Source organism: Ursus americanus, chromosome 17 (assembly GCF_024610735.1).
Source record: "Ursus americanus isolate L20-20 chromosome 17, mUrsAme1.1.p, whole genome shotgun sequence".
NCBI lineage: Eukaryota > Metazoa > Chordata > Mammalia > Carnivora > Ursidae > Ursus > Ursus americanus.
Genome location: NC_142143.1, coordinates 6,707,060 through 6,817,787, shown reverse-complemented (window position 1 = coordinate 6,817,787; position 110,728 = coordinate 6,707,060). Strand labels below are relative to the sequence as shown.

The following is a 110,728-nucleotide window of genomic DNA, read 5'->3' as shown; positions in this document are numbered from 1 at the left end:
CTCAGTGTCCCCTCACCTCACACTAGTCCACTCAACACAACAGAAACCACACGATCACCAACCGCTCACACAATCGCGGACACTACCCACATGCTCACATCCTGACACTCACAGGCGTGCATTCACACTCACAAAACCGCGCACACTCTACACGCATGCACCCTTACACACACACACACACACACACACACACACACTCAAACCCAGCCCCAAGTTCCCCAGCTCCCAGGGGCTGCCTGGGCCCAACCCCTGCCTCCCGCCTCTGGCTGCGGGCAGTGGTGCCGAAGCCCCTCCGTGGGGTCGGCCACCGGCCCAGCTTCCTCAGTTCTGGCCTGACCTTGGCCTGGTGAGTTCGCATCTGGGGGCGTGGAGGCAGCTGGGTTGCCTTCAGAGCTCCTTAGTCACCCGGACCAGCCGGTTCAACGGCCGGGACACTCTTCCCTAAGTTCGTGACATATCGGTCCTGGGACCTCCCGGCATCACCCACGTGACGCACTCCTTGCCCATTTTCCTGACTCGGAGAGACGGGGCGGGGGGGGGGCGCTTTCCCTCGTTCACGGAGCTGCTGCTGAGCTCAGGGCGGGAGGGGGGCCGAGATAAGATGTGCCCCTGTCCTCTGAGCGGCGGCCCGCTTCCTTCTCATTTGTTCTTGAGCGTCAGCTGCTCAGGCTCGCTCCGGAAGACGAGGGGATGGAAATCAAGCGGGCCACGATTTCTTCACGCCCTCACAGGCGTCCCCCGCTGAGGCCCACTGGGAATGAATTCTCAGGCTCCCCCCACCCCCGGGCCGGGTCCCCCCTGGCTTCAGCCCCATCCCTTCCAAGCCTGACTCTGGGGTCCTTCCGGGAAAGAGGTGAACCCCTGCACCACCCGTGCCAGGGCCTGCTGCCTCCAGGCTGGAATCGTGCCCACCAGCCCCTTCCTCTTGCTCAGCCTCCCGCGCCTCCCCTAGGGGGTGACCACCCCATGCCAGACCTCCCGCTCCTTCTTCCATGAGAGGGGCGGGATATGAGGCTGAGTTGTTACATCCATGAGGCTGACGGGCACTCTGAGGCCAAAACCCGCTCAAATGATAAGGTCCAAGAACCCAGAGTGGGGAAGAGACATTTCCTGGGTAGGGGTCAGGCCCCCTCACCCACCCCAGGGGTGGGTGCACTCTCATTCTGGAAATAGCTGGAGTATTCTCTCCCCAGCTTATGCAGGGCCTGGAGGCATTCCCCACCCCCGGCCCGTATCCCCCAGTTCTCTCCCTCCCTCCCCAACAGTAAGAGGACCAGGATCTTCCTGGGGTGACTCCTAATATTCCTGACTCAGAGATGCCGTTCAGAGATGGCAACCCAGGGGTGCAGGGCCTCTTGGCAATGGCTCTCAACGTTTGCAATTCCTGGCTGGTTTGTGAAAGGTGCTCCCTTCCCGAATGCCCACATCGCTACTCTCCTGCCAGGCCCGGGGGCACAAGGCCGAGCTAGCTGGGGCCCAGCTGGGCCTTCCCCGCACCTTGCCTTGGCCAAGCACTTGGTGGGCTTGGACTCTGTCCCCCCCGCCCCACGCTGGAGGTGCCCTGTGCTGGGCGCTGGGCTAAGGACGGCAACCCAGTGGGAGACGATGGTGAGCCCTGCTCCAACGTGCTCATGGCCTGAGGAGGTGTGGGGAGTCAGAGTGGCCAGGCCCGGTCAGCAGCATGGGCACTGCTTTCAGGGTCACAGGGACACTGCCCCCAGGCTGGAGCAGGACGTGCTGGGAAGACTTCAGGGAGGACTTTGGCTCGCTTGAACCGCAGGCCAAGGTGACCTGGCAGCGGGACCAAAGCCCCACTGCAAGGCCTAGTGCACCGCGGGTGTGGGGCAGCGCGAGGGGGCTGTGCCGGTCGGGCTGAGGACTAGACTGTGGGAAACCGGGATCTCTGGGCTCCCGGGAGGCAGGGAGCCCACTCTTGAGGCCACTCAACAGACTAGGAGAGCGAGACCCAAGGGCACCCTGGGGCCTCTTATCTGCCTCAGCTGAATGTCCCAGCGAGCAGCACAGTGGGCAGGACGGCCCGTGTGCTGTCACCCGCTGGCCCTGGATAAACTGCCTTTCCCACACGGTCACCCTAATGGCGTCACGACAGGCAGTGGCCTCCCTGTCCTAGGGGCCTGTTGTCCAGGATGGGGTGGCCATGCGGAAACCTGCCGTCACGAGGCCTGTGGCCTTTTGCCATCATTGGGCAATGTAGCTTTGTGGTGCCCAAGCACCGAGGAGACAGAATCTCAGGTCACGTCAGGAGGTCAAAGTCCTAGAGTGGCATCGGGGGGCCATTCCAAACGCATGCTCTGAGTTACGTCTACACGGTTGGGACGTCAACTTCTCCAAGGGCCAGCACGTTACTGAGCTTTATGTAGAAACACATGGGGACCACCCCCTCCGGGTGGTGAAACGGAGGTGAGTGCCAGCGCTCCTGGGGGCCTCCCGGGTCTCGGGTGTTCACCTGCGCAGGGGAGCACCCTCTGCCAGGGAGGGACGCCCCCTCCCCCAATTCCCGCTGCTTCCTGGGGGTGGAAGGGAAAAGTGGACTCTGCCTCCGGCTAGCCGGGGCTCACCCCCCAGGGGTGTTTGAAGGGTACAGGGCTTCCGCTGGGCAGACAGAAGGTTCTGGGGACCCGCTGCACGACGACGTGAACATAACACGACTGAACTGCAGCCTTACTGGTTAAGACGGTAAATTTTACGTTCTTAACCACAACTTAAAAACATATATGTAAAAATCATCATTGCGTACCTATCAGGATGGTCAAAATCCAGAACACTGACAACACCGAAGGCCGGCGAGGCTGGGGAGCAACCTTCATACGTGGCTGGTGGGAATGCAAAATGGTACAGGCCCCGTGGAAGCCAGTTCCGTGGCTCCTTACAGAACGAGACCCTCTTACCCTTAAGATCCAGCAAGCTCCTTGGTATTGACCCAAAGGAGCTGAGAACCGAGGTCCGCACAAAAACCACACACGGACTTACAGCAGCAGATTTATTCATCACTGCCCAAACTCGGAAGCAACCACGACGTCTTTCGGCAGGTGGGTAAACGGCAGTACATCCGGACAATGGAATATTCTTCAGTACTAAAAAGAAATGAGCTACCCAGCCACAAAAAGACATGGAGGAACCTTAAACGCATTATCACTAAGTGAAGGAGGCCAATCTGAGAGGGCTGCCCACAGCAGGATTCCAACCACAGGGCATTCTGGAAAAGGCAGAACTATAGAGACAGTAAAAAGCCCAAGGGCTGGGAGGAGGAGGGAGGACGGCAGAGCACAGAGAAGGTTTAGGGCAGTGAGACGACTCTGTGTGATACTGGAACGGTGGGTACACGTCACGAGACTGTCCGAACCCACAGAATGTGCAACACCAAGAGTGAACCCTGACGTTAACTATGGGCTTCGGGGGACGACGACGTGTCAGCGCAGTAGGGTCACGGGCTGTCACAAAAGTAGCGCTCCGCTGGGATAGGCCATGTACGGGGGCAGGGGGCGTATGGGAACGTCCTGTAACTTCTGCTCAATACCACTGTGAACTTAAACTTGCTCTAAGAAAGTCTATGAGAAAAAACACATAAGCTTAAAAGCGGTGGGAGGCGACATGCACACAGGCGGAGGCTTCCTCAGAAGCCGGCAAGCCGGGCCCGGAGGGGAGTGAGGGGCACAGCCACGCCCGTCAGTGGTCACGTCAGAGGCCAGTTTGAGGGAAGACCCAGAATCATCACAAGGGCCTTGCTCAAGGATCATCAGCAAGTCAAAAGGGGACAGAAGAAAAGCAAAATGACAATCATTTGCTGTCGGGAAAATATTTTCCTCAAGATACATATTTTTCAAGTTTTGTGGTTTAGCCCCCGACACCTGAAATCTATCAATTTCGTCTGAACTGTGTTAACGGCAAGTCAAGACCAGACGGAAAGCCGCGGCTCAACAAGCTGTCATTTCTCCGCGGGCCCCACGGCCGCGCGGCGCACCCGCCCACGCCTCCATCCTGGTGAGCGAAATGAGAAATGGGCCGCACTGCTTGATGGAGCCATTAAAACAGAATTAATCTGCCATTTCTGCAGCCCCAAATTGATGAGCACACAAGAACTCATTTATAATTGCTTATTTCTACTTCACAACATTCCTTCCAGTATTTCTGTTCTCCAAAAAAGTCCATTAACATTGCATTATTTTTTTATAACCTTTAAAATTAATGTTGATTGGAAATATGTCCTCATACCAACTTAAGTAAATCTGACCATCCCCGCACACTGGCTGAGTTCCGCCCACCCAGCGGAGCGCAGAGAGGAGCCTCTGGTTTTGTCTCGTTCCAGGCCCTGCCGCGAGGTCCACCGCGGTGCGGGAGGCCGGGGCTCAGCTGGACGGTCAGATGGCGGCCTTCTCCGCAGTGGAGCAGAGCCACCTTTGGGGGCTGGAATGGGAGGAGGAAGAGACGCGTTTGCTTTATATTAAACAAAAAAGGAAACAAGGTTAAAATGAAGTTTATTATTTTTTGATTTTTTTTGTTTTTTAAATAAAACTGTTTGTGAAACAGCTATTTTATCCCCACGGCAGAGTGACCCCTGAAAGATGCACTAACCCCTTCTTAAGGCCTTAACAAGATTTTTTTTTGTACTTTTTTCTTCTTTTTTTAAAACTCAGATATTTAAAAATTATACAATTTACAAAACAAAACAAAACAATACAACATAAAGAATGTAGCATGGGGCTGCTCACCTGACAGGCCCCCTTTTCCTTTATAAAAATGAAAGCAAAAGAAAAAAGGGTTAACTGGGTGTTCCTGGTCAGCGTAACCCACACTGATCACACTGGACAGACACAGTCCCTCCCCCACGTCAATTCCTACAGCTTAGATTTCCTGTCCTGTCCTTCTGTCCTGGGGGGGGGGGCGGGCAGGGCACAGCTGCCAGGAATGTGCCCAGAGGCGGGCCACCCCCTGACCCTGCCTGCCACGCGCACTTAGTGGGGTGCTCGAGGTTCTCACTGGCCACAGTGATCCAGGACACAGCTGTGACCTCGGGACATCTGCCAATTTCACCCCCCAAAAAGATAAAAGTTTTAAAAATAATAAATAAATAGTGTTTCTGGAAATGAAAAAATTTATTTTTGTGTTTAAACATCATTCCCCCACTCTTGAAAACACGGACCGTCCCCACATCCCCCCCACCCCCAAACCTTCCCACTTTGAGACAAATTAATGACAAAGGGTGGTTCTGGTGTGGTTTGTCTGCTCTTTCAACCCTGGGTCTGCAGCTCTCTGAACCGGTGTGAGGCAGGCTAACGATCAAAGCCACACCCCGTCCTTTATGAGACCAGCTTGTTCAATTTCACACTTAAATTTCACTGTTATTGGAACAAATTTGGAGTTCTTTAACTAGAGAATTTTAAAATAGAATCAAAAGGGATAGCGCACCTTTCATTTAAACAAAGTCTTTCCAGACTAAAAATAGATTTATATATATATATTTTTATCCCACCCTTTTCACCCCCCCTTCCCATCATCCCACCCCTCCCCCCTCCCCCCACATTGTCACTATGGAGATTGTGTCCATGGAAACAGCCATTCCAACTTCTTGGGTCTTTCTTTCCTGTGGTGTCGCGGTTTGGGTGTGATGTAAGGACTTAGGGAGGAGGTGCTGGCGGGGCGGGCGGGGCAGGGCGGGGCCGCACAGCAGGACGGTTCCTTCCATCGCGAGTGTCCACCACCTCTCATCTCCACAGTCTCACCTGCAAGACAGAACCGACACTGGGTGCTGGGAACCTCCGTGCGGCCCAGTAGCCGACAGCTGCCACTCCAGGGGTCCAGCAGCTGCAGACCCCCTGCAAGTGTGCTGATGAGGCGGGAGACCAGTGTTGGAGCCACCATGTGGCCCAGACCGTGTGGCCCTGGGCCAGGAACACGGTGAAGGGCAGCAGTGACGTGGCCAGCTGTGCTGCGAATGGACTCTGTGCCCCTCGAGGCGCGGCGGCCTCCCCAGCACGCGGAAGGAAGGGAGATCAGGAAAGAGCTCCCCGACCATCCTGGCGGGGGTGACCCCTGCTCGGGACCCCACCACCAGGGACGTCCCGTGGGGGTCGGCACTTCGGTGGCACGGAGCAGTGCTCGCAGAGGTGGCTGAGCACGCAGGCGGCCTGTGGAAGAACCAGCTCAGGACCCCGCCGCAGCTCCTCGCAGTGACGGGAGTGCATTCTTCACACTCAACAAAGAACACTCTTCCGCCGGCTCTGCTGGGGGGCCCGGCCCTTCTCTGAGGCTCCCCAGGCATCCCCTGCGCTGGCTCCTCGTCCAGCCTGGGTGCCGGGCTCAGAAAGACGATCCCGATGACCCGCGTGGGGCAGTGGGGTTGTACCACGGGCCTCCGCACGGTACTTCACGGGTCATTACATCTCAGAGAGACACAGCAGCTTCCAAGGATCCGTGCGGAACAATCAGAGCAGAAGCCAGGAGTGGTGGCATCCCCCGACCTGCTTCCTGCCAATCAGCGCACTCCCTTCTTCCTCAGAGCCCTTCGGGTGACCTCCACCAACAGATAACCCTCAGGAAAACCGAGGTGGCACCATGCCTCTTCTGTTCTCACAAACTTACTAAGAGGCAAAATTGTTCAGAGGGCTGGTCTGTGTGCAGGAGCTAAGAACCTTCTATTTAAAAGCGCCCTTGCCAAAAAGAGATGCGTAACTGCTTGGCGGAAACCACGACTACACAGGAAGACCTTCTGCAGAGACAGCAGGACCATGTCCCCATGCTCAGGTGAGGCAAACCCCAGGACCTCAGCTGCCGTGCTCAGGACGCCCATGGCGAGTGTGTCTTGCCCAGTTCTGAAGGAGGCTCTGGGCCCCGTAAGTCACCCTAGCCCTCCTGGCCCATGCTCCAGTCTGCCTCCAGCCCAGGGAGTCGCCAGTTCCGCCCTCTGGTTTTCCTGACCTTACTGCTGCTTGCCAGGAGCAGGGAGACAAGCAGCTTCCTGATGCCACCCCAGGAACCAAAGGCCCTTTGTAAATGTGATGCCACGGGAGGAGATAACGGGATGCTTCAAGCAACAACCAGAGGGACAAAATCTTGCTGGGGATGCGGGAACATGTGGACAGAGGACAGATGTCCAGGGGCGCCTGGGTGGCTCAGTCATTAAGCGTCTGCCTTTGGCTCAGGGCGTGATCCCAGGTGGGATCGAGCCCTGCATCGGGCTCCTGCTCAGCGGGAAGCCTGCTTCTTCCTCTCCCACTCCCCCTGCTTGTGTTCCCTCTCTTGCTGGCTGTCTCTCTGTCAAATAAATAAAATCTTAAAAAAAAAAAAAAAAAAAAAAGAGGACAGATGTCCAGGCACACCTTGTAAGGCTCTGCTTGTGGAGGGAGGGATAGGGTAGGGTTTGCCCTCTCCCAGCCTTGGCAGTGCTGGGCCCGTACCCCTAACCAGCTAGTTGCTCAGAAGAACAGGGCCAACCTCAGAATGAAGCACGCTCGGCACCCCGGGCCTGCCTGGCTGGCTGACTCTGGGCCACAGGTGTGCCCGGTAGTCTGGGCAGCTACGGCCTTGACAGCAGCCCCCCACTGTGGCTCTGTCTTCCAGCCTTCCTAATGGGACCTGTCCCCCGGGTCTGATGTCACACACCTTGAAGGTCAGGAGACCCTAACTTCTCAGAGTTACTTATAAGAAACTGTTCCTTCAACAGGGAGCTTAGGAAAATTCGTGTGCCAGGCACTACGCTAGGAGTTTCAGAGAAGTTATCTCATGACGACACCAAGGCCTGACCCCCGTCTCAGGGAGGACAAAACCGAAGTCAAGAGACCCAAAGCCACGGGGCATCTGAGAGGTGGGACTGGGGCTCCCATCCAGCAAAGCCTTCTGCCTGGGCCCCCCGGGACTCTGCCTTCAAGCCTCAGTCATGGTGTGGGCTTGTCCGGCTGCATGGGACGCGGCTGAGACGGCGTGCTCCCAGGCACGGAGCCAGAGGCCGACACGGGGCCAACACAAGGCCAGCCACAGCCAGCGAGAGCACAGCGAGGGGACAGCCACTCTGTGCCGGGGGTGTTCAGTACTCTCTTTAAAAGGCATCTCGATGTCCAGCTGCCGGTGAGGAGAGTTTCACCCAGGGCCACAGCCTTCCAGGACTCCCTCTCCTCATCACACACCCACCTTCCTTTCCCTTCAGCGGCCCCTCCATGGCCTGAACCTGGCGGGCCGTCTCCAGCCTTCTCCCAGCGCGGCAAGAAGCCACCGCCACCGCCCGCCCTGCTGGCCGGTTCCCACCTGCAGGGGTGGGGCTGCGCGCTGGGACCCTCGCCGGGCACAGGCGGGGTGGCGAACGCGTTCTTCTCTGGGGCGCACGCCCTCTCTAGCAGACCCTGCCGGCCCGCCGTGCGCACGTTCCAGGCCAGACGCGGTTCCTGTCCTCACTGAGCGCCCAGTCTAGCGGAGAGGCGCGTAAGCAAAGGAATGCTTCCGAACTGGCCCAGCAAAGCTGCGGCGTGGGAAGGAGGCAGTGAGACAGGGACTCCGGCGGGAAGGCCTCAGGAGGCAGGGACACTGAAGCCGAGACCCGGAGAGGAGAGGGAGCCTGTCACAGAAGACGGGACGCAGAATACCCAGGCCCAGGGCACGGCACGTGCCAGGGCCCGCAGGGAGGAAGCGCGGCCTCTGAGGGGCTGGCCAGACGCGCCCACGGGCGGGAGTCAGCACGGGGAGAAGGCGGGCACCCGCCGGCCTGCCACCCCGCTTCCCCACGCTCGGCAACGGGCCAGCAGCAGCCGGCTGGGCGGATGGCTGCCCAAGGACTTTTCCTCCCTGGCCTTGCCGGCCTGCTGAGGGCCAAGTGCAGGCAGGTAGGTCATACGCTGGGGGGCGGCCGGGGGTGACTCAACCTCCCAGCCCCCAGCTTCCCGCTAGACAGGGTGCTGGCAGGGTCCGGCCTGCAGCCCTGACCCCTCCCGCTCCCGCGGCGCCCGGCAGCCCGCCAGAGCCAGCGCCCCGGGCCGCGCGCAAGCTTCACCCCACGCCACGCTGCGCCGACACCTCAGAGACATTTCTTCACTGCATCCTCGCAAGGCTGGCCATTGTGATTCCTCTCTTTACAGAAGAAACGGAAGCAGAAACATTAAGCGGCCCCGCCCCTGGTCACACAGCACTTTTTGTGAGAAAAGAGGCACCAAGCAGCAGGATTCGTGTACTCACGGCCCTTCCCGGCCATGTCAGGACACCCAATGGCAGTAGCTCTCTGTCCCTAGAACGGACCCCGAGATGAAATGTTCTCCGTCCCAGTCACTGGGGTTTCCGTACAATCTGCAGAGAGCCACTGCCCTCAACGTGACAGCCGAACTGAGGAACCAGGACAAGGGTCCTGTCCTGTAGGGCCAGCGTACGAAGAAAATCCTTTCGGGTGGGCACGACTGCACGCAGTATGTCCATCCTTTCCCTCCAAGAGGTGAACGGTCTGACCGAACAGACGCAGACCACCCCACGCTGACGGCTCAGCCACTTCCCCACCCAGCGCCTCAGTGTGTTCAGTCCACACAGGGACCACACGCCAACACTGACTGAGGTCTGAGCGAGGAAGCTCACTGCTCCACACGGGGCCGACGGCTGTCAGCGGGCAGGGCCCCAGGCTGGGTGGAGAGGAAGGAGATGATGAACGGAACTACAATTCCCAGCCAGAGACCTGCCCACCAGGCTCATGGCTCGGACTTCCCTTTTTCTTTTCCAAACACAGGCTGGAATTCCAGGATAAAAACAAAGGCACCGGACAACAAATGGTTCTTTGCCTAACCGAGTCATCTAGGACCCCGCCAGGAATGCTCCTCGTGGCCCCACAGCACGCGGCTCTACCCGCTGGCCAGCCAGAGGAACCGACAGGAAGAAGGCAGAGCCCAGCACAGAAAAAAGGCCAAGGGAAACGTGTGCAAAACTATCCGGACCGCTATCCTGCACCAAGGGCTACTCAGGTGGAAAGGAGGGCAGGAGTCAGGGAGCCTCGGTGTGTTCCAGAAATCCAGGGGCTGCTGCTGCTGCTGCCAGTTTGCTCATTTGATTCCTGTGACCTGACCACCTGTCCTTCCCTTCCCAAGCCTTCTCCCTGGATGAGGAAGAGAGAAAAGAAAGGCACCACTGCAGAGGCCTCGTTCAACAGCCCCCTTGAGAAAGCACGACAGGCCTCTACGGCCCCATGGCCCCACACAGCAGAGCAGAGGGGGCTTCTCGGGAATTTGGTACCGGGACCCACCTAGGAAACTGAGGACTTCTCAAAGGAGGAAAACTGCCACTGTCTGAGATGAATTCTATTTTTTCCTCAAATTACTGTTAGGTATTCCAGAGAAAGGTGGAACCTGCGGTTGTCACGGGGAGGGAACATGCCATCGACTCTAGCACACCTGTGCGTGGCTCTCAGGCGCCTGGAGTAAACACAGAAGCCCTTCATTTGAAGAGAAATAATCCCTTAACGAACATTTCTGAGACAACTGGTCCCCCTCCCCATCCTGTAGGAGCAAGTGCCTCAAATTACATTTTGGCTTTTCTTTTTCTTCTCTTTACGGTCTATCTTCCTCAGCCCTCGTGACTCCATGGAGGGGGGGCAGAGGGCGAGAGAGCGGGGAGCAGGGGAGGCCCACTGCCTCTGGGGACGTCAGTCCACTAATCCCGTTTCCACAGATGCGCGCCGCTGCCGCCTTGACCACGAGCCCAGACACACTCACAAAAAGCACAACTCCATCTCTTGAGGTTTTTAAGAGTAAAATTAAATCGGATGCTAAAGTCCCCTAAATCTTTGAGGGGATTTTCCTTCCCTTTGTACTTCTGTGCAAAGGAGTCCTTCACAGTACTTGGGGGAAAAGATTTCAAAGAACAAAACTGGGGAATTTTTTGTTTTTCAAAGGAAAAGCCACCATAAGCTTTACAGATAGGGAGTAAATTAAAGAGGGTAGCCCCCTGGCTAGAAGCGTTTCTGAGCCGGGGACAGAGGGCGGGCTGCTGGCAGCGTCTGTCCCGGAAGCCCTTCCGGAGTGCCACACACAGGCCTGACTTCAGCTCAGTCACCATGAACTCCAACGGGCAATGGGACAGTTTTCAAGCCTCAAACACCTCTCCACGGACATTCCGGGGAGCTAAGCGACAGTCAGAGAAACTTTATCCACCTGGTGTCAGGAATCCACGCGTTTAGAGGCCGGTGGCGCAGCCTGGCCTGGGGCGAGCAGGAGGGCAGAGGCCGCGACACCCACTGGGACTCTGGCAGGGGTGCCGGCCCCGACTCACCTGTGCTTGCTGTACTTTCCACTCCCACGAGCACACTGCCCCCCTCACCCCCGCTCCGACTGCTCTGTGCTGAGGCTGCCTTTCGCTGTCTTGTTCTGCAAGGGGGGGAGGGGGAACGGGAGGGGAGGCTGACGCCGGCAAAGCCAAGGACACAAGACAGGAGGGACGGAAGAACAGTGCGGGGGTCAGGGAGGGCAGAGGCGAGGAGAGGAATGGCACATGGAAAAGGAAAGAAAAAGCAGAGTCAGTATTGAATGACAAACAGGAGATATTCAGACAGGGCTTTCTGAGGCAAAACGTGACCATTAAAAAAGAGAAGTTTTAAAAATAAAAACATGTAAATTAACTAAAAGAAAATACTATAAGATCCTGTGGTCCATCTCTGAAAATAATTTTTAAAGAAAAGCATAAGCAAGCATCTTTCAGAAGCGCTGTGAGGGCCGACCCGCCCGGAGGACCGCTTTCGGTCCGCTGCGGCCCTAGTCGGAGCCCGTGAGCGGCCGTGACCACCAGGGGTCAGTGTGACCTCAGCCAGAGGAGCGCGCGGCCGCCGCGGGGAACCCCAGGTGGCGCCAGATGGCTCGGCGGCCCCCAGCCTCTCCTGGGCTTCCTTCTCGCCACCCTCCCCGCCCCCCACGCGTGCTAGCTCCGGGACGGGAGTCACCGCGGAGTCACCCCGTATCTTCCATCCTTTCCTAAAAGGGGCCACACCAAGAGACCGCCTCTTGAACTACTTGGGACGTGAGGCGGCGGCCCACCAACCGCAGCCCCGGTCACTTCTGTGAGGGAAAGCCTCAGGAAAGACTGCGGTCCCCCCCAAAGCCTTGGGGTCAATTCTTTTTTCCTTTAGTCTGGCAAATGCCTCTAATTATGTACCAAGGCCTACAACCAATCTTACCTCGCACCAATCTGTGAACTGGGGTTCCATTAAAATAAAATGGAAACCAGGAGTTTCATTGAGTTTGATCTTTGAATTTCTCTTACCGATCAGACAAACACCTTCCTTTCCCCCACGTTTCTCACAGGCTCCCACAGTAGAGGGGGGGCCACCCTGGGGCACGGGTCTCCCTCCAGCACCGGGCCTCTCCACCGTCTCAAGGCCAGGAGCAGGAGGCAGCCTCCAATGTCTGGTCTGAAGATCGTAAGGAACCCCCCTTCCCCCAGCCCCGCTGGGGCTCACGCTCTGACTCACCTTGTGCTTGGGGCACCTCACCGAGAAGTTCTCCTCATGCAGCAAACAATCTACAAGACAGAAAGGGACAGTCAGACTGAGCCAGCGGTGCCATCCAGGACGAGTGGGGCCACACCAGCCAGGACTGAGTGTCAGAAACATCAGCGACACCCCCAAATAAACTATGGTACCGCAACATGATGGAGTATCAGTCACTTACAATTTTAATGTTTCAAAACAGTTAATGGTACGGGGAAACACTCATGACACGAAACGGCTTGAAAAACCAGGATACGTAAATGCAGAAGTATAATCCTAATTTTATCAAAATGTGTTCTATGCATTAAAAACAAGACAAAGGAAACTTACCAAAATGTAACAGCAAGACTACAGGTGATTTTATTTTTTTATGTATTTCCACAATTATATATTATTTTTAACAGAAACAATCTCCAATAAATGTTATTTTTAGAATCCCTGATTCTTTTTTTTTTTTTTTTAGAGATTTTATTTATTTATTCGACAGAGATAGAGACAGCCAGCGAGAGAGGGAACACAAGCAGGGGGAGTGGGAGAGGAAGAAGCAGGCTCATAGCGAGGAGCCTGATGTGGGGCTCGATCCCAGAATGCCAGGATCACGCCCTGAGCCGAAGGCAGACGCTTAACCGCTGTGCCACCCAGGCGCCCCTAGAATCCCTGATTCTAGGCTAAGCCCATTCCAACAGGCGCAAGCCCAAGCTTCCTCAAGAACACTGCGAATGTGGAGGCGCCTTTCCCCTCTGTCCGGAGCCCTGCTATCACCTTTGCTGTACAACCCACGGAGACACAGGAGAAGTTCCCGACACGAGCCACATAATCCACACTAAATGCTTCAGGGGAAAGTGAAATCCCACGAGGGGGTTACTAATCCTTGGAGGAAAATGATTCATTCCAACTTTTAACGTGCTGACAGCATCCTCGCTGACAGCAAGGACACGCATCTGCCTCCAGGTGGGTTGAGCTCCGTGGCACAAGGGTAGCGTGTGGAGCAGGGCGAGGAAATCTAATTAATGAATTCACTCTGCACACCACAGCTCCCGGAGACCGACAGCCAGGTCACTGGTGCAAGATGTGGTGGCAGAATGTTAATAAATATTGATCACACATTCTCAGAGAGCTCCCGGGCACCATGGCGGGAAGCAGCCATGGTACTTAGCCTTGTTAAATGTATGATTTAACTCAGGTTTAAACTGAGGTCCAGATTAGCAGCCTGTGGACCCACAGATTTCACATGAAATAGTAAAAAGCAAGGGAACACACAAACGAAAACTTCTGACGTCCTACTTGTATCTTAAACAAATAGAAAAAGACCCTTTCATAATTGGGCTGGGCCTGTCCCATCACTGCCTCCCTCTGGAGCCCCTGAATACCCACGAGTGGGCAGGCAGCCTCTCGGCTCCCGGGGCAAGCCTCCGGGCACAGGAGCTCAGCAAGTCCGGCTAACCTCCGAGCCCTCCCCCTGCAAGCAAATAGCATGGCAGTAAATGAAATGTGTTAATTTAAAACCCACAAGTACATGGCGTGACCAAGGCTCCTGCTGCTCCAATCTGCCAGAGAGCTTATGAACAGCAGGAGGCAGACAACTGGAGCTCACGGGAAGCACTTTCTCCTTACCTGGGCTTGGGCAGCACTGCTTGCTGGCAGTCTCTAGTTTGGGCCAGAGAAGCAGCATAGCCCCTGTGGGGCTCGGCCACCTTTGTGCCACAGGGGTTTAGAGAAATGAGGAAGGGGGACCATATTAGCTGGAAAAGTTGCCATCGGAAAGGCAGTGGGGGCTCAATTCCCCTCCCAGCCATGGAGGAGTCACCAGCTGTGACAGACCATTAGGAAAACATGTCTGAAGTTAGGAAGCATGTTCCCTCTAAGTTAAAAAGCAGAAAAGAAATGAGACAATGTAAGCACACACTGAAGGCAACTGGAGCTAATGTCAGGTACTTCTGGAAATGGGGGTCTCCTAAACAAATCTGCTGGAGACCACGTCCACCTCTGGCAATGCCTCCCAGGCAGGAAGACTGCAGACAAATGCTCTCATCTGTCCTCGTCATATCCACAGGCCATCAGGAACCGCAATTCACGCTCCTGGCAGGGACGAGAACCACGGCCAGAGAGCTTAGCCGCCCAAGGGCCCAGGGAACCTCTTCTTGGCGGCCTTGACCCAGCCCCTGCTGCGAGGAGAGCAAAGAGCGGTGAGAGGCTCGGTGGGGCCCCTCCTGAGGTCTCTCACCAGGCGCCCGCCCTACACGCCAGCCAGCCTCTCAATTTGTTTTCCTTAAGCCCCTGGCAATATCCCACACTGGCCAGAGGGCCTGGTCAGCACTTCCTCACAGTGAAGTCAGAGTAAATGGCGTGCTGGATCATCACACACGCTGGAAAAGACTCACAGGTTGTCTAGTCGACAAGATGGCTTCCAGACACAAACACAACGCCCCAGAAGAGGATTCCGCTTTCACTTCTCTCTACACTTAGTTTAAATGCAGAGCGGACTTCACTGAGCTCCTCGTAACAAGTCACTTGGAGCTACTTGCACCCACGTGTGTCTACAGCTACCTCGGCCGAAGACGCTAAGCTCGAGGAGGGGGAAGAGGAGAGGGGAGGGCTGCTGTCGTTCGGACCTGCCAGGCCCCAGATGCCATCTCCAGCTCGTCCGCAATGTCCCTCAGAACTACTGGTACTTAGACTGGCCCATCAGCCCGGGACTCAGGGACCCGCCAGCCTCACCCGCCTTGTTGAGGGGCTCCTGGGCCCGAGGAGGGGACTATCAGGGCCGGCAGGCCCTGGTTCTGGGGTGCAGAGCAGGGCCCTCTCCAGGGAAGGGCCAGATACCAGTCCTTTCTCCTTTCATAACCACCGGGGGCCGGAACCCTCTGCGTCAAGATCAGAGTCTTGCATGAGAGCCGCTTCTAACGCTGCTGCAGGGCTGGCTGCGGAGAGCGGGTCCCAGCTGGGCCTCCTCCCGAGGGCGAGAGGAACACCCGCCCTAGGCTGGATTCTTCATGCACAGCTGCTACTAATGCGCTACTGCAGCTCTTTCCTCCTTTGGTCTTAATTGTTGGGGCTCACTGCCTTCATATATTGCTTTTTTTAAACCAGTGTTCACGTTCTTACCGCCTTTCCCCGGAGCCACAGCCTGCACCTGTGACCTAACAGGCAGCGCAGGGCCGCCAACCAAGTGCAGGACCAACAACAGGTGGGGGGAAGGGGCAGCAGCCACACACCCTCCGCGGAAAAAGACTGTTTCCATGGAGATGTCCCCAGCAATCCACGTTCTCCCTAAGACACGAACAGCTCTGGAACCTTTGGGTGGTTAGCAGCAAAGCAAAGATGAAGTGTTAATCTGTTCCTTACTCCATGCAGAGACGAGGACCTCTCAAACTCAGGGACTTTTCTTTTTTTTTTTTTTTTAGGAAGTCCGTCAAGAACACCTTTCCTGGACACAAAGATGCATCACATATAGAACAGAATTCCCGAGAAGACCCTGTGGGATAAATACAAGCATCCATCCCCGGAGCAGTATAGGCTTCTGGGTCATTGTGACTCAGGTCATCAAGAAGTTCAATAAATCCCCAAGACACGGTCACCTTGTGATGCTGCTTGCTCGGTCCTCGATCTCTACATGGAGTAGCAGAGCACGCAGCAGCTGGGGCAGCACAGCCAGGGGGGCCAAGGCCCCACCTGAGCCCCTACCCCACCGACCCGGGCAGCTTCCCTCTCACTGGATACTCAGCCGAATACACATGTTACCAACTTACCCGGGCAGGCCGCACGAGACAGGCTCCCACAGAGTGACCGACATCATTTACTTACTAACCCTCAGCTGGTAAAGCAGCCCCTCCTTCCCCGCAGGGTGGCTGACTGAGCAAGATTCCTCTGGAGAGGAGGAAGAGCCTGGGGCATTTCCCAGAGAACCCCAACCCTACCGCCTGAGCTTGACCAAGGCGGAGCCAAGCCGGTGCTTTCCAGCTGCTAGCCACACACGGACACATAAATTTAAGTACAATGAAGACAAATAAAAATTCAGTCCCTCATTTCCAACTAGCAACACTTTAAGCACTCAGTGGTACACAAAGCTTGCGGCTACTGTGCTGCAGAGTGCAGATCTAGAACATTCCCACCATGGCAGAGTCCTCCTGAGCAGGACTGCTTAATCCCTCAAGAAACTGCCAGGAGCCTGGTCCCTAACTTGGCTGGTGCCCCAGTGTGCAAACAGGGGGTGCACTCATGGTGGGGGGGGGGATGAGGCGAGGTTACCTGCCTGCCGCTCACCGGATGTTTCTGAGCAAAGCCTCAGTGCAGGAGACCACCTCTTACCAGCCACCGAGTGCGAGAGCCAAGTCTTGCAGCATTCCCCACATAAAATTATAAATAACTGCCACAAACGTACTTAAACATCTTCATTTAAAAATCATGAAGCTTAAACTAGAAGAAAGAATTTAGGGGCAATATCATGAAAGTGAGAAATGGCAATGGCTGGCTCTTGAGAGAGAGAGAGAGGGGACTAAGCGTCTGTACTATGGAATGTGCCACACCACGACTCAGGGTGAATTACAGCCCAGACCCAACACAGAAACATGTAGGGGAAGAAAGAGAATGGAAAGGGACAGACTAAAACCCAAACTCCCTGAACATTTCAAGGCTCTCTTCTTACTCCCTTTGGCCAAACAGTGCTCTGGCCACCGGCCGCCCTTCAGCAAGTGCAAACACGCACTTTTATGAGAATTGAACTGCGGCATAATAAGCATTATCTTTATCTTTCTGGTTCTTCAGCTGTGCCTCCTATGGAAACTTGGAAAGATAAAAAGAGAGGGAGGGAAAGGACGAAAAGAAGGACCTGCAAGGCAAGGGGCGTGTAGCTCAAGCAACTTCCTGGGAAGGAGGGTGGTCCAGGTGCACTGGGCCTCCCCTCACCTGTCAGACCCCACTCTGTGCTTCATGCCCCTGTACCTGCTTCCACCACCCGCTCAGCCGTGCCCTCCCCGCCTCCCTCTCAAGCACTCAGAGTTAACCAGCACCCTGCCGCTTGCCGCACCCTGGCTGGTCTTCCCATTTCTCTCCCCCTCCATCCTGAATGAAAGTACTATGAGGGCTGGCGAGGGGAAGGTCTTAGACACGTGCTCAAAAAGTAACTGGTGAAAACGTCCACTGAGAGGACAAGAGTCTAGATGAAGAGAGAGGAGTTTCTCAGGCTAAAGCTCAGAGTCAAAACTTAAAGCTTCCGCATCACTCACTGGATGCAACTTCATGGACAAAAGTTTCCCCTTCTTTCAACAGTTAGGACACTGCAAAACACTACTCTGACCATCTCAGCAGACATGGAAAAAATGGTAAAAGGCAAAATTCCTTGTTGAGTGATAAAAACACTCAACAAACTGGGAATACAAGGGGACTCCCCAGCTGTATCAAGAACATCTATGGAACCCCACGGCTATCATCACACTTAATGGGTCAGAAAAAAGGCAAGGATGTCAGCTCTCGCCACTGCTACCTAACATTACGCTAGAAGTTCTAGCCAGGGCAATCAGGCAAGAAAAAGAAATAAAAGGCATCTGACTGGAAAGGAAGAACTAAAACTACCCATTTGCAGATGACATATCTTGTACACAGAAATCCATTAAAAACCTATTAGAACTAATCAATGAGCTCAGCAAAGTTGCAGGATACAAGGTCAATATACGAAATCAATTGTGTTTCTATATGTTCACAACGAACAATCTGAAAATTAGGAAAACAACTGCATTTACAATCACACTAAAAATAACACTTAGGGATAAATTTAACAAACAAGTGCAAAACTTACACTCTGAAAACTACAAAACACTGTTGATAGAAATTAAACTATGAGACAAACGCACAGACGTTGCCTGGCCGTGGGCTGGAAGACGCTACTGGTAAGACGGCAAAACTCCCCAACTGCACCCGTGGATTCAGTACAATCGCTAGAGTTTTAATGGCTGTTTTTTTTTTTTTTTTAATATAGAAATAGACCGGCTGATCTTAAAATTCATATGGAGTAGCAAAGGACCCAGAATAGCCAAAACAATCTTGAAAAAGGGAATAATCAGAAGACACGTATTTCCCAATTTCAGGATCTACTACAAAGTTACAGTAATCAAGACAGTACGGCACTGGAGAAAGTCCAGAAATAAGCCCATACATCTTTGGTCAACTGGTTTTCGACAAAGGTGACAAGATCATTCAATGAGGAAAAAACAGTCTTTTCTACAAATGGTGCTAAGACAACTGGAACCCACACACAGAAGAGTGGACTGGACTCCTACTTCATACCATATATAAAAATCAACTCAAAGTGGATCAAAGACCTGTGCAAGAGCTGAATTCTTAGGAGAATACAGAGGCATAAATCTTTGTGATTTTGGATTAGGCAACAGTTTCTTAGATATAAAAAAAAGGAACAAGCCACAAAAAGCAAAAACAACAAAAGAAAAAATGGATAAACTGAACATCATGAAGATGTCAGACGTCATCGGCCATCAGGGAAATGCTCAAAATCACAACGAGATGCCGCTTCATGCCCACTGGGGTCACTAGAACACAACAGGCAGGTAACAAGGGTCAGCGAGGCCACTGGGGTGGCTAGAACACAACGGGCGGACAACAACAAGGGTCAGCGAGGATACGGAGAACCCGAAGCCCTCACAGACTGCTGGAAGGATGTAACAGGATTTAGCCCCTTTGGAAAAGTCTGACCGTTCTTCCAAAGGTTTAGATGTAGAGGCTGCCATATGATCCAGTAATTCCACTCCTAGGTTTACAGCCAAGAGAAGTAAAAACATTCAATCTACATAAAGACTTGTGAGTGTTCACTGTAGCATTATTCATAATAATCAGAAGTGGAAAACAATCTAAACGTGAATCAACTGATGAACGATAAGTAAAACATGGCACATCCCTAAGAGACTGTTTGGCAATAAAAATGAAGTCCTGATACATGCTACCACGTGGATAAACCCGAAAAACACTGCGCTGAGTGACAGACGCCAGTCATAAAGAGCACATGTTGCATGATTCCACTTCTAAGAAATGTCCAGAATAGGCAAATCCATCAAGTCAGAAAGTAGATCAGTGGCTGGCAGGGGCTGGGGTGAGTGGAGGGGGAGTGACCACTAATGGGTAGGAATTTACGAGCTGATGAAAATGTCCTAAAATTGACTGTAATGACGGCTGCACAACTCTGTGAGTATACTAAAAACCACTGAATTGCACACTTAAATAGTGAATCATGTGTGAATTATACGAATAAAACCGTTATTATGACCCTGTTTCACTCCTTTTTATTATCCTCTCTGCATTCCTTTAGAATTTACAAACAGAACAGGGTCAGAAGAGACAAAAAGCACGATAAAGGAAGGCAAGCCCCAGCCTTCGGGTGCTCTGGACGAGGGCCACGGTCCACCTTACCTGCGTCAATGGCACACGGGTAGTGGTATCGGAAGGAGCAGCCTTTGTTGTAACAGCCCAAGGTGGCACCTGCCTCCTGGCAGTGGGAACATTTCTGAAAAGAAAGAAGTCCAGCATGTCAGCATCCCAGATTCACCCCTCTCCTCCAGGCCTGCCCTAAGCCCCATCTGTCATACCTCAGCTCGTCTCTGTGGCTACAGGTCAGGGGGGGGAGGTTGGGCGGGTCAGTTGCTAACCGCCACTCACGGACCGCACCGTGGAAAGGATCCAGCAGTGACGTGTTAAGCCAGCCTCGTAAATGTCCACAAATAGATCAAACAGAACAAGGCGGTGGGGTGGGGTAGGGCACCCCGACTTGTCCCTGGTGCTCCTGTGTCCACCCGCCCACACATATGCTTTCCCGTCCTTTCCTCATTCCTCCTGCATCTTAAAATGCCAGATCTTGCCTGTTTATTTCTGCTGTGGAAGTCTGGGGTAGGAGGAGAGGGTAAGATAGTAGAGTTATATATAAATCTTTTAGAATTAAAAGTGGAATTTGGTTTCTAGTTCTTGTATTTGTAAGGTTTTATTTTTATTCTACTTATCCCAAATGCCCAATACAAGTATATTTCTCTTTTCAAAAAAGATGGGCTCCTGTGTGCAAATGGTATTTTTATACACAAATCCTATTTTAAATGCACTAGGAAACCTGCCACAGATTTCTGGCGAAGGGAGACATTATTCTGTAACTGAGATGTTCCTCCTTATGCGGACAGGTTTTCTTAAAGTGGGGCACGTCTCTATCACCCCGGCGACCACTCAATCCGTCGGCATATGAAATATGACCTAGCAACAATAGTCATCATTTGTAAAATTCCACCAAACTGGCCCTACTGAGGAAGGATGCAGATTCTTCTGGTGGCCAAGGCACACCCCGATGAGGCTACCTGAATGATACAGACACTTGTTCCTGATTCCCGGAAAAATAACATGAAAGTGCACCCCCAGCAGTTATGCTTGTGGAGAATGCCGCCCTCGTGAGGCCAGCCAGGTGACAAAGTGACTAAAGGGTACCCTTCTCCGCCTTTTCTCATGCAAAGGCAGACCCCAGGTGGCCGGCTCTCAGGAGTCAGTGTGGTCACAGATCTGCAGCAGCCAGGAACGCCAGTGGAGGTGCAGCTCACCTGGATGGTGCCGCGGGACAGAAGGACGCCCCAACACACAGCAGCGGGCACCGGATGACAGGGAGCCGGCTCGTTTCCCTGACGCTGACGCTGAACCACACTAGTGCCAGCCATAGCACCTCCTCGGGGCCTCGCCGTGCAAGGGGTGCTGCCGTTTGCCACAGACAGAAACCCACTCATTCAGTCCTGTAACCTTCCCACTCCACAGATGAGGTGCCTGGGGCTCCAGAGGAAAAGTGCTTGCTCCAAAGACAATGGGGCAGGAATAGGGCTATAAGCCATGTCCTTCAAGAGCTCTGCCTTCCTCTCAGAAGACCGACATCCTTCTGGGTGCCGATGATCAGTAAACGTTTACCACGTGTCCTCACACCTTGCCAAGAAACAGAAGATTACGTGGCCTGGAGTAAACCAAGGACCACTGGCAGCATTCTGAGTAGCCCTAGACTGTACCTACCTTTGTCAATGCCACAGAGCACATTCGAGACCAAGGTCTCGCTGTTAACTGGCGGGAATGACTGTGGCTGACGTGTCAGTAGCCCACCCGCAGCAGTTCCTGCTGGGGGCCCTTCTTACTAAAGGACCTGGGTCATCTCTCCACGGGGCTTGTGCTCCAGGCCCTCCCCGCCCCAGTAGTGGCCATTTATGAGTGGGTGTAGCAAGCATTCCTGGTAGGGAAAGTCCACAGGTTATGGAACTCCTGGGAAAGTTTCACCCTTCTTAAAAAGGGACGAGAGGCAGGAACAGGCTGTCTGCTCGCTCAGGCAGTTAGGGCGGGATGGTGAGAGCTGTTGCAATCCTCTTATCACCATGAGGGGACAGCTCTGAACACTAAGCCCAAGCTGTTGATGACAGCACAGTGACAGGACAGAAGGAACCCGGACCCTCTGTGACACTGCTGAGGACTATATTAACCAGGTCCAGGACCATCCCATCTCCAAGCTGTTAAGGGAGAGGATACTTCAAAAACAAACAAACAAAAAAACCACTTTTTAATTTTGGAACTTATAGTCATATTTGGTCTAGGAAGATACCTAATATTTGAGGCACTGCTGTATAAGGTCAAGTGTGTAGGCTCTGGAACCTAAGTGACCCCCTGGTGAATGCTCCCACTGCTGTCTGTGTTCTTGGCCAATTCCTAACCTTTCCTCCCTTAACCTGCAAACATGAACCTAACGAACAGTACTATCTACCTCACAGAGATGTTTTGAGGGTTAAACGTGTGAATCCAGGCTTAAGACAGTGTCTGCATCAAAAGTGCTTTTGGTAAATGTGACACAGACCACCTATGAAAAGCAACCTGCGGGGCAGGCCTTGTCATCACCTAAGTTCACAGACTGGAAAAAGAAACAACCAAGCTCAGATCTGAACAAGGTCCATTTCCTTCCCGCCTCAACACATGTCTCTTTTCCCTGCGGGGCTTCTCGATACTCCCTGCCCTGAACCAGCCCACAGGCCAAGGGTCCCATCTTTTGCATAAAGACAGCAAATTCACCCCTCACCAAGAAATTACATCAATAAAATGATGCTTGCTTCTTTCAGTGAAAAAGCACAATTAATTTACTACATTGCATCCAGAGGAGAAAGACCCTGTGTGGTGTACTCGGGTCTTAGAGAAACGACATTAAAGAATTTAGTTCAGTGGTTGTCACAGTGTTAATCCTTGGACCAGCAACATCAGCATAACCTTGGAACTTGTTAGAAATGGAAATTCTGGGATTCTGGGAAGATGGGGGAGTAGGCAGCACCAGGAATCGGTCTCCCTCCTGGACAACAACTGCACTGGCAGGATCTGTCAGATACAACTATTCTGGAACTCTGGAATCTGTTGTAGGCGTGCAACTTCCAGGGGAAGACTTGGGTGGTAAACAGCAGCTAATTTTGGTCAATTTCAGCCCCTAGGAGCACAGCAGCAGCTATCCGTCTCCCACTCCCCGCCAAGTGGTAGGCAGCTGTGCACGCGATCCCGGAGCAGCTTGCACACAGCTTGTGGGAGCCAGGGTGGGCAAAGAGAACCTGTCCTCCAGGGGGTAAGATCTCAGTTCTAATTGCCAATTATTGCTTCTGATCACAGAGGTACCAACACAGGTGGGCAGCCACTATTGTTGTACCTCCCCTCACTGCTCCAAGACACTCCCCCTCAAACTGAAATGACTTCCAGGAGATTTAAAAGGCTGGCACCCTCTCCCCATCATTTTTTGCTTTTTTCCCTTTTGAGAGCTAAACATTAAAGAGTATATGGATACAATTAGAAAGTGACCCATGTGTTCATGGGGAAAGGCTCAGAAAAGACCTGAGAAGACTTTAAGTTGACACCTCAGGCTGATCCTAGGCATAGAGATAGCATACAAGAGTAAAAAAAACAAAAACAAAACAAAAAAACCCCCCACAACAACACCAAACCCAAAACGATTAACAACATCCCAAAAAGCAATGCTTGGGGAAGGGGGAGAATCTGATTTTCAGAGTTATCACATTTACGTATGTATGTATGTATGTATGTATGTATTCATTCATTCATTTGAGAGAGACAGAGAGAGAGAGCCCACACGAGCAGGGGGAGGGAGAGAATCTCAAACAGACTTCACACTGACTCTGACATGGGACTTGATCTCAGGACCCTGAGATCATGACCTGAGCCAAAATCAAGAGTCAGACACTTAACTGACTGAGCCACCCAGGCACCCCTAGAGTTATCACATTATTAAGTTCAAATTTCCAGTGTTTAACAAAGACTTACAAGGCATATGCAGAGACAGGAAAGTATGGCCTATTCAAAGGAAATGAATAAATCAACAGAAACCTTCTCTGAAACAAAGACCTAAGGGCAGGTACACTAGATAAAAACGTTATAAGAACGGCTTTAAAAATGCCCAAAGAATTAAAGAGAGATGGAGATAGTCAAGAACACAATGTGTAAACAAATAAAAATACCAGTAAAGAAGTAAAGAAAACCTAAAAAGATACCAAAAGAAATTCTTAAAGCTGGTAAGTATAATAACTGAAATTTAAAAATTCATTAAAGGGATTCAAAGACAGACTGGATCAGGCTGGAGAAAGAATCAATAAACCTGAAGATGGGACAATGGAAATTATTGAGTCTGAGGAACAGGAGAGGGGGAAAAAAAAAGACCAAAGAAAAGTAAACAGACCTTAGTGAAAACATTAAGTAGGCCAACATATGCACTGGCGGAGTCCCAGAAAGAGAAGAGAGAGGGAGGGGCAGAGACAATTTTGGAATGGCTGAAAACTTCCTAAATTTGATGAAAGACAAGAATATAAACATCCAAGAAGCTCAATGAACTCCAAGAAAGATAAACTCAGAGATTTCCAGTGAGACACATTATACCCAAACTTACAAAAGCCAAAGAGAGAATGTTGGGAGAAGTGAATCGTCACAAGCAATCTTCTCTATAAGGTTATTTGCAGGTTTCTTATCAGAAACTTTGGGACAGCGAACCGTGGGCTGATGTATTCAAAGGGCTAAAAGAAAAAAAACTATCAACCAAGACTCCTATACCTGACAAAGCTGTCCTTCAAGAATGAAGGAGAAACTAAGACATTGCCAAATAAACAAAAGCTGCGGGAGTTCATGACCACCAGCCTTCCTCTGCAAGATATGCTCAAGGGAGTCTGCAGGTGAAGCTGTACAGAGAAATAAAAATCTTAATAAAGGTAAACACATGGGCAATTAGAAAAGCAAGTGTTACTGAAGCCATGGCTCACAAATGCATTTTTTGTTTTCTACATGATTTAAGAGACTAATACAGTTAAATTAAAAAAAGTTATTAGTGTAAAAGCTAGTATTACTGTAACTTTGGTTTGTGACTGCAAATCTTGTTTTTTACATAATTTAAGAGAACACTACATTTAAAATGTTATTAGTTTATGTTTTGGGGTACACAACGTATGAAGATGTAATTTTGTGACCTCAACACCTGAAAGGATTGAAGCTGCAAAGAAGCAGAGTTTTTGTATGTCACTGAAATTAAGCTGGTATAAATTGAAATTAAAGTGTTATAATGTTAAGATGTTACATATGATCCTTATGGTGACTATAAAGAAAATTGCTACTAAATATATAGAAAAAGAAATGAGAAAGGAATTTAAACTTTTCACTATAAAAAATTAACTGAACCAGAGAAAGACAGTAATGCAGGAAATGAGAGACAGAAAACTAAAAGACATCTGGAAACAAAATAGTGAAATGACAGAAGGTGTCCATTATCAGAATTACTTTTAAATGTAAATGGATTAAACTCTCCAATCAAAAAACAGAGACTGGCAGAATGGATACGAACTTATGATTCAGCTACGTTATATACAAGAGATTTACATTAGACACAAATGGACAAAGTGAAAGGACAGAAGAGATATTCCATGCAAATAGTAACCAGAAGAGAGAAGTGACTATCCTAATATTAGACAAAATAGACTTTATGGATTAAAAAAAAAACAGAAGGAAGGAAATAGCGGACTTTACACTATAAAGGAACTCCTCTAACAGACATACACAGAACATAGCACCCAACAACAGAGTACACATTCTTCCAAGTGTACATGGGACATCTTCCAGGATAGACCACGTTAGGCCACAAATTAAGTCTCAATAGATTTATTTATTTATTTAAAAAAAATTTTAAGGCTTTATTTTTTACCTTTTTTTTTTTTTTTAAAGATTTTACTTATTTATTTGACGGAGAGAGACAGCCAGCGAGAGAGGGAACACAAGCAGGGGCAGAGGGAGAGGGAGAAGCAGGCTCCCCACAGAGCAAGGAGCCTGATACAGGGCTCAATCCCAGGACCCCAGGACCATGACCTGAGCCAAAGACAGATGCCCCAAGTCTCAATAGATTTAAAAAGATATCATACAGGGGCGCCTGGGTGGCACAGCGGTTAAGTGTCTGCCTTCGGCTCAGGGCGTGATCCCGGCGTTATGGGATTGAGCCCCACATCAGGCTCCTCTGCTATGAGCCTGCTTCTTCCTCTCCCACTCCCCCTGCTTGTGTTCCCTTTCTCGCTGGCTGTCTCTATCTCTGTCGAATAAATAAATAAAATCTTAAAAAAAAAAAAAAGATATCATACAAAGTATCTTCTTTGACTACAATGAGATAAAGTTAGAAATGAGCAACCAAAGGAAATTGGAAAATTCACAAAACTGGGAAAATAAACTACATACTTAAAAAAAAAAAAGATTTATTTATTTGAGAGACCGTATGAGCAATTGTGGGGGAGGGACAGAGGGAGAGAGAGAACCCCAAGGAGACTCCCCACTGAGCAATTGACTGAGCCACCCAGGTGCACCTAAACAAAATACTTTATTTATTTGTTTTAGAGAGACAGAAAGAGAGAGAGACTCTGAGAGTGCTCATGTGTGTACATGTGCACACAGGGGGAGAGGGGGAGAGAGAGAGATTCAAGCAGACTCTGCTCTGAGCACGGAGCCTGACACGAGGCTCAATCTCACGACCCTGAGATCATGACCTGAGCTGAAACCAAGAGGTGGATGCTTAACCAACCGCACCACGCAGGTGCCCCTAAACAACATACTTTGAAACAAAAAATGGATCAAAGAAGAAATCACAAGGGAAATAAAAAAATATTTATAGATGAATGAAAAGAAAACCACAACATACCAAAACTTTTGGGATGCAATAAAAGTTGTGCTGAGGGGGAAATTTATAGCTATAAACACATACATTAAAAATAAGAAGGATCTCAAAGCAACGACTTAACTTTACAACTTAAGGAACTACAGAAAGAAGAACAAACTGAACTCAAAGCTAGCAGAAGAAAGGAAATAAAAAGGATTCGAATGGAGATAAGTGATACCGAGAATAGGCAAACAGTAGAGAAAAATCAGTGAACCCAAAAGTTGGTTCTTTGCAAAGTTCAACAAAATCAACAAATCTTTAGCTGGAAGGAAATTAGAAAAAAAAGAAAGAAGACTCAAATTACTAGAATCAGAAATAAAAAATGGGACATTACCACTGATTCTACAGAAATAAAAAGGATTGGGGTGCCTAGGTGGCTCAGTTGGTTTGTCTGCTTTGGGCTCAGGTCATGATCCTAGTGTCCTGGGATTGAGCCCTGCCTCGGGCTCCCTGCTCATGGGAGAGTCTGCTTCTCCATCTCCCTTTGCCCCTCCCCCCTGGTCGTGCCGCCCTCACTCTCTTTCTCCCTCTCTCTAAAATAAATTTTAAAAAATGTTCTTTAAAGATTTTATTTACTTGAGAGAGAGAGCTAGAGAGAGAGAGCACAAGCAGGGGGAGGAGCAGAGGGAGAAGGAGAAGCAGACCCCCTGCTGGCAGGGAGCCCAACGTGGGGCTCCATTCCAGAACTCTGTGATCAGGACCTAAGCCAAAGGCAGATGCCCAACCGACTGAGCCACCCAGGTGCCTCTCAAATAAATAAAATCTTTTTAAAAATAAAAGGGATTATAAGAGAGTACTTTGAGCAACTGTACCTCAACAAATTGAATAATCTAGATGACATGGACCAATGTGCAGAAACACAGACCCTACCAATATTAAATCATGAAGAAATAAAACATCTGAATACACCTATAACTACTAAGGAAATTGAATCAGTAGTAAAAAATCTCCCCCCGAAAGAAAAGCCCAGGACCTGATGGCTTCACTGGTGAATTCTACCAAACATCTGGACTATTTGAACACTGACTGAACTACTTGAACTAATACCAATCCTTGTAAAACTTCCCCCCAAATTAGAGAAGGGAACATTTTCAAAATTATTCCAAGGCCAGCATTACTTGATACCAAAGTCAGACAAAGACACTGCAAGAAGAAAAACAAAACAACTACAAATATTCTTTATGAATATTGATACAAGAATCCTCAACTTAATACCAGCCAACAGAATTCAGCAGCACATTAAAAGGATTACATGCCATGATCAAGTGGGATTTATTCCTGGAATGCAAGGATGGTTCAAGACAAGAAAAATGCTCAGTGTAATACATGACATCAACAATATGAAGGAAACAGCCACACGGTCATCTCAATTGAGGCAGAAAAAGGATCCAACAAAATTCAACACTCTTTTTATGATAAAAACATTAAACAAACTAGAAATAGAAGGAGAGTACCTCAACATAACAAAAGACATAGATGAAAAACCCACAGGGATTATCATACCTAATGGTAAAAGATGAAAGCACTTCCTCTAAGATAAGGAACAAGGTAAGGATGCTGGCTTTCACCACTTCTATTCAACATATTACAAGAAGTTCTAACCAGAACAATTAGGAAAGAAAAAAGAAATAAGTCCAAACTGGAAAGGAAGAAGTAAAATTATCTGTTTGTAGATGATACGATCTTACATGTAGAAAACCCTCAGGAGACCACCAAAACCTGTTAGAACTAATACATGAATTCAGCAAAGTGGCAAGATACAAAATCAGTACACAAAATATCAGGTCCACCTCTATACAGAAACAATGAACAATCTGAAAAGAAAATTACACACTTTTGATTTTTCAATAGCATCAAAAAGAATACAATATTTAGGAATTAACTAAGGAAGTGAAAGACTTGAACAATGAGGGGCGCCTGGGTGGCACAGCGGTTAAGCGTCTGCCTTCCGCTCAGGGCGTGATCCCGGCATTCTGGGATCGAGCCCCACATCGGGTTCCTCTGCTGGGAGCCTGCTTCTTCCCCTCCCACTCCCCCTGCTTGTGTTCCCTCTCTCGCTGGCTGTCTCTCTCTCTGTCAAATAAATAAATAAAATCTTTAAAAAAAAAAAAAAAGACTTGAACAATGAAAACTACAAAACCCTGCTAAAAGAAACTAAGACATGAATAAATGGAAACATGGAAACCCATCCCATTTTCATGGACTAGAGGACTTAATATTATTAAAGTACAAATACTACGCAAACTGATCTACATATTCAATGCAGTCGCTGTCACAACCCCGATAACATTTTCCCCCCAGAAATAGAAACACCTATACTGATATTCATTTGGAATCTTAAGGACCGCAAAGAGTCAAAATAATCTTGGAAAAGAAGAAAACTGATGAGTCATATTTCCCGATTTCAAAACTTACCACAAAGCTACAGTAATCGACAGTGTGGTCCTGGCATAAAAACAGGGATATAGACCAAAAGAATAGAACAGAGCGCCCAGAAGTAAACTCTTGCATATATAGTCAAATGATTTTTGACAAGGGTGCCAAGACCATTCTTCAATGGGGGAAAGGACAGTCTCTTCAACGAATGTTGCCAGGAAAACTAGATATCCACATGCAAAAGACTGCAGCTGAATCCTTCCTAACGCGATATACAAAAATTAACTTAAAATGGATCGAGAACCTAAATATAAGACCAAAACAATAGAACTCTTAGAAGAAAACACAGGCTTCATGACACTGGGTTTGGCAGTGATTTTTGGGTTATGACACTCAAGGCCCACATAACAAAAGAAGAAAGAGACAAACTGGACTTCATGAAAATTAAAATATTTTATGCACCAAAGGACACCATCGACAGAGTAATAAGGTGATTTACGAATGGGAGAAAATATCTGCAAATCTTATACAGACTAAGTAAATAAATAAAACTCAGCAACAACAAAACAACCTGTTTCAGGCCCTAAATAGACATTTCTCAAGAAGACATACAAATGGCCAATGAGCACATGCAGGGACGCTCCACATCACTCATCATTAGGGAAATGCAAATCAAAAGTACAGTGAGATACCACCTCAGACCCAACAGAATAGCTACTACAACTCCCCCCCCCAAAACAACAAGTATGGTAAGGATGGGAGAAATTGGAATCCTTGGGCACTGTTGGTGTGAATGTAAAATACGCAGCCACTGAGGAAAACAGGATGGCAGTTCCTCAAAACATTATATACTCCCAGACGTGAAAGCAGGGTCTCATTTGCACACCTGTGTTCACAGCAGCGTTCGTCACAAAAGCTAAAATGTGGAAGCAACTCAAGTGTCAGATGAACAGACAAGCAAAATGTGGTACATACGTACGACGGAGTATCATTCAACCTTAAAAAGGAAGGAAATTCTGCCAGCTGCTACAAGAGAGGACCTGTGCGGAGGCTATTACGCTACGTGAATGAAGCCAATCCGAAAAAGACGAATACTGGATGAGGCCACTGACATGCGATACTTTGAACAGTTAAAATCAGAGACACAGAAAGCTGACAGCAGCTGCCCTGATCTGGGGTGGGGAGGAGAAAATGCGGACTGTCTCATGGGCACACAGTTTCAGTTTTGCAAGATGAAAAGAGTTCTGGAGAAGGATGGTGGCTGAAGGTTGCACAACGATGTGAATGTATATACTATTACGGAGCTTGGCACTTAAAAAAACGGTTAAGGTGGTAAATTTCATGTTAAGTACATTTTACCACAGTTGAAAAAAAGAAAGAAAGAAAGAAAGAAATGCAAATTCTCAAGGCCCAGCTCAGTCTGTGCTGCAGCCAGTGTCCAGGCACTTCTGACGCAGGACACTCTGAGAACCACTGCTTCAATCTCAACTCCCCAACTTCTCAGGTGAGGAAAACAAAGACCAGGAGAGACACAACTTACTGAGCAAGGATTTCAGGTGTCCTGGGAGTGATTTACTGCCTTCTTCCCTAGACTTCTGTCCCCTACTGACCAATGTAGATTACAGGGCATGACAGGCAGAACTGTCCCGCCAAATGTCAAAGATGTCCAACCTCATCCCCAGGACCTGCCACTTGACGTGGTAAAGGGACTCTGCAGATGTGACTAAGTCAAGGGCCCTGGGATGGAGAGTGCATGCTGGATTTTGCAGGTGGCTCCCGTCTAGTCACACGGGCCCTCCCGGAGGTAGGCAGAGTTGAGGGCTTTAGGGAGATGTGGTGACGGGAGCAGGGTCAGAGAGCTGAAACACTGCTGGTTTTGAAGATGGAAGAAGGGGCCACAAGCCACAAATGTGGATGGCCTTTAGAAGCTGGAAGAGACAAGAAAACAAACTCCTCCTTGGAGCCTCCAGTAAGGAACTCAGCCCTGCTGACACCTCAGCCTGAGCCTAGTGAGACCTGTGACAGACCCGAGACCGACGGGAACTGTAAGGTGACAACAGCTTTGTGCTCTGAGCCACCGCGTTTGTAGTAGTGTGTTACAGCAGCGATAGGAGACCAGTAAGGGGGGATTTTCAGCGAAAATCTCACATTTTCCTTTCACATTCTTCAATGTACCCAATTTCTCCCTCGTGGAAACACCCACAATTTCACTCACTTTTTATTAGGCAAGTTCTGGCATCATCAGGGACACTGGAACTAGAAGGGACACTGGGTCTGTCATCAGTGTCCTTGTTTTCTCGTTCAAGAAACAGACAGAAGCAACGTGGCCCGCTGGAGATCACGGAACTAAGAAGTACCAGCACTTCGATGCACCCCAAGCTTGACCTTCGTACTGTACCACGTGGGCTGCTAGTCCCGCCTCATTCACTCAACTATCCAGCATTTGAAAAGTACTTCCTACGTGCCAGGCGCCAAAGATAGAATATAAACACTTATCTCTATAGTGTCTTCTGTTTCTATTCTCCCCTTCTAACCCCCAAATCAGTACCCAGGCTAATACCACTTCCAACTGGATTTTTGTTCACTTTTTATCTGAAGAAATCACACTATCATTCTCCTGTAACGCAGATAATATAATAAAGTCACTGCAGAGCTAAACGTCCTTCGTTTTTGACTACACTGCTGTTAGCGGAGGCTAAGTTAAGTCCACGTAATACTGCTCCCCACACAAATGAGACTCAGTGGGGCTTCCATCATGGTTTCCAAATCAAGGTATGTTTTTCAAACAAGAGCCCAATCTTCTAAATAAATTTTCATGTATTACTGAAGGGAATACAGGTTATTTTTAAGAAATCTGACATTTGGGGTGCCTGGGTGGCTCAGTCAGTTAAGTGTCTGCCTTTGGCTCAGGTCATGATCCCAGGATCCTGGAATGGAGCCCCGCATGGAGCTCCCTGCTCAGCGGGGAGCCTGCTTCTCCCTCTGCCTGCCGTTCCCCCATTTGAGCTCTGACAAATAAATATAATCTTTAAAAAGAGAAAAAAGAAATCTGACATTTCTGATACTGTAATCTTGGGAAATCGATTATAAAATGTATTCTTAGTTTTGGGACATGGTTAAACAACAGAAAGTGGCCAAACACCCACCCTGATCCTTTCACCAGCTCTTGTCACTGTCCCAGAGGCAGGGCTCGCTGACCAGAGGCGGCAAACTGCAAGAGCTAACTCCCCTAAGAGCAGTTTAGTCCACACCTGGTGGAAGCTCCGAGGGAGAGCTCTGCATGCCTCTTCATTCACAGAGCGGCTCTTTCCTGTGAGATGTAACAGCGACCTGAATAATCGCTGTTTAACGAGCGTCTCGAAGCAGCCTCAGAGCCGAAGCATGTGGGTCAGAGTATTATTAGTGTTGATGATCGGTTCTGTTCGAGGCTTGACGATCACACGCGCTGCCTCTACCACCATGCCTGAGAGGGCTTTTATCACGCACCGCACACACCTTTGCTTGTGTTCATGTTACTTACTTATTCCTGTTTGTCCACCTCCCCTAAACTGTGAGATTCACTCTTGTGTCCCCACCGCAGGAACTGTAAACGTGGGCAGACGGAGTGAATGCAACGTCTGACAAATGCGAGCGCTTGAGAAGACTAACGAGGCTACTCTTCAACAGGAATCATACAGCTGATGCTGGCAGAGCTTCGAGAATGTGGAACAAGGTACGCGCTCATTTTTGGCCACCAGCAAGGGCTTTTTTCCCCCCTTTTAATTATGCCTCCTGTATCTAGGACAGAAGCTTGTGCCACCAGAGCAATTACTCTAGCTACGCGGCACTGACACGGCTGACATACGAGGAGCTACCCTTTAAGGCCCTCGAAGCATCTTTCTTTGATGCAACTCTGCATCCTCTCAATTTTCTCTCAAGAGCACTTCAAGGTGTCGGCCAAAGCAATCCCTACAAAACCCTATATGTTTTGGGTCCTTGCTTCTTCAGAGCTAGATAATCTCTTTATGTTCCCTCACCAGAGCTCACGAGACCAGCCAGAGCATCTTGCTGCTGCTCGCCATTCTCAGATTCCAGCGACGGGCTTGGCAACAGCCTCTGGAACCCACACCACAGCCCAGAGCACCGAGGTTTCAAAGCCAACCCTGGAGGGCCAGAAAGATGCCTAGTTCTCCTCTGGCACTACGGGAGGTGCAGTGACTGGGTTTGAAAGATGCATTTGTGTCCCATAGCTTTTCTAGCAAACTCCTTAATTTCAGAACTGAATCCATTAAATACACCTCTTAATAAATTAGGATACCAGTGTAAAAGCCAGTCAGTCATGTTAGCAGCACTCACTGGCTAGAGGCTGTGTGTACCTGAAAACAAAGTTTCAGGTCAGAACTGGCTTTTCAGAACAAATGTGGATGGCCTAATTTCAGTATTATCCAGGTCTGGAGCAGCGCAAGGGCCAGTGAAAAAAGAACCTGTGGGTGTCAGCTCTTATATGAAAGCCAAAAAAGTCAGCACAGCAAGTTTATCATCTGTAAAATGGGGACAACAATATTTACTTTGCCTTCCTCATAAAGTTGTTGTATGAAGTAATCGCAATGTCTTATAGAGTTATGTAATTATTAGTTTTGTAATTATTATGTAATTATAAAAATATGTAAAACATATCTTCATCTATAATGCATCTTATTTTTGGCAGTTACTGATGTCAAAATTAGACCCAACACAAACCAAGTCGAGTTTATTAAGACAAACTAAGTTAAACAATAATTTTTTGAAACTTCTCCCCTTAGAATCGTGCCTGCAACAAGCAGACCGCAGGTGGGCCTGAACACCCATGACACGGTCCAACTGCAACTTCCGAGGGTGTGCGCTCAGCTCTTGGCTATAAATAATGGAAATTATTCTGTGTTTTGTGAAGCACTTTTGCATCGGAAGGTACTAAATAAACAAGGAGGAATAAAACTACACACCATCAAGTAGTAATTAAACAGTTGTAGGAGGTCAAAGCATTGAAAACGACACCAAAAAACGCATACTGAGCACAACCAGGACAAGGACGAGTGCTCTGTGGGCCAGTCGGCTGCATCGGCAGCTCCTTCCCCAGCGGCCTGTTATGTGGACAGCAGGCTCAGGCCGCCTGCACCAGCGTCACCTGCCACGTGCTCCTAGCCACGGTTCTCCAGCCTATCCCCATTCACTCACATTAGAATGATCTAGAATAATTTCTCTTGCTGCTTCAAGATCCCCTGCTGCCACAAGGGGCTGAGGCCCAGCAGGTGGTACCGCCCCTCCCACCAACTCTAGAGCCTAACAGCTCACCTCTGTCCCCCTGGGACAGTCATCTGCTTCCCACCAAAACCAGGAGAAAACACACACACACACACACACACACACACACACACACACACACACACTCTCTCTCTCTCTCTCTCTCTTCCTTAATCTGATCATTATCTCTCAGATATAAAAAGAATCTAGAATTAGAAGTATCCATTTAGACCCCCACTTCCATCCCATAAAATCCCCAATCAAAAGTGGTTCTGCTGCTGACCCTGACATTCTTAGTTTCTTTGGGAAAGCTTTTCAAACCACACTATAAACCTGTACTAAGTGTCTCTGTGGCCGAGTCAGGGTTGAGGGGTGGCCCTGGAGGTGGAGCAAAACGCAGGACAGCAGGATCAAGGTCAAAGTCAACACGCAGCTGTTCCGGCAGTTTCCTAGTTACATCCCTGATCCACGAGGAGAGTGTGTTCCCTGAATACCCTTCCTTCTGCCTTTGTACCCGCAGATGGATTTACAGTAAAGTTATGATGCTTTGAATCAGGCCAGAGGGCTTGCGATTAAAGGACTCTTTTCTCTTCATTAACAATGTCCTTCCCTGTCTTTCTGCACTTCATCTGCCAAGCGGACGAGGCCAGGATGTAGCTACAACCTTGAGCACACGAAGAATATATTTAGAGTAGACACACCTTTATACAATGGATTTGTTCATTTTATCATTCAGCAAACAAATAATGTAAAATTAGGTCTCATATGCAACTGGGCAAGGGTGTCTTTTCTCTAGAAGACTCTATCACATATACCTTTTTTGTTGTTGCTCTTTTAGAAATCCAGATTTTCACACGTCAGTGTGTTGAAAACAAGGTACATGTGTTTCTCTCCATCAGATGTAAAGGTTACTATGGGCTAACAAGTGAAAGTCAGGCTGGTGCTTCTTTACAGAATCACAAAATGCAAGTTACTAGACTATATATGAAGAAAGGATTTTGACTTCCTGATGAGCGGTTCTTGGGACTTTTAATTTGCCTCATTAGTATGTCGATTCTGAGTCTACTGCACAAAACCGCCAAGTACAGAAACTGGAAACAAGGGTCGGAGGAAAATGAGTAAGAACTGGATCTGCCTGGTCTCTATGGGCTGTTTTCCCTGCTCCTTACCTTCCGTCAAACATAACCATACTGGTGTCTCTGAAGGTTGGAAGAGACCCTGCAGTCAAGGGGCCTCTGATCCTCAGTGGACTTTGCTTGGTATTTCAGTTCTTAAATGGTATCAACTTCAGTAATGTAAAGATCGTTCCTTCTTATTACTCATTCAACACATTTTTACTGCATGCCTATGGGCAAGGCAAAGAGGCCCCAAACTGAGGATTCAAAGTCCAGGTAGTGTCTGCCCTCAGGGAACTTCCAGAACAGTCTGTGATGTGTTATGATGCAAACAGGACTCCAGAGCTTAGAGGTAGTACGCCAACCTCTCTCGGGTCAGGAAAGCATTCTTGAGGGAGTACTGCTTGAGCAGCTGTGAAGGAGTACGAGCCACCTGGGCAAAGGGGGCAGGGGAGTCTTCCAGAGCAGAGGGAACAAACCGCCTTGTAGGAACGAGCACTCAGGGTGCAGAGGGCGCATGTGGCAAAGCACAATTCTGAAAGAGCAGGAAGGGGGGGCCAACATCACTGCCAGCTGAGGGACGTCATGGAAGTCTGTGTAGGAGGGTGTGGAAATGCTAAAAGAGGATGCACTTAGAGACACTTCAGAGAAAAAAACAGGTAGGGCGTGGGGATGAGCTACAGAATGGGGTCTGTGAGATGTGTCTCGGAGAGGCCTGGTGTGTGGTGGCACAAGTGGTGCCCTCACTGGGCGGGGAAAGTGGAAGGGGGGCCCTTCGGGCATCAGTGCACAGCAGGATTCTGAAGAGCAGAGGATGCACAGAGCCCCAGCTCTAAAAGTACTCACTCTCTGGAACATTCCATTTACAGAATAGAGTGTTCTGGACCTAGAGCAAAATCTCAAGTAGAATGACCTGGAATGGATTTAATGTCAAAAGATATTTCTGGGGTAACTGAAGGTAAAGCTAGAAACCCTTTCTTTTTCTTTTTTTTTTTTTTTAAGATTTTATTTATTTGACAGAGATAGAGACAGCCAGCGAGAGAGGGAACACAAGCAGGGGGAGTGGGAGAGGAAGAAGCAGGCTCATAGCGGAGGAGCCTGATATGGGGCTCGATCCCATAATGCCGGGATCACGCCCTGAGCCGAAGGCAGACTCTTAACCGCTGTGCCACCCAGGCGCCCCTAGAAACCCTTTCTGGAACCCATAGTCTACACTGTTCTGAATTAAACTGATTATTCTCTACTGCCTCAGAGTGATGATTCCATTATTAGGAATATTCTTGGACAATACTAGGTAAAGACTAGGCTTTATCAAAGTGACCCCAAGTTAACACTTGCTTTTAACAATCAATCTCTCTGGGGCGCCTGGGTGGCTCAGTGGGTTAAGCGTCTGCCTTCACTCAGGTCACAATCCCAGGGGACTGGGGTCAAGCCCCACACTGGGCTCCCTGCTCAGCGGGGAGCCTGCTTCTCCCTCTGCCTCTCCACTCCCCCTGCTTGTGCTCTCTCCGACAAAAAAATAAATAAAATCTTCATGAGTGACATGAGAAAAAGAGAGAGACAGCCGGGGTGGAGAAAAGATACTCGGAGGTCTTCACTTGGAGGTGGAGGTGGCACTGCGGTGGGGGTTGCACCGGATGGGAGACCGACCTCTGGCTCAGCCTCTCACGGGCCAGATGAGCTTGGCCCACATAATTCATTTAAGTCTCGACTTTCCCAACAGTAAATCGGGGATAAAACCCCCCTGGGAAAAGCGGAAGGAGGTGGAGAATCTTTTCTTTTTTAAAGATTTTATTTATTTATTTGACAGAGAGACAGCCAGCGAGAGAGGGAACACAAGCAGAGGAAGTGGGAGAGGGAGAAGCAGGCTCCCAGCAGAGCAGGGAGCCCGATGCGGGGCTCGATTCCAGACCCTGGGATCACGCCCTGAGCTGAAGGCAGACGCTTAATGACTGAGCCACGCAGGCACCCCAAGGGTGGAGAATCTTTTAAGAAAGCTGACTTGGGGGGGGACCCTAAACCAAACAAAACCCTGAATGTGTTTGACAGTGAAGGAAAAGAGTATTTTTGAAATGACATGTAGGGTACTCCTAAGACACCCTGTATAAAAACAAAGGAAAAAAGTCCCAGCAGTGGTCCCACATGGAGTGGATGCCCCCTAACAACCAGAGTCTTCTGGGCTTATTTGCAAGGCTGTGGGAAGCTGGAGGTGGGCAGCACCACAGACCCCCACGAAGAGCTGGCTTTTAAAACAATCTACCACTAGCGATTAAACTTCCAACGCAGCTATGTTGCTACTTATGTGCACTTGTTTTGAACATTTATCTTTTCATTGGAACATTTTTAACAGGGCAGGCACAGGATTACCCCCTCTTTAGTCCCCCCCCCTCAACTATATGTCTTAATATAAACACTTTACTGATGATAATGGTCTCTAAGCACGTACTGACACTAGTACGGGGACTAGTGATTATTTCTACCAGGGAGCCCACAAAGCCGAGGCAGTTTCTAAAGATCACACGTGGAATGAACTTCAACTATGGATGTGGCGGGTGCAGACACTGGCCACCTGCCGTGGGTTTTGAATGTTCTATAATTCCCTAATTCTCCCGGGTTTACAGCCTTCAGGTTCAGCAATAATAAATACATGCGGGCAAAACAAAGCAATTTCTCTAATAAAATGCATCCACTTGCCACAATTTAAGTTAAAACCAATCTTCATCCCCTCCTCTTTCTAGAATGTTAAAGTGTTACGGAAGAAGGCTTAGTTTTTCTCTTACACAAAGTGTATAGTAATATATATTCTTCATAATTCCACTTAACAAAAGATCCACACAGGTTTTGCTAAGGATGTTTCTTTGGGCTAACCAAAGTGGGTTTCCCCCACTTTGCAAACTTAACCCTATACCCAGTTTGCATTTTATCTTACCTACAAGTACATAATACTCCATTAAAATAATTCTAATCAGAGGGTTTCTTTTATAGCCAGAGAAGAAAGCTGTGATTTTGATAAAACATTATCTATTTTGTTGAGGTGAATTTTTACACAAATCTTCTGGGAAAAAAAAAAAAAAGAGATTTGTGCCCTTTAAGAAGTTAGAAAGGAGGGGCTTAGGTCCAGGAGGTTTTTTGAAGCAGTAATTAGCACGTTGGCTCTGAACAGCAGCTGAGAATCTGAGAAAAGGCTGCACCCAGCAGAAGCAAGAGCCCCGGCAGCCCAGCGAGAAGAAAGAGAACAGCCTTTTCTTGAAGTATAGAGATAAATGCTATGGACAGAGTGGGAAACACTGAAATTAAAGTTGCACAAGACTACGTACTAGCTTAATTTTATTTTCCCCTTTGCCCAAACATTGGATTGGATTATAAGGAGAAATGATTACCTTTTGTGTTTAGAAAGGCATCTTTTTAAAGAAACTGCCTGCCAGAAAAGCGACTCACTGTATAATCTTCCTCTCTCCATGGCTCATCCCAGGAGTTGGGGTCTATGCTTCCAGAAAGCCAGTTATGGGGAGCTGCTCGTCCACAAGATCCTCACGTTGAACTATTGGCGATTTCAGGGGCAGAGATGATAAATGTGCCCCCTTTAGCGGGATCTCACATCTGCGAAGCCTAAATAAGTGAGAACTTCGATCTCTGCAGAAGCTCCAGACTCCTGGCTCTGGAGGCCTTCTTCCCTATTCTTACCGCCTCTCTTCGCACTTGGCTTCTTTTATCCTTTCCTACCTTTTACCCTACCTCCAGTCCTCACCGGCATCTTCTCAACTGAACAACTACGTAGTTATAAGTCACGGTCCTTATCTGCAAAGCCACCCTACTCCTGAAGTGGCAAGTTCTTCGAGGGCAGGGCCAGCCCGAAAAGGGACAGGGGAGGCACTTTTCTACAGGGCAGAGCTCCAGCAAAAAGGAACCCGAAAAAACCAGGATGTCCTGGCATATTTAAACAACCGCCAATACAACTCTCCACAGGGCTGCGGGTCCCCACACCCTAAAGCCAACCGCCAGATCCCAACAACCCTCTCTGGGGGCTTTATGGGGCCACTTCATAAGGTGATCATGTGAGACACCTCACTTCAGGTCTGAACCCTCACACCTTTCTTCCCAGAAACCTTACACTAGAAGGAAAAAGCTGGTCCAAACCTAGTGTGGAAACTGCTACCAAAATTAATCCACTAGCTCTCGACCTGGCTTTAGTGGACTAGCTAAAAATGTGCAGTTTTCAGAGTCGATTTTAGTCAGGCACCTGAAGCATGTTAATTACAGCCACGACCCAGAAAGACTGAACATGCAGCATCCCAGGTGTTTCGTATCCCCAAGAAAAGTTTAAGAACTCTTGGCTCGATCCAGCTTCATGGATATGGACATTTTCTTCTTTATTTTCTATTTTAGAGGCTTAACCCAGAGTACAAGATACTCAGCAAAAGGCTAATCTTAACTTCAACAGAGAAAGAAAATGGAAACTTGTAACTGACATGACCAAGATTAGAGATCTTGACCAAATTCAACGTCCAATTGGAGGACCACCTCCTCCACCTCCAATTTTTAAATGACAATTGACTGTTAAGACTGATTTTATTTTATCCCTTAAAACAACCTGGTAGGGTAGTCCAGTTATTATCTCCACTTTAAGGGTTAAAAAATTGGGCCAGGAAAGGCTCAATGACTTGCCTACCATTACAATTTCCAAGTAGCCAATCTTGATGAATAATTCAAGGATAAAATGAGACCTACAAGACTCAGTAACCATGACCCCTTTCAAAGACCTTCGGTTGGGTAAATACAAGAGCCCCTTTTGCTCTTCCTGTGGCCCTCCTGCTCCGGCAGCCGGGTCAGTGCACAGTGGTCATGCGATAAAAGGTGGCTCCATCACATGGGTTGTTCTTCAGGTCTAGGTTACAAAGGCAACACACACGGGATGGCGTTAGCAAAGTTATTTAAACTATTTGAAAATATATCAGTGCCTATGGCATTTCAGAATTCCCAAGTCAAATTAAAGAGCTAAAGGCAACAACTGGTGTTTGCTGGTGGTCTCAGAGCCTTTGAGGGCCCAGGTGTGTGTGTGTGTGTGTGTGTGTGTGTGTGTGTGTGTGTGTGTGTGTGTGTGTGTGAAAGAGACAGAGAGAGAGAGAGAGAGAGAGAGATTTCCTGGGGCTCTCTACCGTTAATCTGGAAGTTAATTCTGAGAGAGAGAGAGATATTGATTGATTTCCTGGGGTTCTCTACCGTTAATCTGGAAGTTGATTCTGAATGTAGTCTCCTAAAACTCACCAACAAAATCTTATTGGCATATTCACTATAGATGGCACTCTTTTTTTTTTCCCAGAGCAGGGGGTGGGATGCAGTGGGTCTGGGAGAATGGAGAATGGAGTTCCCTTGCTGGAGAGAGGACAGCCCTGAAGTGACTCGCTCTCATGAAGAAAGGGTGTCTGCAGCACTGGAAAGGCCGGCCCTGCCAGGAGGCGAAGCTGAAGCAACAGCAGTTTATGAAGACACCCCCCCCACAACCACACAACCACACGGCTGCCTCTCACAGTGCTCCCCACCTCTACTGTGGGTGCTCAGCATACAACCCCAGCCGGACACGTCACCACGGAGCAGAGTCCTCCCTCGGACAGCGCCCAGCCCCCAGCGGGTGTGCGACTACTACCGCCTGCTTGTGGCCACCTGTGAGGGGCAGGAGCATGCGAGAGCCCGGCGAAGGGGCTGCTCAGAGTAGAGAATGAAGAGGTGCTCCTAGTGGACCGTGGGTGTCCGAGGGCACGAGGGAAGGGCCTGGAAAGGAGGAAGATGTGGATCTTGACGTGTGCCTACTTCTCTCCCACTCACTCTTCAAACTCCCCAAGTCACTCTGACCTGGCAGGTCTGAGCGCCCCAGGAGCCTACCTGACTCAAGTCAGGTGCAGCTCCTCGGTGCCTGCGCGGACCCCACACCCTCACAGCACCTACACAAGGGATGGTCTAAGCGAAGCTAGGGCTGCCCTCAGCTGCAAGGAACCATCACAATTCCTTAATCCTGAAATGGTCTTACTTCACTTGGACGTCTAAGAGGCGTCTCAGACTTAACATGAACACAACACACCCGATTTCCCCCACCAAACCTGTTCCTCCTCCAGGCTTTCCAGTTTCAAGAGATGGCACCCCATTCGTCCCGTTGCTCTGTTGCTACCCCTGCTCACACAGGCCACAGGGACCCGCTCCTGCGGACCTCCCCAACCCCATTACCCGCTCTCCGCACCCAGTACTGCCTCACCACGCTGCTTTTTCTGTCCCTCAAATCCACCAAGCTCGGTTCTCCCCTGACAACCCCGGATGCTCTAAAATGCCTTCTGATCTCAAAGGCTGGCTCGTTATAGCACTCCCACCTCAGCCCCTCAGGGCGATTTACCTGGACCCCCAATCTAAAGCAGCTACCCCAGGGGCTGGGTGGCTCAGTTGGTGAAGTGTCCAACTCTTGATTTCGGCTCAGGTCATGATCTCAGGGTCATGAGATCGAGCCCTATGTCAGGCTCCACCCTGGGTGTGGAGCCTGCTTACAATCTTTTCTCTCCCTCTCCACTTGCACTCTCTCTCTAAAATAATAATAATAATAATAATAATAATAATAATAATAATAATAATAATAATAATAAAGCAGCTACCCAATCACGGTCTATCACACTGTCTTATTTTAACTATGTGCACAGATTTGCTCCTGGCACATAACCCTGGCTGCACGGACAAGGGGAGGGTGCTAGTAAACCAGGACTGCAAGCCCGCGCTGGCATGGCCACACTTGGGTTTTAGAAACATCATTTCAGAGCACAGGACAGACCAAAGGGGCTCAAAGTAAAGGGTAGGGAGACCAATCATGATGCTACAGTGATGAGAAAAGATGATGGTCTGGACCGGGGGAGGGAGGTGGTGACAATGAAGATATGAGAGAGATCTGGATTATTTCATTAATAAAAACAACGGGATATTGTGAGTGCCTGGAAAGGAGTAACAGAGGAGGGGAGAGAGGAGTCTAGGATGGCTCTAAGGTGTTTGTTTGGGGCACAGGACAGCATGGAACCAGGCAGGGGGACACTGGTGTCTGTGTATCCTGGTTTAGAGTGAGGACGCTGGCAGGGGGATAGACAGCTCTCAAACTTGAGTTCTAAGTGCCATTAGGTGATGTTCACATTCAGAAACTGTTCTCCCTTCTGAGCCAAAGTTGAGGCTGTCCTTTAGACGGTTGGGCTGGGATAATCACCACCAGCAGTAGGACCCTAAGGTGACTGCCCTCTGGATGTCATGTGTTTGTCTCAAGGGGCACACACTGAGACACACGCACAACAAAACCTCACACAGATGCTGTCTACTGAGGGCAGAGCCCGTGGCAATGGTTCCCAGCATGCTGCGCCCCACAAAGAACTACTGGGGTGAACAGTTAAGACTGGTCATCCATCTCCTGCCCATTAATGTTTTCCCAGAAACAATAAAGCAGCGGATGGAAAAAAGCTGTCACTCAGTCTCATTACCAAAACACATTTTCACTCCTCTCTCCAATTCTTTCATGCAAAGATTAAAATTCTAACCAGTATTTTCATAACTGATTTTCAATTATGTTTTAAAACAAGTACTTTAAGTGGTATCCAAAGGCCTACCTCCTACCACTAAACATCTGTTGCTCCTTACACGTCTCCTGAGAGAGCCTGCTAGTCACAGGTTCCCTCCGCACTGCACTGAGCCGCCATGTGTCAGGCACCACGGTGGGCTCGGCTGGGAGAACAGTCACAATACATGGTGCTAAGTGGCACAACAGGTGTAATGGGAGTGCTGGAGACTTGCTGTCTGGGGAACCAGGTGACAGGTGAGCTGGTCTTTTTAAATGTGCTTTTCATGAACAACACTGTTTAAAATGCCCAGGCCTGCTGGGAGGTGCAAAGTCTTGTTTCGGCAAACAAATATATTATTTTTGAGGGGTTGCCTTTTCAAAGCATTAATATATTTTGATTTCTTCCAGAGGGAGCTCCACCTAGGAAACAAGCAAAGAGAACCAACTGGCAACTCTCCTGTTGCTTATGTTAATGCACTACTATCCCACCAACTCAGCTTTAAGTAGTTTTTGAACAACAAAACCAACCTGCAAGAGAACCAAAGCCCTATGCCTGACATCCGTCTCAACCAACATTTAAACTTCACAGAGTTTTTGAAGTCTAGAACCAGCTGGCATCTCCACGGAGCCAGTCACAAGGAGTATGCCTGCGAATTAAAAGAACATAGACATTTTACTAGAAACTCTTCCAGTGGTCGCTTAGTGAAAACACGTAAGAAGTGAAATGCCTCCAAAGCTGATGTCACTGCAGCTGGGTCCCACTTCCAATCTTGAAGTTTGTTCTTGCAGACGGAAACTGTCATTGTGTTGACCTTGGTCCCATGCATCTGCTTACGTGGCAGCTCTTCGGTGCTATTCTCATAAGGCACATTCCTTGACAGCAGGCTGCTGCCAACATATTCAAATGAAGTGTCAGCTCCTAAGTGCATACGGCCAAAATCACTCCACTGTACCTGGCTTACTGGGACAGGGTCATACAGGGCTGAGTTCTTTCTCCTCGGCTTGATTTCTACCCAATAAGCTTAATGACAGGGACGCATCTCCACTAAAACACGTGAGGACACCTTCTAGGACTGACACCAGCTTACAGCACTTACTTCCTTTAAAACCACCTCAGCTTAAAAGTCTCTAGGAAACGTTTAGCGCCCACCAAGGAAGCTACCTGATCTCCAGCAAAGTTAATTTTACCCCGAACAGTCCTCTGTCACCGTCCTATTTATAGATGAGAAAACTTTATCTAAGAGCTCTCCAAATGCCTCATTTAGGCGGCACTCCTGAAGAAAGCGCTTCCCATACATCCACATTTTCTAGATAACTGAGTTATTCAGACTCAGGAAATTATGCGCAGAAAAATGACAAATTGAAGAGAAACATTAAAATTAATAGGGAACAGCAGCAATATCACTAATACAAGAAATAAAATTTAAAGGAAAAAATTTAAAATACATCTAATGTTGCTGAGGTTATAGTGGGCCCGCGTGTATCTGTGGGTGCCTGTAGCTCTGTATGACGCTTTTTGGTTAAACCACAAGATGATGCCTATCAAAACCCGTAACATATTCACATTTTTTGATTTAGCAGTTTAACATCTGGAGATTTTCCCTCAACTAAAACTCCATATATAGAAATGTTTACCGCTGCATAAAAAAATAAAGTAACCGGAAGCCTCAATGGCTAACGGTGCAGGAGTATTTGGCTAAATTACATTACACACATATTAAAATAAAACATATAAGTTACCATGCAAGTTAAAATTACAAAATTAAGTGAAAAAAGCAATACAGCCTTGTATCTCTAGTTAATGGCAGAGACTCTCTGGGTGTGGATCCTGGACTCAGTTATCTAGGAGGAAGCCCGCCTCAGAGGGTTGCTTTGAGGTTTAAACGCGAGAATTCGTGCACAGTGCTTGGGAAGTACTCAATCCATGTTAGCAATTGCTACTACACTATTATTACATCTAGTAAAACAAGCACATGGACAAAATCTAGAAAAGAGACACATTTACTGAGTTACCAGGATTGTGGCTTTTACCTACAGTTCTAGTAGTTTTACGGTATGAGTAACACTGTCATCATTCACTCTTATGTGAACAATATGTAATTCCCTCACAAAAGGTATCTTAACTTTTAAGGAATCAGGAGTTAAGACTAAGCCTCAAGCCCACAGACGTGCCTGGCGCCCCTCTAAACCTAAAGTCTGTTAAGCCTGCTCTTCTGTCCTTTCCTGGTTTCCTGTTGCTTCCTGTGAGTGGAACGGTCTCAGACCCTCCAAAAATAAGTATCCGTGCATAGTGACCACCTGAACTTCAGAACCCATCTGACCTCAAGGTAAAGTGCACGCACTTTGTCTAGTCTCAGTTCAACACACAGAGGCCTGAGGCTACATCCTGGAACTCTAAGAAAATGGGGTGAACCGTGCACAACAGAGCTTTTTCCAGGCCCCAAAAAGTAATGTTTCATATCAGCTCTTTCTCACCATAATTAAATGCAATTTGGTAGTCTACTGTATTGTCAATAATGTCAATATCTTGAAAAATTATTAGAAAACCAAAAATAGCAAATGACCTCTTCTGTGCCCCCTTCCGTTCCCAACCATATTATAGGCAATAATTACAATGGTAGCTTAATGTCTTTGATACCTTTTCAGAGTTCTCTATGTGGGATTAAAAAAAAAAAAAAAAAAGACACAGATCTCATGATTTCCTATTTCCTCCCACTTTCTTGCAACCCGGATTAAGTTTCCTGCTTTTACATTTATGCAGAAAGCTAAATAAAAACCAGCCAGTCCTTATGAGAAGTACTGTACTAGATAGAGACCCAGAGGGCTGACGACCTGAACATGCAGATTCAGTGGGGCTGCTTTCACACCTAGTAGTTTCTTCTGCCCGCTACACATTAGCTGCAAAACGAAGGTCTCCCTTCTCTTCCTCAATCCCCTCTTGCTGTTACTGGGGTCTTACTCAGCCCACTCCATTGGCCAACCTCTCCACTGAACGGGAAGCCTCGGCTTTAGTCCTCACTTCCCTTTACCTGCCACACCTAATTGGTTTCTGGATTCTATTGACTTTAAATTCCAAAAACGGTCCTAGTACCTGTCCACTCCTTCCGATTCCCTTCTCTGCCCCTTCTTCAGCCCTTATCATCTCTAGAGAGATCAGTGCCACAGCCTCTCAACCAGTGGGCCTGCTTCTTCCCTCTCCTCGCATCTCTCCTGAGTTGCCTAAGACACAAACCTGATTGTGTGATATTACACGCTCAGAACTGCTGGTGGTTTCCCAGTGCCCATAAATCAAAGGCTCAATCCTTAGACTATAAGAGAGCCCTCTGCAGTCCCCACCTATGTTATTAGCTATTTTGGGGGGGGAGGGGAGGAGGTGGAGTGTGGTTGCTCTGAATCATTCTATGAATTCTTAATTATTTTGGATCTCCCTTACAGCACTGACCCATCAAAAATGTTTACTTAAAAAATAACTTTATTACTGGGTAGACTCTTTACTTTGGCCTTACGTAATCACTATCGAAAAATGACCAACTCACAAGAACATTAATGCTTTTACTTAACGTGCCAGGCAGACTTTATTCCCTTCCTTCTGCCTCCTCTCCTTTGAACGATCTAACTCCTGAGAATGTCTGTGGGCTGCTGCTAGATCATAAGACACTAATTAACGCTGCACCCCTAAATACCACACACACCCTGCTCCCCACAAACTTGAGTTTCCCGTAAGAGTAAAAATGAAAAGAAAATGGTTGTTTCCTATGCAGGGCAACTTCCCTTCATGGGAAGAAGCGCTAGTCACGCGGGCACGGAACGACACATGAACTACAGCCCGCTAAGTGAGCGAACAGGAACCCATCTTCACTAGAACACGTGAGGATACCACCCCAGGGCAGACACAGTCCCACAGCACCTGCCCAACATTTCTCTATGTACCTTCCAAAGAGTCACTCATGCTCCTAAGAACTTTCCTTACAATGGGCACTATCAGTTTCCATATTTTATAATCAAGAAGGTAAAGCACAGAGGCTAAGAGCCTTGAGCAAGTGACCAGCTAGGAAATGCCAAGTGCTGGAATTCATACGAAGCAGTGTGACTCCAGGACTCTCACCCAACCCCCACCTCCCCAGCTGCTGAGCGGAATGGCCAAGGCAGAATGGTGAGGAGGATCTCTGAGGGCACAATTAAGCTGAACGGATTTTCCCTTATCGGACTTCTTTTCAATAAATGGGAAGATGGGAAGAAATTGGCCTGCAGTTGGTGGCCTTCAGGGTCCTACAAAATTGGCCTTGGATTGGGGCAAGAGGTTAGGGCAGGGGGTGGGGGGAAGCTCCATTTTTTTTTTTTTTTAAGATTTTATTTTTATTTATTCGACAGAGATAGAGACAGCCAGCGAGAGAGGGAACACAAGCAGGGGGAGTGGGAGAGGAAGAAGCAGGCTCCCAGCGGAGGAGCCTGATGTGGGGCTCGATCCCAGAACGCCGGGACCACGCCCTGAGCCGAAGACAGATGCCCAACCGCTGTGCCACCCAGGCGCCCCAAGCTCCATTTTTCTCAACAGTATGGAATAAAGGAAGTATTAAGTCCTGGAAAATTTAAGCTCTCATGCAGGAATTGTGTGGCAAGGCGTCACTTTCTGCGCGAATCACATAAACCTTCCAGACAAGGTCCAGGAGCCTTGCTGCCAAGTGCTGTTCCTCACACACCAGCCATGGGACTTGAGGCCAAGGCTCCCCGACCGGTGAAGGGAGCTAGGGGCCCTTACAGCATTCTAACTGCAGATTTGTACTGGTTTTCTAGCAAGGACTCAGACAGCTCTTGAACTGAACTGCACACCTACTTGTGCATGCTATTTGATCATGTTAGCCCTTTTAACACCTTAGCAGTAGCTAGTGTAACACCTCAGGGATGAATTATGTGGCCTAGTATATACAGTAACCTGCCAATATTCCTGTTTATGGTCCTTTACCTTGAGCATTTTCAGTCTATCCCTTACAAGGTTTTGTTTTTTTGAGCGAAAGCGTGGGGGAGGGGCGAGGAAGAGTTGCAGAGGGAGAGGGACAGAGAGAATCTTAAGCAGGCTCCATTCCCAGCCTGGCATGAAATCATGAGATCTCAGACCCTGAGATCATGATCCGAGCCGAAATCAAGAGTCGGATGCTTAACTGACTGCACCACCTGGGCGCTCCTCTAAGTTTTATTTTAAAATCAGGTATAAAGCTTCTCTCATCATCCTTCCACCCCTAAAAGAAAGAAAGAAATAGACTGTAGGAAAACTCTTTCAATTTGTCACAATCTATTCTGTAACATTATATAAGCAATAAAATTCCAAAACTGCACATTTCATGATATTCCTTAGAATTTAGAAAAACCAAATCCTGAGAGGAAATGACCCTTTTCTCTGGAGGTTTAGTCTCAAGGTCTCATGCAGCGATATAAAAGGGAGAGCATACAGGTAGTGTTAAGAAAAACAGGTAATAAGATAATCCTACAACTCTGTGCTACTTGCTGAAAGTCACGGGAACAGAGGGATGAATGAACCCTGGAATGTGTTAATACGGTCAGGCTGGGACAGCAGTGTGAGCTGCGGCAACAAAGATCAAGTGACAGCCTCCAGAGGGGACTGGAGAAGAAAGAGTGTAAGGAAGCCAGAGGAGGGGACAGGGAGGAAGGGTGAGGAGAGGGTACAGGGGAGGGTCAGTCACTGCGGGGCATGTGTGTCTGGTGAGTCAAAAGCAGAGACCAGGAGCTTACGTGGGAAGGCTTCAGCAGGACCTCGGCGGGAGGCAGTATCCTTGGGTGGGCGGTGGCCCACTATTAACTTAGGGAGCACAGATGGAAATTCAGGGGGTACACAGGATAATGCATTTCACACATAACCAGAGAGGCTAAATGATCTGTTTTTACATGCAGTTTAACATGCAGTTACATTTTCATAATATCATTGATATATTAATACTTTTACACTTGTCAATTCAGGTTTTTTGTCACAGTTTAAAGTAAATTAGAGATGGAGGACGGATCTATTTAAACTTATATTAAAAATAAACTTTGGGGTGCCTGGCTGGCTCAGTCAGAAGAGCATGTGGCTCTTGATCTCAGGGTCGTGAGTTTGAGCCCCACGCTGGGTGTAGAGACTAAATACAGAAAGCTTGGGGAAAAAAATTTCAAATATAATCTTCGATATACTGATCAAAAGAAAATTAACCCAAATCCAGTTAACATACACAAATTCCCATGGAGGTTGTTAGGAATCTGTTTGGAAGGGGAGCTGTCAGCCCAGGTGGTGGTGGAAGGAAGGCAAGGGAATAAACACAGGCCGGCTCTCCTGAGAGCAGAGGACACTAGAGATCCATGTCTGCCACCACAACCCTGAACCCTGAAGGCCTTCACATTCCTAAATGTACCAAACATGACTTTTATAAACCAAGTTATATGTATGTCTGTTTAGAGGCAAGTGCCTCTATCACACTATTCACATCAGATCAGAGTCACTGTGGGCTCACATACACAATCAGACCAAGATAAATAAGCAGAGGTCAAAATCAGACAAAACCGAAGAGGGCTGTGCAGAAATGAATGGATTAAGTCCCACCCTCAGAAAAGGAAGGAGAGCGAAGGCCATCTGCTTGAACAGGAATGTTCTAGTTTTCCGCAATTTTCACAGGACACTTATAGGGAGGGAGCTACTGTCTCTCGAGGACTTCATATTATTTTATTATAATATCATGCTTGTTAAAACACCTGATAAATACACGGGCCAAAATGGATCTCTAATGAAATATATGTGGCCTTATCTCAACATGATAGGATTGGGAGCGCTTGTTAAGAGGACTGAAATTGAAAGCATCTGCTAAAACCTAAGATAAAACTAGACTCAAAGTGGCCTTGACAAAATGAAACAGCATCTATCAAATTAGAGAAGGCAAGTTAGTGTAATTTTCATTTGTTCTCAAGTACATCAGGAAAAGGAGAATATAAAATGGGAAAATAAAACAGAAAAAGATCTTGCAGTCATAGTGGAACATCAGTCAGCTCAAAAAGCCAAAGTAGCATTTTTTGAACTATTTTAAAAATAAACGCATCCCTGGGCTATATACCACCTGAACATGTGTCACTAAAGCCAAGTCATCCTTTATTCTGAGGGTAATGGGGTGGCACTGTCTTCCCTTCCCATCTCACTGGGTGGCTTGTGGGAATAAAACAGACGTGCGAGGGTACTCAGAAATTAAATTCAATATACAAAGCTAGCATTCTATTCTAAAACAGGGAGGTTACATAAACAGAATGGAATCAAGGGAAGAGAAAGTTGAGTGTTTTTAAAGGGCACTGGCATCGTGTGAGTACAATATAAGGAAGTAAATGTAAAGCTACAGTATGAAATTTATTTAAGATTTGTCATGAAACTAATATAATGTTATATGTCAATTATATCCCGATTGAAAAAAAAGACTGGTCAGCTGTTTGGGTTCTAAAACCTGTTATTAAAAGAGAAGGTGGCATTTGCAGCCCTGGTGGAGCCACAAGAGAACCCAAAAATCTAGTTTAGAGCCTCTACTAAATAGAAGCAGCCTAGGGACAAAAACATCTGCTTTTATGTCTTTCACCTTTGAATAAAACATTCCAACTTTTTATCCCTTAGAACATACGATTAATTTGAAGTACTTCTGAAACATCTGAGGCTGAAATTAGTATTTTAAAAAACAAAAGACACTTTCAATATTCTCTGCCTAAATTGCTTCATGTTATCTTAACCACCTAGTCGGTGACGTGGGGGGGGAGGGGACGGGCAAGAGAGAATGATTTATCATACTCAGCATTATCTGTTCTAATTATAACATGCCAGATTTTACTTTGGGATCAAAGCTGACAAGTAGTAAGCTGAACTGTCACTTTCTGAAGACAGAGATTCCCTATTAGGAATTTTAAAAGGCGGCCTGTGGGTCACCAACCTTTCTGGGACAGAAGGACCACCTGTGGCTCAGCGTGGTCCCATCATTCTCAGGTGCCTTCTACTCCTAGACCTGGATTGAGACACAGGATTTAGGGATCTGCTGGGCAGGAGCTAGCCTGCTATTACTGGTTACCAATTATTGCTACAGAATGTTCAACAGTTTACACACAGAAGTTACTCTGAGAAATATTAATAATATTCTATGTTGAAATAAAGAAAACACTGGCAGATGGGGCAGGGACACACACCTAAAATAACAAATAAACAAAACAAACCACTAAATATGGCAGGCAGGCCACCAACTGGAGCAAGACAATGACTGATAGATTAGGGAGTACTCAGAATTGACTATTTAAAGAATTTTGTACTTCGGGGTCTTAAATGTTATGTCCCTTTAAGACTTTCGCATTGTAAAATGTCACTGTGTCTAAGAAGCAAATCTATTTCAAACCTGGGGATCGGGAGTGACTATGGTGATGGAGAGGGAAGGTGGGAGGAAATAAACTCGTGGTGGGGGAGGGCCTTAAAGGGAAAGCAAGCTCCTCGTGTGACTGAATTAGAATGTTCTAATATAAAAAATATATAAACTTCATATTAATTACATTTTTTTACTGTAGTTTATAGCTTTGACTTCCTTTTTATCAGACACTGTTATAAATTCTGGAGACAATGCAATGACAAAATACAGTGCTTTCAGGGGAAGTGTAGGTGGCGGGCAAACGAACAGTATAGAGTATCCAAGAATACTATGGATCCTGGCTGATACAATCATTCACTATGACTGAAAATCATCAGTATATTTGTCAAGAATGGTAAATGTTAAATATAAATTAACACAAAAACTCTTATATAATTAAGTACCACAGACTGAACATACATTTCCACATCTTTTCTCTTCCCACAAAGATAAAGGGATAAACTTATACGACAACTTCACGAGGACACCAAGAATGGGAAAGGGAACACACACGAGAGATGTCCCCATTTCCGGACGCTGTAAATCAGACAAAGAGGGAGTGACCCAGCAGTCTGAAAGGCACAGAAAGGAATGAGTGCAGTGGAGGGGCCACTAGAACACCAGCCACGGAGTGGCACAGAGCCTGGGAAGCAGGCATCTCAGAAAGTGGGGCCAGAAACCAGGTCATTAGCTCAAATTTTAAGAGGAGTTAGGTCCCTAACCCAGCCCAATTCAAGCAGTTAGCAGTCCCTGCAACAGAGATGTTTAGAGAAGACGTTTTGAGAATATCAGAAATGAAGATAAAAAAATAAAAAGTTGAAAAGAGCGTGGAGAAATTAGAACAAAAAGGCAGAGAGAGAGAGAGAACCCAGGAGAGAAAATGTAAAGACAGAGGATTGATCCAGGAGTTACCTAATTTACAGGATTCCAGAAAGAACTGAGAAAACAGAGGGAAGGAAATTATCCAACAAACAACACACGACAAACTCCCCACGTGGGAGACAGGAGTTTACAGATGGCAAGATGTCCCAGTGGGGGCAGCCCAGTGAGTGAAGAGACCCACCCCAAGGGAAACCAAGAAGATCCTCAAACCCTCCACAGGAGGAAGGCAGTTCACACACTCACACCAAGGACTGAACACCACGCACAGCTCCCGCCCTCAACTGCAGCAGCAGAAGCTCGAGGACAAGTCAGGAGCCAGGACTCCAAGACAGCGAGAGAAAATCACTTCAAATCTAGAATTCTATACTCAACCTCAAGTAAACACGAGGATGGGATAGAGACATACTCTCCTCAAAGTATTTATCCCACACACCCTTCTCGGGAAACTCCTCGGGGATGACGCGCTGCATTAAACGAGGGCGCAGACCAAGAACGGCAAAGACACGGGGTTCAGGAAACGGCGCTCCCTGGAGGAAAGAAGGGAGTGACGACGATGACAACACCCCAGGCGAACAGCTATGCAACCGACCGAAAGAACGAACATCCTGCTGTCGGGTGTGGATTAGAGAGATGTGGTCTGAGAAAAGCCATAACAACATGAATTAATAATCCTAGAGAAATGAAGAGTTTTAGAAGAAAGGAAAGAGAATCATAGCATACTTTGTATTACAGAGTCAGGTGTTGAAATATGGGGGGAAAGGATCAATAAATAAAACAAATAGCAGCAAAACAGAGGAAAGCGCAGAGCACTTGGCTGGCGGGCTCGAGCAGAGACGCTCCCCTCGCTACGCGGTGCTGCACCGACACGACTCCGCCCCTACGCACCCGTATTACTGATAAAAAATACAAGTTAAACACATCTTCCAAATTACTTCATTTTCTGTCCCTCATGTGGGCCTACGGGCTCTAATCTGGAGGAATTACCACGTGGTGCAGAAGAATAAACGGCAAGGCTGGACCGAGGAAAGGAAAGAGCGGAACCCGCAGGAAGGTTAGAGCGAGCCCGGGAGGGGACTCCCTACTCACCATCTCTCTGGCTATTTCCAGCGCCTCCTGCAGGCCGTAGAGCCTGCCGCAGACCAGGTAGATTCCATTGGCCCAGAGAATACAACCCTCATGGACCCAAAATTCATTGCTGTCAAGAGGTAGTTCAGGGATTTGTAACTCCAGCTCGGGGCCACCTTCTGAAGTGGTGGGCACGGAGGGCTTTGAGTCCAAAGCAGTCTTTTCGCTGCTGCCCTCGGCGGTGGCTTTCTTACAGGGGAGCCCCCGGGACAGGGACCGAGGGCCTCCGCCGCAGTCTTCCGAGCGGTGTCGCCGCTTAAACCTGGGGTGGGCGGCCAGGCTCCTCTGCTCCTTCTGCTGCTGCTGCTCGTCCTCCTCCTCAGTGTCCGTCTTGGAGCCGTTCGAAGCGCTTTTGTGCCGTACCTTCACTTTGCTCTGCGTCTCCGTGGCCCGCTTGGGAGGCGGGTTCTTCGGGAGAGTGGCTGCATAATCTTGCGGATAAAAGGGTCCAAAGAGGTCGCCCATGTTCCGGTAACTGGCCCACTTGCCACACAGACAGCAAACCAGGTGCCCCATAACAGAAGACTCTGTTACAACAGGGCCCTGCAGCATGAAGGACGAAGCTGGGAGCGCCTTGCTTTCAGTGCTGCTGGGTGGCGGGGTCAGAGACCGCTGACCCTTCCGACCCCTCACCAATTTGGTCTGTTCTTCTTCTTCAGCATTGATGATTGTACAAACGGCTCCAAGTTCACACTTATTTACTACATGGATGTAAGGGAAAAAAGACTTGTTCTTGGCATCAGTTTTATCCAGTGGCTGGGTGGCATACTTTAGTTTGATCTCGGGTTCTTGGGGTTCCACGATGGGAACTGCTTGTTTGGTTTTCCGCTTCCTTGGCTGTGCCCCAGGCTTCCTTCTCTCCCGCCTTTGCCTCTGCTTTTTTGGCTTTGGCTCTCCATCTGCAGAAGCTTCTGGTATCTGAGGGGGCTGAGGGGGTGGAGGCGGTGGCTGCTGTTTCTTTTGCTTGTTCACACTACCAATGGGTCTCCCCTTCTTCTTTCCTGATGGGAAGTACCCCTTCGGGGGGAAGCCCTCTTGTTTGGGGGAAATCGTCACTGTATCATTCTCTTTCTCTTCAGCCTTGGGGTTTGCCTCAGGGGCCGACACGCCCGCTGGAGGTACATTCTTTGAGTCAGAAAAGATTAAAGGTGCCGTCCCACCAAGGGAACCATCTGGTCTCCCCTGGTTACTCCCAGGCTTCTGTGAGGTCGCAGATGTCATGGTACCAGGGGGGTCCTTTCCAGCAGTGAGCGTGTCTGGGTGTGTCTCGGTCTTCACTTTGTCGTCCCCACTGCCACGCCACTCCTCTGAAGACCGTGGCAGGGGCTTTTCTATGCTCAACTCCTGGCTTGTTGGACAGACTAGGTCAGATACCAGCTCACCTTTTCTCTTCTCCATCTCGGCATCCTGAACGGCAACGCTCCCACCTTCGGGAGGGCCGCTCTTCAAAGACAGTATGTCATCGAGAGTAACCGTGTCTCCCCCGGCCTCCGCGCTGTTCGAGGATGCACTCCTCCTAATATTTGGGGACGTGATCTTCTGCACGATAGCTTCCAATTTCAACCCCCGGCCTTTCCGGGGGGGCAGTATTTTGGTCTTAGCAGGACTTGTGAGGGTAACAGCAGGGCAGTTTCTACTGTCTGGACTTGGAAGGTCCTTGGAGGATTCTCTCTTAGGGACAGATTTGACATCCTGACTGTGAGAAAGATGCGCATAGGAATTGAATGCTCTATCGGCGCCTTCTTTTGGTGGGTGAAGGAGGCGCCCTTTATCTTCGGTGTTACTGTTCTTCACATCTTGTGACTGCCTCTTGCTGGGAATGGGAGAGATAAAGGAACGCACCCGCCTTCGCATGATTAGGGGGTTTTGAGAGGAATGATCCTCTTGGCCTGGAAGCCTGAGCATAACGTTACTGGGTTTGGATGACTGGGACGTGTCGGCGAGCCCGTGTCCGTCGGCCTCATGGGGCGGCCCATACCTCTTCTGATTGGACATTCCCGGAGGACCGCTGCTTTTGGCCGGAGAAGTCTGCCGGGAAAGATCCCAACAAGATTCCTGTTGTAACTTCTGAGAGCCATGCTTCAATTCGATGCCTTTGTTAGACAGACCATCAGTGGACATGAGGCAGCGCCCCCCTTCCTGACCGCTGGGGTCATGGTAAGTCCCCATGGGTGGGCCATACATCATACCATCTTTGTCGTTTTTCAGAGGGCTCCGCACTCTGTCAAGAAACTGCTGCTGCCTTGGGCTCTTCCGTGGTCCCTCCTGCCTGTGCTGTGCTGCAGCGATCACTCCCTGAGCAGAACTGCTGCTCCAGTCTTTATATTCCTCTTGTTGCTGTTGGTACATCTGTCTCTTATAATGGAGCTGAGAATTCAAACCTGCACTGGGGTCCCCGTAAGCATGAGCCCGAGTGTTTGTGTGGTAAGCAGAGGCCAGGCTTTCTGAGTTGGGAGAGAAAGGAGCGTGTAAAGAACTCCGGTTGGCCCTCTCTGAAAAGGTCATGTGCGGGTTCATGTGATGAGGGTCTCCCCCTGGGCCTCTGCTTCTCCCAGGAGACATCTTCAGTTTTTCTGAGAAGTCATGATACTGCGAAGGGGACCGACCTCTCATGCCCTCCCGACCACCGACTCTGCCAGGGACCCGCCGCATTGGCGTGGGTCTGCTGTCTTGGGGGCCATAGTCTGAGATGGAATCGTGGGCTGCTCCAGGGCTGGCATTGCCTCGGTAAGACTCGTGCTTGATGCTAGCAGGATGGCAGTGGTCTCCGGATTTCTTGTTGTTGAAACTAGCTTGGGATTTGGATTGTTCGAAGTCTTCCTCCTTTATCTGCCCACTCTGGGATTTCAGCTTTGTTTCCATGGATACCAACCCACCTGGAAGAATGACCGACTGACTTAAACTTGGATTGAGCCGTTCACTCCTCCCAAGTCTGGTGTCAGCACCCATGTGTCCCAGTGAGTGAGCCCCTGGGTCCCTGACAATCTGTCTTAGTGGAGAAATATCACAGATCACTGATCTTCTTTCAGAGAGGGAACCCCCGGGCTCATGGGCCGATGACTGAGGCTCTATTTCAAACTTTCTGGGAATCGGATAGTCAGCCAAATTGATCTGTTTCATTTCTGGAGCCGTGCTGCTTGACTTCCTTTCCCAAGGGCCCCAGTGTGGGTTTTCTAATAGGGACCCAATGCTTTTGTTCAAAAGGCCCCTGCTAGCTAACTCATTGGTCTGACTGACTAAGACGTTAGGCCTCGTGGCTCCTTCCAGGCCCCCAGCCACGCCCTGATGCTCCTGAGTACTCCTAGAGTATCTCCTGTCAGGGTGGTGGTGGTAACCCTGAAGCACTTCCTGCAGGAGGCTGGGGAACTTCTCATTTCTCCCCTTACGCTCCCCGTGGCCAGTGAAATCCCCCTTATCTTGTCCTGTAGGATACTGAGGGAAGCTACTGACATTTCTTGGCATGGCTGACCCGAAACTGTCTTTGTAACTGTAGCGCAGGCTTCCAGGAGATTTGCTGGGCTCACTCCTGCCTATAAAACCAGGGCCCACCGCAGAATGCCCGCCCTGGCCGTTTCCCTCTCCATTGTGGTTGGAGTTATTATCTACATTCTTGCTTCCTTTGCTCCCTCCCCCTGGGGGTTCTGGCTGTGGGACTGAGGGGTGACTGGTTTCCTTGGCCCCTCCGGCGCTGGGTGGCCTCTGGGGGGCTGCGGGATCATCCTCTTGGGAGCCTTTATCTTGTCCACCAGGCTTTTCTACCCGACCTGTCATGGCTTCCCGGGAGACAATCACCCCAACTGTCTTCTCATTGACTTTGGGGTTGCCCTCGGACGACAGCGGAGTGTCCTTAGCACCGGGCGAGGCAGCCTCTTCTCTGGCCGCAGGACTGGCACTGAGTCTGGGGGCTTCATTCTGAGTGCCTTGTGCCGGTGAGGAGCCCGCCTTCTCGGAGGCTCCGCCCTTGTAGGTGGTGTCGGAGCTGGTGCTCTGGCCACTTAACTGCCTCACGCGCTCGCCCTGATCCTCGGAGCTGCTGGAGCAGCCTCCGTCCAGCGACTCGGCCATGGGGGACTTCAGCTGTTCTTCAGGCTGCGAGGAGCCTTCGGAGTTTGTGCAGCTGTCTGCTTTCTTCGAAGAGGAGGAGGGCCTCTTGGAGGTCTTCTTCTGAGGTGTCAGGGCATCAGAAAGTAGCATGTGCTGCACAGTATTAGGAAGATTGGCCACTTGAGTACTCAGGGCGCTCAAACTACTCAGCCCGGGATCTGTCAGTCGCTTTTCCGGCACTCCTTCTAGTCCAAACCCTTTGAAGCCTGCAGCATGAGAATTAGGACTGGGCATCATTGAGGGGGTCGGGCTGAGCTGGGGCATTAACTGTAAAATTCTGTTTCTGGAACCCATGGGCACACTGCCCTGCCCACACTGGAGGTTCTCCCCACTCTGCATCAGAGGAGATGGGGTGGAGCTACAGCTCGGAGACTGAACCACAGAGGCCGCTGGGGAAGGGTTCGAGATGGGGCTGAAGTTCTGGTGGAACTGCATGGGGGACCTCACGGGCACCTCCGGCTGGCTGTACTGCCCCACCTGCGCCTGCAGGGGCAGCTTGCCGGCAGCGTTGCTGTACTGCATCACATGCTGAGGGGCGTGCTGCTGCGGCGGCTGGGCCGGCGGCTGCGCCTGCTGCTGCCCCTGCTGCGTCCCTTGGGGCATCTTGGCCTGTTCGAAACTTTTCATAGACTGAGGCTGATAGCTGTAATTGGACTGTGTTCCGTAAGCCTGTGCGTTAGAACCCACGCTGTGTCCCTCATACTGGGAGCCAGCATTCACACTGTAACTGCCATCGTAGCTCTGGCCAGACTGGCTGAAACGCTGCGGGGAAGGGAAGGAGGAGGAGGAGGAGGCGGCGGAGGACTGGTAGTGCTGGCCGAACTGACCCACTCTCAGCTGGTAGCCAGTAGCAGAGGACGGCAGCGTTGAGGGCCGCTGCATTGGCTGCAGATGGGATGAACCAGACGCTGGCTGGCCAGTGGCTTGTGGCAGAGGCTGATGGGACTGGTAGAGCTGCTGCCTCAACTGCTGGACCTGCTGCTGCTGCTGCTGCTGGCTGGAAGCCTGCTGTTGGTACTGAGCACTCCCGGGAGAGAAGGGCCCCGTGTAATCCTGCTGATAATGAGACACACCGCCCAGAGCAGAGTGCTGTGCTTGAAACTGGCCCACGTGCCCCTCGCTCCCATACTGATTGCCGAAGCTGCTCCCCTGGGGGGGTCCGTAGCTCTGCACAGGCCCCGAAGGCCTTCGCTGAGGTGGCTGCGGGGTTCCTGTCGTCACGGGGTCTTTGCTGCCTGCCATGTAGTAAAAGTCTCCGGCCTCTTTCCTGAAACCCTGGTAGCCCTGATGGCCAGAGGTTTCACTAGCCATCGCTGCTGTCGTTGCCGTTCCTCGTCGGCCACCGCCACTGCTGCCGCCGCTGCCGCCACTGCTGCCGCCTGCGCCCCCAAAATTCTGGAACATCTGGGCTTGACGCGGGCTGAACTCTTCTATCCGGGACGAGCCGTGTACTTCCTGCGGGTAGCTCTGCTGGTCTCCGTGGTAACTGCTTTGCTCCCGGAAGGACTGCATACTGTTCAGCAGCACGGCAGCGGGCCAACAGCCCTCCTGGAAATGGAAGAGGAGAGAGAAATATCAGACACGCATCTCCTCTGCACACAGAAAATCAAGACTGGGTGATGGAGGGGATACGGTAATTCAGATGCCCAGGTGAAGGGGACGAGCTTGAATTTCATCTCCTTTTATTTCTTATCCTATCCATTTCTGAAAATGCCAATAAGCAGAGAAATGACCTCAAGAGTGAGGCAGAAGTCTACGGGAGTATGAAAAGAAACATTCTGGGTAAATTCAAAATTGGTACAGGAAAAAAAAAATCACACCTCATTATTAAATAAATGAGCCCCCAACATTCAACTGGGCTAAAATATGGGGCTGTGCTATTACTGTTAATTTTTTAAAAACACAGCCATTTTTAAGTCAGTCTTCCAGTTATGCTGGGGAGGGTGAGAAAAAACACTTTCATCTATTTGCTTTCCTGTATTAGCCTGATCGTTGGACTGATGTCTCAAACAATGAGGAGGCAGTCCCGCCCTCCCCAACTTTGAGAAACAGAACTTGCCGGAGAACAGAAATCAGTCTCTGTGTCCAAATGCACATGAGAGCAGGTTTCCTGTAATTACCAACTACCTGTGATGACTGGCGACCCCAGGACACTCAGCTCTTCTCATTATATGGATTCCTTATTGCTGCAGCAATCCACACAGACCCAGGGCTTAACCTCTCTCTTGACATGTAATTGTGTACAAGGCACTCCTCCCTTCAATCATCTCTCCTCGACTCCCAGGGACAAAGGACTAGGCAGCATAGGCCAAAGCAGCAGCGACCATTCTTCCAGATTCTTTCTGGAAGTAGTCTGCAAGAAGTTCCAGCACCTCTAACACCTACATCGTGTTTTATTTGCCAATCTAGTATTCACACAGTTATTATTGGCCATTACTGTGAAAGAGGGACTTGAAACGGTCGCTCTGGAGAACAGTACAAGATATAAAGGAAAATAAAAATTCATCAAGCTAGGACCTAGACTCTTCCCAAAATCATCTGATTGGGTCAATACCTTGCATTACCTTTGCTAATGTAATTAGCATGTAATGTACCACTCCTCTTAGATAATTAATCGGGTAATTTTATTTTGCCTTTTGCCTGGGCCTATCTCCTTCTCAGAGTCAGCTAAGTAAGACGAGCCCAAACTGCTCCAAAAGTCTTTAAAATCCATTACTTAAAAAAGGAATTGAGAGAGGTGCCTGTGTGGCTCAGTCAGTTAAGCATCCAACTCTTGGTTTCAGTTCAGACCATAATATCGGTTGTGAGATCGAGCCCCATGTTGGGCTCCAAGCTGGGCGTGGAGCCTGCTTAAGATTCTCTGTCCCCCTCTCCCTCTGCTTCTCCCCCCACCCCAAAAAGGTTGTGAAATAAGTATGGGTTAGGGTAAGTTAGGAGACAGTTTCCTACAATGACTTACACTAAGCTAGTTTCTTAGTTCCTGCTCAGTGCTAGTGGACAATAAAGTTGCTGGAAGGAAAGTCAGTGATCCCTTTAAAAGGTAAGTTGGATTCCTTATCTCCAAGCCCAATGGGGGCTCCCCATCTCATTCAAGTGAAGCTGCTCTGGGGGTCCCTGTGTCCACCCCATTATCTCCCTGACCTCCCCTGCCACCCTGTGCTCTAGTCCTGCTGTATCCTGCTCCCAAGACCACTAAAGGCATTTCTACAGAGGAATTTTGCCCTAGCCTCCGATGTGCTACCCCTGTAGCAGCATGGTTTGCCCCTCTTACTTCTCTCCAGTCTCTGATCAAATGTCAACTGACTGGTAAGGCCTCCCCTGGCCATCCTATTCAAAACCGCTAACTCCACACCTGAGGCTGGGCTTTCCCCATCTCCCTCCCTACCACTTATTCCCAACAGACACAGATACGCTACCCGTGTGCTATCGTCTCTCCCCCCACGAGAACGTAAACCTTCTAAAGGCCTGAGACTTTGTGCCTAGCTGTAATCCTCATGTCATTAAAATGGTAAAGAGCACATGTCAGGCTTTCTGTGAACCAGCAAATGGTACAAGAACCAGGCTTTAGAGAACTAGGCTAGAACGTACCTACACAGAGGTGGTGGTGTGGCGGGAGATGAGAGAGTTGCAGGAAGAGAAAATAGAACGTGATCGATCTAAAAGCAGAGCTGGAGGATGCTGAACACCCTGCCTGTAAAATCCTCCAGGCCCAGCTCCAAGGGAAAAAACCCAACTTGAGTCTCCACGAGAGCCCTAAAGAGGCTCTGGAGAGTAAACGTGGGTCATGGCTGAAGATGGTCAGTAACTCCAAACTCAGAAAGCTGTCCCACTTCTTCCTGAAATACCTTCAGTCTAAAATAGCTAGACGAGAGTCTACGACTTTGATATTAAGTTTGATTACATAATCACATGACCCAAAGTCATCTTTAAACATTCAAGTACAAATAATCTCAGAATCTAAAGGAAACCGTTTCTCATCATCTTCAAAATGCCTCTGCAACAGACTGCTCTTCTCTGTGGTCCAGCGAGTCCGCCGGGCAGCCTACTGCCGGGCCCGCTACAGCAGCCGCCCTGCACACGCACTGCCACTACCCTCACAGCACAGACAAGCTCGTTCCACAGATGAGGAGACCGAAGCACGGAGCTCACGAGGCTCCGGAGCAACAGCCCCCTCAGGCCACGTTCCTAATGCTACACTACCCGGAGGACCCGGGATGCAGTCAGCAACAGCTGCCACTTGTCCCGTTAGAGTGGGCGGCCACCAACTATACTGTTCAGCCGTCCCTTCTCTGCCCCCCTCTCACCAGGACCTCCCCCATTATTCCCAGCACCGCTGAAAACATTGTGTCCGCACAGATCTCTCCTGTTTGTGGTGTGCCTCCAACCTGGCTCTCAGGGCCAGTGGCCTCTGCACGACAGAAGGTGGCTGAGATGGGTTACGGCGGACAAAAAGACTAAATCTGGAAGTTTAATGAAACGCTTTCTTAAGAGATAAACTCTCCACAAATCCTTCTGTAAATAAAATCAGGCTTCTGAAAATCTGAGTGTATAAACAATGTTGTCACTTGCTCCAAAGTTTTCCTCACGAGCCCCTAAGAGCTAAAGACCAATTTAACACCAGCCAGTCCCGCTGCAGGCTGCCTGGTCCCTGAGAAAACCCTATCTCCACAGGGGCAGAGATTTGGGTATGATTCCTCAGAGGTCCGTTCTCAGCCCTTCCCCTGGAATTCCCTGTCCTGTAGGATGCCCTTCTCCCTAGTTCTGGTTTATGGACCAGGCGAAAAAGAAAAAATTCCCAGCCAAATACCTCCCGCAGGGTAGAGGTCATGCTAAATACTCTTAGTATACATGAAGGATCCGGTTGTGAGAAAGTGAATGCAAGTTCATCTGTTTTAGGAGTTCCAAGTAAAGCAATTAGGAAGACCAAGTATACCAGTAATTGAAAATGTCAGCCCAGAGTATCTGTAATTTTAGTATCAGCATTATAAAATAAGCTACTAATAGAGATCATTCCAATACTATCCTATCATTTTAAAAAAGCAAATATAATTAGTTTTGAAGCATCGTGATTAATAATGACAAATGCCCGAACTTCCTTGTTTGAATGAATACAGACATGGTTAAAGAAAATCTGACACTCCAAAGGAAGTCAGTCACCCATGAGGAATTTGTATACGCGCTCTGAAAAGAAGTTTGCCAACGCACCTCCCTCCCCAACTCTCCCTTTCCCAGACTTTTCCTTTTCCGGTTTTTTCCTGTTTTCCTAGCCTTCTGAACGGTTTCAGAAGGCCGTGGAGTTGACTCAGCAAGGTCCCAGACTTACTGCCTTTACGTTCACAGCCTAGAGTCCACACGCCGACTTCGCGGCAACCGCAGCTTATGCCTATGGCCTGCTCTCCACCCCATCACAGAGCCCACGACCTTGCCATCTTACAGAAGACAACAGCCACTTTCACTGTCCTCCTTCCTTCACATGCCCCACACCATCCCACTCCCCATTCCACTCTTCTCTACCAAGTGCTCTAAACTGTCTTCAACACAGGTTCCTCCCAAGATCTTTTTAAGTACCTGCTTCCTCTTTCAGTTCAGGTTTAACCACTGTTTTTCTGCTCCTTCTCCTTCCTTGCCTTGAAAAAATGCTTCACTTCTCAAGATGAACACGCTCTACGCTTCTAGATATGGCCTCTACCCGGTGGATTATCCTGTTTGTCCTCCAGCCTCCCTGCTCACCCATCTCCGCCCTGCTCTATGTCCTAGGAACGCGTACAGTAGGGACCCCAAGAGGCTCCAGTGCCCCTGGCTTTTGGGCTGGCCTGCTTGGGAAGAGGCGGGGGGGGGGGGGGATTTGCTGTGTGAGCTCCAACTCTGCAGTCGCTGAGGCTGGCTGAGATTGTCCACCAATGGCCACGCTCCCTTTGGGCAGCAGCCACTTTCTCCAGGTCTCAGAAACTGCTTCCTCCTCTTGCCTTTCAGGCCTGAGGGCGGGGGGCGGGTAACAAATGCTACTGCTGGCGGAGGAGACTCTACTTTCTCCACTGGTGCCCCCACCCCTGCTCACCCTGTGTAAACAGTCCCAGTCCTGCGCTGTGGTCAGCTTGGCGTCATGATGACCCTCCTTCTAAGTCCTCCTCTGCAGATCAGAAGCTGGGAGCGACTTTCCATAACCCCCTTTCCAGCACAGATGAAATGAGAAGCACAAGAGAGATTTGGAAAACAGAAGAAAAAGGAGAGACTGATAGCCCCAGAGGTAGCTGCGCCAGCAGACACAGATGCTTGGCGGCTTCCCTGGGAGCTCATGAGAACCACTCACTGTGGTACCGCAGCCTGAGACGGTCAGGCACAGCTTCCCCGACCTTCTCAACCCCTGTTCTTCCGACAGCTGGATAAACCCTTAATTCCTCTATCAAAACTCTTCATACCTGGAACAGAAAGCTTCCCTTCTCCTGAATGATAGAATTAAATGCTCCTCAAGTTACCCAGCTTGAGTGTGCCATCTGTTTCCTACAGGACCCTGACTAATATAGTTCTTCTCTTAGTCCTAGGATTTCAGAGTAGGATATTATCACTTGGGGAGTGAGAGACTTCTATTTCATGCAATATGGCATACCAGAGGGACTAAAAAACAAAACACCTAGAAATGTCAGAAAAAATGCACAGCCAAGCTGCAAATAAGAAATGTCCTGAGTTCGAAATTGGATGGGATACTGAAAACAGAGTGGCAAGCAGGTGCTGGGCTCTGTCCCCCAGGGACGGGGTGGGGTGGGGTTTGTGGCACTAATCAACCACATGGCCATGGTTCTAGTGCCTGTGCAGGGCCAGAAGACAAGGCCTCCGGCCCTCTTTAGGTAGTGGGAGGGGGGGGGGAGACACAGAACAGTCACTTGTGGCTAGAATAATTTCTATAAAGATGACAAAATATATTTATTCTTAGGCTGTCACCAACTCATTTTCAGTGACAAAAACGTTCTTTCCTCAACTGACCCAACTTCCCATCCTCCAGGAAAACCACAATCAGCTCTCAGCTGTCTTAAGCAAGAAGCTTTAGCATAATCCCAAACTCATCTCCTCCTGTAACCCTTTATCTTTAAGATGTCACCTAATCCTAATACTTCTCCACTTCCTGCATTCGCCCCTTACCTCTCCTGCCTTGTCACTGCAGCTTTCATCTTTCCTGGGAAATAACAGCTCCACAAGTTCTCTTTCCCAGCACCAATCACCCGGAACAGCTTTTCTTCACCCAAGTCCTGACAGTGTTCCCCTCCCCATATGCCCTGAAGCCCTCTGGTATCTTCCCACCCCAATTTCTGCTCCTCTCCACCGGCTCAAACAAACTACTCAGTCCCCTCCAGGCCACCTCCTGTTCTCACCACAAAGCCTTCTCTGAAGCATCCCTAGGTCCAAAAATTCCTTCCCACTTTGTCAGTCATGTGGCTCTCAGAACCTTAAGAGCTCCGGAAATGTGATCTTCTCTACAACTCTTCCTTAAAAACAGAGAATTCACCGGCTTTTCTCTGCTTGGTGAAAACAAATGTAGTAAAGTACATTTGCCTTTAATCACGACCTAAGGTGTGTGCTATTGATGTAGTAACAGCTACCATTTATTCTACGTGTCATATGCTGTGTGGCTTTACGTACATTTCAACTTACAGATGAGGAAACAAAAAACAGATCAAGTATATAATTTGCCGAAAGTCACTCTTCGAGGATAAACTGGAGCTGATACTCTGTAACTCAATTTTAAAGTTCATATTCTTTCTTCCACTGCACCACAGATTCAGAAAGGAGCACCCAAATCCAGGTTTTTAAAACTCCTGACAAACACTCGTGTCAGATTTGTAATACCCGCAGCTCTCTGCCATTTACTGCATATATAATACAAGCCCCATACTGTGCCAGGCACCCTACGTACATGTTAATGTAGGTCGTCCTCGCCATGTGCTAAGAAGCATTACCGCTCCTTTCTGTAAACTAAGGCTCGGAGACGACAGCAAGCAAAATATTCATAGTGTATGGAGAGGTGAGATATGGAATGCCTACCCCCAAACCCCACTGTACTTCTGGCAGAAGCCTGCCTTGAACTAGCAGCAAGACACTCACAAATTGGGAAGCATTTTAAAAAGAAATCTTGAAATTTGCTAGAATTGAGTTCACTGCTTGTACCTGGATATATCCATGTTCTTTGTTTTAGGTACGTGCAAACGTGGGATCTTCCTGAGTACATCAATCGGGCACAAAGACTTGCCTGGTGACTTGATATTTCAAATTCTATATCCTGTTTGCAGAGGTGCAGAGTCTAGATTTTTCTCGGTGACTGACAGATCTCAGTACAATTAGGCCTTCAGAATAAGATGAGGTGTTGACAGTATTTGCTGACTGGCTCCCTAGCTGAGAAGCCCAGAAAGCAGCTTAAGGAACCAACTCAATCAGAATTTGCAAGTCAGTTAGTTATCCGGAGGAAAAGAAACCCGCCAGAGTGCTACAGATCTAAAAAGTTTGCTCTCTGAGGGTCCAAACCTGTATTATATTAGTCATGGAAGATAAAAAATATCCACCTTCAACCATGATCAAATTAATGCCAGCAAAAACTAGAGGCACAAATTTATAGCTGTTAATTTTTCCAAAAAACTTTAAGAGATGATACCCCATCTGGTGAGGTTAGGATGAAGCTGGTACAAACAATAACGAAAGCAGAATAAGTTACTAAAACTTTTTTTAAAAGCCATTTGGAAATAAAAATACCAGTTATTTTTGACCTAGTAATTCTATTTACTAGATTTCTATCCTGGGGAAATCTCAAAACAATCAAACAAAAATCAAAGTACCAACCTACTAACTCCAGTGATCTCTAAAAGAAGAAAGGAGGCAGGGGGAGAGCGAAGAGAAAAACCCTGCTCTCCAGGCACGCACCCTGCAGGCACTGAGGCCAGCTGAGACCAATGGCCACACTCCTTCGGGCAACCTAAATTTTGGCAAGAACCCAATTCTTTATCATTTGAAAATTACTGAGCAAAGTATGGTAAATCCACTTAACAGAACAGTACATACTAATTAAAAGTAACTGCGCAGGCGCTGGCACCATGGGGGATGCTTTTACATCTATAGTCCAATGAAAAAGAGCAGCGTGTACAGGCATACCTCAGAGACACTGCAGTTCTGGTTCCGATAAAGCCAGTCACGTGAATGTTTTTCCCAGGCAGTGTAACAGTGACGTGTATACTATACTGAAGTGCGCAACGGCATTATGTCTAAAAAAACAATGTCCAGGAGCACCTGGGGGGTGCAGTTGGTTAAGCGTCCGACTCTTGATTTCGGCTCAGGTCATGATCTCACGGCTGTGAGATCAAGCCCCGCGTCAGGCTCCATGCTCAGGGCGGAACGTGCTTCTCTCCTCTTCCCTCTCCCTCTGCCCCTCCCCCAGGGCTCTTGCCTCCTCTCAAATAAATAAATCTTTAAACAATAAAAATAAAACAATGTACGTGTCTTAATAAAAAATACTTTGTTAAAAAATGCTAACCATCCTCTGAACTTTCAGCAAGTCATAGTCCTGATCACAGATCACCGTAACAAATGTAATAATAATGAAAATGTACGGGATATTGCACCAAACTGTGACGCAGAGACACATTGTGAAGCAAACGCTGTTGGAAAAACGGCACCCATTAACTTGCTTGATGCAGGGTTGCCACAAACCCTCAATTTGTAAAAAACAAAACACAGTATCTGCACAGTGCAATAAAGGGAAGCGCCATAAAACAAGGTGTGCCCTAAGCGCGTACCTGCATGACGGTTACAGTGCTCCAGAAATCAGACATCCATCCGGTCCAAAGCCAAAGAGAATAGTATGAAAATTAAAACCCTGTGACTACTCAGGGCGGCAGAACTGTGGTTTGCATTTTCTTCCTTTTCATTTCTATTTACATTAATGTCTGTAGAAAATAATCACTTTAAAATTTAATTAACCTCATTTAAGAAATTTACCCCTCACACGATTTCAAAAATATCTTTGCTCTATCTATTCCTACTGACAACAAAGCATTACCCTGGCCATGGGGAAGAAAGGAAGGCACAAGAGACCCCCCAAGTCCAGAGCAGGTGGGAGAGAGAGGCACTTGCCAGGCAGAATCTCTGCTCCAGGAAACCTGGCGCCAATACCACGCATGCACCTCAGACGCTGTGGTGCCCAAGCAAGTGTACATGCAAAAATAACCAGCTCTGAGCTATTTTTCAGAATCAGGCCTAAAAACAGCTGAAATCCACTCCACAGTGGGCAGGCCTATTTTTAGACACAATCTTAAACAGCCACGAGGTTGTAGCATCCTATCAACTGTATGCTTCTGTAACTGTACAGAAATGCCATAAATTTGCTCCTGGCTAAGCCAAAAGAGGCTGCGTCCCATCCCCACTTGATGGCTACCTGTTATCTTCATAGAGGCATCCCAAGATCAATTTACATGACAACATCTGTGGGCAGGATGGCCAACAGTTCTTGGAAAGGGGGTTGGAGCAGGGTGAGGGGCTAGCTGGGGTTCCCTGCGGATTTCTCCTAACTGTTGGGCCTGAGGGCTTTTAAAGATGTTACTGAATTTTCCCCCATTTAAAGACTGTGTGAGTACATTATTTCTAAACCTTCCCAGACAAAAGGGTCACAGAAAGCAATTAGTGTTGCTACTCAGAGGCAAAAGTGTTTCATTTTATAATAGCAACAAAATTAAAAAGATACCAGTGGGCTAATCCAAAGGAGAAATGGGCAAAAGCCAGATGATGAAAATTATAAATTTTACTGAAGGACCCAAAAGGAGAGCTGGAAACAAAATGAAATAGACAAACAAACCGGAACACACAACGTATCTAGACAAAAAAGACCCATTTTATTGAGGTCAAGTCTCCAGATTAGTGTATAAAACTAAAGAGTTCCAGTCAAAATCTCAATAGTATATTAAAAAACAATTCTGAAATAATTTCAAACATACAGAAAAGTACTAGAATAGTACAGCGCTCACACACTCCCCTCAACAACATCCCCCAACGGATAACGTTTTACATCATTTGCTCTATTACCTAAGCGCATACTCATTACCTATATACACCCACCCACCCCCATCAGCTTCTTCCTGACCTCTCAGAGCAGGCTGAAGACATGAAGCCCTGTCAACCCTAAATATTCCAGTATGCATATTTTCAAAAACAAGGACACTCTTGTATGTAACCAGCATACAACTCTCCATATTAGGAAATCAACACGTCCAGTCTAATCTACAGACTCCATTCAAATCTGGTAAACTGTCCAAACAATATTTCTTTTTTTCTTTCTGATCCACGATCCCATCCAAGAACACAAGTTGTCATGTCTCACTGTGTTTTGTTGACCTGGAATGCTTCCTCAGTGTTTTCCTGACTTTCACGTCCCTTCCTTTCCATAGGATGGCCCTCAATCTGTCTGGCTAGACCCAGCTCTCCTGTTCTCAGCAGAAATACCAGAGCTACGGTGCTGTGCTCTTTCTAATGCATCACAGCAGGAGAGACACAAGGCGAGCCAACCAGTCACCTGGTCAGAGCCCATCTCTGCCAGGTTTCTCCACTGCAAAGTCACTACCTTACTCTTTGTAGCCCATAAGTATATTGTGGAAGAAATTCTGAGATTATGCCAGTATTATCAAACATCCACCCTTGATGACTCTTATGTGAATCAACCTACCTCTATGATGGTTACCCAGTGGTGATTCTCTATTCCTCATTGGTAGGCATTTCCCTCCTCACCCATTTATTCACTCATTCATTTGATGCTCAAGTTGTCCCAGATTTGACCACTGAAAACCTCCTCAGACTGGCCCCTGTTCCCTTTTGACTCATTCCATTCTTTGAGCATTCCCTTACTTCCTGGCACAAGATGTCTCGGGCTCATCTTGTGTTTTCCCTGCCCAACCCCTGCAACTAGCCATTTCTCCAAGGACACCAGATTCCTTTTAGAGGAGGAGAATATTTAGAAACAAAGATGTGGGTGCTAGTATTGTTCACTGCTACCGGGATGTCCCTGCTTCTAGCTAGAAAATACCATGTACGTACTAGGTGCATGAACATCCACACCTGTAACTACGTCTGTATCTACCATTTATACACTAACGAACCAGGAGTTCATGCTGATAACTCCAATGCAATCCAACACCCTCAGAGTTCTTTCTAACCTTCCACCTTTCCATGTTTGTAACTCCCTCCTCAGACATAAGAAACTTGGCTCCCACTGTCCTCAAGATATACTTCCATACCTGCTTAATCAATTTACGTTTTTGCTCAATGTAACCAATCTCCCAAGCTCTGCAGCCTCATCCTTCGCACCCCTGTCACCTCCTCAGTAATGGGACTTGCCCCTGCCTCTGCACAGCAATGCCCCAACAGGTTTTGGATTTTTTTATTTTATTTTTTTTTAAGATTTTAATTATTTGACAGAGAGAGAGCCAGCCAGCGAGAGAGGGAACACAACCAGGGGGAGTGGGAGAGGAAGAAGCAGGCTCCCAGCAGAGCAGGGAGCCTGATGTGGGGCTCAATCCCAGGACCCTGGGATCACGACCTGAGCCGAAGGCAGACGCTTAACGACTGAGCCACCCAGGCGCCCCTGATAAATAAATTCTAATATGTGTAAAAGAAAAATGTGCCAAAAGTAGTCAAGAAAAGGTGGGAAACTGTGAAATGTCAGGAGATATCTGCCCTACCATGTACCATAACTTTTTCTAAATTATAATTAAAATAAATAAAAGGATGTTGGGATAACATGCTACCTTTTTGGGAGAAAAAGAATTATCAGACCTCTACTCACAATATTCATAAAAACAAACACCAGGTGAATGAAAAAGCAAAATCACCCCCCCACACACGGTTGTTTTTGGAAAAAAACGCTAATAATCCTAGGGAACCAAGCTGACATTCAGTTTTGGGTTTCTAAATGTCATTCTTCACTAAATGGAACCAGGGCTTCTTAGAAAAAATGGCTGATATTCCAAGGGGCAGGAAAAGTATGAGGTGTATGCTGATAATATCTGAGTGTGCCAGAAAGCTGGGGCACGCTTTCAGACTAAAGCAGACATGTCAAACCAGCCTGAGGGGGTAATCTCAGATTTTACAGAACCAAGTTCTTTTTTCTTTTACTATATTAGATGAATTAACAATGGAATTTTTCCAAATTAGCTCCTACACATCTGTGTGTGTGTGTGTGTGTGTGTGTGTGTGTGTGAATATCGATAAATTTTAGAAACAACACACATGAAAAAGGGATGGCGTTTGGGAGCATGGGTCTAAGTGGAGGGAGGAGGTACTCAGGAGGATGTTAAATCTGGGTGATGGATACAAAGGCACCATTAGTCTGGGTGCTTTTCTGTTTGACATATTTTGCAAATAAACAAAATTCCGGTTCCCCACCTAACCAGTTTGAAAATGTACCACGGAGTTCATGATCTCTCAAGACCCCTCAGTGTTTCTGACACCAACAGAATTTTCAGCTTCACCTCTCATGACCTCCCTTCACACACCACTTCCAGTGCCACTGGACTCCTCTCCATTTTCCCATGTGTGCTTCAGACCTCCAGGTCCTTGCCTAAGCTGTGACCCAGGTGTGGAATGCTAGTACCCTGCCCACGTTCGCTACCTGACTACCCCAGACTCTTCTGTGAAGCCCAGCTCACAGGTCCAACCTCCAGGAGACGCCTTCTCCTGGCAGCAGGGACTCTGAACCGAAACAGGTCAGATTCTGAACTGGGTTTTGTAGCTCACTGCTAGTGAGAGACTGAGCAAATTAGTCATTTCTTTAAACCTCAGTTTCCTCAACTGTAGAAAAGAAACGGCCCGGGAATTTGCCCTCGGTAAGGTAAACGATTCACTGCACTATTCTGCCAAGAGTTCTCCCGATACGGGAAGCAAGCTCCATCTTTTCTTTTGTGACTGATAAATTTCAAAACCGTAAGTGCAGAAAATAGCTGGAAAGGATACACACCAAAACATTAACTAAAGGAGGGACTTAAAAAAAGACTATAGGGGCGCCTGGGTGGCACAGCAGTTAAGCGTCTGCCTTCGGCTCAGGGCGTGATCCCAGTGTTCTGGGATCGAGTCCCACATCAGGCTCCTCCGCTATGAGCCTGCTTCTTCCTCTCCCACTCCCCCTGCTTGTGTTCCCTCTCTCGCTGGCTGTCTCTATCTCTGTCAAATAAATAAAATCTTTAAAAAAAAAAAAAAAAAAGACCATAGTCTCGTGTTATTTAACACTGAAGCCTGAAGCTCTGAGGGTGAAGAAGAGGAGGAGAGGACCAGAATGAGGATTCAAGATAAACACCTAGAAACGAAAAGAAAGAAAGAAAGAAAGAAAGAAAGAAAGCAAGAAAGAAAGAAAGAAAGAAAGAAAGAAAAGAAAAGAAAAGAAAAGAAAGGAAAAAAGAAAAGAAAAGAAAAGAAAAAGCGTAAGGACGGTTCCTGCCCTCAAAGAGCCCATGTCTAACAAGGGAAACATTCACACATACAAATATTCAACATTCGATACACATTTGACCAAATACTACATTCCAGCACCGATTCTAGGTTCTGGGGATACAGCTTTAAAGAAGACTCACAAAGTCCCAACCCTCCAGGCAAATAGCATTCAAATAGAGACAAAACACTATTGAATAGACACACGCAAGCCAGGGACTAGGAGAAGCGGAGAGCGAAATAAGGGAGGCCGAGGGGACAGAGAGAAGGACGTAAGGGAAAGGATGGGAAGCGTGGGCAGAGACCTCAACGAGCTCAGAGACCCGAACACGCCAAGACCTGTGGAAAGGTGAGCGCAAGGCCAGAGGCTAGAATGAACTGGGGAGATGAAGAACCAAGTGGCAAAAGCCAAACGCAGAGAGAGCAGAGGGAGAGGCAGCCAGAGAAGGGGCCCCGAGCACAAGGCCTTGCCACCATGGGGCCCACAGAGCGGTAGCGCCGCTGTCGGGGTGCTCGCCGGAGGTGCCGAGGCTCAGGCCCTGAGGGCCCAGACAATCAGAATCTGCATGTAACAAGCTCCCCAGCGAGGCGGCTCTTGCCCACTACAGTCTGAAAAGTACTGATGAAGGGCCCCTCAAGCCATGTAAGAATTCTGGATTTTATTAGACGGCTCTGGAGGGTTTTGAGCTAGAAAGCAACATACTCTGGTTTCAGTTCTCGAATGGCCACTCTGACTGTTCGGTGGAAAACAGACTGTGGGCGGGGCAAGGGCAGAAGCAGGGAGTTAGTTAAGAAGCTATTTTAGTCATCTGGGTAAGGGATGTTGGCGGCACAGATGAATGTGGTGTTGGTGGTGATATGTGGTCAAATAAAGGACGTATTTTGAAGCTGGAGCCAAAGGAAATTGCTAATGGATCAGAAATGGATGTGAGGGACACAACAACGATGACAAACAGCGGCAGCCAACACCAGCTGAGCACCGGCCACGTGCCAGCCCCCGCTCTGCATCCTCTACGGTAGAAAGTCAGTCAGTCTTCACAACAGTCCCGCCAGCAAGGCACAGCCAACAACCGCACTTTATTACAATGAAGACCAGGGGGCAGAGAGAGCCTCAGTAACTGCCCAAGGCCTCCAAGCTTGTCGGACAGCAGCCCGGGTCTGAGCCCAAGCAGTGGGCTCTGGAGCCTGGACTCCAGCCCTGTCCTCGACGGAGCCACTGCAAACCCGGCACCGTGGATGGAGCGGGAGGAGGCGGGAGTGGGACAGGCTGAAGACACTCAGGATGCTCTGCTGGACGGGTTAATTTTGAGATTCCTAGTGGACATCCAAGTGGAGATGTCAGGTAGACAGCTGGCATGTCTGGATCTCAGGGAAAGGTGGGGATGGAGATATAAATGGTAAGGTCATCAGCACAAAGATAGAATTTAAAGCCAAAGGAGTGGATGAGATCATCCAGAGCAGTTTTTCAAACTGAAGGTTGTGAAATCAATTTAGTGGGTCATGAACAGCACTTAAAAAAAAAAAAATGAAATAGAACAGAATGGAAAATAACCGAGTCTATGGCCTACAGTAAGATGAAGAACTGTTCTGTGCAACTTGTTTCAGTCGTTCGCATCCATGTGCACTAGCGAGCGCCGGGTGTGTACCAGACTGGCATTTGGTTTGGTCAAAGAAAGGTTTAAACCACACACGGGTCTAGGAATTCCATATAGGATCGATCTCTAATCACTCCAGCAGTGACAGGCTGCGAAAGAGGAAAAGCAGCTAGAGAAGGAGAGTTAAGGGAAAAAGCAGCTAGTGGAGGCGAGAGAAAGGCAATGTGGGGCCCCCAGAGCTGAGCGAGTGTGACAAGCCGGACAGGGGTAGGCTGGGGAGGGTCATGCAGGGTGATTCCAAACAGGTGTACAGAACTAATTATGGGACTAGGAGGTAAACACACAGTGCTGTGGGAGCAGAGGGGAAGGTGACCTCTTGAAGGCCTGCTGGCTGAGAGCAGAATGAAAGGAAGAGTGGAGAGAGAGAAGATTAGGATTTTATTTTAGACCCTGAGTTTCAGGGGACAGCAGGCTATCCAGTCTATTACTTCCACAAAGTATAAAAACCCTGTTTTCCATTCTTCTTTAGTATCTACTATGTGCCAGGCTCTTGACCAGGCCTGGGAGTACAGGGACGACTAAGACTGTGGGAGAGAAGGAAGACAACTGCAGGACAGTGAGATCAGGGCCACGAGGCAGAGCGGGTAACAGGACCGGCAAAGCCACCGCAATTTTCCTTTTCAACCATACTGCTCACTACCGGCCAACCCACATCTACCACCCTGGCCAGACGGTGCACGCAACACCTGTAACTCCTACCTCTTGACTTGTACTTCGCTCCTCCCAAAAATGTTTCCTAAATCTGAGTCATTCTTCTAGGCCTGGCTTGCATCTGACCTCTTCATGGAAGCCTTCGAGAAATGCTCCGATCCGTGATCTCGCCCTTCCTGAAGAGCTACAGCTCTTCTCGTCCACACATCCTCTTCGGTGCCTGGTCCCCGCCTTGTCCTTACTTCCCTCAGGTGAGTCCCTCCTTTCTGCAACTAGGTCGTGCACGTTGAAGGCATGTAACAAACGTGTCTGACACTCTAACAGCCAAACAAATACTTGCTTCCTCACACTACAAGACTTCAATCCAGCTTACATTTCAGCACTGTTACTGAAACGGGTCTGATCAAGTCACTTCGACCTCTAAAATCTTCACTGGCTCCTAGTTATTAGTAAACACACACGCAGCCCGGTCCTGTCCTCCAGACATGCCGTATAGGTCTTCCTTTCCCTGCCTCCCGAACCCCCAACACTCTAAAGCTGGAACAGTGGCAAGCAAAACAAATACAGGTAGACCTCATTTCATTACACTTCCCAGATACTGAATTTTAATTTATTTTTTTATACAAACTGAAGATTTGTGGCGGGCCAGTGTCAAACTGGCCATTTTTTCAACAGCATTTGACACTTCGTGTCTCTGTGTCACATTTCAGCAATTCTCACCACATTTCTAACTTTTTCATCATTTTTACATTTGTTACGGTGATCTGTGACCACTGATCTTTGATGTTACTACTGTAATTGTTTTGGGGAGCCACAAACCACAGCCCTGTATGACGGCAAACTAAAACTTAATAAATGTGTGTGTTCTGACTGCTCCACCAACCAGCTATTCCTCCTTCTTTCTCTCACCCCTCTCTTCCTCTCCTCAGGCCTCCCTATTCCCTGAAACATAACAATATTGAAATTAGGCCAATTAATAACCCTACAATGGCCTTAAGTGCTCAAATGAAAGGAAGAGTCACATGTCTCCCACTTTAAATCAAAAGCTAGAAATGATTAAGCTTAGTGAGGAAGGCAGGTCAAGAGCCGAGACAGGCTGAAAGCTAGGCCTCGTGCGCCAAACAGCCAAGTTGTACATGCAAAGGAAACGTTCTTGAAGGAAAGTAAAAGTGCTACTCCAGTGACCACATGAATGATAAGAAAGTGAAACAGCCTTACTGCTGATATGGGAAAAGTTTTAGCAGTCTGTATAGCAGATCAAACCACCCCCAACATTCCCTTAAGCCAAAGCCTAATCTAGAGCAAAACTCTCAATTCTGTGAAGGGTTTCAATTCTGAGAGAGGCGAGGGCGCCGCAGACGTCTGAAGCTAGCAAAGGTGGGTTCATGAGATTTAAGGAAAGCAGCTGTCTTCGTAACATCAAAGTGCAAGGTGAAGCAGCAAGAGGGGATGCAGAAGCTGCAGAAAGTTCTCCAGAAGATCGAGCTAAGATAATGAAGGTGGCTGCACTAAACAACAGGTTTTCAATGTGGACTGAACAGCCTTATGTTGGAAGAAGATGCCACCCAGGACTGCCATAGCTAGAGAGAAGTCAATACCTGGCTTCGAAGTTTCAAAGGCCAGGCTGACTCTCTTGTTAGGGGCTAATGCAGCTGGTGGCTTTAAGCTGAAGCCAATGCTCATTCCCCATTCTGAAAATCCTAGAACCCTTAAGAATTATGCTAAGTCTACTCTGCCTGTGCTCTATAAATGAAACAACAAAGCCTGAATGTCACACATATGTTTACGACATGGTCTGCTGAATATCTTAAGCTCACTGTTGAGAACTACTGCTCAGAAAAAAAGGATTCCATTCAAAATATCACTGCTCATTGACAGTGTACCTCTGGTCACCCACGAACTCTGATGGAAATGTACAACGAGACTAATGTTGTTTAAAAACCTGCTGGCACAGCATCTATTCCGCAGCCCATGGATCAAGAGTAATTTCAACTTTCAAGTTTTACTATTTAACAAACACGTATCATAAGGCTATAGCTGCCATAGATAGTGATTCCTTTGATGGATCTAGGCAAACTAAATGGTAAACCTTCTGGAAAGAATTCACTATTCCAGATGCCATTAAAAACATGCATGATTCATGGGAAGAGGTCAAAATAGCAACATGAACAGGAGTTTAGAAGGTGATTCCAACCCATGATCATGGATGACTCTGAGTGGTTCAAGACTTCAGTGGAGAAATCACCGCAGATGTGGGGGAAACAGCAAGAGAACTATCAGAAGTGGGGCCTAGGGGCGCCTGGGTGGCTCAGCTGTTAAGCGTCTGCCTTCGGGTCAGGTCATGATCCCAGGATCCTGGGATCAATCCCTGCATCAGGCTCCCTGCTCGGCGGGAAGCCTGCTTCTCCCTCTCCCACTCCCCCTTGCTTGTGTTCCCTCTCTCGCTGCCTCTCTCTGTCAAATAAATAAATAAAATCTTAAAAAAAAAAAAAGAAGAAGTGGGGCCTAAAGATGGGACTGGATTGCTGCAGTCTCACGATCAAACTAATGATGAGCAAAGAACGTAGTTTCTTGAGATGGGATCTACCGGTGAGGGTGCTATGAAGACAGTCGAAAAGACAACAGGGGATTTAGAATAAGACATACACTTAGTTGATCAAGCGGTGGCAGGGTTTGAGAGGACGGACTCCAATTTTGAAAAAGTTCTACAGCGAGTAAAATGCTATCAAACAGCATCACATGCCACAGAGAACCCACCTGTGGAAGAAGAGTCCATCAATGTGGCAAACTTCATTATCGCCTCATTTTAAGGGATTACCACAGCCACCCCAACCTTCAGCAACCACCACCCCGATCAGTCAGTAGCCATCCACACGGAGGCAAGACCCTCCACCAGCAAAAAGGTTACAACTGGCTGAGAGCTCAGATGATGGTTAGCATTTTTTAGCAGCAAGTATTTTTTAAATTAAGGTGTGTACCTTGTTTATTTTTTTAGACATAATGCTACCGTACACTTAACAGACTACAGTATAGTGTGAACGTAAGTTTCATATGCACCGAGAAACCAATCTGACTCACTTTATCATGACACTCACTTCATCACCAAACCTGCACTAACGCTGAGGGGTGCGTGTACAACACAAAAAGCTGCACAGAGATGAACGTAAGGAGACAGTCACCAAACTCTTGACAGCATCTATCCCCGAGGTGGGATTATGGGGGACAGTCACCTCCTAGGAAGTGGTTTAATGAACATGCTAACTTTGAAGTAAGAAATACCATTTAAAAAGCAAAGAAATTTGACAACTGCAGCTATTTTTACTAAGGGCTTACACTATGTGCCAGGCAATATATTACAGTCTCTCTTTTTTTTTTTTCTTTTTAGAGAGAGAGAGGAGAGAGAGCACATACATGCAAGCAGGGGGGAGGGGCAGAGGGAGGCGGAGAGAGGGAGAGAGAATCCTAAGCAGGCTCCACGCCCAGCACAGAGCCCGATACAGGGCTTGATCTCACAACCCTGAGATCATGACCTGAGCCAAAATCAAGAGTCAGCACTCCCCACAGTCTCACTTAATTTTAACAAGTCTGTGATGTAGTTCTTAGCCATTGTGCAGATGGGGAAAATGAGGCTCAGAAAGTTTAACTCTCACAAGGTTAAAGAGCTCATTAGTGAAGAAGAAATCCTGGGATTTAACAGGTCTGATAAAGAACGTGCCCTTTACCTCTCCTGTTCTTAGTCATGTTCTGTCTTCCGAGCACCCCCCGCGCTCACCTTCTGCAGCCCTTCCTTTGTTACAGCTGGTTCTTCTGCCTGAGTAATATTAGTTTTGCTGACATACCACTTACTTTTAAAGTCTAGTGCAAATCCTACTTTCCCCCTAACTCCTCCCTACAGCACATACCATGGTCAGCACTATCTGAGAGCTATTTACCCTCTATTTCCCCCACAGCTTGGGACTTTGGCTCTCCTACTGCCATGGACATAGCAAGCATTCAAATGCTGGGTGAATTAGGTTGACAACAGACATTCTCCTTCCGACAAAAGCAAAGATAACAGATGGAGACCAGAAGTTTTCATCTGGGAGGGAAGTTAACTGTGACGACAGGCTTCTACAATCCCTCCCTCACTCCCTGCTTCAAGCCTCACCTCTAGTTGAAGCAAGAGGAGAGGGAGGTTGATCTACACATTCCCCACAAAACGGCTGAACACAACAGTTACCATTTCTTTTTTTTTTTTTTTAAAGATTTTATTTATTTATTTATTCTACAGAGATAGAGACAGCCAGCGAGAGAGGGAACACAAGCAGGGGGAGTGGGAGAGGGAGAAGCAGGCTCATAGCAGAGGAGCCTGATGTGGGGCTCGATCCCACAACGCCGGGATCACGCCCTGAGCCGAAGGCAGACGCTTAACCGCTGTGCCACCCAGGCGCCCCAACAGTTACCATTTCTGATCAACAAAAACAACTTACTATTAAATAACATAAAAATTTTTAAAAATGTTTCAAAGGGTTCTGAAAACTTGGTACCTTTTTCCAAAGGTTCTGACCCTTGAAAGAAAGCACTTTTAAAAAAAAAGATTTTTATTTATTTATTTGTTTGAGAGAAAGAGAGCACGTGAGAGTGAGAGTGAGAGCAAGAGCATGGGGAGGGGAGAGGGAGAGGGAGAAGCAGGCTCCCTGCTGAGCAGGGAGCCTTACTGGGGTGGGGTTCGATGGGGGGCTCGATCCCAGGATGCAGCGATCATGACCTGAGCCAAAGGCAGACGCTTCACTGTTTGACCTATGGAGCCACCCAGGTGCCCTAAAAGAAAGCATTTTTAAAGTTCAGCACAAAGAAATGCAAAAATATTAAAAGATACCTCACATATACATAGAGACACATGAGCTAGTGAATCAGATGTGTTTAAAATGCAAAAAAGGTCTTTTAACACCAACTGACCACATCTGAAATTACGAACAGTAGTTGAATCCAAACAACACATTATAAAACAAAAGTCCTACCCCAACAATCCTAGAAAGGAAATACAGGATGGGACAAACAGATTTTCACGTGTCCTTGGCCTGCTTGGGCAAAGCAATGAGAAGTGCACTCAACCAAAGCATTAAGACTTGATTTTATTAGAGGTACCAACACCATAGGTCAATCTGTCAAATGAAGCAAAAGGCCGGATTGAGTTCTATGTGTATAGTCCACTCCAGATAAAAGCCAATGGACCCTTTTACAGTTTATGGGGTCCTCTCCGTATGGCTGGGGATGCAGGCATGGGAGGAATATCGTCTGGATGATTAATTCCTGTGGAAGAGCACAAGAGGAGCTGAGCTGACAAACTCCACAATTTGAACTGTTGCCTCAAATTTACCACAACTCAAAAAACCTGAGTGTGTTCGCTCTTATTAAATGCACCTATAAATTTAGTATCCTTCTAAAGATTACTAAGCTTTCCACTTAAAAACAGAAAAACAAAAAACTCACAAAAATTCCACACCTATAAATAGCTCAGAGGATTGTTTTGAACATGTTACAAACTTCAACCTGCAACTCCCAAACTAAAGAAGAGTCACCTCTAAGTCTCCCAAGAAGTGGTTTAAGAAATTAGCAAATTAGGGGGGTCTGGGTGGCACAGTTGGTTAAGCGGCAGACTCTTGGTTTTGGCTCAGGTCATGTTCTCAGAGCCCTGAGATAGAGCCCCAAGCCACTCCATCCTCAGCGCAGAATCTGCTCGAGACTTTCTCTCCCCCTCTCCTTCTGCTCCCCGCTCCCCCGCCTCCGCAAAATGCTCGTAGTCTCTCTCAAATAAATAAATCTTGAGGGACCTGGGTGGCTCAGTCGGTTAAGCGTCTGTCTGCCTTTGGCTCAGGTCATAATCCTGGGGTCCTGGGATCGAGCCCCACGTTGGTCTTCCTCCTCTGCCCCCTGCTCGTGTGCACGTGCTCTCTCTCCTTCTCTATCTCAAATAAATAAACAAAATCTTCTTTTAAATTATTTTTTAAAAGACTTTATTTGACAGAGAGAAAGTGCGAGCGAGCATGAACAGAGGGAGCGGCAGGCAGAGTGAGAGGAAGAAGCAGGCTCCTTGCTGAGCAAGAAGCCCAATGAAGGTCTCCATTCCAGGACCTTGGGATCATGACCTGAGCTGAAGGCAGCCACTTAATCGACTGAGCCACCCAGGCACCCCAATAAATAAAATCTTAATTAAATCTTAAAAAAAGAAATTAGCAAATTAATCTGGGGCTGGAGGATTTTTAAGAAATAAAAAGGCAGATCATTTCAGTACTCTAACATCTTTGTGAATGGCTTTAGCTCTAGACTGTATTTCAGGTTTTCATTTCATTTCAAAAAGCGGGGAGATGGGGGGAGCAGGGCATAATTGTAACAAGGAGGGTGCCATGTACACACAGGCGCGGAGAGACAAAAGAAACTACTCCTAGCAACTGTTAGCTCTTTCCCAAGAGATCCGAGAAGCAATAGCCATAAACCCCTCCTTGACTGGGGCCGCGTTCAATGGGCAGTATTGGAGAGAAGACCAAGAGCCTGGGCTCCAGCCAGTACACAGCCATGCAGCCATCTCTCCACTTATGGGACCACGAGCGTATCGACCACTGCTTTCTCACTGACAGTCAAACTAAATGTCTTGAAGAAAGACACCAAGAAAAACATGTTTAAAAAATCATCTGAAAATAGAATTTTATTTCACCAGGCAAAATGAGCAAAAATACAACTTTATTTTAGCAAGGTACAATTGCTTTCCCTATTAAACTTGTTTTCAATAGATTCTCCTGTGTGATGCATTGGAAAAATACTGTATTTAGAATCAGGAAACTTATATTTAAATACTTACTAGTTTTGCCACTTGTTCTGTGACTTGGGCAAGTTATTTAACCCACACGTTCCACTTTACTCATTTGCAAAAATGGCAGTTAACCCACCTTACCGCCTCACAGGAATGTTCCACGATAAATGTGTAAACTGTTAAGTACCACGTAAATTAAAATGATCATTAGTCTTACCATCCTCTCTGACTTTCCCAGGTAAACGTCTGAACCAATGAAGAAACAGGCAAAAGACAAGCAACAAGAAAAAAAGCTGTCAGTCAATCAAACAAATGAAATACAATGAAACCCTAAAAAAAAACAAAAAAACCTGCTATGACTGATAGAAAAGCACTCTGTGACAGCTAATTCCTATGTCATTCTCTAATTAAGAAAGCTCCCACACCCTGGGATCTACAGTCCATTCATAAAAATCACAGCAGGGTTAAATCCTCACCAGTCCTCCTAATTCACAAACTGCCAACAGAGCACATTCTTACTCCATAGGCAAGAGCCACAACCACAGGACCAATCCCCACCCTGCCCCACTGAAGGACAGTGGCCTAACTGTTGGAGACCCACTGGGAGGCAGTTGGTCTCTGAAATACAGGAGAGAGCGCCTTTTCCTTCCCTGACCCACTGGCATGAAATGAGCAAACACCAACTTCAGTGATTCTGAAATAGACCCACAGAAAACAGGTGGCTGATGAGAAGGCATCACTGCTTACAATCCCAAATTTGACAATAAAAGCCAAAAGGACATAAAACGTTCTCTGAAAAATCAGATGCTATCAAATTTTCTAGACAGTTATAATAATAGATAAAATTTATCTAGTGATTACTATGAGACAGGCAATATCCTAAAAGTTTTCATCATTAACTAATTTAATCAGTACAACCACAGGTAAGTACAATTAATATTTCCATTTTTAGACAAGAAAACAAAAGCACAGGACAGTTACTTGATTAAGATCATACTGCTAATACATGGTAGAGCTGCGATTCAAAAGTCAGGTAATTGGCTTACTCTAGATAGGGGTTTCTTGAAGAACCCTCCCACAAACACTTCATGGGTTACCCAACCAGTTCTGCCATCTCCTACTCAGTCAGCTTCACACTGAGATGTAAACAAGACTACAGCGCCCTGTCTCTCACCTTCTGGTCACCTGTTTCCAGGTGAATGTTAGTATAACATGAGCCCAGGAAAATAAGGCCTCATATTCTGCCTCCAAAAATGATGGACTAACTAATGTGACACAAAAACTGGATAACATATACATATGTCTTTTTAAAAGTAACAAAAAATTAACGGGATCGTGAGGAATTACCGGAAAGAACAGAAATCCAAAGAAGTGAGACCTGGGGGAACTGCTGATCTGCCAGAGGTGGCCAAAGAGGCCTGCCCAGGGGCAGGTCTGGCCCTTCAGGGCCCTGCATAGGGAGATACTCTGTCTGCCACCCCCCACCAAATCAGTGGACTGGGGCCCTAAAGGACAGCATCCTACCAGGAAGAGTGAAATGGAAGTAAGTCAGCCTTCCCATGGACTCAGCTTCAAATCACCTGATTAGCCCTGAAAATCTGATCCTGGTTTGCTAGTACCCTCAGGCACCTGGAAAAAGCAAATAAAAATCCTCCTTGGAAAAAGACATCTAAGGCCTCTAATTATTTCTATAAATAATGTTTGAAATACCATGTCCAGCACACAAACATAAGAATAGACAAAACACCATGAGTAAGAACCATCAGAAACAGTCACAGACCCAAAGGAACTCCAGATAATGGACTTGAGAGAAGATTATAAAACAACTGTATTTACTGTTCAAGAAAATAAAAGCCAAGCTTGAAAAATTTAGCAGGGTACAGGAATCCATAAAAAGCAATGCAGCAGATTTGAAAACAATCAAAACTGAAAAATAAAATAAACCCATCCACTGAATTCTTTTTTTTTTTAATTTTTTTTTTTTTAAGATTTTATTTATTTATTTGACAGAGAGACAGCCAGCGAGAGAGGTAACACAAGCAGGGGGAGTGGGAGAGGAAGAAGCAGGCTCCCAGCGGAGGAGCCTGACGTGGGGCTCGATCCCAGAACGCCGGGATCATGCCCTGAGCCGAAGGCAGATGCTTAACGACTGAGCCACCCAGACGCCCCCATCCACTGAATTCTTAATTTCAACTAAACAGATTAGTCAAAGAGAGAAATGGTTAAATGGAAGTGAGGTCAAAATTATCCAGAATGAAAAACTGAAAAGGGTGAAAAACACAGGAGAAAGGATAAGTGACAAGAAGGACACAAAGAGAAGGTCTAACACATTCATGTAACCAGAGTCCTGGAATGACAAAAGGATGGGGGTAAAGCAATATGGAAAAGAACTGCTGGGAATTCTTCAGAACAGGGAAGAGACACCAGCCACAGACTCAAGAAATCTAGAATGTCTTCTAAAAATGGCACAACCCGCTCTCTAAGCATAGTGCTGCAGCTCATGAAACAAGTTCCTGCTGCAGTCCTACTAGGGGCTGCACACGAGGAATACAAAGGCAAAGCACTCCCAGCATGTGAGGAACTCTAAGTCAGGCACCTAGAAGAGAGCTGTTAAATTACAATAATCTAATACACTCCACCTTATGTACTAGCAAAAAGAAGGGGAAAAAGGGAAAAGGCAAGAAGAAAATGCTAGAAATATTTAAAAGGTAGGAGAAGGAAGGGAAGAATGAAGGGGGTAAACAGAAGGGGGAATGAACCATGAAAGACTACGGACTCTGGGAAACAAACTGAGAGTGTCGGGGGGGGGGGCGGGGGGGATTGGGATAGACCGGTGATGGGTATTAAGGAGGGCACGTATTGCATGGAGCACTGGGTATTATACACAAATAATGAATCATGGAACACTACATCAAAAACTAAGGATGTACTGTATGGAGACTAACATAACATAATAAAAAATTATTTTAAAAAAAGTATTTAAAAGGAAAATGGATAAAACTAAAAAGCAATAAAACTAAAAGACACTGAAGGAGAAACAATATGGAGGATCCAATGTTCTCCAATGGTCCAGGCCTAGAAGCTATTCCCGTTCTTTTTACAGTGCTGATCAAGCACCCCTCACAATCTGAACTGAAAATCCTTGGCATGAGAAACTCAAAGAAGAATCTTCTCCTCATATTCCCCCCACAACCATACACCTAATAAAGGATTTTTAAAAATGATAATTCTGAACAGACAGTTCTTCCTTCACTCTATTCACGGTGCCTAAATAACCCATTTCAAACAAGCACCTTTTGCTCTCTTACTTGAGACAACATGGAGGAGCTGACTCTTGAAAGAAAGGTTAGGCAAAGGAAGAGTTCCACCAGGAGCAAGCTGGGCAAAGACCATCACTGATCAGGAGCAGGGAATCTGTATGGTCACCTAGCAGATAACTAGGAAGGTATATCATTCACAGAATCCTCAAGTCGTATGAAAACCAATCATGTAAAAAGCCCAAGGATCTCTGCCTTCTATTAAGCTCAAAATACTAACACAGCTTCTGTAACAAAGTACATGCCCTACAGGGAATCAAGTAGGAGTGGAACTGACTGAAAGGTAAGTATAAAAACCCTGCTCCCAAGGTAGAAAGTCGACCTACAAAGAAGCAGGTGATACATATACCAATGTATTGATGAAATGAGATGAATCCTTTCTGAAGCAAAATTCTACCGAAGTTTCTGGACAGGCTGTCTATCACTGGCAGTGCTCCTGTGATTCTGTATTTAGAATACGACCATCAATTAATATGACATGATTCAACACATAACTCTAAATGTCTCGGTCTTAAGAATAAAGCGGTTTACAATATTTTATGCATGTTGGGACCACTCTCAAAGCTTGGTTTCTCCAGATTGTCTTGTGAGCTGTATAGGCTTCAAAGATATCAGGAAAAAAAATACAGTGACTAAATAAAAATATAGGCATCAAATTTCAAAATTATTCAAAATTGCTTCTATTTCTGGGATTCCACTATTGTTCAAACCTGCACACAGGCTTATTCATATCCAAGCCAATGTGTCTAAACTAACTTGTTCAAATGATACTAGCAGAAAAGAACTCCGAATTCCCAGACAATGAAAACTGCCTATCTGATATCTGATAAGGGTCTAGTATCTAGAATACAGAAGGAACTCTTATAACTCAACACTAAAGAGACACGCAATTAAAGAATAAGCAAAGGACTACCAAGGATATTTCTCCAAAACTGATTTTGAAATGGTCAATAAGCACATGAAAAGATGCTCAACATTATTAGGAAAATGCAAATCAAAACCCCAGTGAGATCCCACCTCACACCCACATACATGGCTATAACCAGGAAACAGGAAATTACAAATGTTGCCAGGGTGTGGAGAATTGGTACCCTCCCACATTGCTGGTGTGAATGTAAAATGGTGCAGCCACTCTGGAAGCCAGTTTAGCACTTCCTCAAAAGTTTATACATAGAGTTGCTACCTATATGACCCCACAATTCCATTCCAGGTATACACCTCAAAGAACTGAAAACAGAGATGCAAAACAGACGCCTGAACGCCAGTGTTCACTGCAGCATTATCCAAAATAGGGAACAATCCAAGTGTCCATCAGATGAATGGATGAACCAAATGTGATATATATACAATGAACTATTAGTCAACCATAAAAAGGAATGAAGCTCTGACATTTGCTACAACATGGATGAACTCCGGAAACATGAAGCTAAGTGAAATATGCCAGACACAAAAGGACAAATATTGTATGATTCTATTTATACGAGATACCTAGAGCAGGCAAATTCATAGAGACAGAAAGATTAGAGGCACCACAGCCTGCAGCCGGCAGGGAGGAGGGAATGGGTAGTTATTGCTTAACAAGTACATAGTTTCTGTTTGGGGGTGATGAAAAGGTTTTGGAAACAGAGGGTGGTGACAATTTCACAACAAGGTGAGTAATCAATGCTAGTGAAATATACACTTAAAAATGGTTAGTATAGGGGACGCCTGGGTGGCTCAGTCGTTAAGCATCTGCCTTCGGCTCAGGGCTGGGATCGAGCCCCACATCGGGCTCCTCCACTGGGAGCCTGCTTCTTCCTCTCCCACTCCCCCTGCTTGTGTTCCCTCTCTCGCTGGCTCTCTCTCTGTCAAATAAATAAATAAAATCTTTAAAAAAAAAAAAAAGGTTAATATAGCAACTTTTACTACAATTAAAAAAAAAGTTAATAGCCATTTCGGAAGAGCATTTGGCAGTTTCTTACAAAGCTAAAACATTCTTATCAAACAATCCAGCACCTGTGCTCCTACATGTTTACCCGAATGAGTTGAAATTTCTGTAAACACAAACACTTGCATATTAATGTTGATAGCAGCTTTGTTTATAATTGCCAAACCTGTAAGCAATAGAAGCGTCCTTCAAAAGGTAAATGGATATAAACTGTAGCACATCCATACAAGGAAATCTTACTCAGTCATACAAAATATGAGGTATCAAGACACAAAAAGACAGAACAAAAATAAATGCACGCTGCTGAGGGAAAAGCAGGTCTGAAGAGGCTACATAACTATATGATGCCAACTACATGACATGCTGAAAAGGGCAAAACTACGGAGACAGTAAAAAGATTAGTGGTTGCCAGGGGCGCGAGGGGAGGGAAGGGATGAATAGGTGGGTCAGAGGGAACTTTTAAGACAGTGAAATTATTCTGTATGATACTGTAACGGTGGACAGATGACATTATGTCTTCATCAAAATCCACAGAACGTACAACAGAGCGAGCCCAAAAAGAGCCATGGATTCTAGTCAACAATAAGATACCAGTATCGGTTCATCAACTGTAGCCAAAGCACCGCACTAACTTGAAATGCTCAGTAACGAAGGAAATATCTCCCGTTAGTGGGGTCCATTTGGTCTAACTGAACGGATACGGATACTAATTAACTTACTATTAAGAACAGGTATCAAACAAAGTACAGATACATGCTACAATGTGGACGAACCTCAAAAACTTGCTCAATGCGTGAAGCCAGGCAGAAAACGTCACATACTGCGTGATTCCATTTACATGAAGTCATCGCCACAGGTCAGTCCATAGACAGAAAGCAGACTGATAGCTGGCAGGCAGGGGCTGGGGGATGGTGGGGAGGGGATTAACTGCTTATGGGGTATGGAGTTTCCTTTGGGAGTGATAAAAATGATTTGAAACTAGACAGACCTTGTATGTGCACAACATCGTGAATGTACTACATGCCACTGACCACCTGAACAGTTTCCTTTAAAACGGTTAATTCTGGGGCGCCTGGGTGGCTCAGTCGGCTAAGTGTCTGACGACCGGTTTCAGCTCAGGTCATGATCTCAGGGTTGTGAGATCCTGCCCCACACTGGGCCCACACGCTGGGCGTGGAGCCTGCTTGGGATTCTCTCTCCCTCTCCCTCTGTCTGGGTTCAATCCTTGTGTTGGGTGTCGAGATTACTTAAAAATAAAATCTTAAAATCTTAAACACAAAACAAAACCCAAAGGAGGATCTCAGTCTAAAAGAACCCAGGACACCTAAGAGTGAGCAATTTCATGACTTGGTCTCCCCGCTCATCGTTAATCCTGGCTCCCTCCCACGACTTTCAGTCTCCACTCCTGCAAACCTTGGAAATACTGAACATGCTGCTATGAAATTTTCAAACACTAAATTCACTATTGTTTAACACCGACCTACTTCTCTCCTATAAGATATGAGCTCAACCACTAAAAGCTAACCTTTCACCATCATCATCCTAAAATATCTCTGGATACCTTCTGTAATGCTCATGCAAGAGGGAGAGAACAACTGTTTTGACTCGAAGGCTGCTTCCTGCTGCATGATGCCAACCCTTCTGCCCACCTTCTTGGGACCTCAATCTTGCTAAGGTCACTGGCTCTTACCCCAACCACTTCTCCAGAATCAACCACTATCTTCTAGGGCCTTCCCTTCTCTATGGCTAAATTTTCGTAATGTATTAATATTGTTCTAACATGTCCATTTCCCTCACTATACTGCTGAACACCCCGAAGGCAAGTCCTGGAACTCATCTCACAACTCTGAAAAACCACCGCTGCCCCTCATCTAGTCATTTCTCCATCTGGCTTCCTGGCTTCTCCTGCAGAAGAGCAGACCCACCGTACTTCATTCTTTACCTACCATTCCCCCACCCCCGCACCCAAACTCAGCTTCTCTTCAAAAAGATTCCTGACCACCAAAATAATCCTTGACTAAGGACAAGTCTTCCCTGTGCCAAACCTAAATGCCATTAATTCTGTCTTTTGTCTACCTTTGTTCTTCTCTACTTCAAAAACTATTCACAGTCTGCTCACATATTCAATGCACCACAGAGAATATAAGGAGTGTTGACACTATAATCCTTGCCTTCAAAGAGGACTGGGGAAGGAGGGCGAGAACACGTTCAGAAGAGTATAATAAAAAGCAAAGATTAAATGTACACAAGAAAATTACAAAATTCCATGAGAGAAACACCCAGTTAAGGGGATGTTAGGTTCCATGGAAGAAGGAGCATATAAGAAAGGCCTCAAAGGACGGCTATCTCCACAGATGGAGAGCGGGCAGAGGGCATGGGCACAGGCATGGAACTGGGCACACAGAGGCCGCAGGAGAGCACGCGTGTAGGGAAACCAAGAGACGGGCCTGGAAAGGCAGGGGAGCGTCCTCCTGTGGAACCCTGACAAGGCAAGGCATCTACACTGAAGTCAGTCCACAAAGGAGGGGGACACGTCGAGAGCTGTACTGTGAAAGCTATCCTGGCAGGAGTGAGAGACTGCACTCGGGACTGGGGAAGGGCTACCCTTCAGAAGGCAGGAGAGCGGCGCAGGCAGGTGTCCCACGTCCCTCACTCAAACCGCTTCCCGGCTCTACTACCCACAGCGGCCTCGGCTCCTACTCAGCCGGTTCCTCAGCATCTCCTCAAGGGACGCCTCTACTAAACTCCTCCGTTTAAATCTCTAACTAAAAAGGAAAACAATTTAATAGTTTGTCCTACGAAAGTGATTAAAAGCACATCTTCCGGACTGACAGAACCTACGGTACAGACTCTTTACAACAAATACGTGAGCCCCCACTGTGCCCCACGTACGGCGCTGGAAAGGGGAACAGCCCGTGTCTACCCCATGGAGTTTCCATTTGAGTGCAAGAAAGAGATGAAAGACAGCCTGTCAGGTAAAAGCTGTGAAGAGAAAGCATGAGGCAGAGCGCACGTGTGTACACGGGCTGCGGGGCAAGCAGCCGGGCAGCATGCATTCTTACAAGGCGCGCACTTCTCATTAAAACGGAGAAACGTGTTTTGGAGCCACAAAGAGCTGGGTTCACGCCTGGATTCTGTCACTTAACAGCTGAGAGACCTCTTGCAAATGACTTCATCTCTCTTGAATCTCTTTCTTTATCCCCATTTTACAGATAAAGTAGTGACCTTATAAAGCTCCTATGTGAGAATTAAATAAAGAATATAAATACTGTGCACTTGATAAAGGATATATAAATGTCAGCCATTAGATCAGTGGTTTAATATACACAGAAATTATTTTGCTGCTGTATTTAAAAACTAGGTAATAATTTGCCATAAACTGTCTAAAACAAATAAGTTTTTGGGAGATGAATCAACTATGACAGAAACCTGGGAACAGGGGTGCCTGGGTGGCTCAGGAGGTTGAGCGGCTGACTCTGGATTCTGACTCAGGTCATAGCTCAGGGTCGTGGGACTGGCCGGAGTTGGACTCCGTGCTCAGTGCTGCTCAGTGCTGCTCAGTGCTGCGTCTGCTTGTCCCCCTCCCTCTGTTCCTCCCGCCCCACCCCCTGCGGTCTCTGTCTGTCTAAAATAAATACATGGACAAAATTTTTAAAAAACAAAAAACACCCAACCTGGGAATATTTCGTTAAAGGGTATTAAGAACCACCTTCATCTACACATAAAAATACAGTTCTATTATTATTCAGTGACAAAAAATGAGCTACCAAGTCAACGAAAAGACATGGAGGAAACTTAAATGCATATAACAAGTCAAAAAAGGCAATCTGACAAGACTACATACTGTATGATTCCCACTCGATGACATTCTGGAAAAGGCAAAACCATAAGACAGTAAAAAGACCAGCGGTTGCCAAGGGTTGGGGGAGGGAGAGAGGAATAGGTGGAGCACAGAAGAACCTTGGGGCAGTGACACTACTCTGTGATACTGTGATGGGGACACGTCATCATACATTTCTCTAAAACCAAAGAACAACACAGCACCAAAAGTAAACCACAATATAAACCACGGGCTTTGGGTGACAATGGTGTGTCGATGCAAGTTCACCAGTTGTAACAAATGCACCTCTCTGGTGGGGGATGTTGACAGCAGGGGAGGCTGCACATATGTGGGGGCAGGAGGCCCATGGGAAATCTCTAGACCTTTGCTCTCAGTTTTGCTGTGAACCTAAAACCACACTAAAAAATAAAGGTGGGGCACTGGGTGGCTCAGTCGGATTAGCGTCTGACTTCAGCTCAGGTGGTGATCTCCGGGTCCTCCCTCTCCCTCTGTCCCTCCCCCGGCTTGTGCATGTGCTCTCTAATAAATACAGAAAACCTTTAAAAAGTAAAAAAATTAAAAAAAAAAACAACAAAGACAATTTTTTAAAAACAAGTGCAGAAAAATATGTACTGAACTGTAAAAACAGTTATCTCTGGAGAGTAATATTATACACCTCTGTATTGTTTGAATTTTATACTATAAGCACACACTAATTTCATAATAAAAAGACAGATTTCAATAAAAGACAGTTCTAAAAGTTAAATCAAAACACAATGCTAACATTCTTGACATTTTTTCTTCTAACATATATAATTATTTCCATGTATAACTACTTCAACAAAAATAACTATTTTCATATGACCATTTCATCTCTAAGAGTAGTGGGATATTTTTTCAAATTTATAATTTGGTAAGAGTCAAATCTTATTCTTAAAATAAAATATTACGAGGTATACATTTAAATAAAATGTTAATAAGCTGAATCAGGTCAGCAAGAGAAAGAATATACTGGCTTATGGACCTAAGTCTGAATATTTATAGATGAATGGAGACAAAATTTCCCATTCTCCTATTCTCAAATGATTTAATTTAGAATGAACTAAAACAGAGAAAATATCAGTCTGCTCCTCCTTAGGAGCCTATATGTCCCAGTCATTTGCTAATGAAATCGGATATATGACTTCTACATGGTTGATGCTGTGGCTTTACATTAGTGGAGACAGCTCTCGAGCTGTGTCACCACTGGGCTCCTGGAAGAGATTTCCTAACCACTCACTCACTGAGGAAGCTTCTGCAGCAGACGCATGTGGACCAATATCGGATATTAAGAATACTGGCCAAAAAAGGGAAGTAGAGATGATGCTTGGTCTGTTGAGAAGGATTCCATAAATATATAATCTCAACACTACAGTTAGAAGTCACTTCTAATTCTCCCTTTGTTTAGATAATAGTGTTCTATATTTTTTTTTCTTTTGGTTGGTTTTTAAGTTTTTATTTTACTATTTTTTAAAGATTTTATTTCTTTGACAGAGACGAAGAAAGGGACAGGGAGCAGGAGAGGGGCGGGGGAGGGAGAAGCAGGCTCTGTTCTCTGCTGAGCAGGGAGCCTGATGCAGGGCTCGATCCCAGGACCCTGGGATCATAAACCTGAGCCAAAGGCAGACGCTTAACCGACTGAGCCACGCAGGAGCCCCTTAGCTTTTCCTTTAACTCCAGTTAGTTAGCACAGTGTCATATTAGTTTCAGATGTGCAATACAGTGATTCAATACTTCCAATTTTCCTTAATAACATTTTTAAGGCTTACATCTTAAACACAGGCATATGAAAAGCCAAAAAAGCACCAAAAGAAATCATATTTACATTAAAAGATTGCTGAAATCTTAAAACCCGTATTTTGATTCTGATAATAAGCTGCTGGTTTTTCAAAATCACCAAAACAGTAGACTGGCATCCATGAAAGCTCAGCAAGGTAAGTTCAGTAAAAACAAGCAAGTAATAAAACCACAGAACGCATTAATTCCTGAAGAAAGGGATCATGAACACAGAGTCAAAGGGGAAAAAGAGCTGAAGCTTCCACGGCATATTCCCTTGAGAGCTGGCAGCACAATTCATTTATTAAACCCACAAAAACTATCTGCACTAACTACACGCCAAGCACTCGTCCGGGCACTGGGAACATGACGGGGAACAGAAAGTCCCTGCTCACACAAATGATGTTCTAACAAGTGGGTCCCCAAATGGCAATTCCTGGGCTCCACTCTGCTCTGTTTCTACAATCCAAACCCAAACGCCTTCCCTTCAAAGGGGTCATAAACGTACTCTGCAAGAGTTCTCTCCTAGTTCGTTTAAATTAAACCCAAAATAGCACTGTGTACAACAGGTTAAGGGCACAAAGTCTGGAGTCAGGATGCCCGATACCAAATCCTGGCTCTTCTACTTTTTAGATGAGACCTTGGAGAAGTCGCTCAACCTGATACAGTTTCTTCATCTAAAAAAATGGAGGAAATAGGGGCGCCTGGGTGGCTCAGATGGTTAAGCATCTGCCTTCGGCTCAGGTCATGATCTCTAGGTCCTGGGATCCAGCCTCACAGTGGGTTCCTGGCTCAGCAGGCAGTCTGCTTTTCCCTCTGCCTCTACCCCTTGCTCATGTTCTCTCCTCTCCCCCTCCCTCAAATGAATAAAAACTTAAAAAATAAATAAATAAAATAAAAAATGGAGATAACAGTACTACCTCATAGGATTTTTAATGAATTAAGCAAATTACTATTCTTCAAGTGTTTGGAACACTGACACTTAGAATTTATTATTTATATAAAGCCATTATATTACTTATTATTATTTATTCCAGTTTTTGATAAATAAAATATCCTCACCTATTTTAGAATCAAAGTGGGTTGATGCCAAAATTTCCTATAAATCCATGTATTTCAACCAGTTGCTAAATTTTACAGATCTTTCTCATGCAGACTGGAGCCCTGACCAGGAAGAGGCACAAATGATCATCAGTTCATCAGCCCTCCCATCGCCCCCCCCGCCCCCCACCCCCAGTCTCTCAGTATCACACCTCTCTCCACGAAACCTTGTTTCATTTATGAGAATCCAGTGCCCTGGCCCAGATCCGAGGCCCATCACCAAGGGCCTCACTCTTTGTCCACAGCCCCTTTTGACATCCCTTCCCTGTAATTTCCAGCCCCCCCCCCCCCGAATATCCTGACCTTTTCCCTTTAACATGCCACACAGTTGCAAGCGTTGGTTCTTGAAGGACCTTCCCTTGGAATGCTCCTCCCCCACTCTTCCACTTAGCTCTCTCTCCTAGCCATCCTTCCAGGCTGTGCTCAGGTCTGTCCCTTCCTCTATAGTTTTCTCCAATATTCTTCCCATACTCAAGCAGAAGTAAAGCCCCCCCCCACCCCTTCTCTCCTGGAACTCTGGCTACACCACTATTTTAGCCTTACAGATCCCACACAGATTTTATAAATGTGAATCTTCATGTCTCACTCTTCCACGACACTGCACTCCAGGGAAAGAGAGGAGGTCTTACTTATTTTGCACTTCTGGTTCCTAGCGTGGCATAAAGTTAGCAATCTCAGCTGAAGTGAAATAGAAATTTTCTTTTTCTTGCATTTTCTCTGATGTTTCATTCCTACAGGCTTCCTTTAGCCTAGTGTCCCTTATCTTTAGAGACAGTCAATTTTCAGCTCTTTGCTAGCCAATGTAAAAATATTTTAATTTTTTTAAAAAGAAACCTTTAATAAATGCTGCAGGCTGCAAGACGCTTCACTCCAACTCCAATTTCTCCTGTTCAGTATGTTAGAATTTAAATCCTCTGCCACAGATTTCTTCAACTAAAAGATGAAAATTCTATCCCCATTAGGTTTGGACTTACATATCCACTAGGAAACAACCAAACAAGCGGCAGGAGTTCACTGCAACGTGCACATCTGTGCTTACGCCTGTTCGCTAGTGTGCAGGTAGCTGTGCCTGGGTTGGGTTCGTCTACGCGGCCTGGGCGCGCGGAGTTTACAGGAATCCTGAGGGCGTGTTCTTTACACCTCTGCCATCAAGTAGGGATTATGAACACAAGTGAGTCTGTCCCACTGTTCTAAAACTCTCCAGGAGAAACTGCCGGCGCTCCTCACAGAGCAAGGAGTTACTCGGTTTGTTCACCTAAGCCACTAACACCCCATCCGACCTTGGCTGCTACTGTTTTCCTTCTCAGAGTTGAGAAACAGTTGACCATCGCTCTTTAACGCATGCTAAGACCCTTGTTAACTTATTGCTTAGAATATTTCATCAGGTTAAATTAACTCCGTTCTTTGGCTGATATTTTCTCTGAATTTTTTCCCCATTCTTAAACCATTTTAGTTATTCTTAGGAACACTTTGCAAGTTTTTTACAACGAATCCAAATTTAACATTACTCTTTTTTTTTAAGATTTATTTATTTATTTGAGAGAGAGACAGCCCGTATGTACGCGTGCGTGGCGGGGGGGGGCGCAGAGGGAGAGAGAGAATCTTGAGTTGACTCCCTGCTGAGTCCTGACACAGAGCTGGATCTCAAGACCCTGAGATTATGACCTGAGCCGAAATCAAGAGTCGGATGCCTAACTAACTGAGCCATCCAAGTACCCCCAAATGTAACATTACCCTTAATACCTACTACGTAAGAGAGATAAAGAATTAATAAGATTAATAAGACATGGTGACCACCTAAAAATACACAATTTTGTGGTGAAACAGACACATTCTGTATCAACTGGAACGTACGACATACGTAACTGTAACACATGGGCAAAGACAGAGGAGGAAGATGGGCACTCTAGAGCAGAGCCTCAGCGGCAAAGCCGGCATCTACTCTCAGCGCACGGACGGGCACAATGCCAGATGCTGCGGCTATGAAACAAAACAAAACACAGCCCCGACTGCAAGGACCTCACCACCTAGTACAGCGGTATTCGAAAACATTTTGCAGTTTTTCCAGCAAAAACCTTACACAGATACCCAAAAGCTAAGAGAGAGATGAGAGAGTTGCTGAGACTGAGTTGGGAAGAGGTGACCCTTACTCTCCCAGCCCAGCCAGGCCACCTGCACCCCAGCCACCTCTGCAGACCCGCAGCAGCCCAGCTCTGAGGGGTTCAGAGCGTCCCCACCTAACCCTGCTGCCTCGACACAACACTTAGAACACTACCACCCACCTAACCATGAATGCTACGTAAGCACTGGTTAAATAAAACATGAGAGCTCCGGCATCATTTACAAGGTACTTGTCTAATGACCGGGAATGGCAAAGGCATATGGGGAAGGACCGGAATCGCCAGACACAAGGCAGGAAAAGCGGAGTCCAAACCACTGGAATCTAAAACTGGACAAAGAATTGTGAAGGTCTGATCAGTTTCTTGAAAATCCCAGAGGTGGAAACCTCATCTTAACTACTTTGTACTCCCCCCATCATTCCTGTTTCCTCAGCCAGCTCTGTCTGCTTGCCTCGGCAGTTTCCTCAAATCTGTCCTGTATCTCCAAGCCTCCACCTTACCTCACTCTTGTCCCTCAGCAGGATCTTCACAGAACACACAGAAAAGTGCTCCTTACCTTCCAGCCCTCATGCCTGTTTCCCACCCACACTCCTCTGCTTTCCTCCTAGAGGAGTATTCTAACCATCTGACCCAATGTCCCTGATCACAGGGGGCCCTGAGATCTCCCGGAAGCCCCCCGTCCAGCACACCCTCCTGCACCTTCAACACTGTCCTGTACTGCTCTTTCCCACCTCCCTTTACACACGCTCGAGGTTCTCACACATTTTTAAAAATGTCTTCTCAGGGTGCCCGGGTGGCTCAGTCGGTTAAGCGTCTGCCTTCGGCTCAGGTCATGATCTCCGGGTCCTGGGATCGAGCCCCACACTGGGATCCCGGCTCAGCGGTAAGTCTGCTTCTCCCTCTCCCTTTGTGATCTCTCTCACTCTCTCTCATATAAATAAAATAAACATCTTAAAAAAAAAATGTCTTCTCTTAACCCCAGAGCTTCCCTGCAGCTATTTTTTTTACTATCCTTTAATAGCCAAACTTCGGGAAGACTTGACCCCAAACTTACTGTCTCCACTTCTTCACCTCGCTTTCTCATGAACACACAACAAGCTGGCTTTAGTTATCCCTTCCCCTCCCAAGTGACACTTCTCGGTAATCTTGGCTACCACCCCTGACTTGAAACACTTTCTGTCGTCACGCCATGCACTCTGGGTTTTCCTCCAAACCTGTCTGGTTGCATCCTCTCTGCTCTTGGAACACTGCCCTGATCCCTTAAATGTTCACATTCCTCAGAGTTTTGTCCTTCCCTCTGGGCACCTGTCATTATTAGAACAATAATGGGGGAGGGGGGCTCTAAAACTATGAAACTTCCTGAGGGCTGAACTCTGTAAAGTCCTCATTACTGGTGGGAGATGCTCAGCACTCAGGCAGGGGAAAAGCAACCGCTTCTCTACCTCCATACACTCACATCCTTGTCCATTCCTCAAAAAATCTCATCTATTTCTAGGCTGGACCACATGTGCTAACTTCTCAGTCTTAGTCTATAGCCCAGTTCCTTCTCCTAAATGTCACATCTGTGCCTCAAACACTTGATGCCTTCCTCAAACTTAAGTCCAAAACGAAATTCATCACTTTATATATCCCAGCCCTACCGTCTTTTCTCCATCATTTTCTATTTCAATGAATGGCACCACCATGACCTAGTTCCCAAGCCCAAAGTCTTTACTCTCCTCGGCCCCTCCTCCCTTACAGGTGGACCTCCTAAACAGTCTAATCAAGTCACCACCATCCCCGACGCCTTCACTTAATCAATACTTTTGTCCCATACAGGCCAAATACCACTGCAGACACTAAGAATACAGCAGTGAACAAGTCAAGCCTAATCAGAGAGGGAGGAGACAGGCAAACAAACAAATAAAAGGCCAAGATGATTTCAGATTTGATCAAAGTTATGAATAAAATAAAGCTGGGTGATGCGATGGGGCACTACTTTAGACAGAAGGTCAGAGAGAACCTCCCAGAAAAGGAAACATTTAAACTGAACCTGAACCACAAGCAAACAAGTCTCACACGGATCTGGGAGGTGGAGTGCTCCTGGAAGACGAAGTAGCCAAGTGTAAAGGTCCTAAGGCAGAAATGAACTTCAGGTGTTCAAAAAAACAGGGGGAAAGTCAACAAGGCTGGAACGTTCGTGGAACAAGGAGGCCAGGGCAGATGGGCTCAGAGGGAGACGGGTCAGACAGGCCCTAGCTGGCCACCATGAGAGCAATGGAAAGCTACTGGAGGACTGTGGGAAGACAACGGACATAACCCAAATTGAATTTTTAAAGGTCACCTTAGCTGATAAGTGGAAAAAATGGTTTGGGAGGAGGCCAAAAATAGGGGGTTGGAACACCAGTTGGGAGGCTAAAATATGGTCCGGATAAGAGTGGATGTTGCTTGAGATGAGAGAAACAAATTCAGAATATATTATGGACATAAAGTGAACAGAACTTGCTGGGATATTAAAAGTTGAAAGTGAGGGGGGAGAGAAAGGAATCTAGGACAAATTCCTAGGTTGTCTGTAGGTCTAAAGTACAGACAGTAAAATTACATATAGCATATGATTCAATCAGATTTTATGACTGCCTATCAAGACTCAGAGTATTTCCATCACTGTAAAAAGTTCTCTCGTGTTCCCTCCCTGTCAATCCCCTTCCACCCAAGAAGCAATCACTGATCCGATTCTAGTATCACAGACCACTTTTGCCTACTCAAGATCTTATAAGTGGGATCATCCATTATGTACTTTGTGTCGGGTTTTTCATCCAGCATTAATACCTGTGAGATTCACCCTTACTACGTGTATCACTAGTTTGCTCCTTTTTATTGCTGAGTGGTCCTCCACTGTATGAATGTATCTGTTTTCCCCACTCTCCCACTGATGGACAACTGGACTATTTACAGTTTTTGGCTACCATGCATAAGCTGCTATGAACATTCTTGTATGAGGCTTATTTGTGAACATGTATTTTCATTCCTCTTGAACAGATACCTAGAAATAGAAATGCTGGGTCACAGGGTAGACATACATTCAGCTTTTTTTTTTTTTTTTTAAGATTTATTATTTGAGAGAGAGAGATGGAAGGAGAGGGAGAGAGAATCCAAGCAGACTCCACGCTGAGTATGGAACCCAATGTGGGGCTCAATCCCATGACCCTGAGATCATGACCTAAGCTGAAACCAAGAATCGGACACTTAACCAACTGCACCACCCAGGCACCCCATACATTCAGCTTTTGAAAAAACTTCCAAGCAGTTTTCCAAAGTGATGGCATTATTTTACACTCCATTTACACCTCTGTAAATGGACTCGAAGGACACTTTTCCTTCTTACCCCATCATCTCCTTTGCTGCCTGTCTCATGTTATTCATTCATTCAACAAATATGCTGAAGGATGAGAAAAAGGCTAGGCTGGCCAGAGTGTTCGAGGATAAGGAAGTAGCTTATAAAGAAGTCCCTGAGGTGGGAAAGAGCTGGGTGCCTTCAGGAGACTTGAGAGAAAGTGAAGGTGGCTGGAGGACCGCAAGCAAAGGCAGCAGGAGGGGCGGTCAGAGAGGCGGGCAGGGCCCGGGGTACTGAGGGCCTTGTGAGAAATGGGAAGGAGCTGGGATTCCTTCCAAGCACTATGAGAAACCATAAAAAGATTTTAAGTGGAGGAGAGACAGGCAACTCTTGGCCACTCTGGGCAAAGTAGAGGAGAGACAGATAGGAGTAGAAATGGAGAGGCCATGCTGAGAGGCAAGCATAGTGTTTCAGGTAAGAGACGACGGTGGCTCAGAGAGCAGTGGCAGTAGAGATGGACAGACTCCAGTCACAGTACAGAAACAGCACTGACGGTGACTTGGTGATGGATGACATGTAGAGGATGGGGAGAGAAAGGGAGGACTCTAATCTGGGCAGCTTGGTGGCTAGTAAAGCCACTTACGGAGAAGGGGACAAATGAAGGAGAAAGAACTTTCAAGGAGTATCAATTCAGTTTTGGACTCACGAAGCTCAAGCTACTGGTGACATACCCACGCAGTGGTGTCAAGCAGGAGCTGGAAGAGCTAGGAGAGATATGGCTGAAGTTATCAATGTGGTCGTCAGCTCACAGATAATCATGAAAGCCTGGGGATATCCGAGAGCACCCAGGGAGAGAGTACACTACCATACGAGGGTCCAGAGAACACCAACGGTCAAGCAGGAGGGGAGGAGTGAACTGCAGAGGTGGGAAGGGAGAGCTGAGAGACAAGCAGGTGGATGAGGAAGTAAATGATTTGCCTCTGAAAAGCTGCTTGTGACCTTTTTTTCTTTAAGATTTTTAAATTTATTATTAGAGAGAGAGAGAATGAGCAGCATGAGTTGGGGGAGGGGCAGAGGGAGAGAGAGAATCTTGAGCAGACTCCCTGCCAAGCTCGGAGCCCAATGCAGGGCTCGATCTCACAACCCTGAGACCATGACCTGAGCCTAAATCAAGAGTCAGACGCTCAACTGACTGGGCCACCCAGGTGCCCCATGTGACCTTTCAAGTTAGGGTACCAGATCTTGGTAGAGCACCCTGTACTCCCTCGTCAGAGCACTTCTGACACCCCCGTTTACGCCCTTCTCTACTGTGCAGGTATCTGAGTATCTGAGTGTACTCTAAAGTCAACACACCTGGCAGGAACCAACCCCGCTCTGGTCCACTGTACATGGCACAGTGTTAATGTTAGGGTCACGGACAACTACCATTCACTGAGGGTCCCCTAAGAGGTAATGGACTCCACTGTATACTTTTCTTATGTTAGTTCCTTTTCCCAATGGCCCCATGGAAAGTGTACTTCCATTTTACAGATGAGGAAACTGTGGCTCAGGCAAAATGTCACTGCCAAAGTGACGGAGCCAGACTGTAGCTGTATCTCCTCCTTCCCATGCTCTGCTGCCTCCCTGAAGTGCCTGTCATGTGGACTCTTCAGAGCAGGAGTGTCCTCTCACACTCCTCCCAAAGGGAAACAAAAGCTGTCCCCAGGTAACTGGCCCACCAGAGCTCTAAGTCAGGGAAACGTCCAGGGAAGTAGCCCTGCTTGTCAAGAACCCCGCTCTCGTCAGGCACCGTGACTCACCTCCAGACTCCCAAAGCAGCGTTTCATACTTAGGGTGCTTCTGAACGTAGAACAGAAATCTTCCATGAAACTGAGGTCTGGAGGTGAAAAAACAGGACTCTCAGGGCCTTAACTCTCGAATTTTAGAACTCAGCCACATTTCAGAAACTTTCCCCTATACCTAAAGGGCCTTATTCTAACTTCACAACTAATGCTGAGTGTGGCATCCACTCCAGACCGAGACATAATCAGGATGAGAGTCTGTCTCAGTGGGGCCTGAGAAACCAACACTACGTCTCTGTGTGAAAAGTACCAATGGTACAATATTCTTTTCCATACCCTGATTTTCAGATTAATGTTCTGCCTCCGCCCTGACTTCTTTTTTTTTTTTTTTTTTTGAGAATGAGGAGAGAGTGTGAGGTGGGGGGAGGGAGGCGGGAGAGAGAATCTCAAGCAGGCCCCACGCCCAACGACGAGCCAGACACAGGGCTCCATCTCACAACCCTGAGATCACGACCTGAGCTGAAATCAAGAGTCGGACACTTAACCGACTGAGCCACCCCGATGCCCGTGCCGACTTCTTCAGACCGGAAATACGTGGGCTTTTTCCTAAGTGGGTATATTAGTACTCAGAGACTTCCTTTCTTTTCCACTCAGGAGGAACTGTGAACTATCAACTTCTGGTGAGAGCATGGGCAATGGTGGAAAGAAAACCAGCCTAGCTGGCGAAGAGCAGGGTCCTAGCCTTGACTCTGAATTTGGGAAAGTCACCACCTTCCTCAGCATCTCTCCTGAGTTGTAAAGCCAAAGGGCCAGCTGGACTAGCTGATTTCTTAGACTTCTTTCAGCTCTCCATAGAACTCTCTAATCAGAGAGCACAGACAGGATGGGTAAAGGTATGTAGGATGCAGCAGGATGGCTGGGAAAGGCTGGGAGGATGAACCCTCCAGGGTATGATTAAATTAACAGTCTGTCTGACGTGCACTGTTTCTTTCCCTGCCAGAGCCCCCTGACTCCGAGCTATCTTTGCTTCCCTCAACAGCCCCTCACCCAAGTTCCACTCAGTCCCTTGGGAGCCTCCATTTGATGCAATACCTAGCAAAGTGCCCTGCACACAGATGTTACTATTTGTTGGTTTCATTCGAAGCTTTAACAAAGTATGATGATTACAATAACCCAATCCAACTTCCCAACAAAGAAACAAACACAACTGAAGAAAGTTTCTAATAATGCCTAGCACTCACCAATATTATAACACATCTCTACTTGTTTTTTTGTTTTTAATCAGAACTACCCCTTACAAGGGGTAATAGTTTCTTTCCCTCTTACCCTTAACAGGGTACCATTAATGATCCATTTTAAGCTCTTTTGAGCCAGGTCGCCATTCACAAACATGAAGATATAAACAGAGGAAAGGCTTCAACCAACCCACTTCTATTCTTTGGATTAACTTCTCAAGATGCTCAGGCCTAAAGCAAATTACTCACTTTGTTTAATGCCATTTTCATCCATCCCACAGACCAAATCTGACTGTCCTGCTGGCAGAAAAGGCTTCGGAAGAGGGAACATCTACTCTCACATAGCATCCCGAGTCACTATCAGATTGTCCTTTTTTCCTCTTCATAGTTATCACTGCCTGACATTCTTACCCACTTACTGTTTACAGCCCATCTCCAGAGCAGTGTCCTTTTCTATCTTGCTCACCACTCCGTCTCGCATGCTTAGAAAATCACCTATAAATACCTGTTAATGGAAACCAGAACACACACAGAGGGCCTCGGTCCACACTCAGGGATGTGATGTTCAAACATGGAAACCATCTTCCAATCAGGCGCCATGGCATTCGAGTGTTCCAATGAACTTCCACCCTTTCCTACAGAACAGCTTACACGTGCGTACTACAGTAAGGATATGTCCTCCTATAGTTAATGTTTTCTCTTTCTTAAGTTCCCCATAATGAAGCATCAGATAAGCCACAGATACACCAGTAAGTCACTTTTTAGTTCATCTTCCTGCTGGGTTGTGCACATTACCTACAGAACAAACATAGCTCTAACACAAAAAGTACCGATTGTGTTTGTCACCACGAGAACCTCTCACCCACACTGCACGCATCATAGGTATTAAGAGGACTTTAAGCAGCCTAACTAATAATATTAAAGCTATCCAGTCTAAGTGCAATGTGCCCATATTATGCTCTATTAAACCCATGACTTCATTATATTTCAAATGTATAACTCTGATGTACAGTTATACTACAACATAAACAGGGTTTTACTGTTTTGCTTTATTTTGTTACTTTTACCTCCACAAAAAGAAAGTGAAGGCAGCAGAGTCAGAAACCCCAGACAGATCTAATGAGCACTAAGGTGCCTCGAACACAAGCAGCTATGAGGAAGAGAGCTTAAGGCACACAGGGGACTGTCTTTTGGAAACATATCTTTTCCGTCCCATCTGGTCAAACACAGCAGTCACCACCTAATAGGATTCCTGTGCAGTGCAAACCTGTGTGGTAGCACAGACGGGAAGAGAGACAGCCCCTCATATGATATCATTCTCTGAGCTGATACAAGAAGTTTTAGGCTCAAAGACAGCATGGCAGAACTGGGAATGAAGGAGAAACTTTTTAGATTGTATCTCAGGTGCTCTGGCAAAACTGGCGAGTTATAGGGAAAGTGAAAGTTCACAAAGGTCCCAGGAGTCACTAACCTAGAGTCTGGTTTAGTGACATAGATGCAAAGATCATGCTTTCCGGTATTTTGCCTAAGTCCAGATTTCCATTTCATTATAACTTAAGGAAAAAAAAAAAAAATAGGGCACAGCAGGAAGTATGGATTTCAAGGCCAATCTACCACCAGCGGATTTGTGCCTTGAGCAGGCAATGAGCTATAACAGATCTAGTAAGGCTCTGGAGCCACGGTGAGGATGGTCACATTCAATCTCTGACCCTCACTAGCTCTGTGACCTCTCAGGAAAAGAAGAGATCATTTACCTCTCAGGTCTGCTGGGCAGATTTTGTAAGACAAGTTAAAATACCTGGGACAAAACCTAACATAATGGATTTTAAAAACAACAACAAAAACCCGACACAAATATCAGCATCCTTTCCTATTCATATGAAGAGAGGGCCGCACTCACCAGAAGTCCAACTTTAATTTCTGGGTCTAAGCGGATGTGATTTAAACCACATTTCATTCCATTTTATGAAGTTAAAGAAAAAGGTATACCACTAAAAGGTTACGGAACCTAAAACCCATGTTTCCTAACATCTTACTACCTTAGCAACCTTCTCGCACACACACACAGATCACTTCTGCAGAATAGGAGTTTTATAATAACCTTTTTCTCTTTACATTATAACACAAATATAAACATATGTGAGTGTGAAAACTACTTATGACCTAAGTAACCAGGATTTTTAAAATCCCACACCAAACACTAGGTCATAATTCAAATACCCACATGGAATAAATTACTTACTTTGAGAAACTCCAAAGAATTACTGTGTAGCCATATAAAAGTGTCTACCTATGTGATAGGCCTGATGTTAACATATAAGAAAAATTATACCAATCCATCTCCAAAGTCAACACTACGAGCACACCTCCCCTTGCTGAGACCCTTTTTGAAACTGTACACACTAAATAAAAAAGTGACAGAAGACACATCACACCACATTAGGCACATGTCCTCCAAGCATCAACAGTACCAGAAATTTGGGGCGCCTTGGTGGCTCAGTCAATAAGCGTCTACTTTCGGCTCAGGGCGTGATCCCAGGGTCCTGGGATCGAGCCCCGAATCAGGCTCCTCCGCTGGGAGCCTACTTCTTCCTCTCCCACTCTCCCTGCTTGTGTTCCCTCTCTCACTGGCTGTCTCTCTGTCAAATAAATAAATAAAATCTTAAAAAAAAGTACCTGAAATTTAAGACAAGCAAGACCAAGGCTGAGGCTGGGCTAGAAGGGCTAACCAGTCAAAAGCATGGCCTAAGGCTCTCGCACACAATAAAATCAGTGAAACTAATTGGGGTTCTGCAGCATCTGAGAGGAAGCATCGGCTACCATTAAGGAATAAATTGGGGATGCAAACAATTAGTGCACCCTGAGGTGACAGTTAATTCCAGCAGCATACCACTTCACAGGAGATATTATGGAATTCCACTTTATCCCTACTCTGAAGGGATACTGAAGTTGGAAATTTCAAAAATTAGCCAAACTCCAAATATCCCTTCAAAGAATTTTAAACAAGGTCCCTCCACAATTCCTTGCATAAAAAGATCTTAGAACTCCTTGGAGCCAACCAACATACACAGACCCAAATGCTCTTACATCATCCATGCTTCCAAATAGTCAAACGTTCTCTGAAATCTTTCTCTTGATAACTTTTTCATACAAAGACAAAAAATATAAGACATACTCAGCATAGACTATAATACAGCACACTTTCCGAGAAGTACAGAACAGTACCTGGGACTTCAGGAAAAACCACGCTAATCAAGTTTGATGCTCTGCTGAAGGAAGAGGCTGAAAACTAAAAAGTGGGACAGGATCTTAAAAGCCAGGTAAGAAACATCCTGCATTTCTCAAGAAGGCTGTCTCTGGCTAAAACAAAAGCACAAGGTAGTAGACCAAAAACAAATATCAAAAAACCAAAACAAGGAAAACACCTACCCCAAACCCCTGTGGCGTTTGACCTAGAAGGGAGTCCTCGTTTAATAGATGAGGAAACTGGAGGGTTGTGAGGGTAGGTAACTTGGCCAGGGTTACTGTTTATTTGGGGACAAAGCTGAAGTAGATTCCTGGTCTCCCAGGTCGGACTTCAGAGCAGTTTCCCACTCCACCATGTAAGACGTTCCGCTGCCACCCCATGTAAGATGTTTCATAAAAGTCTTCACTGAGGCTGTTAACATAAGGGTCCAATTATCATTCAAAGATCTGCCTGTTAGATAATAGCTTGAAAATTCCATCCATTTTACAGCAGTTACCAGAGTCATCTAATCTTGGAGGGGGGTAAAAAAGCAAAGAGGAAAAGGGGGAAAAAGTCCCAATTTTGATCTGTCCCCTAAGGGCAAACTAAAGGGATGCCTACAGACAGGCAGGCAGCTCTAGCGTCCACAACCACAAAAACAGACAATAATCCCCACCCACAGGCCCAAGAAGGCAACCGCTCCGCGCCCCCCCCCCAAAAACACACTAAATTCCACTCCCATCCCGGCGCACGAGAGACATTCCACCTCCTGCCGCTGCCAGAGCGAGCTGGGCCGGATGGGCCACTCTCCTTCAACCACCTCCCCCCCACCCCAAAAGAGACGAGGAGCTTCAGCCTCAAGCCCCTAAACCGGCGCTCGCTCGCACCCGGGACCACCGGGATCCAACACCCACTCCGCTCACCGCTGCGGGGGAGGGGGAGAAAACCCCACGCAGGAAGTGTATCCCGCGCTCCGCCCCCCCCCCCAGGACCTTGCGCCCCGCCAGCCGGTACCTGTCCTCCGCCCCCAACAGGCGAGAAGCTGCCGCGTCCACATGGCTTCAGGTGTTCACATGGCAATAAACGGGCCCCCGTCCCTCCCGCGGCAGGGTGCGCTCCGACTCCCGGACTCCCAGCGCCACTCCCGCCCCAAGCCTAGGCTTCGCCCGCCGGCCTCACCCCCGCCGCCACGAAGAAGCGAGAGCCGCGGGATGCCGGGGGCTGCCAGGGGTCCCGGGGTGGGCGGCGCTGACGCCGCGGACCCCTGGGCGCCGCCCGCTCACACCCGCCGCGTTTGCACCCGAGGCCGCGACAAGCAGGTACCTTCCCCCGACACCCTGAGGCTCGGACTGGTGCCCAAGCCCTGCCGGACTCCCAAGCCAGACCCCTCAGCGCCCTGATGCCAGGCCGGGCCCCTTCCCCTGCGCACCCCAAGGCCAGGCCAGGCCGCTCCTTTCTGCACTCCCGGCTCGGGCCAGGCAAGGACCTTCCCCTCAGCACCCCGTGCCCTGGCCTCGGAGTCCAGGGGGCTCAGCACTCCAGGTCGGCCGGGCTAGGACCTCTGCCCCCAGCCCCCGAGGCCGGACACCCCGGCCCGGCCCCAGCCCCTCAGCCCTGACCCCTGCCCCTCCGGCCCGGGCGGCGGTTACCTGCGGGAGCCCCCCGCCCGGTCCCTCGGCCTCGGCCGGGGGCGGGAGGGGAGGGAGCGGCGGCGGCGGCGGGCGGCGCTGCGCGAGGTGGGGGTGGGGGAGCCTCCGCCGCCTCCAGCTCGGGCGCCCCGGCCGGCGGCGGGGCGGGCCGGGGCCGTGGCCCCTCGAGCCTCGCTCCGGCCCGCGCGCTCGCTCCCCGGTCAGGCGCGCCTCAGGGCGGGCTCCCCCGGCGGAGGCCGCGGCCGCCTCGCAGGGGCCGAAAGCGGCTCGGCTCGGGGTTTTTTCTCTCCATTCTCCCAACACACAGGAAATAACAGAGCGTCAGGTGACGGAGCGCGGCCAATGGGGAGGCTCCGGGCCGCTGCGCGCGGGCGGGCGGGAGGGCGCGCGGCGGGGCGGTGCGCGCGGCGGGGGCGGGGCGGCAGGGGGCGGGGCCGGCGGGTGCGCGCGTGCCCACCCGCGTGCGGCGGCCCCGAGGCCTGCGCGCGTCGGGCCACGGCCGCGGAGACCCCCACCCGGCGGCCGGAGTCGCGCGGGGCTCTCCTAGGCAGCTGCCGGGCGTCGCGCGTGCGGCTGGCCGCTCACACAGTGCCATCTTGGCCGGCGGCTCCGGGCCGTCCTGGGAGTGGCCGCGAGCCAACTTTCTGGGGAGTTGGTGGCCCGGAATCTCTCCCTGGGATTTCTGGAGTTCCCTGGAGCCTCCAACGCCAGAATCGCGCCTCTGGCATCCTGGGGAGCCCGCGGGCGAGGGCCTGGCCTCCTCCGGGTAACCTGCTTAGTGGGGCCGGGCATGGGGGCAGCTCCTGATCGCCAAGCGCCCTCCGGCCCAGCGGGCCTGGTTCCCTTCCCTCCTCCGCTCCTTAGCGCCGCGTGTCCTTGGATCAATGACTTAGGCTCTCTAGATAACAGATAACTTCCTCAGTTTCCTCCGCAATAAAAGCGAGGAGCTGGGAGGCCCACCAACCTCGCATGTAAAATAGATACTCACCGAAAGCCGGTTGCGTTGGCCTGCGGCGGCATTAAAACACTGCAACGCCTGGCTGACTGGACCCCGGGTCCAGAATTAATTTGGAGATAAGGTGGAGGATTTGCGGTGCCAAGGCCTCGGGCAGTTCCCAGCCTTCTTTTGCAAACCTCATGTATGTTTTATGGAGCAAAGGAATGGCTTGGCTTTTTAAAAAAAAAAAAAAAAGAAAATCTCAGTTGTAGGACAACCACTGAGATGTTTGTTCCCTGTGACCCACTGCTATCAAAAGGAAGAAGGCCAATGGGGGTAGGATGTGTTGGGAGTGTTTGCGATCCTACTTCTGACTTACCCAGAGATCTGGCCAAATTCTCTCCCCACTCTGGGCCTCAGTTTCCCACTGGTATATAATGGGAAGGAGGAGAGTTTGAACTAGATGCCCCTGGTGTTAGCTAACATTGCTGATTCTAAATAAGGCCCCCATTTGCCCTAGATGTGAGGGGAGTATGTGGCTTCCTTTCCTGAAGCAACCCAACTCAAAGTAAATTGGAGTTGGAAGAGTGCTTTGGGCAACAGGTGGAGGTTGATAGGAACCAGGTGTGACCTGGGACCCAGAGTTCAGTACATTCAAGGTACAAAGCTCCCCTGGGCCTGGCTCTACCCTTTCACCTCTAGCCTCACCCAGCCAGAGACATAAATGCTTTACCTTGCCTCAGGCCACCCAAGGAGGGTCCTGGCTGGGGCAACACCTGCCCCCAGCAAAGGCATCTAAGGCAGGGTCTCCGTTGGTTCTGGCATCTCAGGAGGATGTGGTTGGGGAAGGCAGTGATTTCTCCTGGCTCCTGTCCAATTTCACAAAGTGGGGGCTGGCTCCAATGTGGGTCAGGGCTATTCTAGGAGACTTGATTCCCCAACACCTCCTGCATGCCAAGCGGGGTGCCAGGCTCTTCCGGGGCAGAGCTGGAGAGGCTGCTAGGCCCTGCCCTCTGACTGTTCCATTGTTTTGTGAGTTTCATTTTCAAATTCTTTGGCACTAAGACTTTTAAAAGACCTGTGCTGGCTTCTGCTTGGGTCAGGGCTGCAGAGGGAAGGGATGGGGTGGGGGGACTCCCAGCACAGATGCATGTCTTCTGGACAAACTTGGAAGGATGCAGGGGAGCTTTCTAAGCACTGGGTGTTGGGGGCACCCTCAGTTTCTTGAGAGAACTCATGAAGGAAAGCCCTTTTCCTTAGTCTCCTGCCCCATCCTTCCTCCCTTTCCTCTCTTCCTCAGCTCACTTAGGTCTCAGAGGGAGGGACTGAAACATGAAATGGATGGTCACAAACTGTGCAGAGAGCCTCATTCAAAAGGGAAAGAAAGCAGATAGAGAACTTGAGTCCATGCTCTTGTCTGCTCCTGCCTCCCATCCTGGGACTGACTCTATAGCCCCCTCTCTCCCAACCCCCTTGGACCCTGCCATAACATTGCCCAGCCAACCTCTACCTGGAAACTTCCCTAGTCCTGGGGTTAGGCCAGCCTGGACCTCTTCAGCCCTGGTGGCCTGTCACTTTTCCTCTCAGTACCATTTGGAAAAAGAACCTGTGGGCATTATGGCCAACAGACAGATATGGGTTACTCTTGGGCTGTGTGGCCTTGGACAAATCACTTCATCTCTCTGAGCTCTGGTTTCCTTAGCCGTAAAAGGGGATAATAAGGTATCATGGGAGCCTAAAGAGATCTGCATAGAGAATTCAGTACAACACCAGGCACATATCAACAACAGCTACAGTGCTACCATATAGCCACAACAGGACACATGAGCAGACTGAGGCTCAGAGAGGGCAGTACTGCCCAAGATCCCAGAGTGGCCCGAGCTCAACTGGAGAACTTCTCCTTGATCACATTAGAGTTCCTCTATTGTTCTCTTGTCTCATCTACAAGAATCTTGTTTTCCTACCACTTTAAGGAAAGGACAGATCTGTGGGTTTTTTTTTTTTTTTTTCTCTCTCTCTCCTAACCTCGTCTACTGAAAAAATACTCATTGAACTGAATCAGTGGTTTCAATTCCAGAAGCAAAATTAATCCTTTCCCTCCCCCTCCGGCGCAGAGATGGCTTTTGGAAACCCTGTGTCACTCCCTTTATTACAAACTCCTCGGCCCTCCTCCAGGCGCCTGGGCCACTCCGGGATTACAAATGGAGCCTTCTGCCTCTAGGTCACTGATTCCGCTACCATCTGTCAGCATGGATTGATTGAGGAGACTGGCCTGCTCGGCAGATCAGTGACTTGTGCGAAGTGAGCCGGGGTGTCAGTGCCTTCAGCGGCGGGCGGATGGCCTTTCTCTCCCTCTCTGGCTCTCAGGAGCACGTGTACAGCCCTCACCTTTATCCTTCACCGGGTCCCAGCTCTCCTTCCTCTCTGGAGGTGCCTCCTGCTAACTCTAACACACCAAGAGGGAGGCCCGGAACGCCTGCTCGCCGTCCTCCAGGAGACAGCTTACAAAAGCCTCTGGCTAACAGAGTGAGGAACCCCCCATGGCAGCATCCTGCAGGGCCTGTCTCAGGCCAGGCACAAACAGCAGGGGTGGCCACATCCTTTGTGGACATGCCTTCCTTCCACACAGAGCACTGAGCTGTGTGCTAGGCCATAAGTCCCAGTGGAGGGAGCAGAGGGGCTCAGAATAAGTCCTTCTGGGGCAAGGGCAGGGCAGGCTCTAAGGCTAAGGGAATAGGGAAGGCTCGAAACAGAGGGCCAGGACATATCAACACACATGAGCATGTGTGCAGCCACCTGCTGTTCTCAGGAAGGCTGTGCCCAGCTCACGGATAGGGGAAGGGGAGATAAGGTTGCAGAGGTGGGGGGGGGGGGGATGCTACAGGGCCTTGACATGAATTTGTTTCACAGGGTCTCAAGGTGACCTCAGCTTAGGAGGTCAACCCTGCCCTCCACCGCAGCCCCCAGGATCAAAGTTGTGGCTCCCTCCTCAGCTCCCACTGGGCACATGGGGCTGTTTGGGGCTGTATCCATCTCTCCCACGGTCCTGTGAGTATCTGCAGGGCAGAGACATCCTATGCAGGGCAGGGCACCATTAGGAATTGCAATACAGCCCAGGGGGATCCAAACTTACTGGGAACAGGCACTGTGGGTTTGCGACAACCTGATGAGGTTGGGTGGTACCATTATCACCCCCGCTGTTGCAGAGAGGCACAGAGAATTTTACTTGTCCCAAGTCACACAGCTTGGAAGAGGCCACGCTGGGATTTGAACCCAGGTCTTTAGAGGTTGCACTCTTAACCACCAAGCTTCCCAGTGCTCAGTAAACACTGGAAGGATGGATGGATGCAGAGAATTGGTGGGTCCCAAAGACAGCAGGCAGATCAGGAAAGATAGGACAGGGTCTGCAGGGTC

The 110,728-nt window shown here is 47.7% G+C and overlaps 1 protein-coding gene across 2 annotated transcripts; it reads right to left on the bottom strand.

Moving 5' to 3' along the window:
- Positions 1–4,479: 4,479 nt before the first annotated feature.
- Positions 4,480–106,694, bottom strand: TCF20 (transcription factor 20). Of its 2 annotated transcripts, XM_045780146.2 has the most exons (6): positions 106,378–106,694; positions 53,387–59,077; positions 19,877–19,970; positions 12,443–12,492; positions 11,251–11,378; positions 4,480–5,741 (listed from the first exon to the last, which is right to left on the bottom strand). In XM_045780146.2, the coding sequence occupies exons 2-5, from the start codon at positions 59,039–59,041 to the stop codon at positions 11,295–11,297; spliced, it is 5,883 nt and encodes a 1,960-aa protein (XP_045636102.2). In that variant the 5' UTR covers positions 59,042–59,077; positions 106,378–106,694; the 3' UTR covers positions 4,480–5,741; positions 11,251–11,294. The 2 variants fall into 2 exon arrangements, with proteins under 2 accessions (XP_045636102.2, XP_045636104.2); XM_045780148.2 differs by lacking the exon at positions 11,251–11,378 and having other exon boundaries at positions 106,378–106,506.
- Positions 106,695–110,728: the final 4,034 nt, after the last annotated feature.

Bases quoted from the DNA above. Each gene is read 5' to 3' on its own strand.
- TCF20 (XM_045780146.2), bottom strand. From the start codon at position 59,041: ATGCAGTCCTTCCGGGAGCAAAGCAGTTACCACGGAGACCAGCAGAGC. The intron at 19,971-53,386 runs GTGAGTAGGGAG...CTTTCTTTTCAG, and splicing joins TGGAAATAGCCAGAGAGATG to AAATGTTCCCACTGCCAGGA. The intron at 11,379-12,442 runs GTGAGTCAGAGC...TGCCGGCGTCAG, and splicing joins TGAGGTGCCCCAAGCACAAG to CCTCCCCTCCCGTTCCCCCT.